We start from the raw sequence: 119549 nt of genomic DNA, 5'->3' as shown, positions 1-119549 counted from the left end.
AAATTTTAGTTTAGAGGCCTGGTTATAGTGTTTAAGCAATCGAGAAAAACTGTAATATAATATTATGACCACAACGAGGCACGACCTCCACTGGTTCATTGGACTGCTTTCGATAGATACTGAATACTGCATGAACACTCTGACCCATTTATCTACCATCATTTTGGCCCAAACTCCCTCAAATCCTTGTGCATGTCCATTTTTCCTGCTGTGCGAGGGAGTCAGGCAAGAGACTTTAGTCTGTGGTGGCCGCTTGGCCCTCAACATTCACACATATTTCTGTTCTGAGAAGTGTAAGGAAAACATGTCACCTGAAAACAGATCTCCGACAGGGCAGATGCATATCACTTCAGACTGTTGAAATGTTCGTTTCTACAAAAACACAACAACCTTTCATCAAACATTTTTTTGCTGCTCCTGGTCTGTAGTTATCTGCCTTGCAGGAAAATAAAAACAAGGTAGAGGAAGGTGGCACCTGTGTGGCTTCATTATGTAGGGTTTACTGCATTTATTTTGCATACAGAAGGTCTTGGGTTCAGTCCCCAAAACTAGACCTTTATAGTTCATACAAAGAAACCATAAACCTTTAACTTAACAAGCTCACCAGGCACAACAGCCTGCAGCTGAGGACGCTACTGTCCACGTGGTATGTCAGAGTGTCTTTGGACAAGATTCAGGACCTGGGGAAGAGTGTTAACAGTGCTGTCAGTGGTCAGTAAGACCAGAAGAGCATAGTAACAAAGTACCTTTAAACCGAGTATTTATTTAGTATAAGTAAGAGTTTTAATACAGTAACAACAGAAACTGAACAAACAATATAACACCTCACTGCCACACCTGAGTTATAAACTCCACTCAGCCGCAGACCGGTGCTGATTTACTTACGTTTGAACACAGCGCTAAACACTGAGCTTCCAAGAGGGTTAGTAACTTTGCATGTAACTTTGTGCCTGTTTTAATACTGTAACTATTAAAAGTAACACTAAGCCAGCAATACACTGAAAAAAAGATATGTAGCAAAACTGGACAGTTCTCTTAAGCTCAATTAAACAAACACACAGTGTCCCAGGGCATGCTGGGAGATGCCATTTAGCCAACCCAAACATGTGACAATATTTTACTCGTTTTAAACCCTGAAAAACAACACATCATTTGCGTCTGCATTTCAGCCACACCGTTACTGCTTATGTGCAGATTTGTACCTAAAGCAGTGTGTGCATAACACTAATGCTGGATCCATCACACTACTGGTGATATTTTGTGCATGGTTGTTCAACAACCCTATCAGAAATAAGAAAATGTCTAATAGGTTTTATATGCCTTTTTTAGGTATAGCTTATACACTATACCTAAAAGTATTCGCTCGTTTACCTTCACACACATGTGAACTTGAGTGGCATCCCACTCTTCCATCCCAGATATCCCATTCAAGTTCTTCCACACCAATCTCGCTCATCTCAGTCATGTTGGAACAGGAAGGGGCCATCCCCAAACATCTCCACTGCTGTGTAGCCCAGTGGCAGCGTGCTTTACATCACTGCATCTGATGGAAATATCCTGATCCTTTTGGAAATATAATGTAGCTGACTTGGTAACGATTTTTCATTGGTTAAATATACCAAAAGGTAAATAAATGTGGACTGAATAGCTCAACATCTGACAGCAGGCTTATTTCTCTAAACGTGATCGCTCAGTTTTGGGCGAAACGGTTTCATAACTTAATCCAGAGGTGATTTAAATGTAGTCTGAGGCACTATAGGGCACTAATTTCTGAAAGTAGACTGAGTCACATACACACATGCAGGGCTTGTGGCTTGTTCTGAGTTGTCGTTCGGGATTGCATAAGTGCAATTATAGCAGAAACAGCAGCGTCTTCTGTTCGGTGACTGTGTACCCACAAGCAATGAACTGGGTCTTGGAATCATGTCAAATGTGCTATTAAACTGTACACAAAGACCAAATTGAAAACCAGTAATCTTCTGTATGGGAGGCGAAAACCTTTCACCTCTAAACTATCCCGACTGGTTTGGTGACCGAAGAGATGCAGGCAGTTATGATGAAAGCGTGGAAGTGGAATGATTCATAATGCGGATCTGACAACGGTATGCATGCGGATAAACCTCTAAGCAGCAAGGTTTTTGTTCTTTTATTGCTCTTATATGGTGTGTGTCAGTCTCACTCTCCACCTGTATGAATCCAACGACTGACATGGTGTGTGTTAATGATTGGCCTGATCATGACTGCATGAGGCCCATAAACCCATTTAGACCATACGGCAAAGACGCAAAAGTTTTATTCACAACGCACACACACACACACACAAGGAGGTTTTTATGACTTAGTACATGCACTTCATGCTGGGAAGTTTTTACTTATTAACCTAGTTCTAGCTCAGTGTCGTTCTCTGGTCTGTTATTCCAAGTTGATAACTTGGTTTGAGATGAGGTCAGCTAACATTTACAAGTGCAGATGTAACTGAGACACTAGGTGCGCCTGAGCTTATTCGCTGTTTCACTACGCCCCCTTGTGGTGCACACATCAATTTGCAAGTGTATCAGCTGAGATTAATCTTCCTTCTCAGTGAGTGTATCATGTCTTTGTAAGCGGTAGCATTAACCTCACCGTATTTTCACTGTCACTGTCCAGTTTATGTAAAGCAAAGCATTACCTGTGTTTCTATAATGTAGCCGTTATCACATTTTCTTTACACACAGAATTCCCAGTGGAACCAGTTTTGGAACAACCGTGAGCTCTAGGTCCCACTGGTGCATCCTCACATCTCATGTTTAACTCTCTATTCAAATGCTGGTTGAAATGTCCTTAATTAGTGTGTGAGTGGGTGTGGATCTATGCACTGCATACAAATTAATCAGTTAAAACTGGAAGAAAACGTGCAGGCTGTGGAGACGTGTTCGAGCTGGTGCTCTGTTCCACCTGTCAGGTGGACGTATCGTCATGAGCTGCCAGCATTTAGTGTCGTTATCTAATTTGCATTCAATAAAAAGTTTGCATGCTATTTTTTTCTCTCTCAAACACTCTTAACCACATATCCAGCTGAGGGTGATGATGATTGGTGGTTCTAAATTGGCTCTAGGTGTGATGAGACGGTCAATGATCATCTGTCTTTGTGTGATAGCCTGCAACATCACCGGGGTTCACACTGTTTTCACTCATGGACAGAAAAGATGCTTCATTACCTAAAATGTAATATCTCAAGAGAGACTGACTGTAAAATAAAAATCACAAAATATAATATGGCAGACTTTATATGGGTTTATGAAGAATTCTGTGCCATTGTTATCACTGTTATTAGGAGCACAGCTCGGATGAAGACTGAGAATCAGATCTACATTGCCGATTTGGAATCGTATGCAAGCTTATCATTTCCTTCTATTATGTCTGGCGTGTTTCAGATAGTCACATATTGCAAAACAAAAATCGAGTTACACTTTTGCACATGTAACACCCATGCAAGCTTTTTCTCCCCTCAATCTAAAGACCCCTTGGATAGAGCTCGCTATACGAGATTTGTAGCTGATATGAATCTGCAGATAATGGCTGAGCTTGACTTTGTGACTTGCCTGAAATTGTTCAAAATTTTCATCCCACTAGTGTTAGAGGCTAAAATTCACACAACTTCACCAAAACTGGACAACAGAAAATTGCCTGGTCTGAACATTCTGGATTTCTCCTTAGACTTTTACATGGTGGTTTTATAATTTGGCATAAACATGTAAGTATAGATCCATCCAGCCTTGTACCAATGGTTTGAGCTACAGCTGGTGATGTAAATATGTGGGGGATATATTACTGGCACACTGTAGGCCCTTTAGTACCAATTGAGCATCATTTAATAACCGGAATCTACCTGAGTGTTGTTGCGCACCATGTCCATCCCTTTATGACCAAAGTGTGTTATCCTCTTGGACATAATAAGTTCACTCTACTCAAAGGCCTCCACAGTCTCAAGATCTTAATCAAATAGAGCACATCCATGATGTAGTGGAATGGAAGATTCACATTATGGATGTGCAATATGGACCAAAATCCCAGAGGACAGTTTCCAGGGCATCATTGAATCTGTGCCACAGAGAACTTCTCGAGGCAAAAGACAGAGCAACCCTAGCAAGGTGTACTTAAGAAAGTGTCTGACGTACATATACTATAGATATTGGTAAAAGCAGCAGGTCTGGAATATAAATGTGGGAAATCTTTTTTCTGAAAATGCCAGTTACAAATACGACCTTTTCTGCCATTTTTCTGATTTCATTGCCACAGCAATTTACAAACACACTGCTTACATTTCGATTTAATAGCAAATGACACTTAAGAACCAAAGTATAAGAAACAACACAGACACAGGGTATTAAATTGCACCAAAAACATGTTTTATTCTATAAAAGAAGAAGAAAGGGAGGGGAAAATAATCACAACTGTACAGGGAGAAACTGACTTTTAAACACCATGAGTCACAGTATCAAAAAGCTCACGTTTTCCTCACTGATCTTTACACATTTGTTCTGTACAAATACAAAAAAGAAAAATATTATTAATAATTGTATTATTATAATGATAACTGCATTGCACTGAGTAAATATAGTACTGGCCCATAAGTTACTGCATTCAATAGAAAATACCTAAAAGTTCCAGATTTGCAGAAGATGTGATTCGTGGTGAGTCGAGGCACTCGCGCACAGACGTGACGTCACCCTCAGACACGAACTCGATCCCGTTACGGTTTCAGCAGGGATAAAACTCTGTCTTTATGGTTCTTTTTTTCACAATCCTGCTTTTATACAAGAACAAAAAGGGGAGGAAACGGGGAAAAAGAGGAATACTGAGGAAAAACAAGCTTGCACAAACCAACAAGAAGCAGGAGATAAATGTACACATGCATCAGTCTCCCTGCCAAAGCTCCGACACCAGCGAAAATATCCTGCCCAGGGTGTCGTCAACAGGCTCGGATGTTTAACCGACCATCGTCGGTGTGTCTCCAGAGGTTTCAGTGCGTGTGTGAGTTTGTCTCGGTGTGCAAATATACCAACTGAGCTGATCAGTGTGCTTGTAAAGCAAAAGGGCCAATAGCAGATACTAAATGACACAGAGCACATGTGCTCTGTGGGGTTAACATTCCCAGAAATAAAGGGGCTTAGCATTCAGGGGTACTTTTTAATGCATTAATCTTTGGGACTTCTGCCTCTGTTACGATATATTTGAGATATGTGAGAGGGAAGGTTTCATTCGTGGTGCTAAAAGGAGACAAGAAGCTGTATTTGGAGGTCTTGAGATTTCGCTGGATTTCTGCTAAACGTTCATTCATTCCTGACCTCGTCCACTAATTAGTCATAAAGATGACATTTAAACGATAAACGAGGTCAGTGCCGAGCAGTTAGTGTGTGTGGTCGAGGAAAGATCAACGATTCCATTCACATACAACAAAAAAATCGAAAGCAATCTCCGAAACAGACACGAGGCCGATGGAGAGATAAAACTGAATGTGCTGGAAAAACCAGAACCCCATTTCCTGTTAGCACCACAAAGAAACGTCCACGCACCTCAACTGTAACGACGTGGAGCCAGGAAGCCCCAGAAACAGATAAGGTATACGACATCTGGTCCGATAACAAGTGAATCAGTGGCTCTGTGTTTTGTTTTTGTACTTCAATTAGGTATCTTTAAAAGAACCTTTTAGTTAGTGCAGCACTTGACTGATCTAACATGAATAATGTTTTTGCTGCTTGGATTTCAACATCGATTTTAAAAAGGAGAAACATATCAACACATTTAAACTGGCTACTGTAAATCTGGGGACTTCCTCTTACTTCCTGTTAACTTATCTGAGCAGAACACACCTGAAGCTGAAGGAGGAAAAAATGGGTCTGACCCAAACCAACTGAATCTCACATTTAACTTGACATTTAAAACCAGGTCCAGTACTGGGACATTAAGCTCGGTTGTTATAATGAATCCCTAGTTAGTTGAGTAGGGGGTCGTTTCCCACCCCCACCCCTGCTGGGGCATCTCAACGGTCTCACACGCACTTGACATGCTCACCAACGTCACTATAAGAAAACAAGAAGGCTACTCTCCATGCAACACAAATGTGCACAACACAAGTGGGACCATATAATTGTTCTTTTTTTAAGAAACTACGAAACAAATGTATTAGATTGAAAAAAAAAAATACACGTGATGAAAAACACATTTCATCAAACCAACAGAGGAAGAAGAGAGAAAAAAAAAGATTTTTCACATTATCTAGTCAGTGTTAAAAATAGAAATTCACCCGTTACATTTACTCTGCACTTTGATTATATACATTTATGTACACGGATTTCTCTTAATTATTTGTCATTGTCCTTAATGTCTTTATCAACAGTTTACAAAAGAAAGAAAATTGCAATCAAATGCATATACTCTCCTAGAAAGATGTGCTTGGTAACTTCTTTTTTTGTTTTTTTACTTGAAGCAGGGGATGTTAAGAGAAATGGGAACATTGCATTGCTCTGCGCTGCAAAAACATAACAAATAAACCACTAAAATCCTTCCAAGCGAGTGACTGAATTCTAAGTAATGCTTCCCCTGATGGGAAATGGAAAGACAGGAACAGATTCCCTCATTTTTAAACCATATTCAGTGACTCGGCTAAGACGGATTCTCTTCGGTTTCGCAGCGCGGAGACCACGCAACAAATCTGCCCTCTTCACGGCATGCGCTCAGCTCACAGCAAGCCTGCATGTCCATCTCATTTATCGCAATGTGAAAAGTCAAGATGTAAAACATTTTGCTCTCACTTACTAGCTTCTGAAATGATGACAAAGACGACTGTAAATGGCGAGAACGAATTCAAAGCAAAATGTGTGTAGCCGTTTTTTATTGGGGGGGGGGGGGTTGTTGCTTGAAAAGAGACGAGCCAGGATGAGAAAAGCCTGCTCCGTCCATCACAACCCCAGCTCCCCACTCGCTCATTACCAAGTCTGTTTGAAATTATGGATGTGTTTCCACACCTTAAGTCTTATATACCAACACAGAGTAGTGATCAACAGCGCAGGCCTCTACACAAACCTGACCTTCCTCTTAAGGTTCCTGCAACAACCCTACGTGAGCTGCGTATCAGGAACCCAACTACCAGCTAGTGCTCTAGGACTGAGATCAGAACAGCGCTTGGAGCTGCGTCTGCGTTATGTTGCATAATCAAGTTCAGCCCGGATCGGGAGCTGAAAACCAGCCCACTTAACCCTCCTCTTGTGTTAGGGTCGGCACCGACCCATTTTAAATTTCAAATGCATAAAAAAATCACATACATTTGTTTATTGTATCAAGGCTTTTTGACTTTGTCAGGAACCTCTATTTCTACAAAATAAAACAAAAAAAAATATTTTCACTAAATTATAAAATGCCCTAGTTGAAATTATGACATTTGTGTTGTTAGGGTCGGTTTCGACCCAGGTATAATATTATGAGTATAAAGCAATAATTAAAGCCAAAACTGAAATCATAAGTGCACTGTCAGCTAAAACGCTTACAGCAAGCGACTCTCCTAATCATATGAGCTTTAGGGGATTCTTATTTTGGATGTTTTTTGCAGTATACCTACACAAAAACAAAACAAAATAAACACGGGCATGTGAGGTGAATTCACTATTTGACTTCCAGAGTGCACATTTACAATTTGCAGCATACAAAAAATGAGAAGAAGATTCACAGTGAGCTAAGTTCAGGATCATACTTTTGGTGAAAATGAAGGAGAGGACACAGAGCAGCATAGTGATTCAGATGGGCAGGTTTCTACGGAGGAAGGCAATGTGGACTATCATCCAGAAGACACAGACACATCTGATCAGAGGTGGAGGTCGCTGGTGCTGAAGCTACTCCGGCTGAAAGATTCAAGTCCAAAAATGGTAAGATCTTTTGGAGCTCAGTACCTCATGATGTACATGGCAGGGCAGCTTCTGCAAATGTCATCAAAATGACCCCTGGAATCACAAGGTTTGCTCTGACCAAAGTCAGTGACATCAAGAGATGTTTTGAGATATTTATGCCATTGTCACTAGAAAGAATCATCATTACTATGATAAACCTTGAAGGAAAAAAAGTCCATGGCGACATGATGAGGAATACCTGGATGGTTTCATTGGTGTTCTTCTTGCTGGAGTGTACAGATGCTGCAATGAGGCCACTGATCGTCTATGGGATGCATCGACAGGCAGAAACATTTTCTGGGCAACGATGTCACTTCACACATTTGATATCATTTTGATTCAAGAGTCCTCAGATTTGACAACAGAGAGACCAGACCGAGGTCTGACAAGCTTGCTCCCATCAGGGATGTCTGGGAGAGATGGGTGCAGCTTCTTCCACTGATGTTCATCCCAGGGCCAGTGACAGTGGATGAACGTCTTGTCCACTTTTTGAGGAAAATGCCCCTTCCGGCAATATATACCCAGTAAGCCAGGGAAAAACGGCAGAAAAATCTGGGAAGCCTGTGATGCCAAAACCAGCTATGCCTGGAATGTACAGATTTTCACAGTCAAAGCTGTGAGTGGCACCCCTGAGAAGAAACAATGAAAATGTGTGGTCCTCCATATGACCACTGGACTGCAGGATCACAATATCAGCTGTGATATTTTATTTTATTTTTTACCAGATATGACCTCGGACAAGAACTTCACAAAGGAAACTGAGGTGAAGCTGTATCATTGGGAAGTGATAAAAAGCCCACAATTACCCACGGCTATAACCAAAACAAAGGAGGAGAGGACTTTTTCTTTTTTTCAGTTTATATTAAAGGTCTACTGCTGAAAAAAACAAACTTTTTTTGTCTTTTCTTGATGTAAATGTCTATGGGTCAGAATTGACCCGTAACACCATAGATGTCATTTTAGTTATTAATCTTAAAATGAAAAAAATCAATAAAACAGATTTATTTAAGAGATGTGTCCTATACCCCTCAGTAATACTCAGGTAACACAGAAAACTTTTATTTATTAATATGATTCTCTTGAGGTTAATTTTACAATTTTTTTTTATTGAAATCGAGGGGTATAGTGACAAAAAAAGACCCAGAGGCCCACGCCAAAGGTATTAAAACCAACATTTTCATGGATAAGGAAGTCTAACAAGGTAACCAAGAGATGAGAAACAAATTGGATGATAACTTATTGTTTTTAGTATATTTTATAGCTGATTTAATTCACGGGTCAATACCGACCCGCTAACATAAGAGATGATAACAGAAAGCTAACACGAGAGGAAGGTTAAGACATGGACACTGTGGGTAAGGAACCAGGGTGAGGCGGGGGTCGATTCTGCTCCAAAAGAACCCAATTCGAGACACGATTCATCTGTTAGTATCTACTCGAGGCTTTTAACTGAGATTCTATTGCCATTAAAAACAAACCGGAGTGAATTGACCCCCACCCTGGTAGAAATGCTAGTGAGGAGAGCGCTTAAGTTTCCCCGTGGTTTAAACCCCAGGCGCCTGGACCCCGACAGCCCTACGAGACGCCCGATTTCTCCCAGAACCACCGACAGACGACCTTCACCACTCCGTTATCAGTCTTCTTGCTCTCATAACGATGCAAGGTTACAAAACCATTTAATTATATTAAAAAAGAACAGTCTCGAAAGAGTCTGATGAGCAAAAGCTGGAAATTCTCAAACCATCTGATTTGTTAAGACTTTGAAATGCTTTAGGTTCAACTCACTTTGGTGACACTGTTAAAATAAATGTTAAAATTTCTATTTTAAAAGGCTTGAAAATCAGCAAGCATGTTTTTTTCAGCCAAAAAAACTTTTCTCACCAAATACGGAAACAAATTCCACACATAACACCTTTAATTTCCTGTTTTTAAACTTCAAAAACTAAACAACTGAACTAAAGCGAACGCTGTGGCCAGTCGTCGTCTGTCGGCGGTTCTAGTTTTGCCCTTACAGATTGACTTCGGTTATTAAGGCTCGACGGGCAAGAGGTAAAAGAACAACAAGTGCCCGGAACAACGCACTCATAAAAATCTTAAATTCTTGATTATGTGTTTGTCTCAAAACATGCACACTAACTCACGGACACGCACACACGCACACTCAGAAAAGCTCCCCTATTCCCTGCATGAGAGTTTTACTTGTATTCTCAATCTATTTGTGTCCTTTCCTCTGTCTTTTTCACAGCCTCAGAAAACAACGACAAAAAAAAAAAGATCTGAAAGTTTTTTTTCTTTTTAAATAAAAAACAAAAGAACAACATTTTGTTTAGAACACCAAAAAAGAAAAGAAAAAATGTAGACAGGACTAAAGGCCTTTTTTTGTGTTTTTCTGATAAAACAACAGCGACTACGGCGCAAACAAAGCAAATACTGTTATTCAAGAGGAATCGGAAAGGTGTGTGCGGCGGGGGAGGGGGCGGGGCGATAACAACCACGTGATCGATAGATCGATACAATGAAAACAAATGAAGTTTTATTAAATTCACAGTCTTGTAGCTCCCTGTACCGGGGGAGGTGGCGGGGGTTTAGGGCAGAAGGAGGCGAATGGCGATGGGAGGGTGGGGCGCAGTGTTTTAGCCTCAGACATGCTGATGCATCTGACGTCACTTCAGCTGCTGTCAATGAAATAAGCGCACACACACACACACACACACACACACACACACACACACACACACACACACACACACACACACACACCGATATGCACAGTTAAGTAAATACCTCATCTGAATTTATGATAAATGAGTTTTGGTTCTTTTACTTTTACAAACAGAACCAGGAACTAAAGAACTCCAGGAACTGCACTTCTCTACGCTCCACTTTGAAATCCGAAGACAGTCCAAATATTCAGCAATTGTAAGCAGTTTACTGTCATCCAAGTCGCAGCTACTTAATATTTAAGGAGCTATAATGATACCTGGAGCATTTTTGCGTAATGCTGTATTTTATATTTATTTATCTGTTATTTGATCAAAAGGTCATTCAGTAAGATCACATTTGCCTCAGGCAAATATAACTGGGGTGGAACGAAACTCAAAGTTCTCAAAAACAACTTTTCCTGGAAAAGCAGTGGCGGGAAGCGGCGTCCTCGGAAGTCTCTTTAGCTTCCAAGAAAATAAATTTTGGAGTCACGTAGATTCCAAACTCAGGATATGAACAAAATAAAAACTGTAAATCAAGAAAAGAGCAGCTGAAGTGACATCTGTGTGAGCCCTCCTCTTCCTCTTTGCCTTTTGGATGGACTGATGCATGTAATGGATGGATGGAAGCATGAAAGTCCCTGCTGCTGGATGTCCTTCAGTCCATCCTTTCTCTTTCTGAGGAGGCAACATCTTGTGTGACTGAGTCGGAGGATGGTAGAGAGGACTGCTTTGGGCTGGACGGTAATGATGACAGACACACACACACGCAGCAAAAAACATCCTGCTGCCACCACCGAACAAACACACAGACACAATTGTCCTATGACTGTGAGATGAAGATGAGGAGGAAGAGGAGGAGAAGGTAAAGTCCTTTTTTTTTCTATTTGCAAGGTGGGTTTAAAATCCCGCAGGAGAGCAGAGAGGAAACAGGAAGTATAGTGTGAGGTGTGGGGGCACTGGTACAAGATGTGCTGTTTTTGAGAAATCAAAGGGTCAGAGGTCAGTTTGATAGGGAGCTGGGGGCATCAGGGGAGAGGAAGGAAGGAAGTCAGAGTTCACATCATCACGTGGCGGCGGCGGTGCAGGGAGAGGTGGTCAGACCGGGAGAAGGAGCGGTCGCATTCGGTGCAGCGGAAGGGTTTGATTCCGGTGTGCTTGCGAAAGTGTCGGGTCAGCTCGTCGGAGCGGGCGAAGCGCCAGGTGCAGCCTTCCCAGGTACAGTGGTAGGGCTTCTCTCCTGGAAGAGACGAGGAGAGGAGTTAGCAGGAAGGAGGCAGGGAAGGAGGTTAAAGAAGGAAGAGGAGGGTCAGGACGATGGTGGACGAAATTGAGCAAACAATTTATTTACTACAGGTTATTTACTACAATTACTCTACCTAATCATGTCAATCACTGTATGATTGTAGAATAAAATTAAGATAATATTCAACACAGGAGCTTCAAACAGCCAAATCCTGCTTACCATTCCTACACACACCTTAACAGTGTCTTACCTCAGGAAACCTGTCTGAAAAAAAATACCATTGGGCACTTTTTCCCTAATCTCCTTCAGATTAGGGAAAAACTACTGTCTGCTGAGAGCAGATAAGACGTGAACTGTGCACTGACAAATGTTGAGCCACCGGAGGTTACATTAAATTCTGTAAAGGGGCCATTTTAATCCTTAAAGATCACCCTGCAGTAATCTGTAAATAATGATTCTGGTCTTCACCTGGAGATGAACTGCTCCTTTCAAAGAACACCTGGACTGCACTGATTTATTTGTGGCGTTGTTGTGATGCGTTTCTAGGGCCGAGCTCACCTGTGTGTATCCTCCTGTGGGCTTTGAGGTGGGAGCTCTTGGTGTAAACTTTTTTGCAGCCTTCGTAGTCGCACATGTGGATCCGTCGCCTCTTGATGTCTGGCGAATCTGGATCGACGGGCTCCAAGTCCATAACAGACCTGAGACACCGAAAGAGGAAAAGGACGATTCTGTTGAGAAACGCTTCTTCTTCTCTCATCATGTTCAGGAGAACTTAACACCGATTTAGCCACCAGGGGGCATCAGAAAGTCACACAGCTCCATTTCGATATTCCTCCCCTTCCCTCTATTTGTCTTGAATCGTTTCACCTTTAAACTTATTTTTTACTCCCTTCTTTCCTTAAACACATGAGATAAACTCAAAATTAACCCATCAGCACTCCTCTTTGTCGCCCTTTTTCTACCTTTGACTTCTTCCTCTTAAATGATGCTTCAGTTTTCCAAGAATCAGCTGTGTGAATTATCATATTCATATTTACAGGCAGTCAAACTTTAAATACATTTGATTGGAAACAAAAAGACTAAAAAAATAACACCGCTGATGTCCCTCTTTACAAGGAGGTGTGACGGGGAACTGCATTACATAAGCTTGTTTATGCCCCTGCTCTGGGACAGCCCTGCCCTGCAACACACACACACACACACACACACACACACACACACACACACACACACACACACACACACACACACACACACACAGAAAATCACAAATAATCTTCCTTAAACCACTTTAAAAGACACAAAATCCACAAAAGACTTACTTTTGTACTCTGAAACACACTTTCTCTCTCTCACACCCACACACACACACACACACACACACACACACACACACACACACACACACACACACACACTAGATAAGGGCGCTGAGCAAACTGTCAACGCCCACACCCTGAATTTCAGTTAGTCAGGCAGCCTCGCCCACTGGGTGTGGCCGGAGCTACGTCCTGATTCTCTAATAAACACAGTCTCCAGCGGCACACCACCCTTTACCCTGCGATATAAAACAATCTTTCACATGTCCGCGCTTTCCTCTGGAGGGCTAAATGTCCTAATTTATGTCTATAGAGCGCTCGCGACGCACACATGCGCCCACTTGTCTTCCTGTGTTACAGTCTGGGCGTCTCCAGTGTGTTCTGCTGTACAGAGGGTTATATAAGGTTATATAAGCATCCAGTCATGGCAGTGCTGCAGTAATGTAATTAGTCAGGAGCCTGCAGGCGAGGGAGGTGACCCCCACACAGAGAAAGAATTTCCCATAAACCCTGCTGTGCATTAGAGTCCCTCTTGCTGACCCTGCCGAGTCCTATTATCAGCAGTCATTACACATGGATTTATGCCTTTCCGACAGTTTTGCAGACATCTGATTTACAGTTGGCGTCTCCAAAAAGTGCTTTTCTGTCACAATTTTTTTCTGCTGCAGTACTTCAACTTGCCACCAGGAGATCAAGACTTATGCAGGTTTTAAAGATCTATGTTGCTGCCCATTTGAGGAACCCTATGTCTATGCAAAGAGAGGCTATGGAGAGTCACCTGCACGGAGCCAACAATCTAGCTTCACAATTCACTACAAAGAACTTCTTTGTCTGTTATGACTTCTACTTTCATCGCAGCGTCAGGCTACAGAAAAGAACCATCGAGAGCACAAATCTAAAATACTTATCCTTGTACCAAACATCTGACACTGCCCCCTAGTGGCACTTCACAATAAAGAACTGGGTCTGCAACAGTCTGCATACCAGGTTTTCTGTCACTTGATAAAGGTGTGAAACCACAATAAACCTTATTTATTATGCAACTTATAACTTGCACAAGCAACGTGATGAAGAGGCGAAGAGACCGTGCAGGAAGGAGGTTGGGGTGGACGGAGGGGTCAAAAAAAGAAACCCACTGGACTTTAACATGCGAGATAACCATTTCCTGTTCTGAACTGAGACTATGGCCATTCAATAACGTTTCAATATGCTCTACTTCCTTTCTCAAGTACAAGCTCTCCACTCGCTAGAGGAGAACTCAGGGCTTTGACTGGCTTATTGTTAAAGACAAAATGTTGGCTGCACTCTTAAGCGTACTGTCAGGATCCCTGAGCTATCTCCACTTTCCTGTCAATGCATCACATTTTAATTGCTGCTGATATCTAGTTTTGTATCCTTAATTGTTCATTGTTGTGGTTATCAGCTTTTGAAACCTTAGATCTAGAAAATATAATCGTTCATACTGGGCTCTGAGCATTTCCAAATAATGGGGCACCAGGGTGACTGTGTCTGAAGACCTGCATTCAACATTTCATGAATGCATCTTTCATTTTTTTTATATTTATTGATTGCACGTAAGATTTTACAGGTGTGGCTAAATACATTGTGCTTGATGCGTCCATCTGCATCGAAGACTCACCCCGCATCAAGGCTCTGGGCGCTGATGGAAGCCGATCCAGACTCTGTACCGCTCTCTGCATCGCTTTCACTTTGATATTCCACTGGAGATGTTGAACCTGGCTTGATCCGAACTGCGGGGAGGAAAGGATGAAAGGAAGATGGGTGTAAAGAGTGAATAGAAGGACATAGAGTGGTAGAAACAGATGAAGGAAAATTGTGGGGCCATGGAATTGAGAGGGAGGAGGAAAAAAAAGAAGTTGGGGGTAGGGGGTGGAAACGGAGAGAATAGAACAGCAGGGGGTTAATAACTTCTTAACAGCAATGTCTGGTTTCCAGCAACTTAGCAAGACAAAGGCTTGCTCCAAGTGTGTGTGTAGGATTAGGTGTGGTCTGCATGGCTGCAAAATGGATCAAATCTGAGGCCAAACCCCACGCTGGATTCCTCTGCATGTCTGCTTGTTTTCTCCATCTTTCTCAAAATGCCTGTTTTAGCCTCCAGTTTCTATTAAAAGAAGCATCTTCCAGTGGTTGTCTTTTACTTTCAGTTTCAACAACCTTTTACAATGTCACAGCAGGAGGAAGATGATGTGAACAGCTGTTAATGGGAAGAAAAAAAAGCTGAACTCACAGACAATGCTAATTAGCAATTAAGTGAAAGACAAATTTCCCAGAGCTATCGGAAAGCTTCGGCGCGCGTCCTCGAGGATTGGCAAGCTGTTCGAAATTCTCACAAAAGGAAGGAAGACGTTTAGATTTTAAACCGAAGGTCCTGCTTTTGAATTCTTGATTACGGAGAGTTAACCACTCTCAAGACATTTCCAGCTGCTCGTTTGGCTCTGGAAGTGTAAATTCATGTCCTCATCAGCTAATATGTAAAGGGAGGATGGCCTCGTCACACCGCCACATCAGAAAAGTCATTGTATAAAAGGAGATTATTGCAGTTTCTTGTTATCTGATGTGTTAGTTTCATGGCCTAAAAAGAAAAACAAAGCTTTACAAGAGACCAGATGCTACCTAAACGCCACCAGACTGGACACAGAGAACTTTATATATGTATGATTTTGATTTTTAATGCACCTTCAATGAAATCAGGCTGGGTCGATTAATTGTTAGATCTCAAAGTGCCCCCCCCCCCCCTTCTCCTCCTCCTCCTCCTCCTCTTTGTGCAGGAATGTGGCAGCCACACTGTTCAAAGTCCACCCAGCCCGGAGAGAGCAAGAAGGGGTGGGGTGGTTGGAAGGGTGACGCAAGGAATTTGGGTGGAGTGTGTATATATATCTGTATGAATGTGTGTGTGTGTGTGTGTGTGTGTGTGTGTGTGTGTGTGTGTGTGTGTGGGGCAGTGGTGGTGTGGGGAGGGTCATGCACCAAAAAAGAAAAAAAAAAAGTGGTGCTCTTTGTCTCTGGAGACAATAAAGCCACCCCCACCCTCCTCTGCTGCCTTCCTCTTTCAAAGGCAGAACGACCCATCTCCTCTCCTTTTGACCCTCCTCGTGCTTCCTCACCCGACTGCCCCCCCTCCCCGCTACCACCACCTCTCCGCCTCACCTCGCTGCCTTCGCTGTGCGCCCACCTATCTAGCCTCCTTCTCCTTTTCCTCCCACTCGACGACTCGGCGCGTGAGCTGCCAATGTCAGCTGTCTGCTGCTCGTTCGCTTCGCATGGAAGAAGAAAAAAAAAGAAATCCAAGTTTCCGTGTTGTCTGCTCGCTCCCCTCGTCGTGCTCACAACTACGCTCTTTGTTTCCTCTCAGCGCAGGGATGTGAAACGTACACAGAAAACAGGTTTACAGGATAACTACGACTTCAGTTATCCACTCACTCGCTCACTTGATTGATGACTTTAGATTGTTTAGAGGATGTTTTGAGCAGTGAACAAACTGTTAACTGGAAACTGCTCCATCAACACCATCAAAGCAGGGATTAGAATGAGAGAGAGAGCTTTTTTTGCCCCATATTGGCTTCTTTTCATCAGCTCCCTGTTTAATCCAGAGTCCAATTTACACATATCTCCTTCTACTCACATATAAGGTCCTGAATAATCAGGCTTGTCTGAAAGACCCCATAGGACCATATCGCCCTAATAGAGCACTTTGTTCTCAGACTGCAGGTTTACTTGTAGTTCCTAGGAAAAGTATAATGGGAGGCAGAGCCTTCAACTTCCAGGCCCCTCCTCTGTTACGGCTGTTGTAGTTAGGGCTGGATCAGGTAACGCTGAATCCTGCGTTAGTTACACTGCAATAGGCATAGAAGGCATTGAGTGTTCCTTCTCCACTAACCTTTTTCACTCACCATCTGTTTATACACCACTCTGCATTTGTACAAGCACTATGCTTGCTCATAGGGGGGTCATGTGATTGTTGGCTTTTCTCTGTATTATTGTAGGGTCTTTACCTTGCTGTAACAATGTTTTTTGGCAATGAATCTTATACCATTGAAAAGCTTGTTTATTTCTAAAGAACATGTATTTGTGGGTTGAGCAGCAGAGTTGAGAGTATGTGCGCTGCATCCATGAAAAACTAGCCAAATCTTCTCTGCCCTTGCCAATCGTCTTATTCTGCTGCCAACACAACCACACTGGCTGACTTGTGGCAATGCTAGTTGAAGAAAAGGATGTATGAGCGTAACTCACATACTCAACTTTGCTGCTCAACCCATTTTGAATGTGACACCATTAAAACAGATATGAATGGCTTTCCAACATTATAAGATTTATTGTCAAGAAGCATTGTTACACCAAAGAATTAACAGACCAACCACAAATATCTCTAATAATAATAATAATGGATTGCATTTATATAGCGCTTTTCAAGGCACCCAAAGCACTTTACAATTCCACTATAGAGATTGAAAATGTGACGTCATTCAGGGGTAAAACCGCAAAGAATTCTGGGAACTTGTGGCAAGAGGTACTAGCGCACGCAGGCTTTCAATTGAAATCAGTCACACAGCGATAAAAAGAAACACAAAAAAATGGCAAGAAGCTGTTGTATTATAAACTGCAATAGCCGGTCGCATGACAGCCACGGGAAGCCGACGGGTAAAGAGATCGGTTGTTATCGGATTACGTCGTTGGAGAGAAATTGTTCGAGCCGTGTTTCCGAAGTAACAAAGAGCCGACGGATGGCCTGGATTGCAGCCATTCAAAGACCAAATATAACATCCCAGAACACTCCAGCTCACAGGTTAGTCTGCTCCAAGCATTTACACAAAGGTCAGTCTGCTGTTGTAGTTAATACGTCATTTTTCATAACATAATTGGTGATATAGGTTACAAGCAAGTCTGGCGCTGAACAGAAATTGTCGCGCTATGCTCCTTTGTTTATTGTGCATAAATAATGGATTGTCCTGACACAACATTGCGTTTCGCTTCATTTATTACCATGGTACATTGACAAAAACATATACTTTTATTCACAGAGTAAAACAGTTGTTTTGTATCACTAATTGCCCAGTACGATTACAGCATACAGTATTATTGTCACTGCTACATTTCTGTAATGCGAACCAGAAATTATTTCCACTACTAATTAATTATCGTTGAGCTCAAAGGTCCTATTAATAAACGGTTAACGAATGTGTATTTATGAAGACGATTTGTGAGACTGGTAAACTTATGATACGTACGATGGTCTTTCGTTCTACTCTGTGCATTTCAAGGTCCTGTACCCATCCGTTGGTAAACTGTACCTGGGCTTGTTGCAGTGACCTGAAGTTACTAAACTTCATGAGTGTATGCACTCACTCCAAGAACCGTATAATTATAAATATGAGCGTGGTGAAAGTTGGGCAGCACGCCAACGTATTTTGTCCACTCTGTGTGCTCGTAAGGGTCTGACCCTTTCACTCCTTTGATTTTTTTCCTCGTATCTTTTCTTTGACTTTTCATCAAGTCTGTCTTTGTACGGACCGACATTGTTCTCCTTCGTTTTGTACATTCCTTTTTTGGGGGGCAAAGAAAAAGCAAGAATTTATTGGAACCGAAGAATGAACGTTTTGCGGTGCTGCAAATGCTTGCATTTGATGCGGTACTTGGATTGTTTTGCCACGAGTTCCCGGCATGCAATGCGCGAAAGTCACGTGGTCTGTCAATCTCTATTCATTCACTCTCACATTCACACACTGGTGGAGGCAGCTACGGTTGTAGCCACAGCTGCCCTGGGGCAGACTGACAGAAGCGAGGCTGCCATATCGCGCCATCGGCCCCTCTGACCAACACCAGTAGGCGGTAGGGTAAAGTGTCTTGCCCAAGGACACAACGACCAGGACAGATAGCCTGGGGATCGAACCGGCGACCTTCCGGTTACAGATGCGCTTGCCTGAGCCACGGTCGCCCTACATTTCATACTACCAACATTTGCGATCATTTCTAGTTTTAAGTACATCATATTGTGTGGATTACACAGTCCTTAGTGTTGCCTCAGTATCTTGCATCTTAACCTGTCGTTAAAGTGCTTTTGCTCCTTTACTGAAGTCAAATGAAAAGTACAATCAAATCACAAAATAAAACTCTGACCCCAGACAGGCATATAGATCACCAGGTTAAGTAATTTCACCGCAGCATCACTGTTAGGTGTGGCAACCAGGGCAGCACTGCAGAAACAAGCCTGATCTAAAGTTAATCTTCAATACAGAAAGACTGCAAGTCAACATGAAACATGATGTTATGTCAGCACATTACTCACTGACAGGAATACCAATTGTAAACAGATAGGCAATGAGTTATGGAGAGGTGGGCAGTTTATTTGGAGAGAAAGAGGGCCTTCATGATGACTAATTAGTTTGACCTACTGGCACGCGGCATGTGCACTGAATTTACATCATTTTCCAAGAGGTTAGGATTTACGTGCCCAGTTATCGCGGTTTTTAAAGGACAACAAATCAAAGAAAAAGGATATCAGATATTGTGCTGTCACCAAACCAGCAGCTTTGTTACAATGGCAGCAAAAATTACAAAAGGGCTTGTTATTACTTCACTGAATTCTGTTCTACTTGATCTTTTTTTTTTATTTTTTTTTTTTTTTTATTAAATGACATCAGAAACAGCAGTATGCGACATTACGTGATGGCAGAGCTTCAGTTCATCCTTTGTCTTTTTTTTTTTTTTTTTTTTAATAAATAGGACAGGGGGAATGAATGATAGAAAGAGGGGGAGAGAAAGAAAGAAAACCAAAGGGGAGAAGAGACGGTGAGAAGGGGGGGGAAGAGAGAGAAAAAGAAAAAAAAAAAAGAACTCCTGGGAGAAAAAAAAAAACAAACAAAAAAAACAAACAGAGGAGACAGCAAACAACAAAGAGTAACATAATAATAGAGAAAACAAAGCACCATCACAATAAACTAGCTAGTCATAGATATCAATATTTACTAAATAATAAACGATATTGTGCAGCACGCAAGATAGACAGCGCACAGTGTGCTTTGAGGCAGCAGCCAACAAAGCTTTAGTCCGCGTCTGTGAATACCCATGTGTGCATACCTGTGTGGATCAGCATGCTTGCATTCCAAAGGTTTCTCCATGTAATGATCTGCTAGGGAGTGTGGGGGGGGCCACAGCCCCGTCCTCCAGGGTGTGAACCGGGTATGGAGGAGATCAAAACTCCAGACATCCAGAGGCCCCCAGAACACAAGAGACCATGGAAGACCAACAGAGGGGCAGCCGCGCCACTGTTCTAGTAAGAGCTGAGGAGAGTCCCAGATGAGGGCTCGCCCAGCAGCCGCGGAGCAGAAGTCAGGGGGAGTTGCAGTGACGCGCCCGTGAGCTCCGCCGGCCCCCAGCTGTGCCTGAGTGACCGAGCCCCAGGCCGAGAGGCCGGGGGCACCCCACCTCCAAAGGGGCCCGAGCGAGCCCCAGGCCCCAGGCCCCGACAAGCGGCCGCCAAGGAGTGAGCCGGTGTGTACCCGGACGCCCACCCCCAGACACAAAGAACCACCAACACACCGACACCTGAGGGAGTCCGCCACCGGCAGGGGAAGTGGTGGTGGGTGGTTCTACTTGATCTAATAGAAAGGTAATAAAGGAGCAGGGGTGGACTGAAATAATACTTCTCCAACCCCAAACCCCTTAGGCTAACCCTATATCTAATTTTTGGAGGGGCTGTCACAATATTAGAATTTCTGTACCCGTTTAAAAGAAGTTTAAACAAAGACTCTTTGGAAAAAAAACAACCAACCAAAAAAAAAGAAAAAAAGAAAAATGTTATCAGTAAGGTGCGTCTTGTCTCTTCTTGGCAAATGAATTTAGCTCAAAATAGGAATAAAGGCAGATGTAGAGAGAGTCAGTATCAGAACCAAAACAACTATCACGGTTACCTTCAATAGCAGTAAGCATACACATGACAGCCCTCAGGCTGGAATTTCAAATATAGATACATCCTGAGTTTCTGAAGTTTGCTGTGTGCAGCATCAAAAACTCCCCACGAAGACACCAAACAGGACGTAAAAATCAACAGAGCTAGACACGTAAATACAAAACAACAAAACTACATCTTTTAACCAGAGGAGGATGACTGGTTACTTTTGAGCATCAAGCAAAAAACATAAGAAAACTTCAGAAAAACATTCATTCAACTTTAACTTTTTTACTCTCCGCCTCTGCCCTCCAGCCCTGTGATCCCCATCCACTACACAACAGCTTTCTGTGCGAGCAAGTAAACAATGCGTGTCTTAGCAGAGCGACAGTAGGATACGTGTTTGATGGATGCTGTGACGAGAGCATAGAGTCTACAGGCAAAGCTTACAAAGCGTGGACTCTGAGAGGTGTGTCGGCTCATTTATGCTTTTATAATAATCACCCGACTGACTGCGTGTGTTTGGACTGTGAAAGGAAGCCAGAGCACTCGCAGAGAACCCAAGCCCATCAGATCGGATTCAAACCCAGGACCTTCTTGCTATCAGTCAACAGTGCTAACCACTCTGACACCGTGCCACAATACTGCCCTAAATTAGTATTATGTTCATAAAGAAAACTATTTCCCGTCTACTGTGCAATAATATTGTGCAAGTCAGCACAATGTGACCTGTAATTATGTAACATACTGTATGTACGGAGGACCAAAGCTGCCAAAATCAATATTAAACAAAAACAATAACTGTTCAATATATTAAATAAAAATTTAAATGATTAAAAACAATGTAACATATAATGGTAAGCACTGATTTGTTTATTAAAAGTAACCTAAGTTGTTGTGTAGAATTCATTTTTTTTGCACACATTTTTTTATGTCATATCATCATTTATTCGTATTTTCTGAATCCATTTGAACACAGTGTAGCTTTAGTTACCCTCACACTTCATTTGATTACAGTATACTTCAGTTTATTGTACTATGTTTCATTTCCTCCTGACTTGTGTCTATCTGTACTTTCTTTCTCGTTCCTCTACGAGTTTGCACTTCAGAACGCAAACGAGCGAGCAGCCATTCGGCGTGCCTCGTGTTTAACTTTCTGCCTGTTGCTTGACTGACGCCGCAAATAATAAACAAAGTAGTTGCCTTCAGTCATGAAACTGCTGCTGTTGCAGACGCGAGGTGCTTCGTGCAAACAAAAACAAACACAGAGATTAGAACAAATATAAATAAATAAATGCTGATTAAATGCTAATTAAAAAAAATAAACATCAATCTTATCTTTTAACATTGCTAGAGCATTTACGGTCATATTACTTAATGTATTGGGTATTTTGTATTTTCTAAAAGGGGTTTGAGACAAACTGGGAAAAGGTCAAAAACGTTAATCAAAACACAAACACACAACAGCTCCTGGCATGGATGAGTAACAGTCTGAGAGCATCTTCAGGCCAGTCTGTGTGCTGCAGACTCTTCTGAGATTCACCGCCTGCCTCGTTTACATTCCTCAGTCCAGACTGTGTTGTTGTGAATCAGAGTCCAGGTGAACTCTGCCGACTTTGCCCAGGGACTCGACTGCAGTTAAAGGGGCGGAGGTCTATTTTGCCTGCTTGCCTGGGCAAATGTCGAGCGTCCGGTCGTGTGGACACAGGGATTGACAGACATTTGCTGTTGTTTAGTGAAAACCGACAGGAACACTTGGGAGGTTAAGACACTGCTGACTAATAACAGTCCAGACAAATGCTAAGTAGTCAGCTTGTACATGACTATTTTAGTGGGGCATTCTTGGCTTTTTACATTACAGAATATGAGAAAATCAGCTGCTCAGAGGCTCACTGAAGAATTTTAGCCACTTCTCTGCAACATATGTAACAATTCTCTCTGCAGTTTTCCACATTTAGACAACGCCATCAATCATCTGGCACATATGGAGAATTTCCAGAATGACAAAGATAGACAGGCAGACAGAAGGCAAATCAAACATATCACCAACCACAAACAGACACCAGCTCCTTTGGGAGAAACGCTGTGTTCCACTGAGACTGAGATCCCCCCCCCCACCTCCATAAATGACAGTTTAAGCAGCGGTGACAGAACCATGCAACGCCAGGCGTGACAGTCAAAAGAGGAAGACTGACATTAAAGAGGAGAGGTCTACCGCTCATCTCAAATTACAAGTATTTTCATTACAGATATTGCGACATATTAAATAAACATTCGCGGTGCCACGTTCCTTCTTAACATCCTGTTTCAACATGGCACATTAAAGAAAGAAAGAGGTTCTAAAATGCTCTGTCACTGCAAAGTAAAACATCTTCCTACCCCCGTTTAAACGCATGATTTAGTCTGCTTCTCATAACAGCCAAAATGCAAAACTACAAGCATTAATAACAGAATTATTGCAGTTTTTGCAGTTTTCAAATTTCCTTTCACTTACTTGGTGAAGGGCTGATAAAAAAATAGGTATGATCCTTATCTTAGTGGAGGGAGGTGGAGGGATGTAAATCAAGATGGCAAGTCAACATGGTGGCTCTACAAAGCAGTGCCTGCTCCTTTGTATTCTTAAAGGTTTAATTCTAAGTTTCTGAGACTGCACCTTTAAATAATATCCTGGATTCAGAGGTTATTTGTGTGGTTTCATGTAAGAACTCAACCTTTGCTTCATGACTGTACAGCTCCTTAAAAAACAAACACAAAAAAAACCAACATAAGACTCTTAGATCCAGTAGAATACATTGGCCAATATTTAGCACGGTGCTAAATTTGAGTATGCAAAGCAAAGTTTTATTTTAATGTTAAGAAAGGTGATGTCATGATTCTTTTGCAAGAGCAAGAAAACAAAATCTCCAAGATTGCACCAAACCTGTGTTAGATCAACACGGGCTATGCAGGCTGGTTATTGGCTCATGTTGAACTACATCACTGGCTCCTGACTGGTTAGACCAACCAGTCTATCCAACCCAAGAACAGTGAATATGGGGTTAAAAAAAGAAGCCTAACCAAAAACTGCAGTTCCTCTAATGTCCCCTTGAGCCTGCCTCCGAAACGGAGTGAACTCCCCTCGACTCCAGCCTATAGGTTCAAGTTTGGTTTCTATTCCTCATCCAGCTGCACTTTCGAATGTATATATTGTTTTAAGGCACGACGTTTAATGCAGTGGAAATGCATGTTGCAGTGATTGCAGATGCACCTTGCTAACTAAGCCAAACGACAAGTGCAAACATTAGCAAACCCTGTCAGCTGACATTATCACACAGAGCTGTCAATGAGCGAGCTCATGTTGACTGATATACTGTATTTATAAATCTTATTTAGTACAAAGTCTGGATATTTAGGCAACTGAAGACTGAAAGTGGTCTATATGAAACAGACAATTGTTGCTAAAAGCAGAAGCTATCCGGTTGTTCAGTGATGACGCGACGAATCCTACTTCCGGGTCTAAAGTAGTCTGCGTTTAATATGGCTTTTGTGTTGTTAACATGTTTAATGTTATGTATTTTCTTCTATTTGATCTCAAAAAGCTCCTAAAACAGTCAGTGATCCCTGTTGACCTCCCTCGGCTTTTATTACCGCTAATCATTTATTTAAGCTCAGTTTTTAAAACCTTAGGATGCAACTACAGCCCAGCCCATGCAGCAGTATATGAATGACTAACCTCGTATTGTGGATGGATTATCTCAGTTGTTCTCCTGGCTGAAGTTTGGTCCTTTTACAGCATCCTGCCATGCGATTACATTTGTTTCTGACCACCGAGAACACTCACGGTAACTTTTATCGAGTGGAAAAAAAGTTAGCTTGTTTATATTATGCTAACATAGCTGTGTCGCTAGCGGTCACGTAGCACATCATTATATACCAGCTAGCCCAACTTCAGTAACCCTACAAACGTCACTGCTGTTTAGTTTTCTGTCTTCATTTATGCTGGAAGTGATAACAGAGCTGTACGTTTTAATTTGTTTCCAAAACCCAGCAGTCAGGACATGCTATATTGTATTTAGATAGAAGCTAGCGAGCTAACTTCATGCTAACTTCTAACTCCGTTAAATGTCATAAATTCCGTTTTCATGGATGCCTGGATGTTAAACTCAATTGTTACACCTGGTAGAGCAGAACGCTGATCATTTTATTAAAGATGAAAGACTTTAGACAGTTTTTCAACTCTCAGTAATGCCACAGTGATCGTTTGATATATGGACCTGCAGCGGAGTTTAGACCCAGACACGGCTAGTGACGTCAGACTGAGCAACCGGATACTGCACTGGTGTTGCCCCCTTGGAGCTTATGACTGTACACTCACCAGATCCTTCGGAGCGCCCATCACTGCCTATCAGCGGCACCGTAATGGCTGCTGTGGCGACACCGTCAGTAGGCATGGTGGTGTAGACAACAGGCAGCGACTGCACCACCACAGGGATGGTCTGCAGCTGACCCACCTTGCTGGGCATGGTCACTGAGGGGATTGTATGGATAACGTGGAGAATCTGCTGGCCTCCAGCGCCCTGCGTGGCTAAGATGGATCCTGGAGAGAGGACCTGGAGAGAAAAGAAGCGATGAAAATGAGTGGTTGTAACTCTACTGCGCTTTACACTTCTAAATCCACAGAAGGTAGGAGTTTATAGTTACCATGGAGCCTATCGATTGCACCGCAGAGGGGACAGGTGTGGCTGACAGGCTGGGCTGGGTCACAGCGCTGCTGGGAGCTGGGTTGACTGTGGTGCTCGTTGTCGAAGCGGAGCGAGGTTTGTTGAGCGAAAGGTCAACGGGCTCAGTCTGGTCCTCAGTGGGGCTCGGATGAGGCGAGGAGGGCTCTGTCTTGCACTCCTTCTTCACCTTCAGGTCTTTCGGCTGTGAGCCGTCATCACCTATATCTGCCTGCTAGAGAGAACACGGTGGACAAGAAGATATAAGAAAAGGTTAGAAAGAAAAGGACAAAGCGATAACTCAGCTTCAGCAAACTAAAGTTGACTGGTTTTATTCCAGATTTTACTCTAAACCTGGCAACTTATATCCTCAACATAATTAGATTTTTATTCTCAAAGGAGAGCGATCTGATATATTAATTAGAAGCAGTAATCATAGTTATGTGTAGCATGCCAAAAAAGAAAAATGCTAATGCATGCTGGTTTATTGTTTAAAAAGTCAGCAGGAGCCAAACAACCCACAGTAATGAACACAACAGCAGAGGAAACAGTAGTTAAACAGGGACCTAATATTACACACTGATACAATGGTAGATGCTCATTTTTACTGTTGTTTGGGGCAAAAATCAAAAACAAGTAGCTTAAGAGCCTGAAAGAGAGAACTGAGGCAGTGGCTACATCAAGGCCCATCAAGCTGTAAGATTACTGGAGATTATTCTGAATCGAATCATGCAAAGCTACTCTACTAGAGTCCATGCAAATACAGCGCTGGTTATGAATACAACAGGTGACCTTGAATCTTTGTATCTCTCTCTGCTTTGCAGTCACTCTGTGTGTTACATGGTCATGGCAAAGAACACCATTAATGCATATATTTGTGAGCAGATAAGGTGTAAAATACTGGGGAGGATGGAAGAGAAACACTGCTGGTTGTCATCAGGACCATCATCCAATGTGCAAATAACAAATAACTCAAATAACAAATGCTATCAATTTTTGTGTAAAACATTCACCAAATTTCACCAGGAAAAACCAAAGTGTGCACTTTCATCAATATTCACAAGAGTAGAACAATTCATTCTCCGACTCAAATGCAATGCCAGGATCATATTAGGAAATATGATGGTATACGTTTATCACAGGCTTGATACATAACGAATGATGCTGAGACTCGTGGGTACTGTAGTAGTTAGACGCGTCAGCCATAGGAGAAGAATTTAAAATATAATTAAAAGAAAATTATGGAATGAGAGATGCTTCTGCAACCTCCTCAACCCTTTGGGCATACATCTTTCATGGCCTGACCTCATTCTTCAGTGAATGAAGACAGACAGCGATTGGTTAAGGTTTGCTTTGAAGAAATGCTTCATGCAAAGGAAAATGCTTTCTTATAACAGGCATTGTGGTTTTTCATATTGTCCCTTTGCATCTACAGCAAGCCAGGACTCGGCTGCCATGCAGCTCGAAAGCACAGGGAACAATGGCTGCAGTGTGGTACACTGGGTGGGGGGGCGGAGGAGAAAGTGAGGGAGACAGAAGAGAGGGAAGGGCTGCATGGGTACAGAGAGAGACTGGTACTGTGTGAGAGGGAGAGAGTTAAAAAAAAAAAAAAAAGACACAGGAAGAGTGAAAGAGACACGGGAGAACTGGAGCGAGAGGGAGCAGCAGCGAGCCTCCAGTCCGGGAGTTGGCCTCCGTCCAGTTCAGCTGAGCACAGTTTGGCTCTGGGTGAGGAGGAGAGGGTGGAGACTCTGCTACGCCCTTTCATCGGGTCACACAGTTCAGCTGGAGGCTGTAGCAGTGGCATCGGCACAAATATAAGTGGTAAACAACTTTCCCGTCGGTGAGCGTCATGTCCAAATAGCCAGAGTTACAACAGAGCAAACCTGTTGTTCTGCTTTTTCCCCCTTTTTACAGCATTACAGGACACGTGAAGATTTAAAATAGATTAGCGTCTTGATTTTTGTTTGTAGATACGATTTGCAATGGTTAATCCATATCAATGCTCACCTTCTACACTGTGGTCTAATGCAGTGGGCTTGAACAAGCAAAAAAACAAAACAAAGTAATGAGCGAGGAAAGGAAAGGAAAGGAAAGGAAAGGAACATGCCGCACCTGCGTGAAACTCGGCTTAGGTGAGGAGGGATTTAAGGAGCACTTTATAGGCAAATAGGAAAAAGAAAGGAGAGAGAAGATGAGAAGGTAGGACAAAAAAAAGAGAGGAGATGGGCGAAGAGAAGCTGGGCTGTAACGTGATTATACTGAGACGGTCTTTAAAAAAAGGGAAAAAAACTGAAAAGAAAATGAAGTGTGAAAGAAGTGAGGGAGTGGGTGAGGCACAGAACGAGACAGGAGAAAGAGAGAGAAAGAGAGTGGGTGGGAAAGGCCAAGCGTTGCCATGGAAACTGGGAGCCATCAGCTGACTCCATGTTTTTCCACTCGTTCCCCACCCACCACCAACTCCCTTCCATTTCCCTCCCGGTCCACTCGTCTTTCCATTGCTTCAGCCCCGCCTCTCCTCACTCCTTTCTTTTCGCTCTCTCTATCACGACCACACCCCTTTCACCTTTCTCTCTCTCTCTCTCTGTCTGTCACATCCCTCCTCTCCTTCCAGCATCTCTCACTCTTTACATCAACCACACCCTTGTTTTTCTTCACCACCTCACCCTTTCATCCCTCACTGGCTTCATTTCTACCCACTCGCTCTTTTTTTTTCCCCCCTTCTTCTTTTCGATTTTCCTCTCCCCTCCACTTTTCCTCTTTTCACAGCTGCTCAGATTAAACCCACAACTCTGTGCGAAATCCTCAAAAGAAGAGACTGAAAGGCTGAAGTCCAATATAAAAAAAAAGAGACAGAAAAAGAAAATAAAACCCCCTCCGGATGCCCGCGAGCTCTGATCTCAGAGGAAGGGAGATGGAAGGGAAGAAAGAGGGGCCAAAAAGGAAGAAACACTTTCTATGAAGACAGAGTGATTAGCTTAAGAGCGAGGATGTAAAAGAGCTCTTTCCTCACAATTTAATATCCCGCTCTGCGTCAAAGCGGTGGCTTTGTTTCCCCCAATAAATGTCCTTGATTAAATGTATAAACTATTCTCCTATTTAAAAGTTTTTAAGCCACACTTTGCCATCGGCTTTGGTTTAAGCTCTTGGTGTTTTTACTATGAAAGTCAAAAATGATCTTTCAATCCTTCGGTCAAACTGATATTCAGTTGCAGAGAATGCATATTATCGATAATAACACAGCCAGGTTTCATAATACAGCATCAGTATATTATAGTATGGATCAATCACCCAGTAGTATTTTCAAATACCATTGATGTTTGCAAATAGTGAAGAGCTGATAGACTTTTAAAAACAGAAAATCTGAAGGACATCATTTCTGCAAGTCAGGATTTCAGGACAGTTTTTCTGAAATGTCTGAAGCTCGACCTTTTTTATTTTTTTAAGGGAATGAACAGCAGAAACAGTTTGTGTTTGGACACTGGCACAATTTGAGCTCCGTATGCCACCACAAAAAATTTGTAAAGTATCAATTAAGCCGAAACTGAACACCTCACTTTCAGTTTAAATTCAAAACTGCGATCGAAATAAAATGTTAATGTTTATAAGTGCGTGCAGGAAATGCCCTTCTGCCTGGAGTCTTCCTTCCCTCCCTCAGTAATGCTCCACTGGACTGAGATCAGGAGATTTACTAAGAATCATCTTCCTTCATAAACTTTCGGGCTGCTAAAATCTATTGCGATGGCTGCAAAATTACAAACACCGTGCGACTGTCCGAATATTTCCAGCATGAATTGCATGTAAATATGAATAAATGATGGCTTAAAGAATCTAGGCAGCTTCCTCTAGATCTCTGCACGAGGTCGTTAAAATGACACGATGGCAACAATCTGCCACACAAAGCTGCAAGCCTTTAAAAAGTGAACCCGACATGCCAGAACGATACACGGAAAAACCTTTACTGTAGCAGTGGAGCTCCCCCCCCCCCACACACACACACACCCTACACTTCTCAGTTCATCTGCTCCATCATAAAATGGGTCACACAGTGTTCGCCGTGCAATTAATTCATGTGATCTCTAACTTGAATGAAAGTGGGGAGCAGCTGTAGTGGTGAGGAAGCCCGGCAGAGAGAAGAAGATGTAAAATGTCCAGAGGACTTTAATCCCGGCTTCATACAGATCAAATAATGAGCGATTTGCAGCTGCAATGCAGCTCGGCTATAAGTAACCTCATGTGTTCAGAGAGGACACTGCGTGGCGATATTTTTGAGTACACAAGCAGGGAATTATTTACCAACTCGATCAAATGAAAAGCACACTTTCTGGCTGTCTAACAAAGAGCTAACAGGTGACGCTAAACATGAGAGGTAGACTCCTGACAGGCCGATCATGCTCGACTGTCAGCAGCCACATAATTTATTGATGTCAAGTTACATGACAAGTGGGGTAAACTGTGACAGCCCTCTATAACAAAGTCGCACTGAGAAACTGCCTTTGATACAGAGAGCGCATCCTCGCTCAAAGTCACTGTTTTTGCTCCAATTTTATAATCTGGAGAGTTTTTAAGTCGTTTGTAAGTAGTATCAAATATTGGTATCAGCTATCTTGTTGATTGATGTCAGCTTATGAGAAAGTAATAACTCCGTATTTAGTGGTTGATATTCGTCGGTTATGTTAGGTGCTTGTTAAAGGTTGAATGTTGCCAACAGCTGACGTTAAAACTTGTTTTTTAAACTAAAGCCATCTCACCTGACAGAAAGAGGGGAAATAACTAAAACCCAATAAACAAAAGAATATGGACTGGTATCAGCACCAACTGTCAGGCTAAATATCACTTTATAACATCGACTGTATAAAAAGGATGTCTGAATAGTAAAGTTACCTTGGCCAGCAGTGTGAAACTAAGTACAGAAGAAAGCCCATCTATAAAACTGTCTACAAGAAAATGGCCCTCGGGTCGCTGATCTGTGGCCTCAGTAAACACGTTCCTGATGAGTTTATGGTCATTAGTTTTAGTTTCAAGTCATATTTATTACAACACAATGTTCCTTTTTGAATTACGGTCCCCATTAGAGTCAAAAAGGACGATAAAGACGCCGTTTGCTTTACAGCAGGCCCACTTTGTGATTTACAAGCGCTACCACATTGGAGTCAGAGCCCCTTGGTTTTTCAGTCAAATCCACCCATCTTTTTTATACAGTTTATGCTTTAAACACTAGTATCAATATCAGCTTACAAAGACTTTAAGTTCCTGGGTTGTTGTGGAAAATGTTATTTTCCAAATGGTGAAAAAGGAGACCGATGGTGACTTTGTAACACTACCCGTGCTGCACCTGCGCTGGTCATCGGTGGGGAACACGATCTGCTGTGGTGAAAAGAAAACAACAGAACACACAGAGCACACACAGAGGGAAAGAAACAACAAAGCTAGCTCCTCTGAGTCCTCTAAGTCTGATGTTTAAATGTTGTCTTTTTTCTAACAGGAAGAAATCAATAGGTCCCGAGGCGAGACAGACACACGGTGACTGCTTATATACGAGCGGAGAGAACGGAGGACGGAGATGGAAATGGAGGAAAAACAGAAGGAGCGAGCAGAAATTAAGTAAGAGGCATATCTGGCGTGGATTCGTTGTGATTTCCAGTGCCTGTGTGTACAGAATTTATATGTTTAGGCACTTGCAGACAGCCATTTCCATTTGTGTGTGTTTGCACACTTGAGTATATGAAGTGTGAAGTCAGATATGGACATGGAGAGAATAAACAACAGCTGGGGAAGACATTAACCACAGGCACAGCTTTGCAGCTCCACCCCTTAAATCCTTACCCACCCAGTGCAACACCAAGTGCCCCCACCCTGGATTAAAGCACACTCCCTTCTGCTTCTCTCTCTCTGCTTCACCCACCTGTTAGCAGGCTGATACTAGCACAGCTCAGTCTTAGCCACAGTCAGTGTTGACTCTCAGTCTAATGTTACCTATTAGGAGTTGCCGGTGTTGATATCCTGGGTGCTTAGTAACTTGTTCACCTCATACACCTACACAGGACAGCCTGCCTATAAAGCTCGCAGCACAGGTGTGCATAAATGTGCACAGCAAGAAAAATCCAACTTCAGACACGCTCACAGTGTAAACCATGACATCTCGCAGCTTTTTGGTTAAGTCATAAAAGGAAATGTGTGAAGGTGATCAGAGAAACCCAATTAAAAGCCACAATAACTAATTATGCATCTGTTGCAAACAGCATTCGTCTCATAATTAATGCTGCTATTGTACGTGATTTTGCCATGTGTAGGCATAATAAGCTGGTCTTTCTGCTACAGCTGTTGTAAATAAAGCCTCAGAAGTATCATTAGCATTCTACTAGCTTTCCAATTAGCAGGTGCTTCAGTACAAAGATTCAGGTTCATCAAGTCGTATGTCAAGCCACAGAAAATGTTAAGCTTGCATCTCTGATTGAAAACAATCAGACATGAAGGAAAAGTATACTACACAATACTGCGGCATATTAAACCGATCTATTCATAAGAATGTGCAGAATCTGCTGTTTGTAGACTAAATAATTTAGGCATCAGTCACACAGGCTTACAGACCTGTTGGCTACCACTTGACAACCACCAGCTGCAAGGGAAATTCTCCAACCAGTTGAGAGTGTTTGCTGGCAGTCACTGTGCTAAAGCTTCACTCAGGCAGGCCTACAGACCGGTCAGTAGCTCCTTGACTGCTACTGAAAGGTGTGTATTCCACAACTGGTTGGCAACTGGTTGCTGGCAGTTGCTAGTGTGAAAAGTGGCTGCAAAGCGGTAGAGTCCAGCACTAAAAACCTGGTGATTGCAGTAGTTGCTATGACTGCAACGGGTAGTTTCCCGTAGTTTGCCCGGAAGATGCCGACTTCTGCAAACACTTTGAAATGAAGTAAATGAAGTAAATGGTGTTTGCAGACTGGTTGGCGTCTTCCATGCAAACTGCAGGCATCTGCAGCAATGACAGTATTGACACAGCATCCTCTTTGCAATCAATTTCACCTGATGATGGCCACCAGCAACTTCCAATAAGTTGGGGAATGCGTATTTTTCTCTAATGACAGGAGGTAGCCAGGGTCGTTGTCAACCAGTCTAGGCCTGTGAGAATGAGGCTTTATGTAGAGCAGAAGAGAGACTTCAATGCAGTCTTAACTTTTAAGTTATTGTCTAACATTGATAAAGCTTTTTAAAATTTGATCTGCATTCATAATCTCTGATTTAAGAAAGTCTTGAACCAGAAATCCATTATATGCTACCGAGAGGCTCAGAAATATTAGCTGTTGTCCACAGAGGATAAGTTCTCGACCAGACAGCTCATTCAGAATAAAATATAAGGTGAAGAATATCTCTTTTACCCATATATTGTCATTTCTGGATGTTCATAATAAACTTGTTTCCATTATTTTTGAGTCTTTCATATGAATTAATAAACCGTTCCTCTGAAAACCGCTTTAGTGGAAAGCAGCTAAAAGCGTTCAGTGGCTGTAGCTCTGAAGCAAATGCACGTGCTGCTATCATGGTGCATACCTTTGCTTTCACTTCCAAAGAAGTGTTTACATAACTGGACTTGTTCGAAACCTGTCTGATTGTGCAGGAACGCCCAAAAATGTCTTTCTAGCAACCTTTCCCTGCGTCTTTACAATAACAGCAGAGACTTTCATCATATGCAGACAGTTTTTTTAAGCCTTTACCAATAATCCGTCTTTACAATTCACTTTATTTTTCCAAGTTTCCAACAAGGTTCTCTGTAACTGCAAGAATGTGCCTGAACCAGGTGTGCAAGACACGTTACAGAGATATAAAACCTGACCAGTTCAGCAGAGTCTGACAGAGTTCACGGCCTGTCTCTCCTGACGGCTCGCTATCACTGATAGCTCTACAGCGTTTTTCTTTTAAAGTCGGTAAAGAAAGCATGCAATCTTTTTATGTTACGATCAATATGTTGCAATCGCTACAAACAGAACATTATTACTGAAAATCATTTTGAGCAGGTGCAGCTCAGGAGGTTGGTGGTTCGATCCCTGGCTGTTTAAAAGTATCATTGTGAGACAGACTCAGCTGAGGGTGGGAAAACATAAATTTGCCTGCTTATTTTACTCAAGAATCCAAAACCGAGTCAAGTCCACAACCCATCCAACACTTCTACAACATCACTTTCACAAACGGAAAATCTCAAACATTTTTTGCCTCTCTTGTTTCAGCGGCGAAGACGCTGGCACCCGTGGCACCTCGGCTTAACTCTGGGAAACAGTCTGTTTTTACTGGAAACAGGTGAATATATTTTGCTCTGCTGACACCGCTTTTTACCCCCCCTGCGCCCCCTCGCCAGTTTAAATAACATCTAAGTTTGATGTGAAAATATGCGCATCTACAAGCATATTAAAACAATTATCATGTCTCACCCTTCTCTCTGACAGCCCCCCCCCCTTGTCTTCCGGCGCGGCCGTTCAGAGCAGCGATCAACACTTTCAGCTTTAGACACAACCCGCCATCCAAACTATGCCTACGTGAAGCATAACCTACCCTGAAGGCTTGTCACCTAAAGAAGAAGCATGACAAGTTGACAGCGGCGAGATGAGAAACAAGCAGCTTGACCCAGGGCAAGAAGCCCACTATTAATTATACAGGCACTTGCACGCGACAGCCACCTGACACGTCAAAAATTACTTCTACATGTCCACAAGATGTCATTAATTACACCAGCACAAGGGGGGATGCTGTTGAACTAGTGCTAATGACGACAGAGTAATTTAAGAAATCAGCGCCGCCTGCATTACTGAAACGATGTCATTACCTCATCAAGCGTCGCCTTTAGTTTTGGACGTCTGCTGGCTACTCTTTAATCTCAGAGGCACATGCAAAGTATTAAGTTATGTGTGAGAGGCTGCTTGGAACAACTTGGGCAAAATTAAACGTTGTGCATGTCGCCCTGATCGAGGCTGCCTACCAGCGACCTGAAGTTGGTGCGTGCGTTTCATGTCAAACACATAATTTAAAGACTCGGCTCAAGCTGGAGAGGGTACTCTTGATACAAAAATGCTACACAGTGTTAAAGTTGCCATAGCCCATTTCAACTATAGTAACTGTCAGGTTCACACCTTCCTTCTTGGACTCTACTATTCATTATCCAGGGCCTTCTTGCACCAGTGGATCCGTGCATGATGTCTGACACGAGCTCCGCTCACTTTAAGCCAGCTTGCTTCTAATCAGCTGAGCGGCACAAACAGAAGGTTTGAACAGCAGCTGGTTGGAGTTGCTATGGTGTTCACATGGGCAGAGGCTGGCAGTGGGCAGGCTCAGAGTTAAACTTATCTGAACTTTAAAGTTAAAACTGGTCACAACTCTTTTCCTTAATGGTGGGTTTTAACACCTGAGGATAAATCAAAGACGTGGATTGCCGACCATACGAATGATTTCCGGGTTTAACTTGTGATGCAAACCCACCCATATGGAAAAGAAATAGTAAAAACCTATATGATTTACTCATGAAAGTGGCCACTTTCTCATTACTTTCATATATTGTTTTAGGAAGTATCCAAAACATACAAGTTTTATTTTTATAATTTTTCAAGGGATCTTATATTTGTTTTCACTCTTGTATGCTTTTCATACAAGTTTCACACAAGACAGATACAAACTTTATAAGATATATATATATCTTTTCCATATGGGCAGTCATTTTGTTCTATAAGCAGGCTTGAAATGTGACAGAATCCACTCAGTTAAGAAAAAAGTAAAGGGAAGATAAACAAACAATAGTTTGCTGATACTAAAAAACTGATCTCAACTTAGTCTGAGAAGGAGAAAATCTGTGGAAGTCATTTCATATTAATCCCTTTTGTCCCATGCTGCTTTATCTTTTCTAGTAGACTAAGAGGCAGTGTCTTAACTGTTTATTGATGCAGACAGGTAAAAAAAAAAATAGAAATCTGGCTGCTGCTGCTCCTGTAACTCACAGGAAAGCTGAACCCCCTCCGACGACCTCGCCAGGATGTGCTGCGATTTGACGCACAGACAACATGATTTACTGCGACTATACTGAACCCCAGCCAATCCACTTAATGACCTACATGTTTCCAGATAACTTTAGACTAACATAGAGCTTCCTCTCCCAGTCATGTATTTGCTTCCCGGAAGCTCTGCACTGTAGGAAGTGGGCTGCCAACAATGACATCATCATCCTGCACCAGCAGAGGTGACTGCATCTGCACTGAACTGCAACCCCTCCTGTTTCTCTCTCTCTCTGCATCCCAAATTTTGAATGTGCTGCCCTTTGAATGGACTGAATGCTCCAACATAGATGCGCACGCACGCACGCACGCACGCACGCACGCACGCACACACACACACAATGATTGCTAACTAACTCATGCTACCAAAGCCCTGCTGGCAAAAGCACAGTAAATCGGCCTCTCTAACCTCTCATGTCTCTTGCTCTCACACACACAAACGCACAGGGAGTAATAGAAAGTGTGTGCGTGTCTGTGTGTGTGATGTGGTCTCTTTGTGCATGAGTGCTCCTGTTTGCTGGAGGACAACTGACTTGTTTATGTGAATACATCAGTGTGACACACACGCATGCACAGAGGGCCTCATTGTTTGTTTGTGTGTCTGTGTGTGCGTGCGTGTGAGAGAGAGAGCGATTACAGGGCTATTCACTGTGCTGTGCTGGCAGGTATTCAGTGTGTGTGTGTGTGTGTGTGTGTGTGTGTGTGTGTGTGTGTGTGTGTGTGTGTGTGTGTGCGTGCATGCGTGCTCCCCTTTGGCATAAGTGGTGATTTAGAAAAAGAGAGAGATTGAGGAGGGGGCAGGGGAAAGATGGAGAGAGAAGCACTGGTTGGAAAGGTGGAGGAGAAAAGAGGAGGAGAAGGAGTGAGGATTGGTGGTGGTGATGGCGGGGGGGTCAGGCTGCACAGTCTTTTCGGCAACTCCCGCCAGAGCCGTGGTTGCCATGGCGACGGGGTGAGCGGAAGCAGTGCCTCCCTCGACATATCCTATTAGGATGAGAGAGTGAGAAAGGGAGGAGAGGGAGGGAAAGGGAGAGAAGAAGAGCTTGGGTCGGGAGACTGAAAGAGAAAGCAGAAGAAGAAGAATGGCGGGAAAAGAAAAAGAGAGATGAGGGGAGATAAAAGTGCGTGATTGTGTGTGTGTGTGTGTGTGTGTGTGTGTGTGTGTGTGTGTGTGTGTGTGTGTGTGTGTGTGTGTGTGTGTGTGTGTGTTTGTTTGTTCTGGGGAAAAAACGAAAAACAGGAACAGCAACTAAAAGAAAACTTTCACTGGAAAGCTAAATCTAGGCCGCTGAATGAACTTTGACCCATTCTGTCACTCTGACAAACACTAGTTAACTCATATGAGCTCGCCATATTGTTTAATCATCTTGCTGTTCACTCCTCTTGCCCCCAACATTTCACTGTCTCCTCATCTCTTCTGAAAATTTACTGCCAAGTTGCTTTTGAGTAACGCAGGATTTATGAACCCGCAGTGGTTTCCATTTGCGTAGCACTTTGGCCACGCAGAGAGGGGGATTGTGGGAATTTAACCAACACAGAGGCTTCACAAACTCTCAAAAGCCAGAGGCGGGTGGCTCTGCAGCGATTACGCCATATCTAGGTCTTATCCTGATAGGTTAACAAGGCGGCTTCAACAGAAAAGGGAAGATCAACAAAGAGGAAGGGAAAAAAATAGCACAAAATGAGATGCGGAAGCAAAGGCCACAGAGGAGATTTTCAAAGTAAATTTAACCCCGCTTCTACCTCACTGTGATGAAAAACAGCACTTACAAGAACAAGTGTAGCCCGCATATTCATACGCATATTTCTGACACTGACTGTATACAGCTATGCAGACGTGGTTCTGGAAAGCTCTGCGTACCACCTACGGACTACCAACGCAGCACCATGCCGAGCCCTCACCCACTGCTGATTATACAGTGGGCATCTTCAGGTTGTCATTAGATTACATTTATTCCTGACTGATTGCCAAAAACTATTCATTGTTTTCTCCTGCTTTGGAATCTTCTAACTACAAACTGTTGAAGTTTGCATGATGGAAGAAACAACAGAGAGAACAAGCATAAAAACTAGACTGACTTGAAGAATCCTTTGGATAATCCTCAAAGTTTCTCAGTTGAGTAAAAGAGAAAAAAAAAGGGCTAGTAGTGGAGTCTCTTCCCCAACTTTCCATCCACTTCTGATGGAATTTGGCTAGTACGAGTTGAAGCAAGTGTAAAATTTCACATCTCACATCACCTCCATTTGACCTTTTGATGTCTATTTTGACCTTGGACCCGATGTTCCTGTTAGCAGAGGAAAATATGCTTTTTTAAAGCATTAAAACATCCCACAAACGCTCGTTTTAATCGTTTTTCTCAGTATATGCTGTTAAAAGTAGCATGACTCAGTGAAACACGTATAACCTTCGTATTTCCTCTGTTGGTTTCCTGCACTACTAACTCATTAAATAAGCTTAGCTGCTGAGACATCCGTGCACATGCATGCAGCCAAGTTACCAACGTCATGTCATAATGTTCTGGGTAACTGATGAAAATAACATCCCACCTCAGCAAGCCAGGTTCTAAATAAATTTAGCAGAGCTGTATCTGTGAACTGCTATGGTTTTTTAAAGGATCATCCATCTTCTTTGTATAAAACTTTAAATGTTTAAATTATCATAGTGAGGAAAAGAGAAATTTGACCATAAACAGATAAGAATACAAGCTGGCAAATATGTAAACAATGCAGGCAGGTGTAACATGTCAACAAGTTAAATACTTTGGAAACAGTAACCAATCAGCTCATTTAATTTGTCAAAATCCTAAACAAACAGCAAGTTTTATCTCTGAAGCAGACATCTGCACACGTCTGAAAGGTCGTTCACCACTGAAATCTGTTAAATAGGCTTTAAAAGTTGTTTTTACTATTTTCTGGAATTCTATAGATGAAATAATTCTAATAGATAATAATCCGAATAATAAAAACTGAATAAACACAGTCCTTAGTTGCAGCTCTATCACAACAAGTTGTCTTATTTTTAAAACTCTGGGCTAGAACCATACAACTTTAATACAGTCTCATGGTAAATAAAGTTTGCTTTGCACGTCTTCTAGAGTGGACCTGACATTTCTTATTTCTGTCTGAGTAACCACTTTATGTGCTGGTCTCACATACAAGCAGTCAAGCAGCAAAAAGCGCAGTATGATCCACAGACCATAATATTTCATATTTCCTGAGGTTCAAATAAAGATTGTCATCTGTTTCTGATGAATAATTTGTTGCATCTGACAGCTTGTTTAGATATAACTTGTCAAAGTCCTCCATTGCTACTGCTCGTACTCCTATATTCACATTTTCCCCTTGATTTCATGCCTTCACTCACTAGGATTTGTGTTGTCTTGTTGAGACAAACATATAACAATCTACAACATATAACAATCATCATTCAGAGTCCAGACTGAATTAGTATTTGGAGGGAAAAAAATGCATCCTGTTCAAACAAAGGGTTAGCAAATAATCATCTTGACAGGGTTACTGTTTGCAGCACAAATGAGTTAGAACAAAGGGTACAATAACGATAATAATAACAGTCTTAACTTGAGTAAATATGAGGCATGTAGCATTAATGTTTTAGGCTCCCAGTGGAGTTTTATAGCAGGAGGATCTGCTTCCTGGAGACTTTATCTTTGGACAGGAAAGTCCACTCCCCTCTGTTGGAGACAGCCACAGAGGTGTGGCCAGCACACACTCACACACACACACTCTCTGCTTAATGATGTCTTGCGCAATACTACTCCACCCAGCCCCCACCCTTCACTAACCCAAACCACACCACAACAATGCACACATATACACACTCCTTCTCCCAGGCCTCACATGTGAACGTAATTAAGCTCTGAAATACAAGATGTTTCCTTAAAAGTAAATAAATCAGTCTATCGGGTTCGCCTTGATGTTACACTTTCTGAAAATTTTCCTGCAATTGGTTCTGGTATTTAGCCAAAAAATAATCAGCTGAGGCAAGCACCAAAATATGATCCTGGCATTGCTAATAAACATTTAAAGTTGCCTTTGCTCTTCAAGCAAAGAACGCGCCATTCTGCACTCAAATCCTCCAGACTCACACTGTTCTGCTAGCACATTTTACTATAATGTACATATATGTATTAACATAAACTAAGTTTTAATAGGTTTTTATGATTATTTAATTGCGTCCGTGCATATGAACTACACATATAAAAAGGCCCAAGTACGGAGCCTTGAGGAGCTCCAAACTCATTTGCAGGGCGGGACAAACTCATTTCTGTTAAGGAGATAAATGCACAACTATAACATCATAAACTGATCTTGTGAAAGCTATAAATGGAAATAAACAGAAGGATTTTACTACGTCAGTAACTGAGATGAACTAAAAACCCAGACATCGTAGACATGTAACTGGTTTTTCAGTGTAGCTTCTAAAAAACTGGTGAGGAGAGATGTAACAATGTGCTTAGAAATGCAGGCTGGTCATGTTTTCAGAACAGTGTTGACTGCACAGTTGTCCTCTGGTTAAATTCTTGGCAAAGTTATGTCCGCTTACTTAATCAGACACGCATCAGAAACGCCAAAAATAAACAAAGGAGCTACAGATAAATAAACCGGGTATATCTGTGTAACTGTGTGACAAAACAGAGATTAAAATGATCCTTCCTAAGGCAGGATTTAGGAAATTTAAAGAGAAGGGAAAAAACATTTCTAACTATTTCAGTAAAAAGGAAATCAAGTTAATATCACAGCTTTGCAAATTGTCAAGAGAGGTCATTCAATGTGATGATGGGAAACACAATTAGTCCTTGTTATTCAAGTACATGTAATTTCAAGCATATATGTAAGGCCAAGCACAAGTTCACTACGCTATTACAAACAATACTTTTTGTGTTACTCCTCTGCTACATTGTTTTTATCCACACACACACTAAAGCACGGGCTACTTTTGACATTCATTTCTTGGATTCTTAGCCAAACCTCAACCATAACCAGCATATCCCCAAACCTACCCATAAACCCTTAAAACCATGCCAAGTGGAACTGCAGTGTAACCAAACTGGGAACATTATGACTGTGACACATCCACTAACCAAGTGTATCTTTTTCACTTGCAACAACATGTGAATAACGACATTTTATCTCACCTACTCTGTGGCTGTTCCCACTACAGTAAAGACAATACTCTCTGAGGCTCTGTGTGAAGGTCTCTCTCACACCCTGCAGAATTTTAGCCCTCATACATATAAACACAAAGACACGCTGTTCTAACTGACAATGGCACAGAGAATATACATGTAAAGTGTTGCTAGACTTCAGTGGAGTTAGCCACACTTGAGGGTGAGGGTGGCGACAGCATGAAGCCCCTCAAACAGACTGGAAAAGGCTTATTTTGGTAAATTAACTCAACCTAATTATGTCACCTAGCTAAATTCTGTCTTTAAAATTCAATCGTAGAGACACATTCTCATGACTTTTCTAAAACCTAGAAGACACTACAGTACACGGGTATCAGCTGAGAATGAAAAACAGACTGTTTCCTGCCCGGCATGAAATTTCCCTCTTTTATTTATCTCTGCTCCAAAACACTCGCTGCTAACAGACACAGCCCGTCCTGCCTTTCCCACATACCGTCATAAATGCAAATCTATGCTTGTGCTATATAGCTGGAGTGCAAACATAAAGCACGTGATGCCTCGCCTCAAAAACGGCTCAGCACATCAAGGGTTATTTTAATCAATAACGACAATGATTGTGCGTAATTTTGTGGATCTCTGGAATTACAAATATGACCAGTTTGCCAAATAGCCAAAAACTGTAAAGAAAAATTAGTTATTTTTGAGATTAAGATTTGACAAATGGTGGTAGCTCAAAATATAAGCATTTAAAATCGCAGGCATCTCTCCTTGAAATTATTTTTTGTGCAAGATGTAATTGAAAACTAAACTGAATTAAATATTAGTCAATTTCCTTTACATAGCACCAAGTCACAACAGCAGTCGCTTCTACAGTCGATTCTACAATAATACAGAGAAAACCCCAAGAATCAGACAGCCCTCTATGAGCGAGCACGTGGCGACAGTGGCAAGGAAAAACTCCCTTTTAACAGGAAGAAAATCCCTGGACGAACAAGGCTCAGAGAGAGGCGGCCATCTGGGGCTGATCGCTTTGCAAATGTGTAGTATGTTAGCAAAAATGTTAATTTCTAATGAATTAGAAATAGTTCAAGTGGTTTCTCTGCTGTCCCAGCGGATGAAGGTAATGGAAGCACAGAAATGCATTACCATGAACGGTGCCCGGCTCTCTCATTTGTCTGATTAATTCTACATTTATCTAGCACGCGCACTACAATGCTGTTTAAATGTCAGTACTTTTGGACAATACAGCGATTCTTAACTGTTCATGCACCTCCCCGTTTTTCAGACCAACACAATCCACTTGCCCTGCGGTTTCTCTCTGTTATCTTTCCCGTATTGAAAACCCAGAGAGAAGCTAGCCTGACTCTGCATCTCCCTGCGTTTCAGCTTCATAAATAACAAAAAAAGTATTGAACACAGAGGAGGGTGAAATGGATGGCAGTCATAATCCTGCAGCACAGCCTGTCCTTATCTGACTGTCCACACCCTTTCAAACCTCTCTACCTTCACTCCTCTCTCACCCATCTGTGCACTTCCCTCATCTGTCTCCTCTCTGACAATCTCTTTCCCCTCCTTCTGCTTTTCTGTCCACATTTCCAACAGCTTCTTCTCTTCAACGCCTCACCCTTCCCGCTGACAAACACCTTTCACTCCTTCTGCTATAAGTTCGCTTTGGTAATGGCTGCTATACTGTGCGAGCGACTCCAGCAAGTCTCACCTTATCATTACTGTTCACACCCTTTACTGTACAGCCTTCCCTGTCTGTTTATAACAGGGTGTATCGACCTACCTATCAGCTTAACAGTAAAGCTTGAAATGTCAAAAGGTGTAGCAACTCGTTTGCACTGCAAAACCTGTGAGCCCGGCCAGGGCGACACAAAAACGCTCCCATGTATTTATCGGCTTGTAATTATATTTAATTGGCACACAGCAGTGAAGCCACCAATAATCACTGCATCCATAATGAGGATGACAAACTAACTAGCCAGCGCACCAACTACTAATAGCCACGAGGAGAGCGAGGGAACCGAGTGCAACATTTGAAGAACAAACAATGAGCAAAATACTCCTAAAGCTTTATCGAAGGATTAAAAAGATAAGAATAAGTGGCATAAGTGCCTTATCAGTGTTTTTTTTTTAATTCAATAAAATTCTGACTTGCTGAACTTAAGTTAAGAGTGTTTTCTTTTACATGACTATTTCCTATGAGTGAGCTCGACCAGTCATAACATGTCAAATGAGCTGTGAAACTATGAGAAGCTTAAAAATATATCGACATACGCTGCAATCCTTTTTTAGAAGCCCGGAAGATATAAAATCTTTTCTTGAAAGGAAATGCCATAAAATAACTTTGATTTGTTTACTTTCAGAATCCTAATTTTCATAATCTTTACAATGTTTACAATATTTATTAGTATTTATTTTATGTCTAAAATGTTTGTGGATACTGCTGGAATTTGTGAATTTCCTCCAGGGGATGAATAAAGTATCCACCCATCCATCCTGAACAACTGTAAGCTGTAAATACTTAGATGAGCCTAAAATAATATTAAAAAGACAGAGACGAGTTAAGATGTGACAAAATGCACAAAATGCAGCTCAGTTTCTTGGTTCCCAGTCTATGGGAAAATCTCTATTGGTGTGTATTTCTGAGCAAAGACCAGAAAAAGACAAACTCCTCTGCATCAATCAGAAGGACAGAAGATGCAGATATATGCTGCTTAATTTATTAGTAAATGCTCAGCCATAAATAGTCTGATCCTGAGAATGAAATCCGCTGGGGAATTCACGGGTAACTCCAGCAGGACTTTCGTCAGTATGTATCCCACAGGCTCTTGTCATGTAAAACTTGGCTTGGCTGCGACCTCTGACCTCCTCACTATTCATTTCACGGAGCTCATTCTGCTGATGCGCTCCCTGAAAAGCCACTCGGGATTAAAAAAGGTGAAATTTGCTGCTTGAAGTGCAAAACCTTAACAACCTTAACAGACTTTTTCCACATGAGAGCAAATAAATGTTTGTTTACAAAGTGTGTTTAATGACTTCCTACAACTCTACCCATCCATTAAACTTTACCCACTAATGTCAGACCATGCCTAATCTTCCACCATCACGTCAGCCAAGCGGAAAGCTTCACTGTAACCTTTGCGAGAAGCCGTGTTTCTCCCCCGAGAGGCTCCACTTCCACTGGCCTGGAAGTGGAGTCGACCACCATTTGTCAAATCTTAATCTGAAATCTCAAAAATAACCAATTTTTCTTTACAGTTTTTGGCAGTTTTTAGTTTTCTGTAACCCCGATAGGGACGTAAATTCCGCCATCGGACCCACTTGGCAATTTTTGTCTGACCGTGGAGGTCATGCACAGGGATACGCTACACCAGAGGTCCCCAACCCCCGGGCCTCGGACCGGTACCGGTCCGTGAGTCGTTTGGCACCGGGCCGCGAGAGTTGAGGCTCACGTGTGAAATGTGTAGTTTTCAGGGTTTTTATCGGTTTTCAGCGTTATTTTGTTATCGTTTTTATCGTTTACTCGGTTTTCCTGGGTCTTTTCACGTGTGTTATGAATAAATTTTCTTTTTTTCAGTACCGGTACTAGTTTTATGTTGTTGTATTTATCCGCGACACCTTAAAGGCCGGTCTGTGAAAATACTGTCGGGCAAAAACCGGTCCGTGGCGCAAAAAAGGTTGGAGACCGCTGCGCTACACAACAATGCACCAACCACGCACACGCCCTTCAGCTGCACCTCAACCAGACTTCAGAGTAGTAGAACATGAAAGGCCACACCTCGGTCACCACCATAGCTGAACACTGCATCGAGATATCATCTAGTATTTCATGAAAACTAAAACAACCTCACAACTATACCAAACTCTTCCTCCTCCTCATACTTCCTAAAATTAACCACCACGCTTGCTCAGTTCAACCTCACCCATCCCGCAAACATCTCTCTGCTCACTCCTGCATCAAATTTGTTCTCTTACACGTCCCTCATTCCCTTCGCCTCTATATCGTCAACTCATCCCGTCACACAGTGAAGTCTTAAGTGCTTCAACTGAAGGCAGCTGGACTTCTTAGATTAAGGAAATGTTTCCTATCTCACATCTGCGGTGCTTTTTCAGTTCTAAAAGGTGATGGGGGGAGCACCAGGTATTTAACTCCTAGTGGGGGTTCAGGCTGTGGATGTAGTCCTGAGAGTTGTTGACCCACCCGATGGTCTGTGAGTCGTTAAGCTTACTACCAGTCAAGGGACGGATTCTTTGTCTTCATGACCCTTAAAGGAAGTCCAGCTCCTTTCAACTCAGCGCTGGATAACTGAGGCTTTCTCCGTTTTGGCTTCCCGTCCACACTGAGACGGCATTTTCCTCAAGGAAAAACGATGCGTTTGAAACGATGACGCATTTTAGTCATGTGATGCAGTCACGTGAAAAATTTAAAAAAGATAGCGGAGGCCATTATACAGCAGTTGTTTTGATTTCTCTCAATTTTGACAGCTCTAAAAAAGATTATTATCAGTTTGTACATGCTCCAGATAGCTTTTCTTAAAATTCTTTAATTCCCACTCGCTTTTGCGCATGCGCAGGACTGGAACATAAGCATTTTGGGCCGTTTCAATGTGGACGCGCAACTCTGTGAAAACGACTGAAAACGCTAGTGTGGACGCGGAGCGTTTCCAGACGAAAACGCAGTTTTCAAATCTATCCGGGCTAGTGTGGACGTAGCCTGAGAAACTGAACAGACGTCATGCTGTGAAACGCTTAGCACTGTGCACTACTGCATCATTGCACCTATAAATACACTATACATGCTGTTATTGTCCGTGTGTGTATCTGTTAAGTACATTGAGAGCACAGAAAAAACCCAAAAGAACCCAATTCCTTGATCAGAATCCAATAAAGCTTATTCTGACTCTGATGTAATGCTGCTTTAACTCAAACCCTGCTGTTTTTGACAAAGCTTGTTTGAAACATGTGAAACAATTACTAATTTTTTTGTCAAAAAGCACAAAACAGGCAGTTTACTCCCATTTTAAAACAAAATAGTAGCAATAATAACAAAATGAAAAGAGATGAATTCATAAAAGAGGTACAGGTCTGACACAGAGATAAAAATCAAACACACACACAGGTGCTCATAGTTTTCTTCTTAAATAATGCAGCAATGACTGCTGAACTGTTGACTCAATGGCTAGGATGTGTGGGTGACAGCTGGCATGATCCAATCGCAACATGATCTCTTTTTAAATAAGGTTTGGGCAAACGTGTTCACCCTATTCTACATTTCTACAATACTGTTACTGTTAATTCTACTCTCTGCAGTGTTTAAATGCTTACATATACACACAGTTACTGTCCCTCCACACATACGACTCGGTTCTGCTTCTATGCCCCAGCTTTGTTTACTATTTCCCACCGAGGCTTCTAGACTTCTGATTGGCCAACATTTCTACACGGTTAGGAATATATCGCCACCTGTTGCTTTGGCATGTTCCTAGCAGCGTTTTCCTTCATTTCTGCGTTTACATGTGGACGGGATTATTTTTTAAAACGAAAACGGAAAATCTCAGTTTTCAAAAATACCCGTGTACGTGTGGACGTAGCCTAACAGCCTGCTGTCACAGGCAAACAGGTGCAAGTTTTCAATCACAAAGAGCACACATTCCTGCTAAACTGCACAACCTGTACACAATCTATTTGCTCAGGTGAACGCATATAAATGAAAAGGACGTTTTTCTGGATTTGTGAAGCTGATGCACCAGCCAACAGCTACATTATCATAATATCAAGCTTGAAATAACATAAATTAACCCTAAAGTAAATTTACAGTTATTTCAAAAATCCGTGCTCGTGCCTTGTATGCGGTATAATACAAGGCGTATGCGGTATAATGCGCAGAGGAAAATCGAAATTCCCGCCAGCACGGACTTTATTATAGACACAATGTTTTTGCATCCACGAATCCTAATCAAGACGATTATTGTCAGGCCTTAGCTTGACAGAAACCACTACCAGGAAATATCCCAGGGAATCCAGTGCAGAAGGATAACTGTGTCCTTTTTGCTCTAATGAAGACACAATGATTGCCAGTTTATGTCAGATCAGGTCTTGATTTGCAGTTCTACTAAAACTCAACCATAAATTAGATTAAAAAAACCAAAACCAAAAATCCAGAAAAACAAATGTGTCTCTTCTTTCTAGAGAAACAAACAAGGAAACAGAAAAATTATATAAACTCCTTTCTTTGAAAACTGAAACTGAAAGTAAGCCAGCATCACTGTAATAACAGTGGCACAGGTAAAATTGGTACGTGCACACACCGCACAGGGAACAGGGAATGGTTAACTGTGATTGATGTCGCCCGGGGGGGGGGGGGGATGTTTCCCTCCTAAACAGCATGACCTGTGATTATCGGCTCACTTTGTTCTGATACTTAAATGACGTCACGGTGTCACATTTTGCAATTAAAACAGGGATCACTGTTACAGACAGGAAGCATGTGCAAAACTATCAAAATAAGATGCAATCTCTGATAAACCAGTCTTTTTCTTTAAGGTCCGGGGCTTTCAGAGTAAAAGTTGCAAACCTCAAAATCTGTTGAACGCTGTACTGAATTAAAATAGCGCCATCAAGCTGCTAAACCGCCAATCATGATGCACAGACAGAAGAGCTGAGCAGCGCTGGTTTAGGTGGATCTCTGAGGGAGCACCAGTAGGTTCATTTTCCACTTTACAGCCTAGACCAGCGAGAGGGCACCGGATCACAAGAAGGATCTGACCTAACGTAATCTGCATAAGTGGAAGGATATGTAATTAAATAGAGTAAAAAAGTGCCTAGTCATGTTATCTGCCTGCTTCTCAAATTCTTTGTAATCACTTTGTAATACTCAGGAGGGAAGCTGACATCTGAGAGATCCAGCTGATTGCTCTGGTATGCATATTGCTTCCTTGTCTGCTGCCGATTCTCGAGTATTGGGAAAACGTGAATTTTGATACATTTTTTAAGGCGGTATTTGAGAAGTTTGTGTCAATATTGCACAAACTGATACTCTGTTCATTACGCGTGACATGATTTAAAGCTTTCTTTTTAAGCCAGGTAAGTAACTGAAGTAACCTTTGCTGTCTGTGTGATTTGACCGCGGTGTGTGTGTGTGTGTGTGTGTTTTCATTGTGAAATCGACATAATCAAACACATTTGATCATCGCAGAACCGACTCCCAGCCCCACCTGCACACACCCATTTTCCTCACCTCCATCCATCTAGCCACACATCTAGCGTTCTGCCTCTTTAACCCCATTCCCCTCCAATCAATCAACCAATCGCTTCCACCGAACCCCCCGTCTCCCCCTCCTCACCGTGCACTCCATCTCCTCTGGCTCTGGTTTGATCTGTACAGAGGGCATGTCTTTCTCGCCCTCCTCCTCTGCTTTCTTTTCTTCCTCTTTCACCCTCACAGACTGTGTCGCCACTTCCTTCAGCTCCTCCTCTTCTCCCTGCGTTGGCCGTGGCCTGGTCGCAGGCTCTTCTTTCTTCTCCTCCTCTTCCTGGACTGTGGGCGGCAGAGGTGATGAAGAAGGTGGCGGTTCTTGCTGGGTCAAGGAGCTCTGCTTGGCCGGGCTCCTCAGCCTCTTCCGGGCACTGACCGCACTCTTCTTCTGCTTTGGAGTTGACTGACACTGAGTAAGAAGAAGAAGTACAATAGATGGCATTAAAAGGAGGAAGGTGAGTTTGGTCACAAAAAGAGGAGTACAGAAGGTCGGCAAAGACAGGAAAGGGGGGAGAAGAGGTGATAAGGGAGTCGTTAAGGGGATGAAATGGGGGTGGGGAGAAATTGAGAAGAACAAGAGAGGAGGAGGAGGGGTGAGAAGAAGGTAAGAAAAAAAAGTCCAAACTTCCTGGCCAGGAAGAGGGGGTGAAGGGAGAGGGGGTTGTGTTAAAGGGTATGAGGAAGGTATGAGGAGTAAAGTGGGCAGGAGGAGAAAAAGCAGTAAGCAAGAAAGCAGAAAACAAGAGAGCATAAGAGAAAGAATGAAGAGGAGAAAAGTGCCAGGTAGGACAGGAAGTAAGACAGGAAATGGGTTAGTAGAGTTTGGAGGGAAAAGGTCATGACTACAAGCATTACCTCTACTCTGAAAGCCTGCTAAAGATAACCTCCTCTCAAAAAAATCTGCCAGAAGAGGGGGTAAAAACACAAAAACACACACACACACAAACTCACACTCTGTCTGAAAGAGATGGAAAATTAAAGGCAAAGACAGAGACAGAGGAGGCAGAGAGACAAAGGCCTAATCCTCAGGCTGCCAGTGAGGGAATGAGAACGAAAGAGAAATAACAGCGAGAGCAGGGAGGAGTAGCCGTGAACTGACCCCTCCCTCCCTTTCAGCGGCAGGCAGGCAGACACACCCTTTTCTGGAAGCTGAGCGAGAGACAAACACACACACTGAGAGAAAGAGAGAGAGAGAGCTGAAGAGTGCCAAGGCAGAGGGACTCACACACACACACACACACACACACTTTTAGAAATGTACACACCCCTTTCTCTTCTTTTTGGTCTCAATTTTCTCCCCTTTTTTCCCTTTCTTAGACAGTTTCTGAGCTCTATCTAAGAATTATGCAAGTCCCTACAGATAAAACTCTCCACCAACTTGCAAATAGTTTGGCAAGCAGTACCAAAAATGTCCACAAATGTGGAATCCAGCATAATTTGACCTACATTTTTTAAGAGGTTTAGAGACAGTCATATTTTGAAATGTGTCTTACTTTTGATATGATGACTGTACATAAAGGACAGTGAAACAAAAACAGTAAAACAAGAACTTTTTTCCCCCTCCTGTCCATCACGAGCCAGATAAGAATAAATCAAAGCGAGCTGAGGTCAGTTATACCTACAATATGTTTACAGTCATTTTAAACAGGTTTCAGTAGGTTTGGGCAGCCAGTGAAACTAAAATAATATAACAGCAAGAACCAACTGCGTTGAGTCTAGTAGTCAAGACAGTGTAACATAATATGAAGGGGAAAAAAATACAATTACATATAAAACAGCATTTACCACATTAGAAAAGGGTTTAAGACATAATTTCTGACTTTAAAAATAAGAACATTTTTAAACAGTTAATTAATTAGTTCATCTAAGGCACCATAAATGTCATATTCCTTGTTTAACTCTATATATATTCTTCAAAATGAGAAAGTTTAGGATGCAGGAAATTTAAACTAATGCACATTTATCTGTAACTTTATTAGGTGTGCCTATAATTCTCAAAAATACATCCTGCAAGAGGCAAATCTCAGGGTTAAAAATGCCTAGTTGTTGTCAGAGGTCAGAGGAGAATGGCCAGACTCCTTCAAGCCCCTAAGAAGGCAACAATAACTTAAGTAACAACCATTACAACCAAGGTATGCAGAAGAGCATCTCTGAAGCAGCGGAAGACCACACCAGATTCCGCTCCTGTCAACTAAGACCAGGAAACTGAGGCTCACCAAAACTGGACATCGTAAAAATGATGATGAGTTTACATTTCTGCTGCAAAATGAAAGTATAAATCCAACCTGCACTGTATCAGTGGTTCAGGATGGTGTGGTGTAATGGTGTGAGGCACATTTTGGCCCATTAGCACCAACTGGGCATCACTTAAATGGCACAGCCTATAACCCAGCGTACCCATCTTCTGATGGCTGCTTCCAGTGGGATAACATACGATGTGACAAAGTTCAGATCGCTCAAACTGGTTTGTTGACCACCGAGTTCAATGCACTCAAATGACCTCTACAGTAACACATCTCAAGCCAACAGGGCACCTTTGGGAGGTGGTGGAGCCTGAGATTCACATCCTGGATGTGCAGCTCGTGATTGTGCAGCAACAAGGATCAAATTCTCTAAGGAAAATCTCCAACCCAGTTCTAATAAGGTGTGCCTAACAATGTGACTGGCATATTTCAGTGTCTGTCTTTATCCTTCTATTAATACACAGCCACCAGGTCATGACCAAATATTTATATAAATGAAAGTTGTAAAAGAAGTACATCAAGCAATCTACCGCACTTCCTTTTCTTCCTCTTCGAGTTCAGCTCATGCTGACAGGTATGTGGTTAAAGGTGACGTTTGAGAAGTTTGTTTTACAGTTTTGTGGTTTTAAACAGAATGTGACTTTGTGAGATCAGCACATCAACTTCTGGTTAACCCAGCCGGTGACTGAAAACAACCGATCGATATCAGGGTGAAATTCAAACCCCTCTCTTTCATATTTTTTGTTCACATCTGAGCAAGAGTCAGCACAGACAGCTGACATTGAGAAAAGTCCCATAGCTAACACAAACATCATCAACAGAAACCACCAGCATTCTTTCAAAAGACGTATTAAAAACACCAGCTAAAAAGGCTTGACGTGCGTGTGCTTTCCTAGTGTGAAAATCCACCATCGAAACACTGAAAACCCACGCATTAAAAAGAACAGAAACGGGAAGTGATAGCAAGATTATTCCAGTTGCGCTTCTTTATGTAAAATTCTCACGGTGCGAGAAATGCTGAAATAGATAAACAAGTTCTCGACTTCCTGTCTGCAGCGGCGACCCTGCCGCACGCCCAGCTGTTTAATGGGAAACGCAATGCTGTGTGCTGCACAGCGCAGGGTTAGCTGTCTATGTAAAGCCAAGTGAAGCCAATCTAAATAAGAAAAGATAACAGCTGGTAGCAGCAGGAGAGATATGAAATAATATCAGAAGAAGCAGGGCAAAAATGTCAAAATAAAAGGTTTGATATATTATTTAAGCAAAATAATTAAGTATTAACAGCATTGTTGTGGTTGTTTTCACAGTGAGGAGAAGTTTCTCTCAGTCTGGTAAATAATTAACAAGTTAAACTGCCAGCAGGACTTAATGACAACGCTGGAGAGCACACTCACCAGCACATAACCTAAAACAATCCATCATACGTTATGTCAGCATAGCAGAGAAAATATTTTACATTATCGAATGCAGTGAGCGTCGGTATTTTAAGCATTACGCCACCGAATTCTTCAGAATTCAAATATTTTTCTGACACGTAACTTGTTGAAGTGTGCTGAGAATCGGACACATTTGCGCTCTGCCACACAGGACAGTAACAATTACATCATCACTTGATGTTCTCCTGTTTTTTTTTCAGCCTATGAGGGCAAACAGAGACTCTAAGGCCATGGTGGTGTGTTTCAGGCTGGCATGTGACCCAGCCCCAGCGGATTCCACAGCGAGGTGGGGCCTCGACCAATCAGCCTGGGTGTGGCTGCAAGCACAACCCCTCCCACACAGACACGCACACAGAGGACACACACTGATCTCTCAGTTCCATTGTGAGGGGACAGAGCCCCCTCTGTGTCTCTAAACAAAGGTAAAGGCAGCTTGATGCCTCACCTTCCCCCCAACTGGCAACCCCCCACAAAGCAAGAGCCTGAATTTCACCAAACTCCACCCACTCATACAGTTTGAAACAGCGTTTACTTTATTGGGCCTGGAGTTGCTCAGGGCACTTCTCTGTGGTATTTTTGACCACAAGCTTCCTTTCTAAGCTTCAGAGACCATTTCTGACCTTAAACATCACACAGGAAAATCCATCAGAGACCACGAAAGAGGTTTGTGCACCAACAAGACCAGAAAACAGTCAAGGATGCTTCACAGTTACATCACAGTTTACACTTTGACTTATTTCAACAGTTGTTGTTGTTTTCCTGATTTTTTTTAACCTTATGTAAATGACAAAACTCTAAGAATTTCTTCAAATTTACACACACTACTCATAAACTACTCGTAAGCACATTTACATTTTAACTGCAGTTTAGATTTCATGAATTAACAGTATGCGCTGTGAAAACTGGAGCAATGTAGCCTATTTAAAAGCACAGAGAGCGCTAACAGCGACATCAACAGTCTGTTCCAGCACACAAAGCCTTCCTTTACACCTTGTGCTTTAACCCTTTATTTTGTTTTCAGTTCACTAGTTAGCAGTTTGGTCCTGTGTTTTGTTCTGAAGAGGCCTCATTATCATCTATTCTCTTCTGTAAATGGCCACGTTTCCAAAAGCCATTCAAGGCAAACTTGTCCTTTCAGTTCGACAGAAATAACAAAAGCTCTGCTCAATTAAATCAGAACATTTGTGAATTTGCTCAACAGAAAAGACCATAAACAAATGTATTTGTAAGGTTGATTTAATTTGCCAAATTACATTTGTGGACAACATTTAACATATTTTGGGGAAAACTTTGGCAACTAAAAATGTATAAAAACTTCAATCCAGCTAAATCAGATTTGGTGGAGATTGTTGTTTTGGTCTACTGGAAAGAGCTGAAGGATGCAGACTCCACATCTTAAAGGAAAAACTCTACAAGCAGCTTTAAGTCACACACACCTCAATTCCAACTCTTTATTGCATGCCAAGGCTTGAATACAAACACCTGCAGCTGCTACTTGGCTTGCAAGTTTTCTATCAGAGCACAGAGGGTAGATTCAGATTTTTTGAACCCTGGGACGTCCGATTAAAGTCAACTTTGACCAGCCAGCTGCACCAAATTTAAAAAAAAATTAAACCATACCTGATTGAGTAGGTTTATTCACAACAATCTAGAGTTGCCAGCTTATTTTAGTCCAAACGAAGCAGCAGCAACCTCAGGGGCATAAAAGTAATGTTACCTGGGATGTTCCAGAGCCTGCAGTTCCTCTCGTCCAACTTTCCAGCAGAAATAAACATGCTTACAGCCTTGTGCATAAAACTCCCCCTCAGGACAACTACAAAAGATAAAATTTGTTTCACCTCTTTAAAAAAAAAGGCTGAAGTTCAGCATTATTAGGGGCGTGGCCACCTTGAGTGACAGGTAGATGTCTTCTCCTCACATTAGTTTATCCAAGACACTGAACTAGACCTGTCGTTGACTATATGTGCGAGATGGTACCTTTTGGAGCTAACACTGTCTGCTAGCATTAGCTGACAACGTTACACAAGAGTTAAAATTAGAAGCTTGAATGATGATGTCGTGATCACTATGTCCATTATTCACATACAGTAGAGGTTTGAAACAGGTGGCCTAGGGGGACCAGAACCACCTATCCGGCTCACTGGATTGCTTTGGAAAATGTGAATGTTGCCAAGAAACGAGGTATAAATATGACACTTTGTTCATAATGTAAGTATGTCAAACTTACCAAACACATCACCCATGGCCTGGCGTTACAGGTTCATTTGATTTACTGCAGCAGCATTTCTTCCAAATGTAGAAAACCTCAAGCATATTATTGAAATTGCACTCCTCTTTCTTAAGGCATCTCAGCGATTCACTGTCTACTTAATATTCTTCATACTTGCAGGTGGGTTTTAATATGCTATTAAACAACAGGTTTGATATGTCGCTCACTATGTAAAAATTGAGTTTTACACAATAATACGAAAGTTATACATTGCAGAACATCATGCTACAAGCACAAAGCCTTGCATTTTGCTCTTCTGACTGGTTTTTCCTTCACAATTCTTAATTACTTGTTAATTAATGCCTAAAGAGTAAAAAGCACAAATCGGATCAGAAAAGTACTGTGCTGCAACCAGACCTGGATTAATCATGATTTGCAAATAATTCGTTTCCGTTTGTTTTAAACCCAATCTGGAGCTCCAGCTGGGCGGAGTTCATAGCTCTCTAGCAGTTCAGACTGCACCATGTGAGGAGTAAATTACAGGGGGACAAAATAATTCAATTTTTTAAGCATTTAAACTTCAGTTCTTATCCTTCAGCTTAGAAATCACACCTACTTTATCACTGTGAATAGACTGAAGCAAACACTGAGAATCTTTTCGCAAATCCGACTTGATCCACATCTGCTCCCAGACGAGGCAGCAAAAGAGGAAGGAGCTCACAGAGGGGGCCACGAGGCGTGTGTGTGTGTGAAGAGCAGCACTAACAAGGAGTGATAGTGAGATATGCACATGTTGTGTGTGTATAAATGAGGAATGACAAGATGCCTTTTTGTGTGTGTGTGTGTGCGTGCATGCATGCATGCCTCCCCCACCGGAGGAGGGGTCCCACTGTGGAGTTCCAGGAATTTAAAAAAAAGGGGTGGGGTGGGTGTGACCCTGTCAGCCTCTGATCCTACCACAGGAAGTCAGGGTGGGGGTAGAAGAGGGACCAAGAGGATTGAAAAACAGACAGGCAGATTGTGTTTTCTCCGCAGACTCTGTGACACGTTGTAGATGAGAAAACTGCAGCGAGCCTTCCTATGACCCGGCCCACATTTAAACAGAGCTGATTTCCGAACAACAGCATAATCACACAAGTCATTTCTCAAGCAAACAACTGCAGGGCACAAAAGTGACTAACATGAGTTACTACAAAAATAGAGTTGGTCCCACACACTAAAGATAACTGGTGCCTGTAGTGCTCACCAACTATATACCACATAGCTCGTTTCCCGAGCTTTATATACCCTGTATCGGGGATTAATCCTAACTGGAGGCATCCTTTTAAACTGTACTCAATCAAGGTTATGCATGATTAAAGATCAGACCAACAGACTCTGCTATAGCTGCTAGCTGACACAGTGTGTACGTGTGTATAGGTTTTCCTTTAGAGTGTTAGTGACTCATTCATTATCACATAAATATGATTTTAAGTCTAAAATCTATTTATATGTTAGCACTGAGAAACAATTCTTGCCATCTGGGGCATGCATGCATATAGCCTACAGATGTAGCGTGCTAGCTAGCCGAGCTGTCTTTACCTGATGTTAAAACACCAGACACTCGTTCAAAAATGGTCACTTCAGGCTCCAGAAAAACAAAATTGGATCTCCACAAGGACAAACTCCAGACTTCAGAAAGGTTGTCGTGAACCAGTGAGTGATGTCATTTCTGCCATGTTCAATGGTTTATTCACAGTCTATAGTTAGGCTACGCCTGTTCAATTGCTTTTTAATATTATCTATTAACTAATTAAAATGGGGAAGAAAAGTGACTTTGAATGCGACGTGGATGTTGGTGGCAGATGGGCTGGTCTGGGTGTTTCAGAAACTGCTGATCTGCTGGGATTTTCCCACACAATCATCTCTATGGTTTACAGAGAATGGACTGAAAAACAGAAAATGTCCAGTGCGCGGCAATACTCTGGATGACAATGCCACGTGATGTCGGAGGTCAGACGAGAATGTCGAGACTGCTTTGAGCTGATAGGACTGCAATAACAACTAAAATAACAGCTGATTATAACCAATGCATGCAGAAGTGCATCTCTGAATGCACAATGTATAAATAAATGGGCCACAGTAGCAGAAGACCACAGCAGGCGCGCCTCCTGTCAGGTAAGAGCAAGAAACCAAGGCTACAGTTCACATGGGCTCAACACAAAACTGGACAATAGAAGATTGCAAAAACACCGCCTGTTCCGACGAGTACTGATTTGACTGTTAATCTTGACTAACATGAGTGTGACAGTGGAAACAACTACACTTGTCCAGCAAATGCCATGGCAGAGCATGACAGTGGGGGAGGTCACAGTGGACAAAACAGGCCATCTGAATAGGTCACTTTGAGCTCTTTTCTATCATTAATGATCTAAGTGATCAAAATTACAGCTCGCTTTAGGTCCCCCAAAACACCATAAGGGTACATCAAGCCAAAATTATTGTGAAAATAACCCACAGGGTTACAAATCCTTTGATACAAACTAGATTTAATGCGGAGTCATTCTGCAATCACCCACAAGAGGGTCTGTCCCTGGGCTTCACGCAGGCCAATCTCAATGTTTCTAAAGTCTATTTTTATCCGGTGAAGACTCACTGAGCGTGAACTGAACGCTCTGTTTCATCCTCATACGGTCCCACACATTCACACCCGCTCAGAACAACCAGTCTGTTACTGCTGAGCTGCAAAGAGATGGAGAGAGGAGACATGATTAAGTTTTCCATTCCCCTTCTGCATCCTGGCTTGGGATTCCATCCCCTGTAACCACTGCTTTGAAATAAAACACAAATAATGACTGAGACTAACTTGCATGCTGTGTTTAGATTTTTCACACACAAAAAGCACCCACACATTTCTAACTTGTAGTGAAACATCAAATAATGCAAACACAAACAAAGGTTGGGAGCAGGCACTGTGTGACTGTCTCTTCTCACCTTTGACTCTGTGAATAAAGCAAAGCCTGCTTGGCATTTTAACACCGTCATATACTTATGTTGTCACCTGACAACTGAAATAGAAATATGTGAATGACAACACCTGAGATGTTAAAACACAGTGTAGCGATCCTCCGGAGATGGTAAGACACTTTACACGTTCTCCTTCCTTACAACGTCACACCACCTTTTTAATCCATGTCAACCAGAGTGGCTATGATAAAAGAAGCTCTGAAGCAGGCTCATATCAATGTGTTTATATAGTTTTACCAAAAATAATGTTGCCAACACCATATTTGCTGGATGCTGGAAAATACAGATGATACTAATCTGTGTAGTGCTACAACACTGGGATTGATAATCTATTTAGCATCCAGTTTTGTTTTATTAACTTTAGGTTGAGTCTTCTCAGCTCATTAAACTTTATTCCTGCTCACTCTGACTTTTTATATTACATTGAAATAAGGCTGAATTCACCGTTTATTTGTTGTCATTTACATATTTGCTGCTTATCTTAGAAAACAAAGCAAAAGCATTAATTGTATTTCATGTAAACTTTGATGCATTGATAATGTTGTATTCAAGAACAAATAAACGCAGTTTTAAAGAGACTCGTTTGAAATATGTTATGCTATTTCCAACTTATATTTGCACTGTTTTCTGGCAGAAGTTAGAATAATTAAAACTGGACGATAACGGCAATGAAAGGCTGATTTATGGAAGCAGCGAAATAAAAACCCTCGCTGAGCTTATTCTTTAGAGTGTGTTTGAGTGAGAGAGGGTGGGACAGAGAGACTATCTGGGTCAGTGCTCTCCTCTCTGTCACTGTTGCCTCTTTCCAAACCACCCCCAGCTCAACACATGTGTGTGTGTGCGTGTGTTATGGGCAAAGGGTGGGGGACTGCCCCAGTCGGCAGCACTGTTCATGCCCCAAAGAGACACACACACACACACACACACACACATATATATATATATATACACATATATATATATACACACATATATATACACACACACATATATATACACACATATATATACACACACACATATATATACACATATATATATGTGTGTGTATATATATATATATATGTGTATATATATATATATGCTCAGAGCTTGTTCTTGTGCTGCCATGATTAGTGCCTCTGTGCTGTCTTTCAGTCCAGCTTTGTCCAGCCACTGGTAGGATTTCTGGATATCAGCCACCCCCTCTATCTGCCGGTGGTACATACCGTGCAGGGGCCTGTCCTTCCATGATGGTTCCTCGTCTCCCTCCTCTTTCTTGGGTTTCTGCTGCCTGAGGTATTCACTGAGCACTCGGTCAGTTGGGGCCATCTTCCCAATGTATTCTTGGATGTTCGTATATATATATATATATATATATATATATATATATATATATATATATATATATATATATATATATATATATATATATATATATATACACATATATGTATATATATTATAAAATGGAGGTTCTGCCAAACAAATTTCTCCAGATCGGAAAATAAGTTGGCTCCAGTTTTCAGTTTCCGTCTGCCTCTGCAATGTAAACTATGCAGCAGCTTTAGCTTAGGATCCATCATCGCTTCATCTAAGAGGGACAATTAGCATGAAAAGGCAGTATGGGGGGGAAAAAAAAATCTTCTTTTTCCCCCCATACTGGCTGCTCGCTTATATGACTCAGGGTTCAATCTAAGTTCAAAGCGCCGTCTACCATCGTCTCGACACGCTGTCGATAGAATTCAGATATGGAACCATAATTTGTTACTGAACAGAATGAGACAGTAGTCACACCCCGATAGATTTTACGGCAGCTTGAAGATGGGGGGACTACCTCCAAAAACAACTCCTCAAAAGATCAGGTAGGTGATTGATACTTGGGCTGTTACAACAGGACAATTAACCCAAACACACATCAAACCTGGATAAAGCCAGCTGCCATTAAGCTTCTCAAACAACTTTCCCAAAGCGTAGATCTCAGCCCAACTGAAAATTTGTGGACTACGCTTAAAAGTCAGATTTGTGCCTGGAAACCAACCAATTTAAAATAACTCTACCAATTCTGCCAAGAAGAGTGGACAAATACTCAGCTGGATTTACACAGCAATGTCGTTGATGGCTACCAAAAGCAACGTAACGTGTATTTGAGCCTGTGTAATTGAAAGAAACGTTCAAAGAAATCAATCAAAACTACAAAAATTCAACGAGCTTGATCTTCTGACCAGAACTTTAAGGAAAGGCCCAATGATTCGAGGCCTTCACTTTAAGACCATATAAGTAGTAAAAAAAAGAATTACATATTAAATAGTTATTTTTTATTCTATATTTTGGAGATTTGACTAAAGAAAAGATTACATTCTGCATGAGATGTAGGGGAGATGAAGTGAGACAAGGGGTCAAATTCAAACCAAGAAAAATGTGATTCCACATATTAAAAAAAAAAAATGTTCTGGCACTAATGACTGAAAATTACATTTTACATAAGTCTGGCTTTGCTCCTCCCACAATGCCTATACTCATTTAAAGGTTTAATAGAGCTTGAGCCAAAAGAATATAAAGTGAACCTTTATCCAACACAATCTCTTTATATAAAGTAAATGCTGTTCATACGAGAGTTACAAGTAGGGCTGAACGATTATGGAAAATAATCTAATTGCAATTTTTTGCCCCAATATTGCGATTGCGATGCGATATGCGATTATTTTTTAAGGTCTTTGTCTTCTGTATTATTAAACAAAGACAAGCAATACATCATATAGTATGGCCAATACTATATTACATTAATTTTAAACTGTTCTTTCCTGGAAGACAGACCTCTGTTATGATGACATGAGGTGATGCATGAATTGATGACTGACATTTTTAACTTCTTCAATCACAACAGTATATTTGAACATACACAATAGTTTATTTTTAGCTTACAAACATCTGAGCATAAAGTGCTGACAAGGAACCCTGGTGTAAACATTAAAATGAAAGTCAGTACAATGTGCAGATTGCAGAAATATACATAAACAAAATCAGTGGCTTTACCACACTCAGTTTTTCGACATCTGTGAACTACTAGACAGTCATTCAATTAAAAAATAATATTAAATAAATAAAACTAATAAATAAAAAATACACACATCTTACTGATCTCTGCAGTCAGTAACATTACACATAAAGTGCAAACATAATAGCAATTGTATAAACACACACACAAACACGCCTTTAAAGTTTAAAGGCGTGAAATTGGACGGTCTAGTTCTGATTAGCGTCACCGCTGTCTCGGTGGAGTTTAATAAACTCGGCCGTCTGCTTCTTGCTATCTAAAATATAACCAGACACTGGTGTAAATTCTCGACTGTCTCATACTTCTGTTTAATAAGTTTTCTGTTTGACGTTTAGTCAGCTGTGTGAAAACCAAGGAGGAACCCACCTGGGGGATTAATAAAGTTTTATTTTATCTAATCTAATAACTTTAATCTCAGCCAAACCGATTTACTCACGAACAAACAAAACACTGAAAAAAGCCCAACAATAACATTTTTAGGTTGTCTAAGTGACTTATATATTATGTTTAACCCGAGCAGCGAAACTCCGCGGTGATCTGAAAATGATGTGCCGGGAGTTGTGCCGTTCTCGGCCGCATCAGTAACCCTCGAGCTCCCGGCTAGCTGTCGAGCTGGTGGGTAGCAGACGCCTCTGAAAACGTCGAAGCACTTTTGCAAATATGGGATATCTTGATAAACCGAGCAGATATTTGATGTTTACACAGCTACTTTCTCGCCTGAAAATATTTTAAAAGTTTATTTTGTGACCCAGAAAGATTAGTATGAGTAATTTTAAAACTTAGTAGCGGCCGCCATTGTTGGAAACTGGAGTTTGGCTGGGCCGCGCTATGAATTCTGGGATATGGTAGTAATTTGGACAGCCTTCGGCGCGTCGCTGTGACGTAATCGGTCTACAAATGCGGCCTCAGGAGGATGCAGTCCATGAATTTGGACATGTCCAGAGTATAATCGCAGCCTTTGCGGTTAGAAAATTGCACTTGATCATGTCGCGATATTATCGCAAATGCGATATATCGTTCAGCCCTAGTTACAAGTCAGACTGACCAACGTATCAACTGGACAAATGTGTCATTATAATATCTGCCAACTGCTCTTTGCATATTTGCAGAATGGGACCGGTGGTGTTGCTTCGCCTGTAGACAAATATATTACCAAAGGGTTAAAACAAGAATAATAGACTGGCATGGTGGATTAGAGCACCTGAAAGACACATCAACCACCAACCACCAAAACCATTACTAGGTGAAGTGATCTTATTACAGCACAACATTTTGCTGGGCATCCTCGGGTACTAACATTCAGGTGGGTGATACTTTGACCACCTACCATATCAGCTGACACCAACCTCTTCCCCCAATATGCCTCCCACATGGAAAAAAAACTGTTCATAAACAATCTAAAGACCCTGCACCTCCAACTCCCCACCTCCCATTTCAATCTAGCACCTATAAGATGTGTCAAAACACGCCCAATAATCCATGACAGGCTGAACCCCGCAACACACAGGAAACAAAAGATCCACTGCCACCATCTCTGTGCCAGCCACCGCAGGAAACCCCCAGAGGTCCCGTACCCACGCCCCAAAGGGTCAGAGCCATTTTGGTGGCAAAATGGAAGCACTTAGACAATATGAGGCAGGTGGTTTCATCGTTCATCGTAGAAGATGTCATCATATATTATGATGCCTTGGAACATGGTTAGGTTAAAAACCCATTACATGACCTCAGGCAGCACAAATTGTGCAAATGTGTGAAGAGAAGAGAAGAGAACGAGGAGGTTAGTTCCCATTGGTTTCCAGTTAGGGATCTAAACATTGCACAACTTCTGTAACTGGAGTCCCAAACACACAGACAAAAACACATACGCCCCTCCCTGTATGGCCTGAACCTGGAGAAGCAAAAGGACTCCCTCAAATGAGGGAGGAAAATTGACAAAATTGAAAATTGTTCAGTGTCAATGTGTGTTTGAGAGAGAACTATCGAGGCCGAAGCGTTGGCTTGCATTCCCTTCATATAGACAAACGTGACCATGCACACCTGTACACACAAACACACACCATTCTTTCTCGGCTCACCCTCCCTTCCTTCTCATTTTTGCACCTCCTCCTGACCTCCCTTACTTTGTGTTGCAGTGGCTGCGTTGAAAAGGGTGGGGCTTGGTTAATAAGTGACAGATATGAGATGGGCAGTTGGGCGGAGGTTGGCTGGCGAAAACAAAAAAGTCTGTTTCAAATTCAAATCGACCACAGACCATTCACAAAAGGAGGTTTCAAAGAATTTGAGATCTGAACTGTGACCCACTGTGGCCGTAACCTCGGCAACACACAGTTACAGGTATATGACCTCCCACCTGTGACGCGTTTAAGTTGCACGCCATACCAAGAGTGTTTGGTCTGGTCAGGGCATTTTATTTTGACGCTCAATGCCATTCTTGTACAATCCTCATTTGTGTAGCTTGAAACGTTGCATTGACAAGTTGCATCACCGTTGGAGAATGCATTCAGTGGAAATGCAAGGACTGCCATGAATGGGCGCAATCAGAGCGTGGAAATTAAAGCCACACCCAGTCTATAACCCAGGGTAATAGGACTCCCTGAGTGCACTGCAACAAGCATGTTACTTTTATCATAAAGCAAATAAGAGAATGAGTGAGCAACATAAGAACTTAGATTACATTGAAGTCTATGGGAAAGTTGCGACCTCAGAAAACGCCATCTTTATAAGGTTTTAGGAGGATAAAGCAGAGTATCCTTTAGTAGTGACTGACAAGTCGCTACTGTATGGGTGTGAAATGTTTCAGTCTCATCCAAACCTCACTTGCGATGATCGCTTTCAAAACATAAAAAGTTCAAATCTGACGTCTTTAACGACAATAAGTGACATCATGGTGTTCACATCCAGCTTTGACGGTGGGTCTACGGTGGTCAGGTGTCTTGAAATGTTTGGGACTGCACTGCACATGTGGATACAGCCGAATAGTGGGTCTCACTTCAATTAAATCAAGGAAGAAATCAGCTAGGAATCTCACATACAGCCATCTGAATCTGCCTATAGAATATAAAGTGAGAGGTCTTTAGTTTAATCTCCATATTAACAGCATGAGGATTTGTATTTAGAACATATCTCTACTTAATTCCTCAAGAGACTTAGACAAGAAATATTCAGTATTAATGGTTTAAATGCAATAAACTGCAAACTGAGTATAGAGCGGAGTAAAGCGAGCGAAGCCTTGCTGTGATCCTCTCTCTCTCTCACACAGCTGTGACCTTATATGTCTTCCTCCTTCTGTAACTAAAACCACTCTTTCTACTCCACGTCCCTCTTCTTCACATCCCTCCCACACACTCACAATCCCTCACTGTTCTCGCCCACTTTGTGTACAATCACCACAACACTACGTGCATTAATTAATACCTACTACGTTCAGGGCTATAGTGCAAATCTTAAACAAGGCGGATGTCCAAAACAGAAAGCATGTGATCACATGATGCTTCGGCATTACATCATGGCGTGCTGACACAGTAAACATACACGCAGCATAGAAACTGCACGTCTACTTCTGCTTCACGTCGTGCTATAGAAGACAAACTTATCTCAGTCCCCCGGCCACTCCCTGACAGCTTCCCTCCCCCCACACCGACTTCAGCAGAAGGGAGACCAACGCCTCTTAAAGAGAAAGTCAAGCTCAAGTAAAACAAGTAAAAACACAATTTCTACTGAAACCATTAAAACTGGATGCAGCATATGCTGGTAGATCCGTTTAACCCTCGGGCGAGCAAGCTCTTTTATTACTTCCATTTATATTTATCATACCTATGTCTTTCTTTTATCAATGGAAGATATACTAATGTTACTTAATGCAATTTATGCATTGTTTTCATTCACACATAAGCAAAAATCAAGCTTAGAAAAACTGTATGAACAAGTTATTTATTTAGATACTCCTGTGATTTACTAACAAAATGTTATTTCGTTCAATAATAATACCAAAAATGCCATTTAAAACTTAACTAATCACAGTACTAAAGAGTAAAATATTGATGGAGCAGTGACTGTAAGACTTCAAACAACAAAAAATGACAAAGAAATCGTAATTTGTCCTGTTTTTTGTCAAGTACTTTCTCCAGAAACGCTCACAATATTCAGGTCATGCCCAGCTGTGGAAAAATGACCAACAAACTAGAAACTGAAATAAGATCAAAGCCTGAGAAAAGACAAAAACCTGGATTAGAATGATTTCAAGACATTCACGGCAACCATTTTTATGACTAAATATCACAATCGCACATAAATGAGCCTTCAAGCTCACTTGAAACTTAAGCCCAGATGTAACTTTTGCATGCTTTTCCCTCTAGAACTGGGCGTGAATCATAGTGCACTTCATTAGTCATCTGTCTATATCACATCCAGATCTAAGACGGAAAGAAAAAAGGTGTGGGAGAAGAAGGAATGCCAGACATCAACTTTAAAAATAACTAACATTAATCCAACAGTAAGATTCGTCTTCTCCTTAAAATGTAATGAACTATGCAAATAGGGTGTGGCAAATGTTCTAAAATCCAAATATATGATGAAAATCGTGAATTATTAGAAATCAATCCATCTATCCAATGGGCGGATGGTGGGGCACACCCAATATGCATGCCTTTGGACTGTGGGAGGAAGAACATGCAAGTGGACTCAAACCCAGGACCTTCTTGCTGTGAGGCAACTACAGTGCTGCACAGTACAAGTCTGTGTATAACCTAGTATAACCAGTGACCCTACTGCAGGTATTGATCACACCGACCTGCTTTGGATAAGAGGAGTCAAGACGTTTTTGGTTTATGTAGTGGTAGAGGACAGTAACGATATGAAGGTCTAAGGTACACTGACAGTATTTTCACTACAAGGAATGGCTGCCTTACTCGTACGACTTTAACTTGTGGTATCACAAACATAGTGTCTACCTGCTTGTTTTAGACTTTGTGTGCCAGCAGCTGTACTATCTTTGACATGTCTGATGAGTCAGAGCTCAACCAAGTACCACAGCAGGATCGCTGGAAGTACTTCTACAAAAGAATGTTTTAATGAAGACTTCTGAGGAACACTTTTTCAAACTGCGATCCCTACCGAAGACTCAAGACGGCAACCTGACCATAACTGTTTCAACATGTCAATTCTCTCTGCAAGCCTCGATTTGCATGACCCTTAACTGCATTAAAAAGGAAACCCAAGAGTCGTACGAGCAGAAATATTATTTGCATGCAATTCTCACCTGTTCAGAATTAGACCACTATACTAAAATGCCAATTTACTTAAGTGAAACCTGGAATGGAAATTACAGTGCGTGCTACAACGTAGGGGTCAATGTCTAGCGTGAAATCACATCTGATATTTCTACATGTGTGGAGGCAATAAACATGCCAAGTGTATTATCCTGCCTCATAAACACACCTGTTACATCAGTGATAGTTAACAGGAGGCTTGAATGGAAGCCCTGCACAATGACTCTGTAATTACGATTTATATGGTTGTAAGATATAAACTGGGATTAGATTTTATGGCCACGCATTTGGTTTGGCTTCTTATTAGACTAAATAAATATTAAATTTAAAAAAAAAAAAAAAAAAAAACACCAACACAAGCCACTGACATGGTTTCAGATTCAGTTTTAACAATCATTAACATGACTTCAGTCAGGTAATAGTAGTGAAGTACTCACGTGTACATCATATCTGGAAAGCTGAAATATCTGTGTGGGGTCTCAGTCATCTAGGTCACGGTATTCTACAGAAGCAACTGGACTTTTTTACGTTTGTGAAGACGTTTCACGCCTCAGCCAAGAGACTTTATGAGGTGGAGAGTCCCAGGTATTTAAACCTTTTATGTCAGAACCGAACAAGACACTTGGATGAGAGGTGAGACGTAAAGAAGTCCAGATGCCTCATATTCCAAAGTGTGAATGGCCCCATTACTTACTGACACCAGATTTCACAGACTACATTCAAAAGCGATCTGAATTGCATGCAACTTTTAGCACAGTGTCTGCGAACAAACTGAACCACCAAGTACTGGAGTCTCCATGGGGTCGGTTCTGTGTGGCCAAGTTGGACAGTTAAATGGGTTTGATAGCTCGATATTTGGCTTGATGATAGTAGGATTAGTAGGATTTGTAAAATCGGTGAAGTGCACAAGTCTTTGCAAACGCAAGTAATGTCAAGTCAAGTGTCTATCTGGTTATAAAAAGAAGAAGTAAGACCTAGCTACAAACAGTCACTGGGATGTCTGCTAATGCCAGTTATGAACAGAGAAGAGTTCGTACCTAAACATTTGTCCTATCTAACTTGATCACTTGGATCAAAGTGGGAGGAAGGTCGAAGCAGCAGCTAAGGACTATTTCTCCAACAATAAGATCCAAGTAAATGGTGACGAGTAAAACGTGTCTAATGGCTTCAATGTGTAAAATAACTATCTATTTTTCTCAGGACACAAGAAAAAAACAAAAGAAAGCTGTAGAAAAAAGTTCAAATGTTTAATGTAGCTGTAGAACAAAATGACAAAGGAATAAATCAAAAGAAAAATCTGCATTCATCAGTGTTGAGTCATGATGTTAGCTGGGTACACACTTCCCATCAGGTGAAGAGCTTCACAGCCAATAACTCAACTCATAAAAGCAGAGGACTCACTTTGCTTTGTTAAACTTTTCTTTTTCTCTATTATCAGTTTTGATTGGCTCCTTCAAAATAAAAGCTTTAAACATCTTCCCGTTTTTGTTCAAAAACAGGAAATGTAATATTTTTCTTAGCTGTTTTTATGTCATTCTATCTAATTGTGGTTTTTTGCATCAATGAAATATGCAAACAAACAAACATAAACACATAAAGATGCATCAGCACACTGGCCTTGGCACCAGTACAAAACAAGTCAAAACTTTTGCTTCAGCAAAATGAAAAAGTTTGAATAGCAAACAAACTATACTGGATTTAATAAAAGATTTTTAACATTCGTGCACTTTTAACCTCCTAAGACCCGAACTCTTCCACGGCATGCATTTTTCATTTCTCTTTGATATTTGGGCTGATTGGGGCCCGATGAATATAAAAACAAAGAATTACCAGATTTATTTTTTTTTTACCTTATTTTTGTTTTTATGAAAAATAAGAGCCACATATGAGGATATTTGTTTAAAATTCTGATAGAACAGTAGCAGTATAATGTCCTCGTAAGTGGATATCAGGCCCTTGTAGAGCAAAATTGAGTATTTTGGTCTAAATAACCCAAAATGTGACGTCCACATATGTGGACGGCAGGTCCTAGGAGGTTAAGGTAAGAAAAACTACTCAGTTAATCAATATTATATTGCATTGTGACATTATATCAATAAATAAATGTTTACTGTAACCACCTCAGCCACTCTTTGTGTTTGAAGTTTCTCGGCTAAAACTGTCATGTCATTTCTTTGATGTCTTAAAAAGAAAGTGCTGCAGGCAGTTTGTACTTGGCTCTGAGAGATCTGAGGAATCCCGCGCCGCTGGTTCACAAGACGCACTTCCCAAGAAGAGGCGTTACTGTAACTGTACACTGTATGCAAATACAGCTACACGACTGAATCGCATACGTCAGCCTGCACTTGTGTTACATAAACATGTGAATTCTGTGGATTTTAGTTGGTTTTTTTATTTGTTTATCATTTTTTTAAAAATCTCACATTTACCATCTTATTTGTAAATAATTTTGATGCCGTGTTTTTAAACATCACACCTTGGTTGCAATATAAATCAGGTTTGTCTGCCTGTCATTGTATTAAAAAAATGTCTTTGCAAAGTTGTGAACGGATCACCCGAGACAAATGCTAATGCCATGAACGAACGTGGCCTTAGACAATGTCTTATCTAACCACGGAGCTCGGATCGAAGTGCAAAAAAGTCAAAAAAGAAAAAGCTGACAGCTGTCGAATAACTGAAAAGTTCAAAATTAAATTGGCAGGCTGTAGAGGAAAAAGAAATGAAGCAATAAATCATAAACTCCGGAAGCGTCAGGGAGTGGTGAGCCGTCGTGACTCCAGTTGGGAACATTTATTTTCTTTAAGGTGAAAAGCGTTGCAGATAATAACTTCATTTCCTTCATCCCCAGTGCCAAAAATAAAAGCAGACCAAAGAACATTTTGATGATTCACTCTCATTGAACACAACAATTTTTCTTAATTTTCGCTTTTCTCTGTCATCATTTCTGTATGGCTCCCTTAAAAAAAAGAAAAACACAGCCTTTTAGCACATTCCTGTGTTCATCATTAAGAAACTCAGAGCTTTGTGCACTGCTTACTCTAAGTTGCACCTTTTATGACACGCAATGTCACTTGAGCTTTTGTTAATACAAAAGAATAGCTTGTTAAATATTCCAGCATGTTTATTACTGTGTTTCTGTCTCAGCTTGTGACCGCCGCTTCTGTTTATTGATGCGTTTAATTTGCGCTCTCATGTTGACACGCTTTAGTTTTTGCCATTTAGACACACGTTATTTGGCCTCTTTAGGAGCTCTGTGAGTTGACTCATGTTGCCACTGATTGGCTCTTTTACGACCAACAGATGCTGCTGCCTGGCATCCCGCCAAATGTCTGCAACTGCACGTTAGTTATTTGAGACCTTAAAGCCTAAAATTTGCGTTAAGATATCGGCCTCGCTTAACGTAGACCAAGCAGTGGCAAATTATTGTCCATCTCTTTCTGAGATATCGGTCAGTCAACACTAAAACACACAGTGTGTCTGTGAATAGCACAGACAAGAACTGGGTGTGTCTCCATCTGGCTGGTAGAAAGAAAGACAGAGGGAAAGAGAAGGCTGTCTAGCTGTTATCACACCACACCCTAATGACGCAAAGCCGGCCACCACTTCTCTACACGCCCTCTTCTCCGCACACACATGCACACGCTACACAAAGTTAGTGTACTCTGCACAGTTAAACACACACAGATGCACAAACCTCAGAGCTGTGGTCTGAGCACTTCTCTAAAGCTTATGCTGAATTCAAAGCGCTTACAGGCCAGAACAAACCTCAAACACAAGCGACTGTGTGCAGGCGCACACACAAACACATTTCCAGGATTTAGTTAATTAAAACAACCAGAACGCACATCTCCCCGTCTGTCAAGCAGTCCAAACAGATGGTAGCAAACTGAAAGTCGTTCCATTTCCGCAACATTTGATGAGCATTCCTGGTCCAGATTGAGCCAGAGCCTAGAAAGGTTCACTTCAGGGCACCGCAGGATACGGTCTTCATAGGTCTACTTGGCTCCAAGCCATCAACAACCAACCATGGATTCAAACTAAGAATGGATCCAAATTCTGTGCTAACAGATTTGGGGAAAATATGCAATGCTTCATAAAATTCTACCATCTTCCTGCACAGAAATTTGTTCTAAAAATCACAAGCAATGTAGAACATATACAGCTTCTTAAACCAGTGTGGGTTCATTTTATATTTACACGTCTAACACAACCAATCAATTGTCAATCAAAACAATCAATTTAGATAACAAGAACATAAATCTGTATCAAATAAGGTATCAGTAACTCATTGTCCTCACTCCAGTTTGTGAAAGGAGTAACCTCACAAAGATCCATTTTAAACCAGTACAAACTTAGCCATCTATGTGGGCACGCGTAATCACGTGTAAGAATTTAAACAACTTTGTTATTCTGTAACTTCTAGTCATACCACAAGAGAAAAGGTGCAATGAAGACAAAGGAAAACACCACATGAAGCGAGTACCCCAGCAGCACAGTACCTGCTTCTTCTTAATGCCAATCAATCCAATCATCTGACTGAACCTTCATTTTACCAAAATGAAGGTCTTCACCATCATTGGACTCACACCATCACATCAAAGCTTTCAGAGTTGACTGACTGATTAAAATCAACAGTGCAGCACTTGAATGTCATTAACAGTAAGTCTCACGCTGCTTAAGAGGTCAGTTTCACAGATTACATGCTAAAACAGAAGAAATAGTTACTTATATATATATATATATATATATATATATATATATATATATAAAATATTTGTTTTTAAGGATCTCCCTTATATCACACTAGAAGAGGGTGTGAAATGCTATTTCAAGTAATGGTTTATACAGCATTTACTTTTCTCAGTCCAAAAGCACTCTGCCGTGAGTGAGTGACAGAAAAAAAACATGCCACCTGCATTTTCTCCCGAACATATCTGTCCCATGAATCTTGTTTACAGTAACACTACAGAAGACAATATCCAGGATTTTCATATCGTCTTGCAGAGCCAGCTGCTGGTGCTCCAACTACGACTCCAGTTTGAAACACAATACATAAAATCACTTTAAAAGCTGCCCACTGACCTTACATTCACTATCAGCGAGCGAGGGGTTTTTTCTGTGTAAATGTGGACATATTCTTTGTCAGGTAATGTGATGATGATCAGATGCCCTTCAACCCCATTAACACTTTCAGCTTAATCTTATGTATTAAAGTGAACACGAATGCTTCCAACACATCGAGATAAAAGATCAATATCTCTTTCCCGAGTGAGGTGTGTGTGTTGAAGCTCCACTGCTATGATTATCTGATCATCTCACTTTCTCTCCATCAACATCACTAGTCTTTATGTCTCTCTGTCATTCCCACAACCTTTATCCCCAACCACACATAATTTCAGACACACCCTCCCCACCTCAACCACCAGCCTCTCCTCTCTCTCTCTCTCCTCCTTCACTCCTTCCCCTCGGCCCTGCTTTTCCCTCCCCATGTCCCCCTTTTCTTTTCATTATGGCCTCCTTGGCAGTGCGGCCGAGGTTGCCATGGAGACGGGATTCTTTCTCCACGTTAATGACTGTGCCACGGTTGGTAGGGGGTCACTCTCCACCACCACCACCGCCGCCGCTGCATCAGGGCCTAATCTGAGGTGACACAGCCAATATCACATACACACACACACACACAGTGTGTCAGCACAGGCATGCACGTTGGCAAAAACTCACAAGAGGCTACTGAGAAAAATGTGCACACATAAGTGCTTGCACACAAACACACACACACACACACACAAAAACCCACACACACAGAGCCCTCAGGCCCCACCCTTCAGCACCCACCCACCACAGCACACACGCTCATTCACATAATTCAGTCACACGTTCCCACGAGAGGCACGTATTCGGCTATACTCCACGCTCCACTAATGAACGCTCACGCACACACACTTCCTCTCCCTTGAACATTCAGTACCAAAGCTTCTCGCCTGAGTTTTGTATTTAATAACCAGAAAAAGACTCGAGGCTATGGACTTATGACTTCTTACGTAAACATTAAGCCCCCTTTTCTAAATTCAAGACTTACAATTTTTAACGTAATCCGTTCTAATTTCAGACGTTTCAAGGGCGTAGTTCAAAAATTCGGCATTTCTAAGCCCAGAGTATGTTTGCATGTGCTTGAACATTGATGCTTGGAGCATTCATTGGAAAAAAGAAATGAAGCAACTAAAGAAATTACCATATTTTTCTGACTGTCGATGAACGGGTCTGTTTTCATACATAAGGCGCACCGGATTATAAGGCGCATTAAGCGAAACAAAACAGATAAGTCAAACTTTACTCATCTCATTCCACGATATCGTCATGGCTCCTCCATTTCTTTCGTTGCAAACATTGCGTGCCCCGTAGCAGTGACAACACCGGCATGGCGTTTTTGCCGCAGTCTCGTGGCGCCTAGACCAAACACTGAAGAAGTTCAGTGGAACTCTATCTGACCGCCCTGCACATTTAAAACTGAATTTGACAGCATACCCAGCGTGTTGTGACGCTTGCAAGTCAAAACCAAAGATGAGTCAATTATGACTCAGTAGTGACAACAGGTTGAAACTATAGTTTCATTACATCATAAAATCCAGGCAATTTCAGGCAATTTATTTGTCATGTACAGGGACATCAGGTAAACTGTTCAATTCGTGCTTCATCTTGAGTGTTGAGGCTACAAGTATTTAAAATATAAGAAAAACAAAGCAGATTAATTTACTTATGGATCATTATTTGTGATATATTCTATAATCTGTTCATTTCTGGTTGTACATTTAGTTAAAATCCATGCAAAATTCAATGCTTATCCATGAGTTCCATTTTAAAAGTCATGCACACATTCATGCCCATACACAATCCCAGTTGCAGAGAATGAACAGATATGATCTTCAGGCTCATGATGTGTGTGTTTATACACACAATTACCTGTCAGAGTTCTGTGGAATTAGCAAACGCTGATAGCGAACTCGGCACAGCCTTTTTTGCATTACACAGCTTTCAATCTACAAAACTGAATTCACACTAAAAAAAACACAGTTATTCTCTGAATGATTTTTAAAGCCGATAAGCATGTCCACCAGTTTTTTGTTGTACTTCAATAGGCACGCTTAGTGTTTCCAACAAAGGCTGACAATAACTCTGGAAAAAAGAAGCCCTCAATAAACATGTAAAAATGGTGGAAATAAAATGTCTCAAGCTGCCGTTATGTTGCAAATGTAGTCCACATGAAACATCTTTAAATGGATATTACTACACTAGAAACACAATTCTTGTCTCATAGCTTAAACAGACCTTGACAGCTCACATATATGGCATTAGAATAGCAGAGGAACTCGAAATAATTAAATGACTGAAATCTATATTTATCTCATGCAGACTGTGAATGAAAGACAAAAAACGAAGGACAAGTGGAAAAACGAATAAAAATAATAAAAGAAAAGGACAAAACCAGAAAAAGAAATTCCAGAAAAAACAGATCACAGAAAGAGAAGAGACACGAGACTCCTAACAAAGCCAAGCTTTCTGATGCAGCAGCTCACATGACAAACTCCCAGAAGCTTTATGACCTTCAGTTAAACCTAAAGTCTTTCCCTACTATTAGAGCCTTTTATTGTTTACTCCACAGGACTCTGGGCGTCAGCTCTACACAAAGCAGCCAGACAGTGACACAAGCCACCAGCCTACAAAACCTGCTGGCGAACAAATGGTGAACTCCTCAGGCCTGTCAGACCGCAGTGGCATTAAGTTACCGGACACCCTCAAGAGCCAGCTACCAACACTTTTATACACAAATACAGTTATTCTATAGAAGTCTGGCAGATATTAAACCACATAATACAGTTACATTAAGTCCCACTCACAGTGGCCTAGACACTGGTCAGCAAGCCCCTCACAACCGCAGGTTACTGAGGAAAATAATTATTCCCCAACCAGTTGGCGTGTTACTGGAGGTTGCTGGCGGTTGCTGGCTAGCAACCAATGACTGCTTTGGTCACTAGTTTGCATGGAAGATCTCAACTTGTGTAAAAACATTTACAACACAGAAAGCAGTATTGAAACTGTGGTGAGTCCACCACAAATTGGAAATTGAGACCTGCCTTCAAAATAAAAGCTGTACCTTACTCATGCACATAATGCTTTAAAAAGTCTAGCTTTTACTTTGAAGGCAACAGCCTGTCTCAATTTCTAGTTTGTGGTTTTATTACTGCTCGGTGGTCAGCTGATGAGTCTTCGCAGAACATTTCACAGCAATTCGCTATTGACCATAACAATACCAAGGATGTTTCTACTACACCACCCCCTTTACGACCAATTTTACCTAATGTCAGCCAGAAACCCCCAGCAGCCACTTGCCAATTGGTCGGGTGGCTGGAGCTTGCTGGGTTCACTAACTGGTCTGTTGTGTTCAGTGTGATTGAGGTTTTATGGCTGATTTAGACTTCTGCTGTGAATCTTTGTGGAGCCTACAGCAGGGGTGGGGAACTCCAGGCCTCGAGGGCCAGTGTCCTGCAGGTTCTAGATATCACCCTGGGTCAGCACACCTGAACCAAATGATTAGTTCATTACCAGGCCTCTGGAGAACTTTAAGACATGTCGAAGAGGTAAATCATTTAAATCAGCTGTGATTGGATCATGGTCAAATCTAAAACCTGCAGACACAAGCCCTTGAGGCCTGGAGTTTCCCACCCCTGGCCTACAACATAACCTATGCAACATGCATCATGTGCATAATGTGTTAATTCCCACAACAGTCTTTCATGTTCCAGTGTTTTACAAGCATCACCAGCCATGACAGAAACTAATAAAATTCAGGGACTCTTTCCCTTCTCCATCCCCGCTATTTATTGTTGCAGTCAGCTGTTTTTAGAGGCAAACATGTGTGTCTGTTTTGTACATTGCTTCACTCCCATTCTGATTGATGTCAGCATATCTCCTTGCAGGAACTTGCTAAAATCTATGAGACCTTATCTCACCTTATCAATTTGTTGTTCTACCCAAAAATGGGATAGAAGGAAACAGAGTTGTAGATGACAATGAAATGAATGGCGTAACTGACCTTGTGACATAAAAAAAACCCCTAAAAACCAAGGGATCCATTGATGTTATAAAATCAGAAATCCCCTCAGTACTTCTGAAATTTCAGACATTACTACATCTACTCTTAACGTGGCTGAATTATCTGCATGATGATCACTGGAATTTCTTTACACTGAAGAATTTTTTCCCAGGGAGAACTTTGTCCTAATACATATTTAAATCAGTACTAATGACAACAACATTTTGTCTCATTTCATCAGTATTTTCAACACCACAAACTTCACCTTCCACTGTAGTCTTAGCGAGCCGAACAAGCGAGCGAGTAACAGACAGAAATGTAGTCAATCAATAAAACAGCAGGTCTCCCAACCAGCTTAATCTCATCTCTAACTCAAGTGTTGATGTTGGGATGAAGCAACAACGACCCAAGTCTGAGAAATCCCGACCAACAGAGGAGGAGGAGGAGGGAAAACATAAAACACGAGTAAAGAAACCAACAAGACTTTCCAAATCCCAAGTGAAGCCTTTTAAGTTTTATTAGACGTACAGCTAACTGAATCACACATACTGTATGAGCCAACAGTCCAGCCCATCCCTTCAGATCCGTGCATGCGTGTGCGCTAAAATATTCTTCTTGCACAGCACAAGGCTATTAAAGACTGAAATCTAGAATACTTTTAATTAATTTAAGCCTTACTTGTCGGAGACAACTAACCATGTAAAGAGTTAATTTTTTTAAATTGATTAACAGGTAGTTTGAGATAAAATAATTAATCTTACTGTGTACCGTTCTGTTTATTTTAGCCTTTGTGTACAGCACTTTATGACTGCCTTGCTATGAAAAATGCTTGATAAAGAAACTTTACATTTTCAAGCCTTTTCATTGCAAGTAATTAAGCATTATAACAATAAACACTTTTAAACAGACTTTTTTCAACTTGTGTTATATTAACATCACAATTTCAAATTCAAACCATTAATTACTTCAGTACTTGCACAGAATCAATTTATTGCATTAAATTGGATTTTTATTTCAAAACTCTCTGAAAACCTGAATGGGCGACAGGTAGGGCTGGGCCATATTATACCGTTCACGGTAATACCGGTATAATGTTAGGCAACGATAGGAAAATGAAATATCGCGATAGAATGGGAGTAAAACGCGCATGCGCAGTGCCTTTGTTTTCATACGCACATGGCCGATTGTTGAGGAACCAGAATTGGTTTGTAAAAATGGTGCAACTTCCGTGATGTGGAACTGGTTTGGTGTTTGTCCGTCAGATACACAACAAAGCACATTTTTTTGCAGAACATGCAAGCGGCCGTTGTTATTCTCGTATTTGTCGGACTAAGATGCTCTTAAATCTGGGAGTAATCTGGGTCCTAAACTCCGTATATTTGACTTCAGGTCAAACAACACTGCAGCATCACTGAGAGTTGAAAACTGTCTAAATTCTTTCATCTTTAATAAAACGATCAGCATTGCTGCTTTACCAGGTGTAACTATGAAGTTTAACTTCCAGGCATCCATGAAAACAAAATGTATTACATTTAACGGAGTTAGAAGTTAGCAGGAAGCTAGCAGAAGTTAGCTCGCTAGTTTCGCTAGTTACCTAAGCATGATATTGCATGTTCTGACTGAGAGATTTCTGAAAAAATTCAAACGTACAGCTCTGCTATCACTTCCAACATAAATGAAGACAGGAAACTAAACAGCAGTGACGTTTGTAGGGTTACTGAAGTTGGGCTAGCTGGTTGATGTCCTACGTGATCGCTAGCGACACAGCTATGTTAGCATAACATAAACAGTGAAGCTGGAGGACGAACACTAACACTTGTCCACTTATAAAAGTTAACGTGAAGGTTCTTCATGGTTAGAGACAAATGCAATCGCATGGCAGGATGCTGTAAACGGACCAAACTTCAGTCAGGAGAACAACTGAGATAATCCATCCACAATACGAGGTTAGTCATTAATATACTGCAACAACATGGGAATAGAGCAGCTGCCAGAGAATTCAACATTAATGAATCAATGATACAGAAGTGGAGGAAGCAAGAAGAATGAGTTTAATAAAGTTTGATTTATCTGACTGCTTTGTTTCGCTTAATGTGCCTTATAATCCCGTGCACCTTATGGTCCGAAAAATGCATACTGCACACTGCAGTTTAATGTTGCAAAGCACCTCTTTTTAACTTCAGTGGATATTATACATGGTTATGCTCAGGATATGTCAGCCCATTTCTACTGGAAATGCCTTTGGGTTAAACTTTCAGCAAGGAATTTGCATTTGCACTGTTACATTTTTATAAAGCTTTAATGTACATAAAAACCAGCTTCTTGTTTAAGTGAAAATAAATGGAAGGTTGTCTTTTTGCGCTAGTAATGTTGTGGAGTTGTATTTTGTCTCGCATCAATTATATCGTCAGTTATATCGTTATCGCAAATTTTCAAATATATATCGTGATAAATATTTTTGGCCATATCGCCCTGCTCTAGCGACAGGTACATCAAAAGTACCCACTGTGTATGTGTACATAACATCTGAACAATACCCTATAATCAATATAACCCAGTAGTTTTTAGTGGCTTTTTTCAAAATAAAAGCTTCTAATCAAACAGACATACTTACCACGAAGCTGTTTAAGTTTCAGTTTTTTGTTTTTGTTTTTTTAATTCAAACATCCTAACACTCATGTATAAACTTTACTTTTACTTTTCACAGTTTACATACATTTGTATATCTACACACATTATGTTTGGCAGCTTTAAGAAAAATAATTGTTTAAGTGTTTTACAATTGTTTTTATTTTCTTTGTTGCATGCAGTCAAACATTCAATTCTGCATTAAAAACACAAAAATTGAAAAACAGTTGCTTTTGTTCGCTACGTCCAGTGACTACTCCAGGAAATGCTGTGTCCCAGGTTAGCAGTTTGTTTAGAGTGAACAGAAGGGTAAGCGGAAAGCTAAGACGTTGCCAGAATCATAAGATGTACAAGCATGACAGATTAGCACATTTAGGCAGACTGAGTTAAACTGTCATTTCAATGTATAGTCAACACAGATGGCTACTGGGCCGGCCAAGCTGTTCCAAGGAACCCAGCTCGTTCGAGTGCGTCTGTGTCTGTGTAAATAAGCTTGCAAGTACTTTTTTTTTATCACTAACGGTACCCACAGCTTATTTACAGACACTTTACAATATTTCCATCTACTGCCCACTTTTACTCCGATGTTTGCGACAGACACTCCAGGTAAAGATGAAACCAAACAGAAGACCAGGTGTGCGTTATCCACAAACAGCTGCCAATTATGTTTGTAATAATATTTTTGCCCAGCCTGGCCGGCCATTTATTTTGATTAATTTGGTGATAAACTCCACAGGAAGTTGGTTTTTTTTGGGGGGAGGTTTTATCTTTCATGGAAAACAAAATTTACAGGGGTTTCTTGTTTTTTTTTGTTTTGTTTTTTTACATGCTGCTAAACATTTCTTTTCCAACATTAGTTTCACGTCCCTGAACACAACTGTTCATCTCTCCCATCTCATACGTAGTGATTTGTGGCCATGAATTCAAAATTTGTATTTTCCGCTTCTGAAAGTTGGAAAAAGTGACACATTTTGGGGTGTCTCGATGCATGCTCACTCATCCAGGTAAGTAAATCCCAAAAGGTTGATTCCCATTTTCAGTGGGAGAAACGTGAGAATTTGCATATTAATGATCAAGGAACTGACCTCCCAGCCCATTGTTCATTCAGTGGTGCTAGTTTAGTCATTGTGCAATGTACTATTTATAAGGCTGGGGAAACCTGCAGTCAGCTGAGACCGAAGAAGTCACATGGATGAGTGACGAAAGCTTTCTCCCACTGAAAACGCTACGTCCAGATGAACAGAATCAACTTTTGGGACACATTTTGGGGTTGTCTGTGGAGCAAATGATTTTGCACAACCAGAGGCAGAAGTTCAAGTCCTACATGTCACAGATTTGTCACATCATGTTACCTGATTAGGTTAAACTACACATGGTTTGGGTTCAAATGCAGTGATTAAGCTCTGAGAAGGTAACACATCTTTACTTTTAGGGCATACATGTTAGAGATACAATAGATTTCCATGAACACAAACAATATCAAAATCGTTAATCATTAATTATTTGACATTTTTCTATAAGTTTAGGTGACAGAGTAATGTCAAACAACATCATCGACACTAGTTCCTGCTTATGAGGTCTAATTATTATGTAGCGCTACCAGCAGAAGACTAAAGAGCATCATGGTGAACAGAATCAGTAGGCTGTATCCTCCCATCATTGGTAAATTTCTGACAGAATCCCCTCAAATATCCACTGACATTATTTTTTCCCAACACTGGTGGGAAAAGGGGGTATGTGTTTTTCCAAGTCTTAGAATAAATCTGGTGTCTGAAATTATCACTTAATTAGTTTATTAGAGGAAAAAACACGAGTTCTTCTCGGCCTCTCCTTTGCGCTTTTTTGTTTTCTTAATTTGCACCATCAGTCTGGCAGAATTCACATTTCAAGACTTCATTTTGAATCCCAAGAAATTAAATAGTGATATTTTTTTCAGAAGCATTTCTGGCATTTATCTAATAATTTAATCCACGAATATTGAATGGAAGAAATGACTAATGATTAAAATTGATATGGATAATCCTGATGACTACAGTGAGATTAAGAAATAGGCTGCCGTTGTTCAAATCCAGAGCGAAATGCAATTGAGACCCTAATGGCTAAAACACTGAATTTCATTCTCATCCATTACACTTGTTAGTCAGTGAGTGAGAGCAAGAGAGCTGCCAGAAATTCTATTCATTTCAGTGTCACCTCCAGATGGTGTAAATGTGTAGACTGTAGTAGTGAAAATATGGAGGAGGAGGAGGCCTGTAATAGACAGAGCCACAGTCTGCCTCTTATTCATGTACTGCAGCAGTCTGTGCATCTTGTAACAAGCTCAAATAGTCCATCACGACTTGAACTGGATCCCAGTTTAGTCATAGCCGATTGTTACAGATCTGACAAACAATGAACCAGAGTAACACTCCAGATTTGAGTACTCATCTCGACTTTAAGAAGAGGCACGCACGTCCGCTGGAGGCTTCCATTCATATACCCGACTCTGCTGACGGATTCCAGCCTACATCTGAGAATGTAATCATACGATGAGCTACGTGTGATAGCGAAGCATTTAGCGCAGGGTTGAATCATTTCAAGGTCATAAAGTAAGTAGGATGGCTCTACCCAGTATGAACGCTGCTTCATATCAGGCTTGAATTTTGGTAACATGACAGGAGAATCAGCTTTCTCTGCTCTTCACTGCCTTCGCCATACAAACAGCACTGTGTCTCTAAAAATAGCCCTAAAGCCCTGGAGCAGGGCAGCCTGAACAAGGCCGCCCAGCAAACAGAGAGAGAGAGAAAAAAAAAGAGAGACCATGACACCACTAACAACTTGACTTCCCACTGCACCACTCAGCTGAATCCAGGGCAGGAAAATCCACTTCTAGATGCTGCTGGAATGCATGTCAATAATGAAAACCCAGTGTGGACGAATGAGTGTCAGGACCACAGGAACAAATGCAGCCATGGGCACGCATATGCGCCAAAAACACCATCCACTCTTCTAGGAAGGGTTTTCCCAAACCTTGGGAAGTGGGACTTCCTCCCACTCAACCACAAGAACACGCAGAAGGGAAGGTTGTCCCGAAAAAGAAAAGGGTCTTCCTCAAAGTATTCACATAAGTTATCTGTAAAACACCATTTTTGATGTAACACTGAAGGGACCCTAAGCTTTCTTTCCTATTATATAGTGCCACAGAGGATACTCGTATCAAACATGACCAAAATTTCATATGATGAGGTCATTGCTCAAGTAATTCCCATGAACCAAAGGCTACTTCTGGATCTGTAAAAAGCCAGCAGCTATTCACAATATGGTCATCTTATGCTCAGAAGCTCCACCCACCTCATGTTCAAAACCTTCCGTTTATGACAGGCAACCAATCAGAAGAAAGCTGGAATTCTAAAACAGCATATGCACGAAAGGTCAGGATGATTTTGAACTGTAACTCATGCAACGCTACGCTAACAGAGTCATAGAATAAAAGGGTAAAAAATGGTTTTTACTGAAAGGTTTTTCTTTCAGTAGAGTGAAGGGCCTGAGCATAAAACTGTGGACCCAGTCTGCTCCAACAGAAAGCTCAAATTGAAGGTTGCAACATATGTAAACGTGGGAATAAAACCAGCCTAATTAAATAATTACATTACATACCTGTCCCTAGCCTAACTGATCATACGTGGGAGTCTATTCATTGTTTCATGTTCTGCCACACAACATCTTGTCTTCTTTTCTCAGAAACTGTGTCCCAACCTCTACTCTTTTCCTCCAATTCTCCATCTATCTGAGCACATACTACCATAAGGGTACAGTATTTAGCCGAAATGTGTTCTGTTCAGACATTTATGGCCGGTATTTATATATTCTTTTAGATTTTTATTTCACTGAGCGTAATAAATGGCTGAAAAAATGTGGAAAATATACATCTTCTTACCTCACACCGAAGAGAAGCACAGGTCTGACATTTGCCTCACTTCTACTCTCTTGACTAGTGGCTTCCTATTAATTCTCAATGATTCAGTGGCTGAATGACCGGACCACACTACCACCTGCCAGCAGTGACCCTTTTGATGGCTCTAATGCACCCACTCCATTCCTCACATCATGTCTTCATACCTCATTCTCATTTATCTCTCCTTTCTCTCCCACATGAACAGCCAGCTAGGCAGCTAACCAGCTTTAACTTAGCTTAGAGAGTTAGAGTTGGTTAATTATGTCACTCGTAAGCACACATACGAACCTTTATTTCAGAACAAGTTGGGATACTGTGTCAACAAATGATTTAAACTCTATATTTAATTGAAAACAGCACTAAAACAACATATCAAAGGCTGACAATATGACATTTTACTGTAAGGACGCGGGTATGTTGACCACTGTGTTGCATCACCTCTTTTAAGAGCACTTTGTAAGGGTTTGTGGAATTGCTGTAGGTCTGAACACAAAATCTTTCCCCTTCTTTCTGCTTCTAAACAAGTCAAGGGCTCCTTTGTTCTATTTTTCATTTCATTATGGAGCAAAGGTTTTCAGTCGATGGCAAGGCTGAATTGCACCTAAGATGAGTTTAACACTTGTACTTTTTTGTTCATTCTGATTATTATCACAACCATTTGCACCTATGACCAATGTAGAATTCCCAGTTAACCTAACAATCATGTCCTTGGATCGTGAGAAGAAGTGCCCAGAATGGTCACCGGAGAGCTGGTTGATTTGAATCCACTGTGCAGCCCAAGTACATGTTTAAAATTTTATTAATCATGGTCCCACAGTCATTTATTATTTTACTAATTATTACCACTTAAGCATATTTACATTTTTGGAGGTATTTATATGTCACAAGCTTAAGACAATGTTTAAAAGAAGGACTGCCAGTCTTTTCCTCAGAGTGAGGAATGCTGCATATCCTAATGCAGCGGTCCCCAACCTTTTTTGCACCACGGACCAGTTTAATGTCAGACAATATTTTCACGGACCGGCCTTTAAGGTGTCACAGATAAATACAACAAAATAAAATGATACGACCAAGACAAAAACTGTGATATTTTGTAAATATAATAATAAACGCGGATTCACTGTGTAATTGTGTAACTTAATCAGCAGCGTCCTCCTGAAATGCGCCAACAACACTAAGAGTAACATCCTCCTCTCTGCCCCTTAATGCTCTCTGGTCGCTATTGTAACGTGTAAATATTTCTTTCAAAATAAGATACACAACTACAACACGGGAAAAGACCCAGGGAAGTTAATGATAAAAACAATGAAAACCATACATTTCACACCCGAGCCTCAACTCTCGCGGCCTGGTACCAAACGACACACGGGCTGGTACCAGTCCGTGGCCCGGGGGCTGGGGACCGCTGTCATAATGTAACGCTGATAAAATATCAGTACTTTGCATCAGCAGATGCTAAAAGCCAAAAAGTTTGAAAAAACTTCTAAATTTTAAATGACTTCCAAATAAATGTATTCTGTTCTTTATTTATTGTAAAATCTTACATGACAGCAGTTTAGACAGATTTCTGAAAAAAGAAAAGAAAAGGAAACGTTGACATCGGTTCACAAAGGTGAAGAGAAGAAACTTCCTGCCAGCAGAGTGTCACCCATCCTTTATGCTTGTCTCTGTCGGTTGCTTTCAGTGTAGGAGATTGAGGAACTGAAGCTTATTGTACTGCAGCACGCTGTAAATTACTCTGAGAGCTTCGCATAAAATGGAAAATGGAAAAGCGCAGTGATCCGGTGAGCTCAGATACCTAGCCGCCACCTGGAAAACACTTACAGGATGCTTATTAGAGCGCCCTTAGCTCAGCCAGTGAAGCATGAGACTCCTAATCTCCAGGTCACAGGTGCCTTTAAATTTCAAATGCACCCCTGGATACTTCTACATCATTACAAAGAATTGATTTATGACAGCCAACGCATGCCAAGTTCCTCTGGTCAGGTGTATTTTTAGTGAACCGACTTTGCCTTAAACTATTATCTCAACCACCTCGACTTCAGCTAGGGTTTTTCAAGACTGCCTTAAAAAGTACACCTGTGTCACATTTATTGCTGCCAAAAAAACGTTTTCTGTTAATGGAAACAATGGTGCAATGAACACCTCATTGCAAACCACAGGTGGCAGAGACTCAAGCAACAACTCCTCTTCCAATAGCTCTCCAAACATTAAAACTGATGGTTTGATGGAGCAAAAATGACTCTATGGCCCGATAATGGCTGATTGAATCACTGCAGTGTACACATCACTGCTCAAGTATTTCTAACCGCTGACATTTTGTTTTTAACCCACAATTCTGCAAAGTCACCCAAGTCACACACCTTTGGAAAAAACCTGCAAAAACTTTTCCATGACATGGCATGCCAATTCATGTGAAGCGAGGTGGATTATGACGTATATGAGGGGGTGGAATGAACAAAAGTACTGACAATAACGCGAACAATTTTTCTCTTTGATAAAGAAACAAACCAAGCCCGTTTTGCAGACACGTTGATGTTTTGAAATCCGTGAAACATTGTCAAACTTCATGCTGCTGCTAATCAAAAGAAAACCTTCAGTTGCAATCCATTTAGAACTAATCATTGCAATCAGGGAACTGGCTCATTGAGAAAAAGTAAAATACATAAAAAGCTTGAAAAGAGGTGCAGAAGAAGCTCAGCAGAGACTAAAGCTCAATTAAATTAAATTCTATTTCTATAGCGCCAAATCACAACACTCACCTCAAGGCACTTTATATTGTAACGATCATACAAAAACAGAGAAAAAAAACCCAACAATGAGAGAACCCCAATGAGCAAACACTTGGCGACAATGGGAAGGAAAAACTCCCTTTTAACAGGAATAAGCATTCAGCAGAACCAGAAGACAAAAACAGGATGTCTGCCTCCCCAATCCAAACTGGGAACTGGTTCCACAGAAGACTGGTCTGAAAGCTGAAGACTCTGCCTCCCATTCTACTTTCAAATATTCTAGGAACCACAAGTAAGAAGTGTGAGAGCGAAGTGCTCTATTGGGGTGATGCGGTATTTTGAGGTCTTTAAGTTAAGATTATTCTAGAGAAATTCCTCTACATATTCTTAAATGTGGTCCAATTTAACCTCCTAGGACCTGGCGTCCACATATGTGGACATCACATTTTGGGTTATTTAGACCAAAATACTCAATTTTGCTCTACATGGGCCTGATATCCACTTACGAGGACATTATACTGCTACTGTTCTATCAGAATTTTAAACAAATATCCTCATATGTGGCTCTTATTTTTCTTAAAAACAAAAATAAGGTAAAAAAAAATCTGGTAATTCTTTGTTTTTACATTCATCGGGCCCCAATATGCCCAAATATCAAAGAGAAATTAAAAATGTATGCTGTGGAAGAGTTCGGGTCTTAGGAGGTTAAAGGGAATCGCCACCCAGAGCAATTGGCACTCTTAATTTGCAAAAGCCGTGTTTTTATCGAGGCGTAATGGTTTTTATCATTTGGTTGAACAGCAAATGCAAACTTTTGTGAATCCTGCTAAAGAAGATGACTGTGTTGCAAAGAATGATGCAACGTCTTGCATTTATAAAGTTTTTGTTTAGAAGTCTCAAGTATCCAAAAAACAATAAGCCTGTGTTTAATGCATTCCTGTTCAACAACAACACTAATCAAGGGGCAAAAACTACACGCAGGTTATTCGTTTTTCCGTACTGATGGAGCAAACTACCACATACACAATGAGCCAAAACCTGCAAAACCACAAGCACGGCTGATAATTTCAAAAAAGTAAAACAAAACAAACTAACTAAAAAAACATATCAACTTTCATCGACACAATTTAGATACAAAACAGCAGCATTTCAATCCTCATTTCTGAAACACAGATAACCTGAAAAGTCAGCGTGACCAGAAATCTTGGCAAACTGCTGTTTGAGAGCATTTGAAGGGTGAGGTGACAAGCTGGCAGCAACCGGCTGATTCTGGTCCCTCCAATCATCTTTGTCACCCTGACAACTCAGTAGAAATGTGTCTCATACTCAGTGCTAAGCAACAAATATTTTAGGCAAAGACTTTAGATTTTCAGGTTATACCATCAGGGCTCTGTCAGTACAAATTTATTCTGCTGGATTTCAGCACAAGTTGGTCTAGATCTCATGAAGAAGCAAAAGACAACAAGACACAACCTTAACCAAAGAAGAACTAAGGCAAGTTATCCATAGGTGCTTTTGGTTCCAGGGAAGTACCCCCTTATATGTGTCCACAAAGCTTAAAGTGGTTACATCAAAAGTCCTAAAAGCCCCATTTGTGGCATCTTTTTTAAGTTCTTGCCTCAAAGGATCCTCTTGTGCTGGAGAGAACCTACCTCTGAGTGGCACAAGTGGACACTGATTGGTCTAGATTGGCGCAACACTGCCAACCACCATATTAGAAAGGGAAAAAAAAAATCCAGGTTTGATATTTGTTGTGTCAGCAGCATAATAAGCAGACCTGGCATGCAATGAACACCGAGTTTAAATCTAGATGCAGATGTCCAACTCTGCAGGAGCAGAAAAGTTTTTCAGAGAAGAGACACCAAAGTGCTTTTTTTAAGCATCACATTTGATGGTGATTCCAAATATGCAGTTTTCATCTTCCAATGATGACCGAAATCAAAGTTAGTTTACATAATACTTCAAAATAACTGCCCAAATAAATGCCTGGAGGCATCGTGGGATGACTGCCAAGAGGAGAGACTAGCTTCTACAAGTCCACAAATAGCTCAAAAAGATGAAACAATACAAAGAAAAATGGATGAACAGTAAAGTCCAGACTAATTTGAGTAAATATGAAACAAATTTAAAATGCAATTTTGATATATTAGAAGCTTTTCTTTAATTTAATGCTGCCATTTCCTCTCAACTACCCGGGGCATCCACACAGAGCAAAGCACCGTATAAAGAAAAGGGCGACGCTGTAAGAGGACAAGTAAAAGAAAAACACCCTGCAACCAAAGCAGATCTCATTTGGTGCCGTTTCTGGGTGCGTTCTTGGGTACTTACAGGCATATGGTGGTAATGCAAAAACAAGGGATTCATTAGGCGGGCTTTTGGAGACTTCTCATTAGCAGCACCATGAGCTGTGGTTCGCCTCCGGAAGCATTCCTACTGTTTGTGCCAATGCAGACAAAAAAAGGCCTTAAAGGTATGCAGTTCTCAGAGGACCACCCCAGTGGGTAGTTACCCTCAGGCAGTTCCCAGAACTGTTTGATCCTACTGGACAAACACTCTGAAAAAAAAAAAAAAAACCTGTCACACCAAAAATTGATGGGTTTGAGGTGTTTTCTATGGACCCAGCTAATACTGGTTTAGCACAGCTAGACTTGTATCAGTGTATCCGTTATGTGACAAAAAAAAAAAAACTAAAAGATGCTTCAGATGGTTTAAAAGCTCTGCCTACATTGTTTGGTGTCCTCCTAGCACTGTCTACACCACATGCAGCAAAGTAGCATCAAACCATGAAAAAAGATAGAAAAGAGTAAAAAAAGAATGTCACAGCAAGTTCAGGGCTTCTGTCAGAGTATTACTGGTCTAAGCTGGCCCACTGCTAAGCCTATAGATCTGATTTTCTTACTAACATATAAAGCTGCAACTGCAAAATTTCACTAATGTGTCTTATTAGCCTACGGTCGGTACCTTTGGTTGCCTTATTCCAAGAGGTCACCACATTAAGGCATTAAGACCCACATTAAGAGTTCACAAGCTTGTGATCCCCCTAGAACACCAGTATACCTGCTGCACTGGTGTGTATTGATGTAACGTCACTATTGTCATACAGTACCATTTGCCAAGGTGAAACGGCGAGCATAATGGCTTCACATTCCCAGAGATCTATCATGTCCCGTCTCCCTCACCTCACCCTCAACCTCTCACAGCAGATGGCTGCCCCTGCCTAAGACTAGTTCATCCTGTTAAAAGGGAGTTTTTCCTTCCCACTGTCACCAAGTCCTTGCTCATCCAGGGTTGTTTAATTGTTGGAGTTTTCTCTCTGTTCTTGCATAGTCTTTACAATGTAAACCATTTTGAGGCAATTTGGCGCTTAATAAATAAAACTGAGGGAAATGTGTTAACCACTACATGGACTGCTGTTGCCGTTTAACAGTTTGAAAAACTGCAAAGAAGTTTGAAAGAGAAAGATTAAACCAGTAGGTTCTCAGTCATCCAGGTCAGGGTAGACGTAGGAGCTTGTAAATAAAAAAAAGATGACAGGACTTCTTTAAGTTTGTGAAGACCTTTTATCTCTCAATTTAGAAAAGTCCCGTTACCTTCATTTTCAAGCTCTTAAGAATTATGTGTTCGGCATCCGTCAACTGGTCTCTCTTGATCTCGTTGCTCTCTGTGTATGCAGATATGTGCCTAGATCATCACATCTCATATCAGTCTGTGCCTCACGATTACCACTATATGGGGGTTCATACTGCTACATTAATTGAGTCCAACGTTAGGCTGTTCATGGGCCCTCGGGAGCCAGTAAAGCTGCCGGCGTTAACGACTTTCCTGGCAGGGACACTAAAGCTGCTCACCAGTTTGTGAATTACACAGCTGGAAAGTTAATAAACAATGACCCAATTATTTACTTTCTCATTGTGTGGCTATCGTACTGCGTGTAATACCAGCCAAAATATCAATATCAGAATTGTTTACTCCCTGAAAATAACATTAATTATTTAGAAATATTCAGTGTGATTCCCAAAAGGCCCCATTTCCTGTTTACATATGGATGTTAAGGAAAAATAAAATGATTCGACTTCATTTCGACGGCCAAACTTTTTGCACAGTATCGTCCGTGTGCAGGCACAGAGGGGGTGACACAACATCCCTGTTCTGAGAAGTTTGCTGAAACTTTGTTCAGCATTGTTAATGATTGCCTACAGTGTGGCATCTGCTCTCTGTTGCGCGCGCACACACACACACACACACACACACACACACACACACACACACACACACACACACACACACACACACACACACACACACACACACACAGGCAGACTTTGTATTCAAGGGCCCTTTGCTGCTGATGCCCTGCCCAGGAATGTACAGCTGAACCTGCTCTCACATACAGTCCAGCTGATCCAACAGACACATATGTGCACACACGCACACACACATAGTATAAACAATTGAGCATGCCCAGCTATGCCTCTGATGAAGACTCTGAGCAATGCTATCACTTTAACCATGATGGGAGGAAATTGATTTCCTCTCCCACGCTTCAAACACAGCTAACTGGGTCAGAGGTAAAAGTAAAAACAGAAAGCAAGGCGAAGGGGGGCTTTGAAAATGAAAGAACTTGAGAAAACCGATGAGACAACACAACAACAACAACAACAACAACAACAACAACAAAATGCTCATCTATTACAGTCCTCCTAAAAGGGAAAGTTCAAAAGAAAGTGCAGCACTAGGTAAGTTTACAGCTCATGATGGGGCTGGGGGGATGCCACTAATGTTTACATCCTGTCACACTGTCACAAGCACAAGTTCCTCATTGGGGACACATGCACACTACTTTCTGTGCGATGACACACTTGCTGGTGGTAATTCGATGAAAATAAAACAGTTCCCACATGAAAGCGCTCACAATAAAGTCTGCTGATATTTTTTTCATGTCTTTGCATAACCAGGTCATGACTTCTGGAGAAAGAATCTGTGCATCACCTCTACAGCTGATATCTCCAAAACTGGGCAATTCACACCAAAGAAATCAAACTGGAACAACAATACTTCAGGCCATATTTTATTTTCTGAGTCACATTTTATCCTTTCACCATAATCAGCCAGTTTCATTTTAACTCCTAATGTGCAAGTCAGTGACGAAGCACCACATAAGCTGAAATGATAACTTTTAACAGTGTAAACAAATGTCTGCTTTGTGATTAATTTCACAATCAACTGCATTAAACTCCTTTAGCTACAGTTCCAAAGAGAGGTACATCTTTGAGATTTCACCGCCACAGAGGAAGGCATGAATTTTATTTTCTGGGTTTGTTTGGAGCAAGCAGAAAAAAAATGTGACAGTTTGCACCAACTGTGAAAAACTTGAAACTGCAAAGAGACTAAAAGGCGAGGCTTGGTGAGGCGAGGCATCGAATCGGGTCTACAAGACCTCTCCACTACAGTTCCAACCGCATAAGTACAGTGCAGAGAAAACCACAGCAACAGGGTACATGAAGGTATGTGAACTTCTCAGCAAACTGACTTTGACCTCAAAAGATCACCTGCCAGTTGCACTGCTGCTTGCAACTTACAAAAAAAAGAAGAAAAAGGAAGAACTATACCTTTTTTGGTAGGTGGGGTACCCTAACAGAGAGACTTCTACTGCTCTGATGTTTGGTTTTAAACATTGTAGCATGTGGCATCTGTAAATACAGGTAGATGCTAATGAAAAACGGTAATTAAAGTACAAACCCTTTAAAAGCATTGCCGTTCCAGTTCCACACTGGCTGCAAAAGTCCTGCAGATTTACTGGATTTGGCAGAAAAAGTGCGTGAGAGCCAAGCTGTTGTACATGTGCTTTTAAAAGAGTCATCGAAACGTGGCACAAGTCATAAAAGTCATTCTCTGTTTAATGGATTCACTCGAGGCTAATTATAATCAGGCAAGGGAGCGGCCGTGACAACACCTCGCTCGGTTTCTTGCAGGCTGAAAGGATCTAATAACTGTTAAAAATGCAGAGATTACACAGAGTCTGAGTTTTGTTTTTAAAAACTGGTCTTTTTCAGTCACAAGGCTTCAGACAGATCTATTGGTCTCCACTTTCAGGTAAAAGCAAATCAGTCAAGCTGTTTCCCCTGGAGACAAAAGCACTTTTGACCGTTCATACAATTTTTGTTGTTTTTTTTATTTAAACAAAGCTGGTCGTGCAGGAATTTATAGTGAAGCTCCATCACGCAAAAGACGGGAAGAGGTGATGCTATAAAATCAAATGTTCTTGCTGTTCACTAAAGAAATGCTGAACTTTAAAAACAGGCAAGAACAAGCCTGTAAAGTTAGATAGAGGCCTCAAACATCCTTCCCATTTAAGGGTATAGTCAACCGGCTAGAAACACTGAGATCATTTCAACTTCCACATCAGCTCCACCGCTCAGAGAAACGTTTGTATAACTACACTTCCCCCTAGCTGCCTTACTCACCCTTCATTTGGCATAAACAGCAGTTATTCTCATTTTAGAGTCTGCTGATCATTCTAAGAATAAGAGGAAATGCATGCATTGTATGCATATGAGAGATGCAGAGTTTTTTGTGTAGGGGAGGGTATTTGCATAGTACATACAGTACCTGCTCTATTATCATGAATGCTAGATGCATCGCGGGCCTCACAGAGAAGCACTAGGTGCATAAGTAAGATTGGCCATTTCCTATAGCTGTTAAAGGACTGTAGAAAAAAAGATAGCTTTAAACTAACTCATACATGTGTACAGGGTCTCTTACGCTGCAGAACCTCCGTATGTTCTCTCTATGCCTGTTTGGGTTCTGTCCGGCTACTCCGGCTTCCTCCCACAATCCAAATCAAAGTGTATGTTTGATGAATGGAGTGTGAATGGTTGTCTGCCTCTCTGTGTGTGACCTGCCCAGCCCTTACCCTGCCTCTAGCCCCATGGCAGCACCGCTCCTCGATTTGGATAAGCAGAAGAAATTGGATTCTACATCAAACAATCCACTATGCTCTCACCCATCACATAACGAAACGTTTGCATGTGCTTTGGTGGAAACTTTGTAGGTGTCTAAGACTGACATCTCTTGACGGCCAATATTGCCACTGTCAACAAATCAAAGTCTGAATCAGGAGGTTGGAGGATGGAGTTCTATCAGCACCAAGACTGGGGTTCACATCCCATTTGGCACTTCTTCTGTTTTTCAATTTTCCATAGGGGACTTTGACATATTCAAATATTCCCTCCATCCATTTATTCAATTCAACACATAGAGACAGACAACCATTCACACCTATGGGCAATCATCACAAGAATCCCCAGTTAACCTGACCTAACATTATACTACAAATGATCGGAAATGCACTAAGAAGCTGTTTGTCAGCTACCATTAAACACAAAGGAGAACACTACTCACTGCTGGGTGTTGGACCTGTAAACTGAGTGCGCCCCAGCTCCTATTACAAAAACTGCAGAAATATGCAAAGTGAATGGATTAACTGTGCAAACACCACAATGTAAAGGTAGCATCTCACAGTCAATTTAAAGCAGATCTGATGGGTGGCAACGTCTGGAGAATAGCCAAATACTTCCAAGTAAAGGAGGATTTTCAGGCTAAAATATGTATCCCTTCTCTTCACTTTTGCTTTCACCCTGTAGTTAAGCTTAAGCACAGAAATTGAATATTAACCCTGCAGACTTCACCCCAAAAGTGGATTTAGTTTTTTGTTTTTTGTTTTGTTTGTTTTTTAGATTGCAGTGTTTTATGAAACGAAGTGAAATACAGTCCACTTTAGGTGCATGCCTAAGCCAAAAAAAGGGGGGCAACACAACTGGCTTCATGCCTTTGTGTGTGCACATAAGCTAAAAAGTGTCTACTTCACAACTTCCTATTACATAGTAAATAATCTGTTCCAGATGGTTGCGAGCCTTCATAATAACTGTCATTTAATCAATGAACCAATCATCTCCTGGATGACTTCTTCTGGTTTCCGTCATTGCAAATTCAACATCGTCCAGCACTGAAAAACAACAGCTGTATTTCACACAGTCCTCCACCTGCCACCCCCCACCCTCTCCACGCTAACACGGGATGTGATGTCATAGGCGTTTCACTACACATAAGCTGAAATTGAATTGATGAACTGATGCCAGTGTGTGATCTGGCATCTGCTGCACTGTACGCTGCATGTCACCATTGGTCGGTCATGCAGATCCACAGATCAAAGTTCACTGCTTTATCAGGAAACCTGAAAGTGCTGCACCAAACTGTGGCTGGGGCTTCATCACCTATCTACCCAGCCAGCCAGCCAGCCATCAAACAAACAAACAAACAAACAGATCTGAAGCTGCAGTGATGATATACTCCACACGCCAAGTTTCATTTAGTTTCGACCAGCACCGCCATCCTGACTGACACTCAAAACGAACGCCGCTGAAGCGCAGAGGGTAACATCTCGGCAGCAGGAGCCCGGTGCAGAGTTAAGCTGGAGGCAGTGCACCTGGCTGCTTTCCCAGAGTTGTGTTTGAAAAGAGGCTGCTGGCCCTTTAAAAGCTAAGATGGTGTCCTGCAAGCTGCATTTGCTGCCTTCCGTTTCCTTCCTGCCTTTCAGAGATCGCAGAGCATTCAAAATTGAACCTGAACTAACCTGGCGCACAGAGGGAAAGCCAGATACACAGGACACACACAAACACACACACAAGGAGGATTTTGTTTTCCTTTTTCTGCATTAGAATTAGAGGACTCTCGGAATGATGTTATTGCAATGCAATGAGGTCGCTGTTACAAAACTCTTCCACTAATTTGCAAAATAAACTGCCTGCAAGGACACACTTGTGACTGTTATAGAAGCACAGGCTATATTCGCTCACTGACAGTCATATTTTTGGCTCATGTTGGGTTGACAATGTCAACTCTGCTTGTGTACAGGCAGATCACCCACACAGGTAGATGTTTCTTCTTCTTTTTCTTTAATTCCTCCACTGACCAGGGCAAAGCCAATAACGTGCACTTACTTTCTTGTTACGGGTCTCCGTGTGCATCTCGGTTGCCGGAGCGGTGCAGCGGCGGAGGGGTGGAGCAGCAGGAGCAGGTGGGGGTCGGTCGGGGCTTTGGGTGTAGCTCTATCTGAATCAGAACTGTCAGGGAGAGAGAGGAGGGCTTTTTTGGGGGTGCTAGTTTTCCACCTTTACAGTCAAATATTTCGGGATATAGGAACACGATCCCTGCCTCTTCCAGTGTTTCTTTTCAGTTCATATCCGCGGCGTCGAAGGCTCCCTGTGCTTTTACCCCCCCAAAAAACAAAAAAAAAAAACAGCCAGTCTCTCTGTGTCTCTCCCTCTCTCTCTCTGTCGGCGTGTTGTTGCCGTGTATTCAAGGGCTGGGCTCTCTCTCTCTGCCTTTTCCTCCTCCGCCTCTCCCTGCTTGTGACCCCACCCTGCGTCCCCACCCCTCATCTCTCTGTCAGTCAGGAGCTGCGCAGCCCTGCAGAGGAGCGGGGCCGCTCTGCCGGCGACCCGACACCGGCAGCGGGCGGGCGGGCGGGCAGTGCAAGAGGAGCTGCTGCAGAAGCACCAGCGCACAAATGCAAAGAGAGAGGCGTGGAGGTGTGGGGGGCTTTAATTGCATCTACCAGCACTGCTCTCCACATTACCTCCTCTCCCATGCACCAATGCTGTGCTGCAGCAGCTTATTGCCCACGGATGACGATGAAGAGAAACACCCATGTCACCTTACTGACGTCACCCAGCAAGCTAATTGAGGACACTTAAGCTGGGCGGGGAGGGTGGGGGCGTTAGGAAATGTATCGAGGCTTTGCAGCATTCGGTTTGATAAATGTGACACCGTGCACAGCCAAGATGGAAGGAGGAGAGGCACAGCCAGTTCGGGTGAAAGATGTAGTCATAACCACACCCTCGGTATTAGAGAGGGGTGTGGCAAGTGCGAGGGCGTTATTATGTTTTTCTTTTCTTTTTCTTCAATAGGGATTTTGCACAAAGGAAAAAATGTAGTCTGCATGTCAAGACTGATGAGAATTTGCATATTGAGCGCAAAACGGAGCCAAATAATGCAGAGGAGATGTGCAGTGTGTAATGTGCAGTCTAAGAACCTCAGGCTTTTTAGTAATCCCGGTTTTGCATTAAAAATGTTCTTGCTGGGGGGGGGGGGGGGTTCTCCGCAAATACCCATAATTTGGGGTTAGGTTAATATCACACATAGGTGCGATACGCTGTCTTTATTAATTCAATTCAATTCAATTCAATCTTTATTGGCAGACTACATGTCCAAACTACATTTCCCATGATTCCACACCGGAACTGACAATTCTGCCAGGAAACATGAGGAGGTAAACAAAACTTTCAGTTATCCTTGTTGTATATTACTCATTTCAAACATTTGTGCCACTTGAATCAAACACGTTGGGTTTTAGACCCCGGTCAACGACGCTGTAAGGAAAAAAAATAACAATGTAAATCCGTTACGTACCTTTTACGTCTACCTCAGGATGTTGTCATGGAGATAGCAGCTAAACTCATGTAGCGTTAGCTCATCTGTCAGGCTAGCAGCTTTACAAACTACTTTTACATGTTTATTCAGCACTTCTGTAGATTACTGTTAAGCACGGACCGTCTCCCGTCTCGTGGGAGAGTCTTCCGTTACCTTCGATCTGGATAATGTTAAAAAATCTTTTTTAAAAATAACAGAAATACGTTAGCGTCATCTCCTGCACACCAAAAGCAAGGTGAGGTTGTATTTTGGCTTCCTCTGTAGGTGGGATAGCATTGGGCTTTTTCAGAGCAACCACTCATGTTGTATTCATACAAATGCACCGTGAACAAAAGCACAAATAAAGTATGATTATGTACCTTCTAAATTCAAAAACTGCTAAATATCTAAATAAAAATAAGCAGAATTCTTTGCACTGGAGAAGCATGCCCTACAGAGTTTACTAGTTAACGTGGGCTAATTTACCTGGGGCTGAAATCACGCTGTACAACAGTGCGGGGAAAAATGTGTGCAACTGCTCCGAGGTCTGTTTTCTGTCGTTTGGTGGGTGTGTCAGGAGGGCTACCCAATGAGGAGTAACCAGGACGGACAGGATTAGGAATGCGTGTGTCACAGAGACAGGTCAGGTTGAGCAGCTTGGAGACATGGCATAGTCTGGACGTGAGCAAAGGAGGGACAGTGGATATAATGGACAAAGGATGATGAAGATGGAGCTTCCTGGCAGGGGGAAAATAAGATGACTGCAGAAAGGATTTATGGATGTAGTGAAGGAGGACATGCAGAGGGCCGACGTGACGGAGGAGGAATAGGATTAATAGATGAGATGGAGGCTGTGGTGAAAGTGTTCAAATAGTCCAAAAACCTACCTTCTGGTTCTTTTCCCATTCACATTACCTTACCCTGAACGTGTGTGCGTGTATTCTTCAGGTAATGTGATAGACATAGAGATGTTCACAAGTAGCAGATTTGTGTTACATCAGGGTCGTTCCGTCTCAAATCATCAGATTTTTAGATCATTTTCTGCTCGACCAGCTCCAATTAATTTGACATATATGTTGAGTTCTGTGAAATTTTAGCTTCAGTATTAAATACCTTCATAGATATTTATTTTTAAAGAGGCCTATCCATCCACTTCTTTTTGCACTTTTGCATTTGAGCGTGAATATCTCAAAAACTAAAGCCTGAAATTTTTTCTGGCCTTTCTTACTTAATACAGGATCTGCTTTATGGTGGATCGAAAATACAGTAAGGAGAGGTAACAGGAGCAGCAGTATGTCAGATCATTTAAATGTGTGCAGGAGATGCAGAAGAGAGTGGAAAAACACAAACACAAACACCATAGTTTCCATTTAAATAAACATGTATAAATCCATGTTCACCGGGTGCAACATCCAAGCTAACGCGTATGTAAGTCTATACGTTTAATAGATGTCAAAAGGTCACTGTACAAGTAGACTTTGATGTTTCTTCACATCCAGCTGTTGTCTAAGGAGGTTGTAAAGAGAATGGCTGGACTTCTTTAAGTTTTGTGAAAACGTTTCACCTCTAATACAAGAGGCTTCTTCAAACCGTGGAGAGTCCCAGGTATATGAATCCTAGAGAGGGTTGTCCGTCAAGAGGGTTGTTGACCCACTATTAATCGTGTGCCTCATCACATGAGCCAAGGTGATACCACTGTAAAACTTTGCCTCACCCTATTATGTCACTTATTGAGGTCACCAGACGCAACATGTGAGTGGGGGTTGAGATGCCTGGGAAGGAATCTCAAGACTACATCGTAAGTTGTGGAACTGAAGTAGACATCTTCCCAAAACGTAAAGAAGTCCAGTCGCTTTCTTTCCAGGCTCCTTAGACTCCCATGACTTAGAGGAATGAGACATACACCCAGGTGTTGTTGAGATTCTGGCATCTAGAGATAAGGCATTTGTGGGAAGTAGGCAGAGCTGTTTGACAAACTGTTGGCTGTAGTGGGTGTTTTAGGCTACCTGGCTAAGGACGCTTAGTTTTGGGTGAAATAGACATTATAAATGATAGACACAGTGAAGTCAACTCAGACGTGCCTTAAACCTTTATTCTGTTTAATGCGCAACAGAACAAAAGACTTCCAGTCCTGTAGAAGTTAAGAGAAAACTGGCTTGTGCTCTCGTTCTCTTTGACCTCAGTGAACACTTTCCTGATGACCTGATGATTGGCTGAGTCACTAGTTTTGATCAATGTTTAATAGAATAATAAGATCTTTTTGTGAATTTTGGTCTTTCTAAGAGTCAGAAAGGATGAATGTCCAGTATGTGTTCGTAATTTAGTGAGGATGCAGTTTTTCCAAACGCGCCCTTAATCCTCACGCGTGGTCTCAAAACACCAAGACGTCGACAGCAAAAACACGCACCTCAAGGCTTCTGAACGAGACTTCACTAACCAATGGGTGATGTCATGTTTGCAACATAAATTGCATGTGGCTGATGCAAGCTATCTCCAGTCTATATTTAAGTCATAATTTTTGCCTGAAACTTCTTGAAGATGTTTTTTTGAGAAAAGAGTCTTATGTGTTATCCAATAATCCAGTACTACATCTTTAAAACAAATTTTATAGAATGAAATCTAATAATGATGCACCAGTGCTCAAATGAGCATCGATGGTAAGGAATATGTGTGCCCATGTTTGTCTCCTAGCTAAAAAATCAAGAAGATGATATGCCAGAGAATTGAACTGGCACTTTTACTCAAAGCAAAACAGTACTTTTTCATTCAAAATTGTAAGATTATTTCTTTAACCTTAAAACAAGTCCCACAGTCCTTCAGTGCTGCAGACAACCCCAGAGTCTGGGACAAGCAGTAGATATGACAGTGTGACCTCCTGCAGGGCATCTACATACATATATCAGTGCATATTGCAAAAACCTACTGCAAGCTTGCGTAATATTCTGTGTTTTGTGAAGATTTATAATTCCAAACTAATTCTGGCACTTGATAAAAGCATTTATAATGTAGGGATAGGCACTCCAAGACAGTATTTACTTTACAATAATTTACCAAGTAAATTGTTTAATGATTTGCTGAAAAAAGCAGGTATTTATTGGTAATAGAGGTAGGGATTTTTCAAAAACACAATGACAAAAAAACATATATGCGTCTGCTGTCTGCCAGATTCTCAATTTAATAAAAAAATACAAATTAGCATCAACAGTCTCTAATGTCCATATAATACAGCCATGTTTATTGAATTCACAAATCTGCAATGGCCTGGTATAATTGCTCATATTAGATCATTTAGATCATTTTTCTAGCAAAAATACCCATTATCGCTAATGTGAGGACTTTCTCTGATTCTCTGTGTTTGTATCTTCCTTCAGTCCTGTGGGGTTTTCATCTCTTAGCAGTTGTAAGTAGAGCAGGGCGATATGACCAAAAATATTTATCACGACATACATTTGAAAATTTGCGATAACGATATAACTGACGATATAATTGACATTAGACAAATTTATATTTATATTATATTATAAGGGGCACTGTCGATTTTCAGAAAAATCAAAGGATCGATTTTAAGTGTGCCGTATTTTCCAAAAAACACGGTAATAACGACGGCCCGCTAGCATGCTCTACCAAAGATAGTGCTTTGTTGTGTGTCTGACGGACGAAAGCCAAACCAGTTCCACACCACTGAAGTTTTTGCATTTTTACAAACCAATTCTGGTTCATCCGTTTCATTTAACAATCCACTTTCGCCCTCCTCATTCTCCGTCGCCGCCATGCTTTTTCCGCCATGTGTGTATGAAAACAAAGGCACTGCGCATGCGCGTTTTACCCATATTCTATCGCGATATTTCATTTTCTTATCGTTGCCCAACATTATACCGGTATTACTGTCAACAATGGCCCAGCACCAGTTGTAAGCAGGTGATCTGAGGTCATTTTTCACAATGTTGTTAATTTTATTTTGAGAATTCCGGGAAGCTAAAATAAATACAGATGTTATTACTGTTGTTTGCATCAGATGTGGTTTAGTGATTTCAGGCACTTTTTCTAGAAAGCCGTACTAGTTGACACCTCCAACTTGATTCAGTCTTGTGAACTTAGTTGTGGCCTTTTTAGCCAGTTTTAAAAGGTATATCTCTTTTATATCAGCATCCAGTGAGTCTCTGAACTGCTGTGTGTCTGTGTTAAATTTGTCAGAGTGACCCGGCGACCCTGTGAGGATGGCCCGCTGCTGGAAGAGCAGGAGACCGAGGGCCAGCGGCAGCTGCATGGCCTCTTGCTGCAGCAGCTCCACACTGACGTCGACATTGAACGGTCAGAACAGGAGAAAGCATTATACATGATGTCTGCATAACGTTGAGGCACAGTGCAAAATTTAGAGTCCAGTATGGTGAAATATCACATCATGTACACAAACTTCAATGTTTGTCCCTAATGTCATGTAGATTTTCTTTCAGTTCTGCAGTTATTAAGTGAACTGAGGACAAGTAGTAGATATAACACCTCATCTACATCTACCACACTGTGACCTCCTGCAGTGCATTAGCATCTACACAAATGCTGTATAGCAATATATTCTGCAAAAACAGACACTATGCACTCACTGAAAGGTACCCTCCAAAAATTAAAAAAATAAAGATAAATACAATAACAATAACAATAATAATAATAATAATAAATGCATAAGATAAATATACATATTCAGACTTTCAAACACATGATCAGATATTCATTCCTGCATACACACGTTAGAAGAACAAGAGCCAAAAATAATCTTTCACCCTTTCAAACCTAAGATTCAGTAGACCTGATGAGCTGTGGAAGTCTGTTTCAAAATTTAGGAGATACAACTTGAAAAGTTTGATCACCTCTTGATTTAAATGGCAAGAAGTTTAAATGCAGTAGTTTAGTGCTTTGTATATGTGTTCCCCACTTTTCAACCTTTGCAATGTTGGAATTGCACTCAGTTTCTTTGTATGTGTTAAATGTTACAATGAATTAAAGATATTCTATTCTAAAGTAAGGGTGTGGAACAGCTGAAGGACCCTGATCACCTGTGAACCCTGTCAATATTGACATAAAATCCATAAATTGTCTTTTAATTCAGCTCAGTTTTAAATCTAATACTGATATCATTTATTGGTCAAACTGAAGTCAGATCTGCTTGATATATATTTAGTTTTGGCGAGCTTGTGGTTTACCTCTCGCTGGATAAAATTCGTGTCACACAGTTATAATATATAAACATTAAAGCGAGAGAATCAGACCTGTTTTTGTGTTACTCAGTGGGAGGACAAAGCCATGCCGTTTCAATTGTACTGAACGCTCTGTGCTTTATAAAAGAAAAATCCCACACTCTTCTTACTGTGAGGTGCTTCGAACAAAAGCGTCCGATGCTGTGTCATGTTATCCTCACTGTCCCACAGAGCAGCACAGCCCTCGGGGCTACAGAAACACACACAGTCTTTTCTCTTTCTAAAACATCTGAAGCCGCCATGTGACCTTTAAACCAGAGTCTCAGATAAGGCTACAGCTGCTTTTCCAGAGCTTAGTTTTGATCTCGTTCTGAAATCATTTTTGTCTAACAGATGTGTAGCCAAGAGGCAGTGCTTCGCCCCAGCGGCGCTTTATCGGCCGTTTGGGGAGCAGGCAGCAGGAGTGAAGAGCCTTTCCCAGTTCCAGGCCCTGCAGGATGGGGAGAAGGAACTGGCCAGCCTGCGGGAGCTGGGCCTGAATGACACCGAGATCCAGCTGTGGCAGAGCAGAGATGCACCAGAGACAGCAGAGAAGGTAAAACATCCCCGGAGGACAGAGAGGCGGCTCCAAACAGCAGAGGCTGGGTTTGTTTTGTGGTGTGGAGTGTTTCCACACCACAAAACATGTTGTGAGTCCATTATACAACTGTGTCAAAGACTTTTCGGAAAAAGTGTCCAAAACCTTTTTTTTTTGGGAAACCTGGGTAAACGAGATAGTAGAGTTTCTCCAACATGATCATGTATTTAAGTTTTCACTGGTTAATGCGTAACTTAAATCTCAGAGACTTTGAGGTTTTTCCTTATGAATTTGTGGGGATCTTTTCACCAATTTCATCTCAGAGTATGCACAATTTTTTTTATTGCATCAATGTAAGAGTTTCTCGAAAGTTTAGAGGGATTATTTTTAGAGAAAAACACTCAAGCAAGGCTAATGCACATGTCCTTTACATGAATGCCTTTCTTCCCACACAGTCCCACGGTGTGTGTGCAGCTCCAGGTGCAAAGGAAGAGCGCCTGCAGGCAATTAAAGACAAAATCGCCGCCCGGATGGAGCTTCTGTCCCGCCCACAACGCTTTGCGTCCAGCCGGCCGCTGTCACGCCGGGAGATGGAGATTGAACAAGCCCTGTTTCATGGGAATGACCGCCTGGGTTTCCTCACAGCGCTCTATCATCGAGGTACAGAGTTGTTGGTGAAAAAGAAGTCACAGGTCAAAACTCAAATATTACACTTTAGAGTCTTGATCGAGAGCATTACAGCAGTTTGAAAGAGTTGCCGGAATAGGGATTGTATGATTTTGACTTTATGGGCCATACATGATACCTTTAACACAGCTTCAGTTCTGTTTTAGAAGTGACTAGTTGTGGTTTCTTTGTGGAACTGATAGTAAGGAAGCTCCAGTGTTGACCTCTCATCTGAGAGGCAACAGCTGCTTTCACTTTGAAAATTATTAAATTATATTTAAAAAGTGAACCCTTCCTTATTTTGAGCCATAAATATACTTTTACAGCAATGAGGTCATTGTTTGTACAAGCTGAAACTTCAGGCGGCTCTAAAGACGTCACTTCAGGCAGTTTTTTCTACTATTAGGTCTATATCATGTAAAAAAAAAAAAAAAGCGGATATCCCCAATCTAAACATTTGAAGCACGCAAGCCCCGCCCACATGCTGTTCAAGGGGCAGCCATTCAGGAGAAGAAAGTTTGAAGTAACCATCAAAATTAACCGCTACTGACTTACAACTGTGTACTCCTAGCAGAGAAAAATAGATGAGCATTATCAGCCTTGCTGGCTCTGATTCCTGCTCTGCCATATGGGGTCCCACAAGGCTCAATTTTAGGGCCACTGCTTTTTGCACTTCTTCTTTTTGGATTCATTCTTAGAAAGCATGGGATCTATTTTCACTGCTATGCTAATGATACTCAGATCTATGTCCTGTTAAAGTGGAAGGATGGCTTTTCAATTAAAATACATCTTGTAGGTCTTGATGACATGAAGTCTGGCTTTTTTGAGGTAAGGAGCTTGGCAAAGATAAAACCTATCCATTCTAGGCAGCATTTGGAGACAGTAACCATTTGAGATCTCGACTGGATTACTTTGGACAAAGCCAGTCTTCCCTCTTATGTCTTCGCTTAGTTAAAAAAGCTGCATCGTGCCTTTTGCTTTACATGTAAATAAAGGTACATAGCACCTGTTCTGGCCTCACACCATTGGTTGTCTGTGCTCTTTAGAGTCAGTTTCAGAGTTCTCGTATTTGTCTTTAAATCCTTAAATGGTCTTTTCTGAGCTGCTTTACCTCTACACTCCTGTCCAAGCTCTCAGGTCATATGACCCGTTGCTCCTACATATACAGAAGTCTAAGCAGGAGTTCAGAGGGGACAGTTACCTAAGTTGTCCATTTTGAAACACATTTATCTTCCCCGTCCTTTGACCCAGCATGAGACAATAATTGTACTTGTTTTTACCGTAGTACGGTATGGTATTTCAAAATGTAAAAGAAATCTGCAGTCATCTGTCATAATTGTGTCATGTCAGGAAAGTGTAACCTGTGTTGTTTCCATCACAGATGAAGATAAGAAGGAGAACCAACAGGGGGCGTCATCCTCTGACCCACTGGACTCTATCTATAGAGAAGTTCTCAGGGAGCAGGAGGTGAAACAAGCTTCACAACACAAATCTGAGGGAGAACCGACAGGAGCGCCACACACAGCTGAATCTGACCAATCACAAAACCAACAGACAGACAGAAATCAATCGAGAGACGCTTCTGACAGTCCGTCAGACCTGCAGGCTGGAAACAGTCGCTCATCCGTCCAGACAGACTCAGTTTCAGACACCTCAAATCAGCAGCATGTTGAAAACAAACCAGAGCATCTGCGACTGGCTCCTCCGAGACAGATTAATATAAGCCAGCCAATCAGCAGCTTGTGCGGAACAGCAAAGGTGGGGCCAAGCAGACCACTGACTGTGACGGGGGAGATTGTGACAATTACAGATGAAGAAATCCTAAAGAACCGGGAATCAGAAGAAGGGATCCGGAGCATTCCAAGGTTCCGAAACTACCAGCCGGGGAAACCCTCCAAGGTCTCAGCAGCTACCTTTGTAAACCTCACACTTTCACGATGATCCTGAAAGATCAGTTCCTTTATCTTTAGGGCAGCTGTGGCACCAAATGATTATTTCCACAGTTTCTGCTCTCAGCACTTCCCAGATTGTTGTTTCTATCTAACATAAAGGCATTACATCATCTGAAAGTGTGCACATCCACCTCTGCGTGTGGTGTATTTATTCCCTGTTCCCCATAAGGATAACATTAAAGGCACAGTGAAGCTGTATGTTGGCTGCACAGTAGCGCTGCTAAAATGACACATTAAAATGGAACAAATCATCTCACAGCAATTAACAACCTTTAAGATGTGCAGGTTGAGAGGCACTCACTTGTAAATTGAGCTTGATGATAATTGTTGTATACTGTAATTATAGTTTCCTGCGAGCACATCCAAGCTGCAGCTGGAAACAGAGGGCCACATCCTGGTATCATCAGATATACTTTCAACACGACACAGTGCGACAGTCAAGAGATGGGCGCTACAGAACATGACCAGCTTCACTGTGCTTTCTCTCTCTTTGTGTAGGTCCTGTGTGTGAAGAACCTGAGCCCACAGGCGTCAGTGGCCCAGCTGGTGGCGCTGTTCTCCAGATTTGAGAGGATGGACAGGCCCCCGGTGCTTTACCGGGTGCTGACTGGGAGGATGAAGGGTCAGGCTTTCATCACTCTGCCAGGTGAGAAAGATAAGAGGTGAGAGTCGGGTGGTCTGAGGGCAAAATTATCTGCAATACAGCTAGGTGTGCAGCAGGGGGTGTTCAAGGAGATAGTACTCAATGAACGGGACAGCTAAAGTAATTCTTTATACTAGTTTCTACACAAAAAAAACTACATGTTGTTTCAGTTTTTGCAAGTGTAGCATCGCAAATGAGTCTGCGCCCAAAATGCTGACATTCTGCTAAAGCATGATTGGTCCAGCTGGTTTTTACCAAAAAATCCAATTTGTTGATGGGACCACCTCAATGGCTGAAAGAGGGGCATGTTAAACAGCATGTTAACAAGTATGCTTACAGCCTATGGATGGACTTTCTCCACTCCACTGAAGGGGAATGGGGGTTTTTATGACTCGTCCACCTGGATATTAGAGTTAGGGGCATGGCTGCTTTGTCTGTGAGGCGTTAGAGCGTGTTATTGTTTGTTGGGCCTCCCCTTATGCTTACTAAAGAAACCTCTTTTATTCTCACTATGGATGGCACCTGGCACAAACAGTAACTAGGCGTTCGAGGCGTAGTTAAACCACAACAGAAACCTCCCTGTGTGTAAAAGAGCAGGTGGTTGTGTAGTGGTTGAAGGGGATTGGTATCAGGAGGCTCCTGCTCCAAATTCTCTGCTGCTACTGGTGGCTTCATGCCTGAAATCAAAATGGCGGAAGCCACGAAAGCAGCTCGTGGTGCTATGGCGTGCCTAGGCTTAACAGAAAAGTCTTTTACTACAATCAACATCAATCCATGCACATTCTGTCTAGAAAAAACAAAAACATGATAAATTGATGAAAATTGGCCACAAGAAAACCTTACAGAGATTCAAAACACATACATTACATTTGTTCTGCAGCTCCACGGGGGTCCTTTCATTCCAGACTCTCCCCTCATGAAACCGGAAATCCAGAGAGTGGGAGTTGTTATTTTCCTTATTTAGTTTTTTGGTTCTTTCCTTGGGGTGTTACTTGGCATGTTTCTTTTTCTTTGGCAGATGCTGAAACGGCCCAGAATGCCTTGCAGTTAGTCCACAGATACCGGTTGCTTGGGAAACCTTTGGTGGTCGAATTTGGCCGTGAACGACAGGAAGAGGAGAAACAGAAGGAGAAGGAAGGGCAGGAGGAGAAGAAATAAATAAACAGAAGAAAAATGTTTTTTATGTAAATTAGACTGTTGTGAATGGCTGAAACTAATGTCACAGTGTACTTATTTTTTGTGGATATAAAGTTGGATTTGTTGGCTTATTATTATTATCAGCAGCGCCTGTGTGTCATTTATTTTGATAATTAACGTATTTAAATGATCCAGAATCTTAAAGCATCCAGTAACACAAATCTGTTTCTCGGGAAAAGCTTTTTGTTTTTCGAGTCAGCTCAAGCATCTGATTCATGTCACACGAAGAGACTTCACATGAACTTGTTTCATATATAAAAACGCCCTTCATCATTTCACATCATTACTGTATCTACTTTAGAGTTTATCAAATGTTCTCTTTCTAGATTATTTAAAGCAATAATTATTTTATGACTTGTAGCAAGATTTTTTTGAAATGTCTTTTTTTGTTGTGAAACTAACTGAGCAAGCAGTCCTAGTCGATGCACACAATCCACAGTTTTCAGCTTATATACATTTTCTTACAGCTGCTTTATTTTCCACTGCAGTTTAACACGCAGGGCTTCTGTGAAGGTTTCATTAGTGGTTTAGGTGTGAGTTTACTGCTATTCCATATGTGGGCACTAGATGGAGCCATTCGGTCATTAAGGTTAAGAGAAGTTGACTGGATATGAAGTAGCAGCTTTTTGAGAGACTAAAAACTAAAATCAAGGTTGAAAAAAAAACATTTTTTGTTAACTTAAATAAAAGTAAAAGCTAGACTTTAGAAATTATTTTATGAAACTAACAAAAATAAAAGAAATAAGCAGGAAACAATAGTTTTACTCTCTGTCACAGCCAGCATGTGGTATGTTTACTTTGGGGTGCTATATTGGACACTTTTTTGCACTCTTCTGAACATCTAAAAGCATTCCCCTGACAGATAATAAAAAAGGAAACTAATTTAAACTAAACATTTTTTTTTGTTCTTGTTCTCATCTTGTTAGTGTGCAGCAGCTCTAAGCTGCACTTCCTTTGCTGTTAAGCCAAAAGTAAGTTTGCAGGCACTCCTATGGAGTAAAACATTTCACTTTTTAAGACCAAATTACTGTAAGTTCTAATAGTTTGAATTCAATGATATTTTAATTTCATATAAGTACAATAAAATATAAACAACAGAAAGTACATTATGTGGAGGGGTACTTCATATTAAACTCCAGTTAACCTGATGATTTATGTCACATTACAAATATAAGATTCACTTTTGGTAGCTGAATGAACCCAATCAATCCTTTTTTTGTTTCTCTTAGTAAACCGACACATTATGATTATGTTCTTTCTCATGCTGTATTGGTCGGTCAGCTGGTATCTTCAGTATATTTATTTGGTTACTGTAGAGCACTGTTGAGTAATTCCTTTTTTTTTTTTTTTCTTTTTTTTTTTTTTTTTTGCCTGTCCCGTTTGGCTCTTTTGCCATCAGAATTGTTGTCTAAAGGCAAAGAAAGATGCCCAACGGATTTACTTTACCAAACTGACCATCCCAGCCTTGCCGTAATGGTCCATTTGATTCACCTTTTATTGTTTATTTTATTTTCACTTACTGAATACGGGACAGACTTGACTGGGGGAAAGAAGGGGAGAAAGAAAGAGGGAAAGAGAAACAGCTGAGAAGAGGGACGGGGGAGAAGGGCAAAAAACAAAAACCAACAGAATGAGCAGAAAAAAAGAAAAAAAAGAAATAAAAAATGCATATATCAATCACCTGGATCACCTGCTGAGAAAGAAAAAAGAAAACAAGCAGAAGAGAACAAGAGTAATAGAATAACCAGCATCACAATGATATATGGGAATATGACAGTAAATACTAAATATTAAACATTATTGTGCAGCACATAAGATCAACAGAACACAGTGTGCTTTGAGGTAGGAGCCAAAAAGGGTGTAGTTTGTGGGTGTGATCACCCGTGTGTACACCTGTGAGCATGGACGCGCTTGTTTTTAAAAGGTTCCTTCATGTAATGATCTGCTAGAGGGTGTGGGGGGGCCACAGCCCCGTCCTCCAGGGCATGAAGCCTGTTGAGTAATTCCTTAGTTCTTGGATCATAAAATGTTCTCTGCGTGAGAGTCAATGAGCTCTCGCAGCAGTTAATTGCTCTCTCAGACCCAGCGTTAGTCCAGGTTCATACTGATAGAACGGTGTATGTATCATCTCCCCTGTGGAAATGTCTACAACCTTTATTCACAGCAGGTGTCTCTGAGTAACAGCAGTAACAGAGACAGACCTCATTCACAAGGTGTTTACATTCCCATAAGAGCTGCGTGCACCTCTGTGACACAGGGGTGCTCAGGAGGGTTCAAAGTGTGTTTTGAGTTTGTGTTTGTCTTTCACACAGCCTTGGTGTGCGTGCTCTCTGTCTACTTATCTACGGCGTTCTCTTTCTCAAATATGTTTGGGGTCAGGGGATTGTGGTGTGCAGGATTTTAGGTTAAAACTTGAAATGAACAGAAATCCTCACTGGTGTCCCCCACAGTGTGCATGTCTGTTCAGTATCACTTGCACTGTAATGTAGACTTGCAATAATGTATATAGCTTTAAGAGTCCTTGTACATCTAATAATTTTATGCATAAACAGAAGTTACAAATACGCTGATATATGTTGTGTGTAATTAATATTTTGGATTCATTCTAGTTGACATTAAAGCTGACTTTGGCTAAAAGGGCAGAAAGACTAGTTTGAGGCAACTTTTCACGCCTCAGATCTCAGAGCCTTTATCGCATTTTGGTGGATGCAAACTGACCCAGTGAGCGGTCTCACAATGCAGCTATTAGTCAAACTCAAACTGCTTATTGATCGGACTAAAGTGAGGGTTTTGTTTGTTTAGGTCTGTTTGTGTTGGATTTCTGTTTGCCCTCGGTTCAGGGCTGCAATCTTTTTCCCGTTCAGAAAATGGGAAACAGCAGCCTAAACGCAAACAACACTGGCAGTCTTTAAATATTAACTGCTGCAATTTAAAAGGCCATTCAAGTGTCAGATAGTCTGCTTTATTTCTAATGGTTATGTCACACCTATTTGTCAGCTTCAGAGTAATTATTTAAGAAAAGTTACATCTCTAAATGCTTTCTTTAAAGCAGTTCATGGAAGTCACACTGTTTATTCATCAAACACTGGCACAGGCTGACTCACTGCTGTGGACACCTGATGCATCAGAGCCATTATTGATTAACCTGTGCTTTTCCTTTCGGTCAATACGTTTGCTTCTGTCTACGGTCCCTGCAAAACCACTTTGAAAGCACATCAGATCTCAATGGGGGAAAAAATCATGCTGGATATCTTTACTGGTATGGACTGGGTAGTGTGTTTGGAACAAATGGATGCTATGTGGTTGAGTTTATGTTAGGCGAGCACATGGGTCACTCAGTGACCCCGAGACCATCACTGACCCACCACCAAACCAGTCATGCTGGATTATATTACAGGCAGCATAATGTTCTCCACAGCCTTTCTAAACCCTTTCCCGTGTGTCGCATGTCCTCCCAAGTACAGGTTGCCACAATTTCACATTGCCAGGCACAGGGCCCACTAGAGGATGTTGAGCCCTCAGGCCACCCTCACAAAGTTTCTGATTGTTTGGTCAGACATTCACACCAGTGGCCTGCCAGAGGTCATTTTGTAGCTCTCCTAGAGTAACTACCTGTCTCCCAGAATCTCCTCCATGCTCTTGAGACTGCACTGGGAGACACAGCAAACCTGGCAATGAAGCATATTGGTGTGTCATCCTGGAGGAGTTGGACTGCATGTGCAACATCAGTGACACTGACTCTATCCAAATGCAAATCTAGTGAAAAAATGCAGTCCGTAAACATGAGGAAGGGAAAAAATGTCACCGGCCTCCACCTGTTGTCTCATTGTTGCCCCTCTAGTGCACCTGTTGTTAACTTCATTAACACCAAAGCGGCTGAAACTGATTAACACCCAGTCTGCAACTTAAACGACCAGATTAATATCGCAGAGGTTTAAGACTCGATGGTAAACTCGGATTAAAACGTGTTCCTTTAATATTTTTTTAGCAGCGTATACTAGTTTAACCCGTGCTTTTCATTTAGGTCAGTACATTTGCTTCTGTCTTTAGTATCTGCAAAACCATTCTGAGGGAAAAAGCAGTGTAGGAGGAAAGAAAAGCTCTGCAAAAGGCATGTAGGAAAAGTTTACATTTATTTCCAAATACAAAAGAGTACAATGCAGAAAAGGATGCTTGTGGTCATTTAAAAATGGTGTCATCACAGAGTTTGTCCAGCGAAAAACTCCAACTTCATTGTGTCGTCGTCAATGTACACATAGACTGTATATAAAGGATGAATGCAGCCATCGTGCTGTCACCCATTGGTTTGCAAAGTCCAGTTTTTAAAGCTTTGAGATGATGAATTTCAAAGTGCTGTGAAGACTTCCTAACTTGAAGCGTACACTGATTTATTGCTCTTTTGAATTGTATTCAGTGAGACTCATAAGGTCATCAGTAAAGTCTTTGCTAAGGGAATCATATAGGGGGACTTCTATACAAGCTTAATTTGCCCCTTGTTGGTCGTTACAAAGGATTCAGATTAAAGACGTTAATATCATGATTTTCCCTTTTCAAATTTAACAAATATTCTTTATATTTTGCATGACTGGAAATCTCATTGTGATACACTGATATTAATGTACAAGGCACTTGTAATTCTTTGAAAATGCATTCAAATTTTCAAATAGGATGGAAATTAATACAATTTATAGTTATAGTTTACATTTTGCAGGCACAGTCCAACATCGGTTTCAGGTAATACAGTACTGTGAGAAGTATTCTTTCTGATTTAGATTAGAAACATCCATTTTGGCTGCTATGTAGAAAACTTTTAGTTAGATTTCTGCACATGCAGCAAAAGCTAGGCATCTATGTAGCTAATGAGAACACGTTCACGTAATGAAAACCATTCATAAACTGTTTTTATTGACAATGTCTTCATGTATTTTTCCTACATTTTTGTCTACTTTGTTTATATTTCACAAGGATAGTAAAAGACTGATAATAAAGATAAAAAAGTGACAATTTTCTATCAATGCAAACGTGTGAAAACTATAGACAACAGGTCAAACAAGTACAGAAACACAACTTTAATAGTTCTGCTGTGTAATTTTGTTGAAATTTCACAATTGCTTCTCAAAAAAATCCAGCAAACACTGACAATGTGCATTCATTTAGATACACTATAAGAATACATTTATTAAACTTAAGCTGTGAGGCAATTACAGTTAAAGGTGTAATGGACAGGTGGACCCCTCAGACATATCCTGTGATGTCATATCCTGCTGCAGTGGGCTTCCTAGCTCGTTGGGCTCCATGCGTACCCGACTCTGAACTGCCACTTGCACTACGAATTAGTGTCTGCCCCCTGCTGGGGGTATTGACACCCCCCACCTGCAGGGTGGGGTTGCGGTAGGTCTGTGAGGTTGTTCGTACACCTGTGCTCGATATGCCGCCTCCTACTGGGTACGGATATCCGCCTCCGTGGCGTCTCCCACGGCCGCCTTCCTGCTCTTCACAACATGACACACATAGCATCCCCCCACCCAGCATGGAAATGAGTGCAGAGGCCAGCCCAGTGTATAGGCACTCTCCGAGTTCATACTTCATGCTTTGAGGTACATTTGGAAGGTAGAAGGTCTTAACCACCTCGTGTGTGGTCCACGCCACGGGTACGAGAGCCAGAAAGCCTGCAAAGACAAATAACACCCCACCTGCACCGGCGACACGACTCTTAACCCCACCAGAGCTCTCCAAGCAAAGCGTGCACTGCATTCCCAGAGTTGCCATAGCAATTGCAAGGATAGACAACACTATGGAGATGACCATGAGGGCACGAGCAGCCTGCAGGTCCGAAGGCAAAGCCAGCATTGAGTTGTAGGTCTCACATTGGAAGGCCCCCGTGCTCTGATAGACGCACTCCATCCACAGGCCCCGCATGTTATCCACAGCTGTGACAATATTGGAACCAACGTGTGCAGAAATCTGCCAGTATGGAAGTACTGTGGCCACCAGGGTCCCCAGCATCCCCAGTAAGCCCAGGAAGAAGCCCATCAGCTCCAGAGCTGCTGATGCCATAGCCGTAACTGTGATCACCCAGAAGCAACCAGAAGAGACGAGCTCCTGCAAAACCCACAGAAATATTTTATTAAATACTATAAATAAACGAATACTAAATAATAATTTTGTCATAACTGCAAAAACCCCAAGGCAACCAGTTAAACTAAATTATATAAAATTCTCATTAATTAGCTGAAAAATATTGGTTAAAGAAATGTAATTACAATAGCTGTAATTTGGTCACATTACTATACAAAATATAGTAAATACTTTTGTTATATGTGCTTTTTTAAAATGGAGATTTATTGCCTAAAAACATCAGGTTGTAATATTAAAAAAACAGGCTTTAGTTTTGTTAGCTTGCTAAGTATGCTAATAGAGAAAAGTTGTAAAATACTAGATGATATAACATTCATGATGATTTTACAGAGTAAGATTCATATTTTAGATAATACTTTAAAACGTTATTGCTTTTTTTCTTTAATTTTAGAATTAGTTTTAGCTTTAGCATTGTCAGGTAGCAAGCTAACCAGTTATACTAGCTAATTAAAAGTAGCCTAAATCAAAGAGGGTTTTGTTTTTAGTTCTTCATTTCTCACATTTTGTTAATGTCATTTAGTTCAAGTGTTGTGTGCAGAGTAGCTTGGATTTTCAGTTACAGTTTATTGTAACTTGAATGTTTTAAGTTTAATGCTAACCTTGTAATCACAGGAGAGGAAGCTAAGCAGCATTCAGATGAACATCATTACATTTCATTTCTCATACACTCACCGGCCATGCACACTTATGTACACTTTGTTAGTTCTGGGTTTGATTCAAGGTGCTGGAAACAGTGCTTAGAGATTCTGATCCATGCTAACATTTTAACTTTGTGCTTTTTTACTTTCAGCTGATTGGTTGGCTGCACATCTATGATGCAAATCTTTGATGTGCACCATATCCCAAAAGGTGTTCTAGTGGATTGAGATCTGATGACTGTGGAGGTTCAAGAAGCCAGTTTGGGATCATTCAAGCTTTGTGACCTGGTGCGATATCAAGCTGGAAGCAGCCATTAGTAGACTGTGGTCACGAAGGCATGGACACAGTCAGCGATACTCAGGTAAACTGTGGTGTTTCTGCGCTGCTCTGTTGATACTAAGGGGTATAAAATACGGGGAACAGGGGCACATTTACTTCTATACAGTGCCCTGTCTTCTTTTAACAAGTCTGGACTTTCGGGAGAGGGATGTTGTCACTCTGAGGTATGAAAAGCCTTCACTGATACAGGTGTCATCTGAATGGCAACATGTATTGAACTTTGCATAGAACCAAGCTACCAACTCCAGAGGTAGTAAAGCACGTACCATTTTTCCTGTTTAGTCCAGAGGACATGGCATCCATGTTTTACAAAAAGAACCACAGAACAGATTTACAGTTTGCCTCTGTCCTCCTTTAATGAGCTCTGACTCAAAGAAATCATCGGCCATTCTGGATCATGTTCACATACAGATTTCTTATTCTGTCCTATTTGGTCCAGTTTGTGTTTAGTGAATGACTAAAGGTTCAGTTCAAGTATTATCTGTGTAATCTACCGCTGACACAGTGGCAGGTGACACTGGCTGTTTGAACAATATTCCCACCAGAGAAATCAAAGTAATTTTAGTTCATACAGTTCACACCACTAAAACCAATGCACAGTAACCCACCAAAAAGCAAATCAGCGTTCTTTAAGTGTAAAGAAATTCAAGTATTCATTGAAAATCTTTAAATTTACTGACAAACTTTGCTCTGTTCCCTTATTTGGACAGGGTCACCACAGTGGGTAGCTCCACATGTGAGATTTGACAGATGCCCTTCCCAAAGGCAACTATGTCCTGTAAAAAATAATGTGAAATGGATACTTAAATCCTTAATTGGCATCTAAGCCACATTTATAATAGCTAAATTCTTCATTCACTGTCAAAGTCAATTTTTGTGAGGTGTTACATTGATTCAGTTTTGCAGTCCACACATCCTTCCTCCTGAATAAACAGTGACAACACACACAGCTCACTTCCATGCATTTACCTGAGAGTGCTGCAGGTTATAGAACAGCCAGGCGCTGAACTAGTCGAAGATTTTTTCCTTTGCTGCAGGGTGTGAAGTTGCAGCTGGAGCGGAGGATGAGGAGGTAGAGGATGAAGACAGAGCAGAGCCTGCAGCCTGCACAGATTAGATTCACCACTGGTATTTCTGTTGAACCTGCTCCTGCTTCTCCAGTAGAGAAAATGTTGCCTTTTTCTTGCTGTATCAGACTCTGACTGCTTCCTCAGACCTTGACATAGTCACAGCTGCTGTACTTTTAAAATGCCACTTACTCTGCTGCTGCTTAGATTAGACCGAGGGAGCCAAGAAGGGGAAAAAAACACTTCTTTCAGAAATAAGAGAAGAAGAAATACAGTCCTCTGGACTGCCTGTTGCAGGGTATCCACTTTAAAACAACAACAGAGAAGGATAAGAAACGCCAGTGTTCCTGAACATTGTGTCTCTATCACCGTCTCATCTGTGTCGCGTGTTTGCGTATCTCTGTCCCTCATCCAGACCTTCACCTACTGTCATGTATACACACTGACATCTGTGTGACACACATATCCCGGTTGGTCAGACAGCTTAATCATTCTCTCATCTGTCATTTCTCCAAAACAGACCTTTGGTATGTTGGCGGCAACAGGCTGACCCAAAAACTAAAGGTACTGTGGACCCCTGTGTGTGTGAGAGAGAAACAGTTTCAGGAGTTTCATTAGCTTTTTGTAAGTGAAATTAACGAAACATGTAATCATCAAGAAAAGCGCCTAAATCAGTCATCCTTTTGTGGAACTGGAAAAAACATCCAGCTCACTCTGCAGAAATTTCAAGAAAGAAATGCTTGTGAGCACTTCTTTGCATTTTTAATTAAAATGAGCAATGAAATAAAACACCCTCAGGTGATAAATGTTACAAAAGGACGATGGAAAAAAAGCATATTTTTTATTAATTTTATTTAATTTCATATTTTGCAAGTGTGGGGTTCCCAGCAGAAATCGTTTTAGTTTCATATTAATCTGCTCAATTTACTCAGGGTTGTTTTTTTTATGCAGAGACATGTTTTGACCTCTTATATTACAGCTACAGGGCAAATGTCCTTCTCAGGAATTCTAATTTCGACTTCGTTTGCCTAAGTTGGGTTCTCTTTCTACTTTTAACACTTGTTGTTTATGTTTTAGAAATATCATGAAGACTTTCCTCATATTTTTTTGACGGAAAATTTTTTTTTTTACAAAAATGAGACACAAATGATCAGTTTCAAAATTATCTAATGTTTATATATTTAGTCCAGAGGCTTAAAACAATCATAATATGAAAACCTGATCAAGAAAAAAAAACTACTTCCAGTAAGAGGTAAATCAATGATTATATATCCAGTGTGCTACCCAGTGTTACATGCCAACATGTTATAACTGAGCAATAAACAAAGAAGTAATGCTGGTTGCATACAGTCACAAACCTTTTGGCGTTTTATGTTCAGGCAAGGTAGCCAAAAAGTCAACCAACCAGCTTGTCTCATTAAAGCAACTTATTTCTTTACATTTAAAATAGTTTTGCCCAATTTTATATTAGATATTAGCTGAATTTAGTGGTGCTAATGTTTTGAAATATTGTTGTAATTTATGTGATTTTATTATATAATATGATTATATGTTGCCTAAAGCAACAAGAATGTGTTATACCTAGTTAGCTAGCTATAGCTATGATTAGGGGATATGCTAAGCTAGGCTAAGCTAAGCTAAACTAAGCTAAGTTAAGCTAAACTAAGCTAAGATAGCCAAGAGCATATAAGAAATAACTCAACAAGGTCAAATGTACACAAAAGAAAAGAATAAAGATAAAATAGATACAAAAAATTTGAAAAATCTAATATAGGAACTCAACAAGTTGAAATAAAAAAATATTATAAAATGCTATGTTACAAAAAATGCTATGTAAAGTAGTAAGTTTTACACAGAGAAAAAATGATTTATAAATAGAGTAAATTTAATGTAAAACAATTTTGCTAACTAAAGGTAATTTTGTAAATAAATAAATATGTTTTTAGAGGCAACTAATGACTTCCTCCAAGCTGTCATTTTATCTTTAGCTGCCTTTATATTAAATAGGAGGTGTATATATAACACAAAATTTGTAAAGCATGAACATCAGACACAAAACCAGCAAATTTCCCAAATGAATTAATTCTGCAGTTCTGTTTTAAAGTTCAGGCGTTATCATCTTATACTTTATTTATGTTTAAATGCAAATTTTAATGAATCAGAAAACATTTTCATGGCATCTCCCACCATCCACACTCAAACCTGCCATACAGTGGCGTAATTTCCAGGGGGGTCAGGGGGGTTATGATCCCCCCAATAATCAGACACAACCAATATAACACCCCCCCCCCCCCAATAAAATTATGAATTATCTTGCATAAATAGGCTGTTGATTTTCTTTGCTCATTTCAGGTATTACCAGCAAAATAGTTGCATGTATAATCATCTGGGAATTTACCCAGATATATTTATTTATTTAGACAGAGATCTCGATCCCCCCAATGTTCAGCACAAAGTTACGCTGATGCTGCCATAATATATTACTTCTGGGTGAGGCTGACACCAGACTTGGCCGGCTTCTGCCTATCATCATTTATCAAATGTTTTCAGGCTTGCCAGTCTGAAGGCTGTTGATGCACAGAGGCAGAAAATTACAAAAGCAAATGATACCTACCATGGTTACCATGGAGGTGGATCTACTGCTGATAGACGAGAGGGATGGTCCTTCCTTGTTGGTCAGTGCCGTGTAAGCTGTTGACACGCACCATAAGAGTGTGCATGAGCAGTCATTACAGTCAGCTGGTTTGTCGAAGTTGAGCCCTCAGTTTCTAATCCTTCCAGTCGGCCCTCACATGGCAGCGGCATCATAATGAGATTAGAGCATAATCCAGTCACTTCCCCTCCAAAGCAGGCTGAGGGGGCAACGTCCACACACTCAGAAACACTGAGCCATTATTACAAAGCACAGAAAGGCATTATCTGGGCACACTGCATATTAATGTGGCAGCTCAGGTCAGCCTGTGACCCTTTGTTATACTCTTGTGACTCTGACTGGTGCATACTTTCTGTGAATTAATGAAAAGAGCCAAAGAATATGAAACTGTTCCTATCACAACTTTATAAATCACTCCATAACAGTATGCAAATGTATGCACAATATGATAGGCCCTCTTTTATTTATTCTGTCTTTAAGAAATAAAATATTCTGCCACTACTGTGCATTTCTGCTCACTTTTATCTACCTGCTACACTCGACAGCACCTACTTAATGAAAAACACTTCTGACTGTCTGGATGATTTAAAATCCTGAATGGATTTCCTTCAACTAAATCATAGCACAGCTGAGGTAACTGTATTTAGTCCCCCTCTACCTCTCTCGATATCTTAAAAGAATGCACTTGGTTAGTGTATTTCTTTCAGCTTAATAACATTTTTAATAAATGTTCTTACTCCTCGTCTATTTGCTGTCATGCTGATGCCTTTTCTATGTTTGGCGGATATCATGATTTGCATTTTTTCATAGTCCTTTGCGGCCTATTCTATTAATATTATTATGTAGATGGCTTGTATACCTCACTGTGCTATATAAATATAATGAACTGACACCACTAATCTGGGAAATGCTTAAGCTTTGACTCGACTATATGAGCAATAGTATGCGGACAGCTACACATCATACCCATAAGTAGCTGCTGAACACGTCATTTGAACTCTCAGTGTTAATCTTCTGTTATAATAACCTAAACAACTCTGGGAAGGTATTTTAGAGCCCGGCTATGGGGATTTGCTCCCATTCTCCTCAGGCACATTAGTGAACCTATTGATGCTGTAATAAGGCTCACAGTTTATCCAAGAAATGTCAGATGGGGTTGAGTGAGTCAGGTCTCAGTGGTTTGAAGTGCTGAAGAACAAATCAAGTCTCGCATCTCAGCAGCACAAGTTTCAGCAGTAAAATTAAGGAAGCCCTTTAGAGCATTATCTCAGTATCTTTGACTCACAGGTTGTTGAAGGGCTTCCCATGATGCAATGAACAATTTCTCTCTTATCTTTCCCCTCAGCCCCCAAACCTGTGGCAGCAGATCGCTAACCCTGTCTGAGTTTGCTTCTGCTGGAGGTTTCTTCCTGTTTGAAGTGAGTTCTTCCTTCCCACAGTCACCAAGTGCTTGCTCACAGTGTTATGGAGTCTTTTCCTCGTATTGAAAAGCAGTTGCTGACGCCGCTGTTGTTGTGAGCTGGTGCTGTGAGCTGGTGCTGTGTAAATAAACAGCCTATAAAAACATCTGAGAAGAAATTCATCTGAATGAATTTAATTGTTTTTAAAAGGTTTTGTCTTTGCGTGCGGTTTCGTCTCTTATACTGTCTCTGCCTACGATCATATTTCCATCCATCGATCCATCCATGTAAGCCAAGTCAAGTACCTGATAGTGTGTAAGTTCAGATTTAGGTTAAAAATCTTTGAAAGATGCTCAGTTCAGTTGCCTAACATAGGCTGCTATGCCACATGTAGCTTCAGATACATTTTGAAATACACTTTTGACCCTTTTTTCTAATTGCTTACACCAAGTGCACTCTGTGAGATTTTACGTAATTATAACAACAAACAGCATCTCTCTTAATGTTCATTTGGTGTGTATATTGATAAAAGGTCCACATACTAGTATACAAACTTCCTGTTAACCCCAGAAGAGGGCGCCAAACCTTAGGTTAAACTTGCCATGCTTAATATACTAACTTAACCAAAGAGAGCCAAATGGCTGGTCTCTGGGAGTTGTAAGATCAAATAAAAAAAATCTAAATATATTTATAAGCACATTTAAAAACAACACGGGTTGTGCTGTACATAGTAGAGATCAAATAGTAAACATACATAGTAATTACTATAAAAGACTAGTCATAATTGAAAGCTAGAGAGTACAAATGAAGGGCCTTTTTTCAGGAAGAAAAGCAGAAAATTCCATCAAAGTTATTTTGAAAAGATATTTTCAAAGCAATACATTTCCTCTTCCTGTATATGAAGGCAGCTGAATTTTAACATTTTAATTGATTAAAACACTTAAGAGGGAATTTCTGAAGCGGAAAACTCTGTTGATGTTGTCTGTGGAAGATGTTACAACTATGACATTGATGAGTAGATGGTGATAACCAACCAATCAGATTCTCAGTTTTAGTTTAGTTTTTAAACGTTTCACCAAGTTGAAAGTGATTATTGCAAAGCACTGCAAGCAGCAGTTGTTGTAATTTGTGTGGGAAGAAAATCATGGTGGCCAGTATCTGCTGGTTGCATCTGCCAATGTTTGCTTTATTTCGTGGGATTTCATGTCCCAGTGCTGCTGATGTCGGTTGTTCTAACTGTGGACTCAGTAATATTGCTATGACATGCACCTTTTTTTGGCATCAGTGAAATGTGTGATACTGGCATTGATGAGAAAGTTAGCCCTCACCTCAAAGGCTGATCATTGTCTAGTGATTCTGGGAGTTATCTGACACGTCTCATGTCCAGCAGGTGAGTAATAAGTGCATAGGTGCACAACACAACAACAAGTGAAAACAGGAGAAGACAAAACAGGAAACAAAATTGACACAGGACAAAAAAGAAATAACCTTTCAAAGTAAAACAGGAACTAACCAAGGAAACAAAAGGAACCCAGGCTTAAACAGAGGGAGGGTACCTAGAAAACAGAAAGTAAAAGTTAAACCTTAAATCAAAAGAATAGACTCAGAATAACCACAAGTACAAGTAGGATGTAGAATAGGATGAATCTACAGACAAAACAAAATAAACACAGAAATATAAACTTTACAAACAGGACAAATAACTGAACCTAAACAGAAAATGTTGGTATATTAACTCTGAATTCAAAGTATTAAACAAGTGTCAAAACCAGCAATGTGAAATAACTTTTAAAAATTAACCTAATTAATAATTGCCCACTTTTAATGCAATACCCTACCAGTGGTTGCCAAAGTGTGGTCTCCCACAGGTGGAGTACTGAATTCAAGTCACAAAATTTGAGTTTTTAAGGAACACGTTTATTTATTTATTTATTTATGAGGCCCAAACAGTTTCCTTATTCTGAAACATTAATTCACAATGACAGTAATTGAGCACCACCTCAGGCTAAAGTACCTCCTCTGTTCCATATATTTTAACGGGAAGGTAGTTTAAGGGTTTACACAGCAGTGGAGTCTCCTGTGTAAACATCCATCTCTACCGGTTTCCAGTTCACCTATCCCCACTAACTGTATGTCTTTGGACTCTAGGAGGAAGCAGGAGTACCCGGAGTGAACCCACGCAAACACAGGGAGAAGATGCAAACTCCACACAGAAAGACCCCGCCTGATGGTGGAATTGAACTCAGGACCGTCTTGCTGTGAGGCAGCAGTGCTAACACCATGCTACTGTGTAAACAATTGGAAGAAAAACAACAGTGCACAGTATCACTAATTTCTCACTGAGCTTCCAGGATCTCCTGTAGAGCAAAAGGTTTGTTGTGGTGCCCTCAAGTGGTCACTAGAAGAAAATGCAGCAAACGGGTAGACTTTCATTCAAATATATAGCTAGAGGCCTATTTCAGCTGCTACAGGACAAGAGGCAACCCTGTTTGTAATTGATTAACAGCGTTACAGGACCAACACAGAAAGAAAAACAACTACTAACACCTATGGGTAATTTAGAATCACTGATTAACTAAACCCCACCAGCTGCATGTCTTTGCACCATGGGAGGAAGCCAGAGTACCCACGGTTAATCTACACAGATATGCACAGAAATGCCAGATGGTGGATTCAAACCCAAGACCATCTTGCTGTGACCATCTTGTTGCGCTGACCACCAAGTAAATATTAAGCAACCCTCTTTCATTAAGCAAACCAATATATCCTAAACAATTATGAATACAGGGTACAGAAAGCCAC

At 41.2% G+C, this 119549-nt stretch overlaps 3 protein-coding genes across 7 annotated transcripts; 1 reads left to right on the top strand and 2 right to left on the bottom strand.

The window, feature by feature from the left end:
* Positions 1-6882: 6882 nt before the first annotated feature.
* Positions 6883-94857, bottom strand: klf8 (Kruppel like factor 8). 5 transcript variants are annotated; one of them, XM_080867170.1, is made up of 8 exons: positions 94771-94857; positions 92814-92936; positions 48320-48640; positions 25776-26027; positions 25450-25684; positions 14829-14940; positions 12429-12568; positions 6883-11864 (listed from the first exon to the last, which is right to left on the bottom strand). In XM_080867170.1, the coding sequence occupies exons 2-8, from the start codon at positions 92838-92840 to the stop codon at positions 11683-11685; spliced, it is 1269 nt and encodes a 422-aa protein (XP_080723296.1). In that variant the 5' UTR covers positions 92841-92936; positions 94771-94857; the 3' UTR covers positions 6883-11682. The 5 variants fall into 5 exon arrangements, with proteins under 5 accessions (XP_080723296.1, XP_080723297.1, XP_080723295.1 ...); XM_080867171.1 differs by lacking the exon at positions 94771-94857 and adding an exon at positions 94285-94303; XM_080867169.1 differs by lacking the exons at positions 92814-92936; positions 94771-94857 and adding an exon at positions 86143-86164.
* On the top strand, positions 94068-104594 carry rbm41 (RNA binding motif protein 41). Its single transcript, XM_080867166.1, has 7 exons — positions 94068-94144; positions 98479-98595; positions 99870-100071; positions 100509-100713; positions 102101-102618; positions 103170-103317; positions 104333-104594. Exons 1-7 carry the CDS (start codon positions 94137-94139, stop codon positions 104470-104472), a joined length of 1338 nt encoding a protein of 445 aa, XP_080723292.1. The 5' UTR covers positions 94068-94136; the 3' UTR covers positions 104473-104594.
* Positions 104595-109746: 5152 nt separating this feature from the next.
* Positions 109747-112774, bottom strand: cldn2 (claudin 2; the record flags this gene model as incomplete). Its single annotated transcript, XM_080867256.1, has 2 exons — positions 112597-112774; positions 109747-110613 (listed from the first exon to the last, which is right to left on the bottom strand). The coding sequence occupies exon 2, from the start codon at positions 110566-110568 to the stop codon at positions 109747-109749; it is 822 nt and encodes a 273-aa protein (XP_080723382.1). The 5' UTR covers positions 110569-110613; positions 112597-112774.
* Positions 112775-119549: the final 6775 nt, after the last annotated feature.

The sequence above is a fragment of the Rhamphochromis sp. 'chilingali' genome (genome assembly GCF_963969265.1).
Source record: "Rhamphochromis sp. 'chilingali' genome assembly, chromosome: 19".
Lineage (NCBI taxonomy): Eukaryota > Metazoa > Chordata > Actinopteri > Cichliformes > Cichlidae > Rhamphochromis > Rhamphochromis sp. 'chilingali'.
Note: the sequence above shows the minus strand (reverse complement) of the source record. Positions and strands in the feature narration are given on the sequence as shown.

What these genes read in the sequence shown, in the direction of transcription:
- klf8 (XM_080867167.1), bottom strand. Translation starts at nt 54,801, where the DNA reads ATGTGGATCAAGTCGGATTTGCGAAAAGATTCTCAGTGTTTGCTTCAG. An exon ending in TGCAATCGATAGGCTCCATG is followed by an intron (nt 25,685 to 25,775) that starts GTAACTATAAAC and finishes TTTTCTCTCCAG; the next exon opens with GTCCTCTCTCCAGGATCCAT. An exon ending in GCCCAGAGCCTTGATGCGGG is followed by an intron (nt 12,569 to 14,828) that starts GTGAGTCTTCGA and finishes TCGGTGTCTCAG; the next exon opens with GTCTGTTATGGACTTGGAGC.
- rbm41 (XM_080867166.1), top strand. An exon ending in ACTGACGTCGACATTGAACG is followed by an intron (nt 98,596 to 99,869) that starts GTCAGAACAGGA and finishes TTTGTCTAACAG; the next exon opens with ATGTGTAGCCAAGAGGCAGT. An exon ending in GGCTTTCATCACTCTGCCAG is followed by an intron (nt 103,318 to 104,332) that starts GTGAGAAAGATA and finishes TTTCTTTGGCAG; the next exon opens with ATGCTGAAACGGCCCAGAAT.